The sequence below is a fragment of the Uloborus diversus genome, unplaced genomic scaffold (assembly GCF_026930045.1).
Source record: "Uloborus diversus isolate 005 unplaced genomic scaffold, Udiv.v.3.1 scaffold_601, whole genome shotgun sequence".
Taxonomy (NCBI): Eukaryota; Metazoa; Arthropoda; class Arachnida; order Araneae; family Uloboridae; genus Uloborus; species Uloborus diversus.
The window spans coordinates 1-118,650 of NW_026558793.1; the positions used below are offsets into that span (position 1 = coordinate 1).

The 118,650-nt window shown below is 32.4% G+C and overlaps 2 protein-coding genes across 2 annotated transcripts; one reads left to right on the forward strand and one right to left on the reverse strand.

The window, feature by feature from the left end:
* Positions 1-369: 369 nt before the first annotated feature.
* On the reverse strand, positions 370-10,196 carry LOC129233665 (THO complex subunit 4-like; the record flags this gene model as incomplete). Its single annotated transcript, XM_054867641.1, is given in 4 exon segments — positions 370-460; positions 5,685-5,832; positions 6,176-6,316; positions 9,907-10,196. Coding segments are annotated over 4 exon segments (578 nt in total), but the record flags the coding sequence as incomplete, so codon positions are not given.
* Positions 10,197-10,451: 255 nt separating this feature from the next.
* On the forward strand, positions 10,452-77,108 carry LOC129233664 (SUMO-conjugating enzyme UBC9-B). Its single transcript, XM_054867640.1, has 7 exons — positions 10,452-10,573; positions 21,731-21,806; positions 33,007-33,090; positions 58,149-58,221; positions 58,421-58,530; positions 68,370-68,449; positions 76,499-77,108. The coding sequence occupies exons 2-7, from the start codon at positions 21,741-21,743 to the stop codon at positions 76,563-76,565; spliced, it is 480 nt and encodes a 159-aa protein (XP_054723615.1). The 5' UTR covers positions 10,452-10,573; positions 21,731-21,740; the 3' UTR covers positions 76,566-77,108.
* The last annotated feature ends 41,542 nt before the right edge of the window (positions 77,109-118,650 follow it).

The following is a 118,650-nucleotide window of genomic DNA, read 5'->3' on the forward strand; positions in this document are numbered from 1 at the left end:
GAAAGAGACATTCAAGAACATCTGTATTTTTTGGGATACCTTTTCATTCATTAACTCCCTTGTATTGCATCGAAAAAAGGGTTCCTTGTAACTCTGAAACAGGTGTGGGCATTTTTGCAAATTTGCATTTTAATGTTGCATTATCTTTTATGATTATTTTTCTAAAACTAAGGGGAAAAGAGGAGGGATGTAGGAAACAGATGGCTCCATGCATCTGAAGAGCCTTAAGTGTCAGATGTACAATGGATTGGGGAATGCTACAAAAAGGTAACCTGTAATCAATTAAATCCATAAATTAAGGAAATGAGTTATTTATTTATCAAATTACATTTTTCACTTATAGGACTAATATAAAGAAAAGCAACTTACCTTCCAGCACTCCCTCTTCTTCCAATATTTGATGAAAATGAATTGAATCTTGGTGTAAATGAGCTGGTAATTTGTATCTTCATAGCTCTACCTATCGAATTTAAACAGAAATGAGAAACTTCTTCCATTTAGTCCTGTTCCCCAATGGTTTAATCAAATGAATAAAAATTAACGGCATAAAGGAAGGAAAAATTCATTAAATGTTCAAATAGACAGGGTGGCGACAGGAACTGGAAAAAAAAGTTCCCCGACTTTTCCCTGATTAAGTTCATCAAATTTCCCTGATTTATGTTACCAATGATAATGGTTTCCTTTCTTTGCCCTACTTGAAAAGCATTACATATTAAATAAAATGCAATGTTTTAAACGGTTTAAGCTGTTAATTAAAAATATATTTTGAAAAGAAGCTCCTTTTTTGGTAAAAATTGTATATTAAATTATCCACAAAGAAATATTATAGGAAATCTAAAACAAATACTTTACATCCAGGAACCAGTTAACATAAGAATTCTAAGAAATTATTAAAACCACTCTTAAAGACATATCTAATCATGATAAAACTAAAAAATTTAAACGGGAATAATCTTGAACTGAATTTTCAAGCAGTATAATTGTTGCTGCAAGAATAACAAGTGATAGTTAAAGTATAGAAGTAATGTAGTATTACTTACGTAAAAAATACTGCTGTGTGCAGGTAAACGGCAATATCGGCAGAAATTAGTTTTTGAGATATTTGAAGAAATGTGTGGTGGATTCAGTAGTAACAAAAGGAAAATGTTGGAATTAGACTTTTTTTTGCGCCTTTTTTTCAGCGGAAACCAAATAAGCGAGTATGTACAATAAAGATAAAATACAATAGATGAGAAAAATGCAAAACAAATAAAAATAAAATAAAAATAAGTAAATAAAAATGTGCAGTTATTGCCCAAGACCTGCACACAGCAGAATAGACATATTTATGTAAAACAAATTGAAATCTTTCAACAACTGGTCATATTGAGCTATTTTCTAATCAAGGACTTCGGTTTTTTGAATGAATACAGCATTTTTACAATTAAAAAATAATAAAAATATTTACATATGTCCACAACTCAATTTCAAATGATTTCATTAGTTGTCGAAAAAAAATCTTAGATTACTTTAGTAAAAAACAACATTGAAATGCAAAAACAATTATTAATCTCAAAATTTATGTGTACATGGTTTTAAAATAAAAGAGTTTTAAAGTCTGAATTAAAAAAAACCCCTTCGTGTAATCTAAAGTGACAGTGAATAATACCAAGGTAAAAAAGCAAATTTGATTTTCAGTCAAATTCAATTTTAACAATTAAATTAAAAATGCCAAGTGATAACTTTTATGATTTTTTCAGCATTAATTTAAAAAACAAAGATTTTTTCTTGAAATCGTGATAACAGTATGCTAATTACTTCAAGACAATGAGTAAAGGCAAGGGAGCCAAGTCATTAATGACGGCTTCCTCTTTGCCTATAGGGTTGTTTATTTTATGTAGCATGGAATGCGTGAAAGGAAAATTCAAGCTAGGTAAAATAAACAACTTTACAGACACAGTCGCAATCTTAGGAAGCTCATCCTTAGATTGAATACTTTGACCTTGAGGAAAAAAGATGCACAAATAATCACACCTCATCAATTTTACTTTTTTAAAACAAATAATTGGCGGAAAATTCGTAGAGAATCAAAGTAATTCATTTTTCAAGGGGAAAAAAACTCATTTTATCAATTTTCCCTGATTTTTTATTTTTTCAAAATTTCCTGATATTTCCCTGAGTGATAAAGTTCCCTGACTTTTCCCTGATCTGTCACCACCCTGAATAGAGTGCAAAGCGAAAACAATAATTACATGAAAAAAAAATTACTAGAAAATAATTGCCAATCTTCGCAAATCAAATAAACCTATACAAAATATTTTTTTCCTGGCATATTAGAAAGATGGGTACTGGTTTTTATCTTATGAAAATAGTTCTAATACAGAACCCCTTTGTTATATAGTGCCTCGTTAAGCAGCTCATTTGCATATAAATATGAGTTTTCGTTTGTTCCCTGAAAAATTATATTAAAAAAATGGCTTTGCATTTGACTTCATTCGGATGTGCGGCCGCCGCAGCGGGCGTCGATGGTAGAGCATAATGGCTCTTTTGATCAGTCTCAATAGGATTAGGCTTAAGTGTTAAATATAGCCAGATAGGAAGTACGCCCAAAGGCTTTCCTATTGGGTGACTTCAAATTGCGGGTTAGGTCCATGTCATTTAAATAAAGAAGTTTTAATAATTTCATTATTAAGAGGCAAATTAAACCAAGATTTGAAAAACTAAAAGAATTGAGATGCAACTTCAGCTGTAGCAAAAAAAATTTTTCCAATTACGGTGTAGATGAGAGGCTAGAGGCTTGCTCATTGAATGGACATTCAATCCACCGCTGAGCCACGCCTACATAGCAAAAACAACCAGAAAAGAAAAGAAAAAAAAAGGTAGTAGAAGTTGAAAATGAAATGTGAACAGAAATCAGTTGAAAATAAATTTTAACTAATTTCTAAGTTCAATCAGCAGTTTCTGCAAGGTTTCAGTTAATGTATTAAGTAAATTATTATTCATTTTTGTTGTTATAGGTGGTTCCTGTAGTATAACAGAAATTTTCTTTATATTTCTCAGAAAAAAGTTTTTATTTTAAATCAATGAACTCAAATGGCATATTTTTAATACACTAGATTTGTAACAATTTTAGCTGAAGTTCAATTTGTATTCCCCCATTAGAAAAATAAAATACTTTAAAATCAATACATTGTAAAAGCACATGGCATTAATTTGTATGTGAATTGAAATGCTAATTTTTCTGATATCTGTTACATCGCGTTATTGGATACAAATGTGATATAATGAGGAGTTACTGTACCGAAAGATTTTAAATGATAAATCAAACATAAATCATACATGCTGCAATGAAAGATACTACAGTCAACTCGCGATAACTCAAACTTCGATAACTCGAAAAAAGTATTTCCCTGAACCTTTATTGCATTTTTAATGAAATTTTATCTCATTAACTCAAATTAATTTTGCCTTCTTTTCGATAACTCAAATTTTTTTCCATTCAATTAAAAAAAATTCAATCCCTCAAAACTCGAATTTTCAAATGGCTATGCTTTTTCTCCCTCGTTTACGCATTCTAGAGTAGAAAAACGTGTCCTCTGGCTCTCTCTTTTGTTAGTGATTTTCACAGTTGGTGTTCATCACAGGTGTGTGGAAGGGGAGACATGTTTTAGCTGCTGTTTTCTGTAGACAATGGTCGAGTTTCTAGAATAAGCGTTCTCTTAACCTGAATAACCAGTTCCGCGAACACAAACACAAAACATTTCTTGTTCTAGTCAACGTCTTCATACTTCACGTATTAGTGCTGCAAAGAAGCTCAGGTTTATTTTTCATCGAATTATGGCTACAAAACGAAAATGCACTACTTTTTATTGCAGAGAAAAAAAAAGGTGATTGATGGGGTCGAAAAAGGGAGAAAGAAAAAGATAGATATTGCAAAGGAATTTGGCATTCCGAACAGCACACTCTCAACCATTCTCGAAAATAAAGAGACTATTCTTTAAAAACTTAGATAATAATCAAGGGGATCTGAAAAAAATGAAGATTGCAGAATATGCGGAAGTGGAAAAGTGCTTGATAAAATGGATTACCCAGCGCTGGACCCAGAACATTCCACTTGGTGGAAATATATTGAGAGAAAAAGCGGAGGATTTTGGGAAGCAACTCGGTTTTACAGATTTCAAAGCAAGCAGTGGTTGATTTGAAAATTTCAAGAAAAGAAACATCACTTTTTACAAAATTTGTGGAGAAAATGGCAGTGTAAGTCTAGGAAGAATGGAAGGGATCACCGTCTTCAATTTTAAAAGAGTATGACAAAGATGTATTCAATGTCGATGAAACAGGTCTATTTTTTAAATGTCTTCCTGACAAAACAATGGCTGTGAAAGGGGAAGCTTGCCATGGCGGAAAGAGAAACAAGGAACGAGTAACTTTGTTACTGTGCACCAACATGGATGGATCAGGAAAAATGAAGCTAGAAATGATAGGAAAATCAAAAAAGCAAAGATGTTTTGCTGGAGTTAAATCATTTCCTGTCTATTATGAAGCTAACACAAAATAATGGATGACCGCCGAATTGTTTGAAAAATGGCTGAAAAATTTAGACCGTAAAGTGTCTAGTCAAAACCGCAAGATTGCCCTATTTGTTGACAACTGTACAGTCCATCCAAGCTCAATTACGACGAAATTAAAATCTGTAAAACTGGAGTTACTTCCGCCTAATACCACTTTAAAACTACAGCCGTCAGATAAGGGAATCATCCAAAATTTCAAATTAAAATATCGTCATCAAGTCTTTAAAAAAAAATGCATTGCTGAGATTGATGAAGGAAGCAACCGTTCTGTAAATGTGTTGCAGGCAATGAGAATGGCTGATAAAGTCTGGAATTGAGTTGAACAAAGAACAATAGCAAACTGCTTTAGAAAGGCAGGTTTCCATAAAGCATCTGCTGAGGAAATCCACCTAGAAGAGGAAGAAAAAGAAAAGGAAATCGAGGAAACAGTTGATGAGGAATGGAGTTTAGTGTCGAAAGCTCTGCAGCTAGATCCTGTAACAACATTTTGAGACTTTGTCAACATAGATGATGATGTTCAAGTGTGTGAAAATTTATCGGACAAAGACAGTTGATGAGCTTCGACCACTCTCAGAAGAGGAAGATGGACTGAGGAACTTATCCATCCAAAAAAAGTCATCTTTGATAAAGCAAAAAGTGCCATGCATGTGATGTGGGCCTTTATTGAACCGAGACCTGATATGGACTCTAAGACATTCAATGCCATTTCCCATCTAGAAAATATAATTGACGTGGAGAGAAAAAATAGTATCTGTCAAACTCTTCTTGACAGATATTTTAAATAAAGTATGGTATGCTCTTATTTTGTGTTCGCTTTTTTTAATGAGGTATATAGTATACTTAAATTAAATATACTTAATTACTTTTTCAATAACTTGAATTTTTTATGTCTTTCCTTCAATTTCGAGTTAGCGAGAGTCGACTGTATTTTAGAAAACAACTAATAACTAGTGTTATTAGCAGCATTTTCTTCACAAGACCTGTTGCCTTACCTTAATTTTGTAGATCATTAACATTCTCAGCATTCTTCAAATACTTATTTTTATGTTTAAATACTTTCCTCCATTTTCTGAGAAAATTTGTTTTTATATAAAAATTTCAAACATACAACCTTTGTTTCTGACAAAATCTCACCATCAAGAGGTACTCCATTATATTGTGCCATTGCACGAACTGCCTCATTACGTTTTTCAAAAACTACATCAGCAGTACCAAGAGAACGACCAGACTGATCATAATGTACGACTGCTTTGCGTAGATTACCAAAATCTCCAAATAACTCCTAAAAATTTAATGAACTAGTAAGAAAATAAGAAAGAAATAAGCAAAATTTATGTATTCTAGCAAAAATTATGTCACTATGCTGGAAAATAAGATCATTATTTAAGCCACATGATCCAACTACAGTTGGCTCTCTGGTTAACGACTTTCAAGGGACCACAAAAAATCGTCCTTAAGTAGAAATCGTCCTTAAATAGAATGCTTTTAACACTACAGTGTAATCTATGACCGTGAAAAGTCGTCGTTAAACAGAGAGCCAACTGTATTACAAGTTTTACATTATAATCAGAACATTTGCAGTTAAGACTAATAAAATAATATTTTAAATCAAGTCATATACGTACTTTAATGTCTGAATCAGAAACACCATAATCAAGATTTGAAATTAAGAGTTTTGCAGGTCCTCTTTCAACATTATTAATCGATCCACGTCTAATTGTATTAGTAGACAAAAATGCAGGTCTGGCTCGTGGTTTAAAAACGCCCTGAAATAAACAAAGCAAAAATTTGAACTTAGTGAGTTTAAAGATTTTAAATTAAAACAGTGGTGCCCAACCTAAGCCCCGCGGGCTATATGTGGCCCTTAAAGCTGATTGATATGGCTTGTCGTTATGATCAATGTTATGAAACGAAAAATATATTCTAAAACCTTGCAAAAGTTTGTATTAATAAAATTAGCATGTAGTAATGATGTCAACAATTTTTGGTAAGTAATTGTCTCTGCTTTTTTCTTGTTTTCCCATGCAATCTAAAAAAATTTTTAAGAAAAATAATTAAACTTTGTATTTGTTCTGGTTCTCGAAATTAATCAGGTATGGCTTCCGCCATATGTAGAAAAAGGTTGAGCACCATTGAGTTAAAAAGCAAATTTCAATTTTCGAACAGTAAGATAAATATTTTAGAATAAAAATTACCCCAAAGTTAAACATATGATTTATGAAAATCATTTGTGAGCAAATTCATCTTAAGTTTTTCATTGAATCTGGACCGTATTTGGATTGAACATTTCCAAACACAAAAAGAACATGGTGAACAAAAAGCTTCAAAACTAGAGGGAAAAAGAGATTTAAAATGGAACAAAAAATTTAAATGTTAACAAAATGTGTTTACAGTTAAATCCCGCTGCAACGCGATTCGACTTACGCGAAACGGCTAAAACGCGAATATTTTTTAAAGAGGAACGAATTTATAGCTGACGCAGTTGCAATATGTTGTGGTAACACAGGAATTGTGCTAAAAAGAGCAGGCCCGGATCTATACATTTTGGGTCCCCCTGCAACAAAATATGTAGGGCCCCTCCCTAGTGGCCAGCAATGTCTATTTGTAAAGTGAATAAGTCTTAATGCCAGTTTTTTTTCTATTTCTTCTTCAATTTCTAGGGCCGTTAGCCCCTTTAAGGACGCGGGCCCCTGGCACTGCGGGTACGCAGATCTGGACCTGCTAATGAGAAAAGTTACATGTTTCTGGTGCAAGGGATTAAGAGATAGGACATTTTAATTTTGCCTTTATGAACTGGGAGAGTTGGGCTTATTGCTCTTTGTGCTATAAGGTACAAAAAAGGCTTGAAAAAGAAAGTTAGTTGAACTTGAGATCAATAAAAAGTATGAAATATTACATTAACATTAATTGAAAATGGAGAAAGTCATAGAAAATTAGCCGGCACATATGGAACTTCTAAAACTACAATGTCTAATATAGTTAAAAACAAGGAAAAAATAACAAAATTATTTAAATAGTATTTTTAATTATTGTTTCAATTTCAATAATGCTAAACAATGAAAGTTAGTTGAACAGAAATTATAAGGGTGAATTATACTCAAAAATGAATACATGGTGCAAGAAATGACAAAAAAATTTTAAAAAAATCATTACCGCCCTTTATAAGTTGACCACCAAAGTACTGCACCGCGAGTGGTCAACTTACACAGGTTTCACTATATATATATATATATATATAATTCATTATCCTTTCTCCTTGTATTGGAACTAATAATTTGGTTTAAAAAAATTCATAATACTATTTCAGGATTAAAAAAAAAATACTGAAGTTGCTTCATTTAATCATAAATGCCAAAAAATTTTACAGGCTGTAAAGCTGAACCATTAGATATTCACCATAAAAATTTTAAAAGCATCCTTAAATACATAAAAACAGTAACCAAACAAGTTTAAATACAATGGAGACTGGGAGTTGGACTAAATTTTTTCGATAGTCTTTTGCATTTTTTCTAAAATAAATTTAAGAAATAAAAATATTATTGAAATAATGAAAAAAATGAACAGTTGGTAAAATATGGTAAAAAAAAACCTTCCAACATTTAAAAAGATTGAAATATTTGCAGGATGCGAAAAGATTGAAATCTCAAACAAGGCAAGCAACTTTCCGCAAAGCATGTTTTCGTTTTACATCATTGGCATGTCTCCAAAACATATGGCAGATACAAGAGGAGGATAAAGATTTGAAGGGGTAAAAAAAGAAAAAATAAGAAAAAAGGGACCAAACTTGATACTGTTTTTAAAAAATTAAGGATTTTTTAAGAGTTTGTTAGGGACTTAAATTTTGCTTGATGAAATTAAGGGTTTCTTAAGGTTTTTTTAAGGAAGTACGAGCCCTGTTTTTATTTACAATCTCCCCCTTTCAGTATGGACCTCTGAAGCTACTTGAAATTCTAATCCCCCTCTCCCATAAAATAAATATTTTATGCAACTTTTGGTTCGATGAGGGCGAAAAAAAGCGGTTATGCGGCTCTCCCCCAGTATAATTTTACGAAATTGCAACTTTAAATTACCTTTGGTGATATTTGGCATGAGTGTGGGAGGAAGTTCTGTTGTAGGGACAGTTGCTCCTTACTGTTGCCCTCTGGCTGAGCCCAAGCCTTAGATAATGTTGTGTGAAGGACTTTCCTGCGATAATTTTTTTGAAAATGAATAATTTTCTTAAGTATGTTTCAGATTCAGGATTTCTTAAGTTTGTTTCAAATTCAAGACTTTTTTAGTATGTTAGGGGGTTCTCTCAGGCACATCATTTTAAATTTTCCTTGGATGAAAGGGTACCGAATAGCCTCTTTCACAACACTCTTTTCGACTCTAAATGCTTGCTCTGCATCTGCAAAAAAAACCGATTGAAAGATTCCCAGTTTCCACGTAAAGAGGTTTCCCATTGTACGAGAGAAAACGGTTTTTACCCAGCATCCTTAGCGGCTAGTTGACGAATTTGTTAGAAGAAAGCAGGAGAAAAATTCCATATACCCTGCAAACAACCGGTATGCGGTGAAAAGCAGGTTTTCCTTGGGTCGAAAGTGCCATGGAAACAGCCCTAATGTGGATTTAAGAGCAGAAACCATGCCCATATTTCTGGAAATATTGATTTCTCAAAGCCAAGATGGTCAATTGCTTCTTTTCCCCAAAAGGCATGCCAGAGCTCTCCCCTGCATTTTTGTGAAATTTAAATCCTAAACACACAATTGTAAGCCAGCTTATATTACGTAAGAGGAAGGTGATGGAGTTAGGAATTTGTTATCTGTAGCTTTTCAAAATTGAAGTTCCAGAAACTAAAATTTTTAACCCAGGGGATTTGATGCATCCCCCAACCCCTCCGCAATTTTTTGAAATTGAAATCCTAAACAGCCTCTGATTATATTAAAGAAAGGAGGAAATCTGAAATTGAAGTTTGAAACATTCGTGTTCAGCATGTCCAAAACAAGGTAGTTATTAATAGGTGCAATAAAAACCAACCGCCTAGCTCTTGAAAAAGTTCTGGATTCACTCATGGTATATACAGAGAAACATTGGTATATGAGTAATGAGTGGAAAAAGTGAAAACAATTGATCAATAAGAGACTACATTGTTCCTTCACTGAAATAATTTTTTATACTGAAGACCGAATATGCAGTGAGCAAAACTTTGGAGACGTCGTTAATATCTGCCATATCGAAATAGTGTCAGAATGTGGTTTAGCTTGTCATTTAAACACGATTAAACGAAGCGCAATAATTTCGTAAGGCTCAAGTTTCACGGACGAAAAGGAGAATATTAAAATAAGATTTAATAAAAGCTATTACAAGATAAACATACTCTCAGTGACGTAAAGTTTCCTCTGTTGAAATACTGTTTCGTACGAGCACCTCTTCCAGGATTGTTTGCTCTATTACCACGAGTACCACGGCTACGCATAACTCGACCGCCTCTGTTTCTATAATTACTACTAAACTTTCCTCTATTTTTTTTGATAATTTCATCAAGGGACAGATCCACTTCCATTCTATCAGCCATTATGCAATTAATAAGCTAGAGTAATGACAAAAGAAATTTCAATTCCAGTTACTACAACTCAAAAATTTCATGCATGCGCTAAAATTTTTAGGATTGCCACCGCAACAACAATAACTAGAACTAAATGGGCTTTTAGAAATGATTAAGGAAAGAATTGAATAACTTCATTCAAAACTTAGTATTACCAAATCAGTATTTTAATTCATTTTACGTTAATTTAAAAACATTGTTTTAAATATTTTATAGTACTTTTGGAAAGAGGCATAGGTTTCACCGGTGCCTGTTTCCGAGTGTACCCTTCATAGCATATGGTTGTTGTTTGGTTCTTCTGCCAGAAATTGAGGGTTAAAATTTTTCACAAAAGTGGCAATACCATTGTTGTATCGCTAATTTTCCATTGCATTCCTTCTTTTTATGGTGTAGGTGTATTGTTGGCGGGAATAATACTTAAATATTAAATTGTATTAAGGTAAGAAAAGTTCTAGCATGAATTTTTTTTTTTTTTTTTTTTTTCAATTTTACGTTGGGTATTCAGTCCTAAGGAAAAATTTGGTTCTTGAAATTGTTCAAGGAACTCATGTTATTACTTATTGTGTTCAGGGCTAATAGTAGGTACGATAAAATGCTATTAAAACAAAAACCATAAATGTGTCTTTGTTTTCTGACGCAAACAATCGATTTCCGGGATTAAATTCTCCACTGGAATGAAGTTCACCTCTGTTTTCACTTCAAAATATCTTTCTAAAGCATCGACTTATTTTCTAGGTGTCGCTGGCGAGAAAAATATTTTAATATTAAATTGTGTAATGACAAAAATATTTCTCGAACAAAAGTTTTTTTTTCTTTTTTTCAATTTTGCTATGGTTATTCTCTTCTGAGGTAAATATTTGGTTTGTTTCGGGTTTTATGAGGAGAACAACTCATGTAATTGTTTACCTAATATGTTCACATTAGTTGCGACGCTCTGAAAACACAATGTGCTTGTTTTGTGTTGTAAATAAGAAATTCGCGGTGTAATCTTCTTTGCCGTTCCATAGTACCTATTGGCGGAACCGCGGGAGGGGCGAACGCCCCCCCTCCCCAAAAGGTTTGTAAATTCGAAAAAATTCCGGAAAAAAGTCACCTTTCTCTTTCCCCTCTATCCCCTCCCCCCAACACATCACATAAAATAGGCTACAACTTTTTTACAACCTTAAGTAAAAACATTTTTCAGGGGAAAGATCCTCAACCCCCTCTCTGTTATCGAAGATCATCAAAAATTTTGAGTATTTGGAGCTGCAATTTTAAAAAGATCGCTGGAGTTAAAAACTTTTTCAGAAATGTCATTTGAGGACCTTTAATTACATTTCTAAAGCTTCAAATCCGAAAAGATTCCGGTTGAGATCCTCCGAATTCCAAGCCCTTTCCTTTACATCAATAACAGAGTTCGTACGCTTCTTCAAAACTCTTCCAATACTCCTTCATTCAGGAAATTTTTTTAAAGGGCCCTTCAAACTCCTTCGTTTTGGTTTTAAGTCCTTCAAAACTCCTTCTTTTTTAGTTCGACTACATAATCTTCCTCTATGACAGTAACTTATAATACTTCAATCGACAACTAACTTCGTCATAAAATTTTGTGCATTTATTTTTTTTCATAAAGATGTGATTTACAAATTGATCATTGTTAAGTCATAAAAGTTGAAGGTGAAAATTTTATTAGAAGACTAAAACATTTCGTAAGTGAAGTAAAACATGCTTAAATGGTGTTGGCTATTTTTTCAAGTTTTATGATTATTGTTTTTTCCTCAACCACGCTCTCATCAGCAAAAGTGAGGTTGTCTAATTATTATTCAAATATTTAAAACTACATAAGTAGATGTACTACATTAAGTTATTGTGTTAAAAAAACAATTGTTTATTAAATCGCAGTTATAATATAGTATTAAGGGTCATCCACAAGTAGTGATGTGGATCGGGTAAATACCCAAAGAGTAGGTACATATTTTTTGGGTTTTTATCTAAAGCCTGGGTAAATACCCAAAATCTGGGTATTTTACAAAAAAAATGCAAAAAGTGAAAGGGATTTTTTTTAAATGTAAATATAAAATAATTGGTAAAGCTGACACATACATATGTATTACACATTTTATAATATTTTTTATTGAACGACTTGATGAGATTATGAAAGAAACATGTTGTGAAACAAAGAATCTTTCTTTTCAATGTCATAATTGGAGAAGTATAAGCAATTCAATGATGAACTTCAGAATTTCAAAATCAAACTAGGTTAGTCAATATCCAAAATGGGAAAAAAAAAAGCATGAGGGATGTTTGGATCTGTTGGGGGGGGGGGGGGGTCTTGATACTACAACCTTTCTTTTAAAAGGAAAAAAATACAATTGAGGACCTAAATGGCTACTGAAAATACTTTATGAGTCTTCAAACGAATCAAAAGTTGAGGAGTTCAGTTAAGATCCAGAATATTAGTAGAAATTCTTTTTTTTTTTTTCAATTTTTTATTCTTGTGATACTCAAAACACTTTTAAAGTTTCATTCTAACTCTTTGAACGATACACATTTTTGCAAAAAAAAAAAAAAAAAAAAAATACATTCTTTAGTTCTTAAAACTTATTAAAATTTTATTTTCATTTGTCATCCCCACCCCCCTTATAATGCATTACTCAATCACCCCTCACAACAGGATCTTCTAGATCCGCCACTGATAGTACCTCTGGTCTTTTTTAACTTACAAACTTGTTTAAAAAGCAGACTTCATACTAGACTTGAAAATTATTTAAAAAATACATTAATATTAGCGGCATTGTTTAGAAGGTGCATCTATATCAGGGATTCAGGGGTCTAACTTTTTTCGCTTGTGGGCCACATTGCAAATTTTTGGAGGTGAGGTGGGCCAGTCCAACAAAATTTTAGCTCAGATGGTTTATTTAGTGAAAGCCCCCCCCACCATGCATCACAAATATATACATATATATTTTTTAATTAAGCTCTCGGGTGGTTTTCCAAAATTTCTGGGCTTTCTAAGTTATATTTCCTTATTGCTGTTAGCTAAATTAAATTATATTTCCAGTTCTCATAAAGCTCTTATAATATAACGATAGGGAATCTTGTAAAATTTAGAATAGTTCAGAAAACTGAAATAAAAAGCATTTTTTGACACGAAATAAAATGAAGTGGTTTTTTTTTTAAGGCTAATGAATGATCGATACGAAACTATTGCAACATACTACAAATTTATTTCATTTAATTAAACATTACTTCCTTTTTTGTAAAAGGAAATAAAAAGCCTGAGCGAAAATCGTCCTCTCTTCTAGATAAAATTTTTAAGGGGTTGGGAATCCACTTTCTCATATTTCTTAGCTGAATAAAAAGTCACATGTGCATAAAGGTACGAAATTATGAAAATGAAAAACGAAGAGATTAATCTACAATGGTTTGATGTTCTGTTTAAAATACAACTTGTTGGAGACTTTCGATTTCTGTTATCAAGTTTTTTCGCAAAATTCAGAATCTAGCATTAAAGTTAGGTAACAAACATTTAAGTCTGGTGTCAGCCTCCCTCTCAGGCCGAGCTGACCACTAATGAAACATGTGAAGACAGGAGTGAGTGCATGTTTTCCCTGGGGCTAGGAAATGCCAGGTTACTAATGGGAGGATGTGGCATGGGAAAAGAGATTTGTTCTTGGAACGAGCAAAAGAGAGACAAGTTCTGCACTCGTAGCTAATGCAGGGTTCGTACGCTCCTTCAAAATTCCTCCAATACTCCTTTCATTTATGAAATTTTTTTGAAGGGCTCTTCAAACTCCCTCATTTTGATTTTAACTCCTTCAAAACTCCTTCTTTTTTCGTTCAAGACTGCATAATCTTCCTCTATTACAGAAACTTAATATACTTCGATTGACAACTAACTTCATCACAAAGACGATTTTAATGTAGTAATTTCTTACATTTATTTCTTTCGATTTACAAATTGATCGTAGTTAATTCATAAAAGTTGAAGGTGAGAATTTTATTAGAATACTAAGACATTTCATAAGTGAAGTAACACATGCTTAAATGGTGCTTGGCTATTTTTTAAAGTTTTATGGTTATTGTTTTTTCCTCCACCACACTCTCAGCAGCAAAAGTCAAGTTGTCTTATTATTATTTAAATATTTAAAACTACATAAGTAAATGTACTACATTAAGTGATTGCATTAAAAAAAAAGTTAATTGCAGTTATGATATTGTAAAAAGGGTCATCCACAAGTAGTGATGTGGATCGGGTAAATACCCAGTGGGTAGGTAAATATTTTTTGGGTATTTATCCAAGGCCTGGGTAAATACCCAAAAACTGGGTATTTTACAAAAAAATGCAAAATGTGAGTCTGAAATTTTTTTAAAAATCTAAATATGAAATAATTGGTAAAACTGATACATACATTATGTATTACAGAGTTTATAATATTTTTTATTGGAAGACTTGATGAAATTATGAAAGAAACATATTGTGAACCAAAGAATCTTTCTTTTCAATGTCATAATTGGACAAGTATAAGCAATTCAATGATGAACTTCAGGATTTCAAAATCACAATCTAGGTTAGTCGTATCAAAAATGAAAAAAAAAAGAAAGAAGCATGAGGGATGCTTGGAAGAATTTACTGAGAAGTTATTAAGACTATGATGTTATTTATTTATTAATTTTATTGCTGTTTAAATGATAACGTGGCAAATATAGAAGCAGTTTTCACATTAATAAGCAAAAAAAAAAAAGTTTTCTGTTGCCTTGCTCATTTGCATTTGCTCCCCGGTACTTCATGATGAAAATGTATTCAAACTATTTTTAATACATGCAATTAGTGATGTCGGGTGGGAAGGTAAATATTTTTTTGGGTATTTATCAGAAGGCAGAGTAAATCCCTTAGTAATTGCGAATTTTTCCAAAAAAAAAAAAAAAAAACTTCAGGTGGTATCAAAAGGTGATGATTTTCTTTTTAAAACATTAAATGTTTTAAATTTAATGAAAATTTAAAAATATAAAAATTTATGTATTATAATTTATTTAATTAAAGGCGTAATGAAATCTTATCAAAAAAACTGTCAGAATTTAGAATGAACTATTCTAAAACTTAAATAGGATGGCAGGATAATTTAATTTTTTATGGGGTAAAGCAAAGGAATGTAAGTTTAATTTTCTCACATAGATGGCGCTAGCACAACTTTTCATCTTTGATTTTTCATAATATCATGCTACTAGTTAGTTTTGGCTCTGATTTATAATCAGTTTGTCCAAAGTCTCTTAAATACTAAATGCCTATCACATTTGTTTAAAAGTGATCCTCCGCCAGTACACAAACAACGCTACTACCTGACGGCAACACATGGATGGTGTTGCTATGACGATGGATCCAAACAATTTAAATCGTTAATTGATCAATTTTAAAATTTAAATTTAGAAGTTAACCAATTGTTTTCTCCACTTTTAATTTCTAATGCTTTCGACCTTCGATAGTTGGCAGTAGCCAGAAATATGCTTACTGGAATCTTTTTGCTCTATGTTAAAAGGGAGAACGCGATAGGCATTTAGTATTTAGGAGGCGTTAGTTTGTCACTTACTTTGTATTTGTACTAGTAAAACTTTAAATTTTGCTTTGAAAAGTGAAAAACAAAAAAGAAAGATGGGGACATTGATTAGGCATATCCAACACATTTAATGTCAATATCATATTAGATTGCTAAGTTGTTTCACACAATAATTCTTTAAACATGTGATCAAAATACAATGTTGGGGCAAAAATTTATTGTTTTGTATATGATTGGTTATATATATACATAGTGGAATAGACAGAAAAGTATTTTAGTTGAATATAAATTTTTGAAATAAATACCCGGGTAAATACCCATTTTGGGTATTTACCCGGGTATATACCACCCCTAAAAATAAATACCCAGGTATTTTACATCACTATCCACAAGTGATGTCATGCTTTGAGGAGGAGACAGGCTGATGAAAGGGGAAGAGAGAGGATGACAAAAAGTGACATCACAGTTATTGTAACAATATGTTTTAAAAATATGACGTGACAAGAGGAGAAGTTTGGGGTGATGTCTGACACTTGGTGAATGGTGATAAAGGGTGCAGATGGTCAAATATATTGAAAAAAGTACAACATCATTTAATGACACTCCATTAGTACTCCTTCAAAATCTCATTTTACTCCTTCATTTTATTTCTGAAATTGAGTACGAATCATGTCATGGTTAAAAAGGTTTAAATAATGATTTAAATTATCGGTAAAAAGATTTTAAATAATTATTAGCAATTAAAAATATTATCTCAATTATATTTCCAAGGATCTCTGTTTCAAAAAAATAAAAGAGTTTGTACGCTTCCTGCCGGCCGTAGGTTGGAGAGTAGGGTGGAGTGAAAAAAACAAAATTGAGAAATAGTGAAATTCCGTTACAACGAATACCAATACAACGAAATTTCCGTTTCAACGAACTATATTTTCAGTCCCTATATAACTGCCATTACATTATTTGAATTCCATTACAACGGGATTTCACTGTACGTTAAGAAGCCTGTATGTGGAAAAGTCGCCTCTTAACAAGCCTATTTATCATACAAAATTTCAGCTTAATCAAACAATATCTTTAGCTGTCCATTTGAGGTATTTAGCCCAATTTTTCACCAAACTGGCAAAAATGAGCCGATAATATGTAATTATCTCCCATTTGAATCTATGAATGGTTGAAATTAAACTCTGGAAAATTAAATACTTAATGTATAGTTAGTTGAATGACCTAGGTAATTGCAAAATGGCCTTCAAATATGCATCAAGAACGTATATTGCATATGCTGTCTCAGCTCTGGTTTGTCTTTCTTTGCGTTCACTGCTATCAACTGGGTTCTTTGTTCTAGTTTGTTGTCTTTCTTATTTAAAATGTTCTATTTAGTTTGAATTATTTTAATCAATTAAGTTATAACTTCAAATGTTAATGAAAAGGCTGTTTTTACATATAAATAGTTTGGGGAAAAAACACAATTAGAAGTCAAAATTTTTCTTCACTAAAGTAAATGAGATAGGCGTCAAACAGCTGAATTCCATTGAAATATAATATTGAAATAATCTTGAATTCTTAAACATCGTTATCGAGTTCAGCCATTTTTCCCTTTTAAAGTTCTTGAGGGCTCAGCTCTCTCACGCGTTTTCTATTGTTGCTATGCAATTATATATGTAATTTTTTCCATTTATTATTTTTTAAATTACATTGACTTGAAGGGGAAAAAATGAAGAATAACTCTTCAGCAGAATATGATGTACTTTGACGGTTGAAGAGGCAATACTTTGATTCAAATTAAGGACTGAAAAAATAAAGCTAGGAAGACAACATAAGATCAAGTTATTTTATAATATGATGTACCGTACCCTCCTGTGTCTGATAGATCTCATCAGATTTAGATAAGCATAACAGCATTTTGAAAGAAAAATATTGATATTTCTAAGTTACGAGCTATGGGTTAAGTGCAAACAGTGATCAATACATGTTTTTGAAAATTTAGTTCTGAGGAAAATTGAGATTTACATTGGACGTTCATTGCAGTGGTTTATTTGTTAGTTACATACAAATGAATTACCATTACGCCAGATACTATAACCTTAGGGTGGAAAAACAGCTGGGCCAAAGGGATATTGTTTAGAAATTGGGGACAAACTAGAGTAATGTGAAAAGATGACTGTGGTAAACTTTGTACAGATCAATGGTATGTCTATGAAATATGGAATATAATTTCGAATGGAAATATTTCAATCAGTTTGTTATGAAAGAACACAGTCATTTCAGAAGACTAATGACAGCTAGTATATCTTTTCAGTTATATATTTCAAGAAAATGCCCATCAGAGAACATGAAAGTTTCATCAGAATATGTTATTCGAGTATACTCTATTATATTTAACCTAATTCCTCATGTATTATTGGAAGTGAATACTTTTACAGTTTAATAGAAGAACGTATAGTCATGTCAAGAAAACATTATATTGGTCAAAACCGGTCAACAATAGGAAGCACATGAGAGAGCTGAGCCCTCAAGAGTTTTAAAGGGGAAAAATGCTAAACTCAATAACTATGTTTAAGAATTTAAGATTACTTCAATAAATTTTAATGGAATTCAGCTGCACTTAAAAACATTGACACTTATCTCATTTACTTTGGTGAAGAAAAATCTTGACTTCTAATTGTTTTTTTTTTTTTTTTTCAAACTATTTATCCGTAAAACAGCCTTTTCATTAACATTTGAAGTTATAACTTAATAGATTGAAATAATTCAAACTAAATAGAGCATTTTAAATAAGAAAGACAATAAACTAGAATAAAGAACCCAGTAGATAGCGGTGAACACAAAGAAAGACAAACCAGATATGAGACGGCATATGCAATGTCTGTTTTTGATGCACATTTGAAGGCCATTTTGCAATTACTTAGGTCATTCAACTAACTATACATTAAGTATTTAATTCTTCAGAGTTTAATTTCAACCATTCATAGATTCAAATGGAAGATAATTATATTTTATCAGCTCATCTTTGCCAGTTTGGTGAAAAATGGGGCTAAATACCTAAAGTTGAACCTCAAATGGGCATCTAAAGATATTGTTTGATTTAGCTGAAATTTTGTATGATAAATCAGGGCCCAATACAGGCTGATTTTGCTACCATTTTTCGGTACCTTCACAAAAATCTTGTTTTGAAGTAGGCACTTTCACAAAAATCAAGTAATAAAATCAGTAGCTTCACAAAAACATCAAAAATTTCACAAAAATTTGCATTTTAAAATATAAAACATGTTTCTCTGTTTAAAACAAAATTTACTCATAAAATAAAATTCTAAGCAGGTTTATATGAACAATTGGTTTATTAGCAACCTTTTTGTGGTATTTTAACTAATTTTCAGCTGTTTCTCGCCAAAGTATTTATGCAATAATATCATCACAATCTTTTAACATATTTTGGGGCACCGTTTTTCTCATAATTTCCAATATTGTACACATTACATAGCCAATTAAGCTGAAATTACGATGGTATTTTTGGTACTTCTTAGGTTTTTAACTCCCCCCCCCCCCTCCCCACCCAAAAAACGAAACCTGTTAAAAATAATACTAGATGACATTTACACTTTTTGAACTAAAATTTCACTTGTTCTACTTCTCTTTTACAAAAATTAGGATGCCTCTAAAAGTTCACAAAAACAATGCTGATAAAAAAACATTCACAAAAATAGAAGGATGCAATATTTTCACAAAAATAGGTAGCAAGATAAAAATCCTGGATTGGCCCCTGTAAATATGCTTGGTTAGAGGCAACTTTTCTACATACAGGCATAACGTATTTCTCAATTTTGTTTTTTTCACTCCACCCTATTGGAGAGCTCTTTTCTATATCATTAGTTCGTTTATTTTTTAAATATCTATTTCACTCAGATTAGAGAGCCTTTCTAATGTACATATGAATAAATATTTTGAAAATTGCTTTTAAGCTTTTCTGCCATAGCACACAAAATTATTTAAGTGGATTCATAGTACAGTGAAACCTGTGTAAGTTGACCACTTGCAGTGCACTACTTTAGTGGTCAACTTAAACAGGTGATCAACTTACAGAGGTTGATTTACATGATAAGGACTAATTCTGTGCCTGAAAAAAGCGGTCAACTTAGACAGGTGGTCAACTTCACAGGTTTTACTGTATTTAATATTAGATTCATGAATGCTCTTGATACAAAAAGGAAATCATACTTGCATTAAGCAGTGAAGAAATTCAAATTATTATCCAGTGCATATTTAATTCCATAATTTCCTCTTATAATCTTGATGAACAAGTTTACTTGGTGTAATACATATAACCTTTTTATTTTCGATGTCGCTATATATTTGACTTTCGACTTGTGTTAGCGTTTGTCGAGCATTGTAAACTACTGATAAGCACTGAAAACTACTGAAAAATTTTTGAACTTCTATTGAAAGCTTGAATAAGAGAGTGGCATCTCTGGAAAGGTATATTTTGTTTCTAGAAATTAGCTTAAAATATTAAAACGATATGTTTGATAGAATTTGCAGTGTTAACTTATAATGAAGAGATTTTAGTGATCACATGATAAAAAGTCAAATTTGATATACAGGAAAGGCTTGTTCAGCTCTGGACGGAACTTCCCGTTAAATTATTTTATAACATCTCACGCATATTTCTGTGAGAGATATATAGTTACTCTAAATTAGAGATGTACCGAGTAGCACTTTGGCCGAGTACCGAGTTCTCGGCCTTTCACTACTCGGCCAAGTACCCAGTTACCGAGTACTCGGCCGAGTTACCAAGTACCAGTTATATTTTAAGAAAGACCACCGACACACATGTGATGAATTTTGAACTTATTGGAATAGTAGTATAGACCTCCTTATCCATATAATAGTTTTTAAAACTAAATTCTTGCTGAAATTTAAGTACGCATTATATAAACAATTTTTTTTGGTGTCAAAAATTTTACAAAAAAAAAAAAAATATTTTTAAAATTAAAAATAAATAAAAGGTATGATTAATCAAGTTGGAATTAAAACAAATTACAGTAAAATCCCTCTAATGCGGACACTAACAGGACATTTTTTCTTCCGCAATAGAGAGGTGTCCGCAGGACAGGGTTTTAATAATGTTATTTGCATTGGAACTGGGGAATTAAAAAAATTGTCTGCAAAAGAGGGGTGTCCCTTAGGAGGGGTTTCACTGTATACCAATCAATTATAGTTCTAGTCCGCCAAACATAAATAATTTTTAAAAGCAGATAAAACAAATGTGCAGGAACACTGCAGACACCTGTTTTCTGCTCCCCCCCCCCCCTCTCCCGTTACAAGGAACATATTTTTCAGTGCATAACATGTAAGCTAAAGAATGTAAAGACATTCGACAAAAAAATCCGACTTTTGTCGGATGCCTTTAAATCCACAAGCTCCCATTTTGTGCATTGAAAAAGGAATTCCTTGTAACGCCAAAACACGTGCCTGCAGTGTTCCTGCACTGTGCTTTTAATGTTTTATTTCCTTTTATTTTTAAGCAAAGGTATTTTTATATTTTTTATAACTAATTTTTGTTTGTAGCAAAAATCCATTTTTAATATAAAAATTCCATATTTTCTATACTTACCTTTTTGCTTAATTTTTAATAAATAAGTTTTATTAACTTTGGGGACATTGAAATAAAGATTTATTCCATTGAAGCATTACAAACTTCATTATTTTCAAAATTTAAATTTGACTTATAAATTTTAATTGTAAATGATTGCAGAATATAATGTTTGCTCTTATTTTATAAATTTTAGTATCTGTCTTGCATAATTTAATTTTTTGCAACTACTCGGTATTGGCCGAGTATCTGATCAGAATTTGGCCGAGTACCGAGTAGTTACCGAGTACTCGGTACGTCTCTACTCTAAATTGATGCAAAACTGTTAACAGAGAAGAGAAGCATAAGGGTACAGGGTTTTTTTTTTTTTTTTGGTTTATACAATCTAACCTTTCATTTTGTTTTCTCAGATTGAATTCCTTAATATTTTGACATGCTGAGTCTGAGAACTAAATCATGATTATTTGAATTTTTTAAACAGAAATTTGAATATGTCTGGGATTGCAATTGCAAGGCTTGCGGAAGAAAGAAAAGCTTGGAGAAAAGATCACCCATTTGTAAGATTTTTCATAAAAATTAATTGAATTATTTAAGAATGTTTAATTTTTCGTATACTCTGTAATAGATGGTACATCACAGTTAATTTTTTAACCTTGACAATAATTTCTCATTTTATTTATTCTTGTTTGGTTAAAGTTACATTAAATATTTATTTTGCCATTCATTATTTTGTCTTTTTAAAAGGCTTATTAACAGTGCAAGACTAAATGTTTTATAAAAATAGAAAACATTGTGCTGAATACTTAATTATGCCATGAAGTTAAAAAATCTACTAAATGAAAAAGAAAATCAAAAACCATGAAAAATCTCATTAAAATACTTCTCTAAATCAACTTTTAACTGTTCCATTAACAACAAAAGAATTTTCCATCAAACATGCATATCAAGTCATAAATAAACTATCAAAATGTAAAAGGAAGAGCAAATATGGCCTTGATGTAAGCATAATAATTCAACATTCACTGAGGTAGAAGGTAAATAAGTTGCCAAGCCGCTAGATATGAGTTCGGGCTCAGTTTTGACTACCCGGTCCCACCCGAGCCCGAAAATTTGTAACAGAGTTCGGCTGATATTGTCTCGGACCAAAAACTGAGCGCGCCCGAGCCCGAGAGAAACTTTCCCGTATAAAAAACCGAGCCTTCTACAGTCTGACATGATCTCTTTGTTCTTTATTAACTGAAGTTTCTAAATTTTCTCAAAATGCTCCACTTCAAATGCATTACTGTATGACATATTGTAATAGTAATTGCAAAAAAAAACATTATAAATAAGCGTTAATTTATTTTTTTTTTTTGGTTAAATTTTCTCATTGATTGAACTGATTTAAATGTTCCTTTCATTTTCTCACAGTAGGAAAATGTTTTTTTGCTTCGAATTTGTTTGGAGATTGACGATTGAATGTCTTAGCTTGAGTCGGAGCCTGAAACCTATTTTTGGTTCTAGACCCCGAACTCTAGTCAGGGTATCCGCGAGCATTGAAAGTTATGGATTTTAAGATTTTGATCATAATCAAGAATAGTGGGAGAAAGTCATGAAGCAAAATTCACTCAAAAGTCATGTAAATTCACAATTGGTCATTAATTTTGTAGTTTAGAACATTCATACTTACTGAACTTTATTTGGTGTAAAATTTACCCACTTTAGTTGTTTCTTGCATTTTATCCAAAGGTCTCAATTTTCTATGCATTTCAAAACCCTCTCTTGTGAAACCCACTCATCTAAAATTAATAAATGTTGTTGTTTGTGACTATCTATATATGTCACCCAGGGTTGGCAAGAACCCAGGTTTTTTTAAAAAAGCCCATGGACCCAGGGTTTTTTGGGTTTTAAATAAAACCCAAATAAAACTGAGTTTTTTAAAAGATTTTTTTTTTTTTTTGTCTTTTTTTCAGGGAAAATATGGGTAACTGTCGCATATTGTATCGTAAGAATATGGACAAAGCAAAAAAATTGTCTTGGGGTAAAAAAAAACTGGAAAATTCAGCGTTTTCTGAAGAAAAGCATAAAAGACGACGAAACACAAGAATTTTGAAGTTTCAGACTTTTTAGTTTCCGTGATTAACAACAGTTAAGGCGAAAAAGTTACTTCTCTAGTGATAAAATCTATTGTTCGTTTTTAATTATTATTATTATTATTATTTTTTTTTTTTTGAATTTTACTTTATTGTATTTCATTTTGTTACACAAAACTACTGTAGAACCTCAAGTAGTTTAAATCCTTTTTTACTGAATTCCAGCTTAATCAAGACATTTCTTTGAATTTTATGTTGCCTGTTTTTCTATTTCTTTTTACAGAGTAAGAAATATTAAACTTTTTCGTAAGATAATGAAAATACTGTACATCCTATTCTGTTTTCTGTCCGACCCCGACCGTTTGTGACACCTGTTAATTTCTACAAAATACATCTTGTTTATTTGAGATTTGTGACGTGTTGGTTCACAGAAAATAATTCAAATGAAAGCCTTTTAGCTAGAGTAGTTTCCTCTGTACAATCTACAAATATTGAGAAAATCAGACGGGACAGGACTTAGTCAAGATAATTTGATTTATTTATTGACCAGTTAAAGAAAAAAGTTAAATATACAGGGTGTTTCAAAATGAATAGAGGGGTTTTAACATGTTATAATATTTATTACACCAAACTTACAGCCACAAGTGATATATCAAATGAAAGAGAAACTCAAACAGTTTTACATCATAGCCTACAAGTGTTCAATGTGAGCATCGCTCGGCACACATCAAGAGGATATGCAAGTTCTTCCCAAACTTTGATGAGTGTCTCATTAGTAATTGCTGCAACAGCTGTTTCAGTCCTGTTCCTTAATTCGGGAAGGTCGGCTGGCAGTGGAGGCACATACACGCAGTCCTTAATAAACCCCCAAAGATAGAAATCACACGGCGTTAGGTCAGGTGACCGTGGAGCCCATGGGAAACAAGCCATATCATTAGGCCCCTTACAGCCAATCCAGCGGTCGGGTACAGTTGGGTTAAGCCAATCGCGTACCTCATTATGCCAATGAGGCAGCGCACCATCTTGCTGAAAAACACAAAACGCTTTCTGTTCTTTAGTCGCCATCTTTACTACAAGCGCTTTCTAGCGGATTGCAGCAGAAACATTCCACGCACATGCGCACTGATGCCAACAAACAAAACTGTTTGAGTTTCTCTTTCATTTGATATATCACTTGTGGCTGTAAGTTTGGTGTAATAAATATTATAACCCCCCTATTCAATTTGAAACGCCCTGTATTTATTTAAAATCTTTGATGTATTTTTTTAATCCCATTAAGAGTTAAGAAATACTATTAAAGTTCCAAATTCATTTTTTATGTCCATTGTCTATGGTGAAGAACAAATAAGAAAGTTTAAATTGTAAAAAAAAAATTGAATTATTTAATTTTTTATAAAACTTCTCAGAAAAAGAAAAAAAACCCATTGGGTCCAATCCCGCCAACCCTGATGTGCTACTCCTGGCGAACAACAGAAAACTGAATCGAACCAGGTATTGATAGATTCGTAATTTTCCCGGCTAAATCTTTATCTAGGTGTTAAATTATGTGACATTAATTTGCAGAGAAACTAATTAAAAACGTAATTTTTCAACTCTGGAACTTCTTTCAGAATCCCTGTTAGCCGACTTTCCCAGCCAGGGTTCGAGAATATTATGATATTTTCGAAAATATCCGATATTTTGATATATCCTTTTCAACCAGCTTAAATTAAAGTCTTCAAAATAATTAATAAATCTTCAAATCACTCTTTATTTTCTTATATTTATATTTAATATTTCATTTAACATTTTTATCAATTTTAATGGTGTTAATTTAGCATTAGCTGTTATATTCATTTTTCTTCTGTCGGCTACTTTTACAGTTATATGATTCAGAAATAAAAAATATGCATTAATTGGTGCACAGTCAAGACATTTTTTTTTCTGACCAATTTTTAATATTTAATTAGGCACTTTTAATGTGAATTAAAACTGTTACATTACTTATAGTTTTATGAATGAAAAAGAAAAGAATATTATATTAGTTTGTTATATTAATGATGTATTAATACATCATAAAAATATACTACGTAACTTTTTGGTTGTTTTTAATAAAAAAATGAACATTGATGCTATGATTAATTTTATTTTTGCATTGAAAATACCGTAGTTGAAAAAATAAATATCAAAATATCATGATATTTTCAAAATAAATATCTGGTATATATCAGCGAACCCTGCGTCTAGCCATTCGCATTTTCCCCATAGGGGAGGCGGAAGTAACTCGCAGAAAGAGACGAATGAAGTGCGTTTTTTGATGCTCAAAGAAAAATATTTCAATGGATGCTTAAGTCAAGCGCATTTTAAAATGGGGTGCTGCACAAACCTGCTGCAGGGAGATCAATGCTGCGCAGCAAGCTGCGGCTAAGAGGTGGGGAAGCCCCCAAAGTAGACATCTCCAAAAGTGGGGTACAACAGCCCGCCAAAGGCTGCTTATGTAGCCGCCTTGGCGCCTAGTTTTTCTTTATTATCTGATTCTAATTTTTGGCCATTAATATTTTTGTGTTGGACATTATTTTGAACCCCTTCTTTAATGTCTTATTATGTAGCTGTACTTCTAATTTTGTCACGCTTATTCGAAGATTTTAATTTATAGCCTGTTCTAAAATTTTCGCGGAACATACACTGTATCACCAAAAGTATTGGGATATTCACAAAAAATTCATTTTTATTCATATCTCTAGAAATAAGGAACCAATTGTTCTGTAACATTTCAGTTCAATTCATTTTATTTCAGTCAGGGAAATATTATATTTTTTTACGAATATGCATTTTACATGTAAAATAAAAGAAAAAAGAAATTACAAACAAAAATATAGTTCACCCTGTCTAATTGAAAATCCCTGATTGAGTAGATGGGAGTAAAAGCTATAACAGTAGCCTGACTAGCTCCCACCATTCAGAAAAGAACTTAATTTTGGGCCAGTTTATAACATAAGATAGAATTAACAAAAAATAAATGCATAATCATACAAAGGACACATAAACACAACACAAGTAATGCAATAAAGTACGTCTAATTTTATAATGGAACCAAGGTATACTATTACAAATATGCTACTTTATCCAAAAGTAGAAAAGTTTTTAGCCTTTTCTTAAACAAATTTCGATTATTAGTGGTTTTTTAACAATTGGGTAAGGTGTTCCACAATCTTGGTCCATAAGAGTTAATACCATTAAACAATAGATTTGTTTTTGCGTTAATAGGTATAATGTTTTCACGGTTTCTAGTGGGGTAATTATGAACCAATTCACGGATTGTTACTATTTCTAAATTCAAACCATTTATTACTAAATCATGCATAAAAATACCAACATATTTATAAATTTGTTCCACGGTCTTTAAAAAGCTTCTATTACTGCTACCCACAATATTATCTCTATTAATTATTCTGTGAAATCTTTTTAATAAAATATTTATTCTCTTTGGATTATTTTTAGTTGTTTGACCCCAAGTAAGAACACCATAATTGAGAACTGAATATATCAAAGAAAAATATAAAATAAACAGAGAACATCAGAAGGAAGGAAATTAGGCACAAAATTAATTAAACCTAAATTAAAATAAATCTTTTTTGAGACAAACTCAATGTGATTGTCCCACCGTAAGTTATTTTGAAGATTTATCACCAAAAAATTTATATTCTCAACATGTTGATAACTTTTTCCAATCAATTTTAGTTCAAAATTACCAATTTTTTTATTTTTCCAATAAAAAACAGTGAAATTAGTTTTCGTGATTAACAAATAATTTATTAGTTAAAAACCATGTCATGACTTACTCTAAAATCACCTGTCATTTATTATACAGTAGAAGATTGTTATAATGCACACCTTGGGACCAGAGCTTTTGCGTTATACAGGTTTTTGCGTTATATAGATCATTTCACAAAATTTGAAACTAATATTCAGAATATATCTATATATTAGCACTTTAGAATGAGTTTTATCTGCAATGAGTATTTAAGCACCAATATTTCCATTATTAGTTGTTCACAAATAAATATGTTTCACAATCAAAAGTAAGTGCATTATCCTGCACTTCTGCTAGCTTCATGGTTTGCATAACAACTGCATTTCCAAGAGCCATCTGGTATTTTCTATTTACTGTAAGTACTAATTTTCCCTTAAAAGCTTTGAATTAAGATGGAAAGATGAGAAACTATTTCAAAATTTGATTTTCCTTACAACTTTAGTGCTTCCAAAGCAAAACAGAAAAATTTTTTAAACTTCAAAACATATTGTTTACTTCTGAAAAGTTGTGCGTTTTATAGGGAATTGCGTTATATAGGTCGGCGTTATAACGGTCTTCTACTTATAAGGAAACTACATCTTTTTCTCCAGTAAAAACAGATGTATCTTCAGCATAAGACAGTATTAATGAGTTATTTGCAATAGCGAAAATATCGTTTAGAAAAATGATAAATAACAGTGGGCCCAAAATTGATCCTTGAGGAACACCATGAGTAACAGTAAGTAATTTCAATTTTGTATTTTTTAATTAAAGATTGTTTTCTATTCCTTAAATAACTCTGGAACAATTACACAAAAAGTGCTCCAGTTGACATTTTTCCGTAAAAATTAAATTATTCATGCATAAGGTTTAACTAAATCACCCATCCTTCATCATAAATAGCTTGGACTAAGCTATAAATTTCAAAAATAAGTTTACTTACTATGTGGAGTTTATTTTTGTATTTTTGTGGGAGTATTACTTATATTCTCAAAGATACAAGCATTTGTTTCAAAAATACAAATTTTACTTGAAGGTTTTTGGCTCATGATACGCAAGCTTCTCCGTCACCGCTTATCAAAATTTGGGGAATATTTGACGTCTTTCAAAAGAAACATAGTACTTAAATTTGAAGTTAAAATAATGGAAAATTAAAGTATGAAGTTCAAAGCAATTAAATTTTCACTGCATATGAGCAAAAGATGCACATGGGCAATTTGTGACTTTCATAAAGTGAAACTCAAATAGATCCCTCCAACTCATAACAAAATACCAGTTCAATGTCTCAAAAATTTAGAAAGATGTCAGCTATCTAATGAGCCGAATTTCAATAGTTCTTGGTCTAAAAATTTGCTATTGCAAATTTGCAACACTTCTCTGCAATTGTTCTGTGTGATTCATGATAAAAACAGATTATTTCAGGGATGAAATTCTTCTGTGGATCCGCAAGTTTTCGCTTTTTGAATTTTTTTCCTTTTCCGGCTGCCGAGCATTTTCAAGTGATCAATTGCGATCGCATTCTTCCCGTCAGGATTTTTTCTGTTTCAAATGTTCTTTCTAAGGTAGAAAGAAGAAAAGAACTTCGTTTCGTAGGTGGGGAGTTAAAAAGGCTCGAGAATGACATAGAAAGCGTCAGCGTTTATGCATTTCGAAATCCGCTTCCATAACTCGCTCATTTTTGTCTACTATGCCATCCTATCACTTAAGCCTTTATAACTTTTTGTAGACTATTATTTTTAACCCTTCTTGTATGTATTTTATTTTTTTGCAGAAGACTTGTACACTTATTGTTTTGAAACGCAAATACCCCCTCACCTCCCTTCTGCCCCAACCTTCCGATCAGGATTCTTGCTGAGGCACACGTTCTTTCTTGAGTGAAAAAAAGTAATGAACTTTTTGCTGTTGGTGAAGAGAGTGAAATAGGAGTGGAAATGCTGGAAAGTGCCGGTGGGTGCAATCATTAGATGTAGCTTTTAAAATCTGATTGCATCCACCTCTGTAACACTCCCTCATTTTTATCTGCTATGCCATTCTACTGCTTAGACATTTACACCTTTTTATAGACTAATATTTTCAACCCTTCTCATACTTTATTATTTTTTTTTATGAAGACTGCCTCGCCCGTTCAAAAATACTTATCCTATTCCATCCAAGTTAATTTAAGCCAACATCATTTTTAAAATCTAGTTTTAATGCTTATCAGGCTTATCAAAGACATAACTCTTGAAGATCTTAAAAAATTCAAATTTATTTTAATTATACTGTGCTATTTTATTATGTCAGGCATGCAAATTTAGGAAATTGAAGATGTTAATATTCTCAAATCATGACATAGTGTTTAAAAGTTTATCAATTTAAAAATAATCATTTTTATGCTAGTGCTTAAAATGACCATCAAAGCTCAAAAAATTTGAGATTGGGTTTAGTTTTTTAATGATTTTTAACGAATGTACCCAGTTGTTCCATAACATTTCAAAATGCTCCTCAAATTGTTTCTTCAAGGTTAGCCACACTGATAATGTCAATTTGTAATTATGGTGTCCAATGATTCAGCTTGTATTAAGTGTTTAATTATATGGAAGTTTTATAGCACTAGATGTCACACTAATAAAGTTTTAATTTCACCTAATTTGTGGATTATGGGAAATTGGAAGTAGTAAATGGAATTGATGTATGTTAAAATCTGAAATAAATACAAGCTTTTTTTATTTATTCATCTGTTAGCATTTCTACTGCTAAAAAAAAAAAAAATATCCATTAATATTTAAAAGACAGTATAGTATCAATATAATTTAACTTAATGTAAAAAATATATATATACAAATTTTAAGTCTCGCAATTTTTCCTCTTTTTTGACTTCGAGCTGTTTTTATCCCTGTTATTTACAAACGATCCCTCACAATTGGTCGCCTCTCCCAAGAATTATTAAAATTTGGCTCATTATATCCATGGTAACTTTCTCTAAATTTTTAAGATATTAAACTGGAATTTTACTATGAGATAGGGAACCTAGTTGGGTTTTAAGCAGGGTTGGCAAGGGTTTGGACACTACGGTAAAAACCCTGGTTTTTACCGTCCTGTCCGAAAGTGTCCAAAACTATATTTTTAGAAAAATTTAATTCTGTGATAAAACATTAAAAAAAAAAAAAAAACAGAATAAAATGTATCAAAGTAATGTTTTATATTGAACATTTATTCAATGAGAACATTCAACTTATTTATGCAGCTGATTTTAATCTAGTTACATAGAAGTTGAATTCTTGATTAAAATTTCAATTAGTATGCATGAGTTAATTTTTTTTTCTTCAACATTAGTAACCAAATTTCTTTATGTTTATGCATGCGTGCAAATGAAAGCAGGGTAAACAAGTTCTGTTCAAAACCCTTGTGTCCAAAAGTGTCCAAAACTACTTTTGAGAAACTATATTCTGTAAGAAAATATCAGAAACAGAACAAAATGTCTCTTTTTTTTTCTTTCTATTTGACTATTTAATATATTTATTCATTGTGAACATTCAAGTATGAATATATATGTACTTATTTATGTGGCTGATTTTAATCTAGTTACATAGAAATTAAATAATTCCTTAAAAATTTCAATATGTATGCAGGAGTTTTTTTTTTCTTCTATAAACCAAATTTTTTGACATTTATGCATGTGTGCAAAAGAAAGTGTTCAAAATATAGTGCAATAATTGTCTTAAATGCAATAAATTACAATTTTTTATAGTTACAGAATGTATTATATTAAAAATGTGCTATTCTTTTTTTAATTCATAAGTTTTATAACAGAAGTGTTTAATCATCAATTTCTTGTTCTTTAATCTATGATTTAAAAAAAATAATTTTTGTTAAAGCATCATGTAAAACTTATTTGCAAAAACCATTAAAAAAAATTAAGTTTTTTTTTTGCACCTAAATACTGCACATTCCTTTGAGTTATAAATAGAACTGAAATTAGTTGTCTTGGTAGTGTTGTGAATTCCCTTTCATAACGCTACCAACTGTTACACAAGGAAGTTTTTATGTAATTGTTACTGGTAATTTTTTTCAGTAAAATCATTTTGGAGGAAAATATTATCAAATACTCATTAATTAAACCTCATTAATATCTATATTTATGCATTACGAATAGTGCAGTGAATAATAATTGATTAGTTTACACTGCTTTAGCTTTAGCATAGTTTTGGACAGTTAAAGTTAGTTTCGGACACTTTTGGACAGTTGTAGACAGTTTTGGACGGTAAAAACCACCTGTCCTGTCCTAAACCAGTTTTGGACAGTCCAAAACCCAACCCTGGTTTTAAGTTATGAAAGTTATAAATTGCTGTCTTTCTCGCATACACAGTGAAAATTTAATGTTTATATTTTATCAAATTTTCAACATTTTAATTTCAAATTTTGGCATTATATTTCTCTTATAAACAGTCAAGTTTTCTGGAAGTTTGGAAAGATTTGATGGAAAACTCTGCATTTTATAAGCTAAAAACTTGCGTGCGTAATTTTTATCTAAATAAAAATGCTTTTATCTTCTTGGGGGGGGGGGGGGATATATGACTTATTATAAAAGTAAGTGGAAATATAAAAATGTTGACATAGTCCATAAAGTTATTTCTAAAATTTATAACTTATTCCCAGTTATTTAAAATGGAGATTAATCAAACTTCAGTTTTCTTAATTTGTTGCTGGTCCCCTCAATCCATGGATGATTTACTTTTTATTGGAAACTATATGCTGAGCATAACTTTTATGTGACACAAGATACTGAACAGTTAGTCTCTTATTTCATGAAAAATCTGTAAAAATATCAATTTTTGAAAATGCCCCTATACTTATGGTGATATAGTGAGTGATATACTTTTTATTCTTATTTAATTTACTTATTGGAAACTTAATTTTAGAACTTAATAAATCTTAGTTGAGATTTTTTAGAAAACTTTCCTTTAAAAAAATCAATTGTTAGATTCTTTATTTGTCTTTAAAGTAAAATATTTATTAAAGAAATTTCAAAAGTTAAAAAAAAGAAAATTCAAACCAGCTTAACGGCAGTGGTGTTTGTAATCCGAAAGTTTTGGGTCGCTGGTTTTGAAAATTTTGGACTGACAACGATAAACTAACGCTAAAAAATTATTTCCAAAAAAAAAACCTTAAAAATGGTTTTTTTAATGATTTTGTATACATATTTGTAGAGTTTTTGGGAAAAGAGGGGGTGGGGGGGGTGGGAGGGAATCAAAGTAGAGTTTACTCATAGTTCCTGAAAATTTCAGTCTTCGGAAAGTTTTAATTGACTTCTATCACCCCTGTTAACGGGTAGCTAGTCACCACTTAGTTTTACAATATTATTGTCGCAAGTTATGAAAAATTTTTATTTTGGGAAATCATTTTATAGTTAAAGCTGCTTCTCAAAAGTTCTAGTTAATTGAAAGATTGATTATAATATCCCCTTTTGGTAGGAAAAAAATAATTTGTTTATATGTAAATTGTTAAATACTAAAAAATTTTATGATGTGTCGGAAGCAGAAAAAAATTACTAAAAATTTTACATTTGTAAATGTGTCCTTGGTAGCAAAAAGTTAAATTTAACTTGAATTACAACAGGCATATTGCTTGTCATTGTTGTAATAATAATAGCTCAACTCATTATATTTCACTGCAATTTGATTTTTGGTAAGATTTCTGTTTTTCAAAACATAAAACAGTAATTACATTTTCACAAAACACTAATTTAGATATTCTTTTTAAAAAATGTATGTATTTCTCGAGAAATTGCATCCTGTGAGTCACGGAAAGTTACAAGCAAAAGTCGTGGAAAGTCATGGATTTTAAAACTTTAAATACAACAAATACCCTGTATGTCAGAAAAGTTCCCATTTTTCTGTAAATACCATACATATTTTTCACATCTTATTGTAGGGATTTGTTGCAAGGCCAACAAAAAATACTGATGGAACTTTGAATTTGATGAATTGGGAATGTGCAATTCCTGGGAAAAAATCGGTGAGTATTTGAATGTAATGTTAATCATCTTACATTTCCACTATTAAAAAAAAAAAAAATATTCACTTTTTAAAAAAATTACAGTAATACCTGATTTAACGATTTCCTCAATTTAATGATGCATTTCACTGATCTGGATTTGACTGAATGTCTGCTCACCAATTTAACAATATCCTTGTTTTAAGGATAAATTTTTCCCGTCCCTTGACAATGGTTAAATCAGGGTTACACTCTACAGGGGTCTGTCCAGGATTTTTCACAGGGTCCGTTTTTTGTCAAAAATCAAAAAATTTGAAAAACCAAAACATTTTGTGAAAAATTTTTAAAAAATTTGCAAAAAATCAAAACATTTTTTAAAAAATCAGAAAAAAATGCAAAATATCAAACAATTTTGCGAATAATCAAACAATTTTGCAAAAAATCAAAAACTTTGGAAAATCAAAAACTTTTGTGAAAAAATCAAAACATTTTTTGAAAAAATCAAAAAATTTTGTGGAAAATCTGAAAACATCAAAAATTTTTGTGAAAAATCAAAAAAAATTGAGAAAAAATCAGAAATTTTTTTGCGAAAAATAAAAAATGTTTTTTTTCCTAAATGTAAAAACGAAATTTTAGAATTTGGAGATGGTGCAAACTGCATCATTGACACTTAAAGTTCAGTGTTTTCCCTCTTTTCTGTTGAGAATATCATTCTTCGGTGTTTTTCTAGTATGTGGTAGGGGGAGGTATCGTTCTCTCTCCCCCCCCCCCTCTACAGTGAAGGTGTCAAGAGTATAAACACTGCTTGTAAAAAAAAATATTTTCGATAAAATTATTTTAGAATTGCATTTTAGAGTCCTATGATAAACATGTTGTTAATATCCGGACACAGTTGAAGCAAAAATAATAATAATAATAAAATAAACAACATTTTAATTTTTGGCTCATAAAAGAAAATGGATTTTCGCTTTAAAAACTTGAAAGAAACGTTGTTAGAATCCTAATATAGTGAAGTTAGCTCGAAAAAAGTTAATTATCCTTTTTAGCATTGAAAAATTGAACCCATGTAACTTTTTCCCAAAAGAACAGCTAAACATCGCACCCGTCAGATGCTAAGTGGCATTAAGTTTAAAATTGGTAACCCTATCTGAAGCGATCACGCTCCCTCCCTCCCCCCACCCCTACTATCCTTGCAGTTCTAAGCTCATTTCTCTGTATATTATTGTTTATTAAATCATGAGTGGGGAGAAAAGTGCCTACGATGGCTTTTCAGAGAAGGTTGATGCTTTTTCAGAGAAGTTTACAGCATCACCGCTGCATAAAACAAACAAGCAAAATTATAAACCAAACTGACTTTCAGCCGCCGTTAACCCATTAAACGCTGGTATTGCATTGACGCAACGGTTATAATAAATATCCATAGAAACTATACTAGAAATCTAATTTTTTTATCGATTGCTAATTTGAATTTAAGAATATTACAGGGGTGATTGTGTTCCGGTATTTTACCGGATTTCCGGTATTTTCATCTTGATTTCCGGTATCTTTATCTTCTAAAATACCGGAACTTCTATATTTTCAGAAAAACCCACTTTTGTAAAACTTAGGCCAAATGTTTAATGAAACACCAAAAGTCCAAATTGAAGAAGTTTTGTTTGGTATAAAGCGTAAGCTACGGTCACATATTTTGTTGTAAACTCTATGGTAATTATCAAAGAACAGCTGGGTTGGGGGATGGAATAGAGGCTAGATAAGAAGAATCTTTGAAAAATTTCAAGAAATGAGAAAATTTAAAAGAATTTAACTCCCACCATACACATGGACGTATTAAGTCCAATTAAAGTTTCGAGTTTTAGCCCCAACAAATAATTATGTATATAAATTATTTATATACATAATGTGTACATACACGTAATATGTATATATATATATATATATGCCCATCAAAACACTTTTTCTTCTTGGAAAAAAAAAAGTTCAGGTATTTTTTCATGGAGTCACAATCACCCCTGATATTAGTAGAAATATGTTAAATAAAAAAATTGCTTTAAGTTTCTTTTTTTATGTATGATAAAAATTGTTTCTCTCACATGTTTTTTTTTTTTTTTGACGAAATTTGTGATCCAGTTTTCTGTCAGAAAAAAATAAAAATAAAAAAAAGTTTTGGTTTAGATATGAAGTACTTTTAGTCAAGGTCACTTTTTATCAGAATATTCCTCAAAGAAACTGCTTCTGCTGGGGAGGAGGGGGAAGTAAAAACTGGCGTTGCGTGGAGTTGACACAACGTCAGCGAAAAAGGGGTAGACTGACTGTCTGTCTCAATTGCTTTAGGGAAGAACTATATTTCGTTTTTATTATGCGCGTTTTGACTGTGGAAGCTTTTTTTTTCATCTCTGCCTTTTGAAATGCCTAGAACAAGATATCTAACTTTGGAAGAAGTATTGGAACAGATTTTCGAACAAAACTCAGATGATGATGATAATAAAATGAAGAAACAGATATTGTTGTTGTACTACCAGAAATAACAGAAGCTAGTGATGAAGAAGAAGGCAATGACAACATTTTAAATAATGATAATGAAGTTTTACCGGGCGATACTGCAGACGAAGTTGAAGTCCACGTAAAAAAAAGTTCAATTCTTCCAAATCCCGTAGTAAAAAAACGAAAAACAGAAGATTGGCGATGGACAAAACAGGAACCAATTGATAGGTATTACCCAAAAAATGAAGAACAGGTCCCCATTCAAGCTGTAAGACACACTCTAGAAGGTAAAGCTAGTGTTGATATTTTTTAATCTTTTTTTTTTTTATTCTGATGTTTTATCGCATCTTGTAGAACAAACAAATTTGTTTGCCCAGCAAAAACGATGGAATGACAACGCTGTTGTGACTATGGGTTCAACCTATGGTAAAATTGAGCCTGTCAAAAACGTTTCTCGCTATTCCAGAAGCCAGAAGATTTCTGTTCCTCAACCTTGTATAATTGAGCAATACAACATGAAAATGGGCGGTGTCAGTGGTTGGAAGTAGCGCGCTACAAGTAGCGACGCTACTGTAGTGGCTACATTTTTTAGTAGTTTGTAGTGTAGTGCACTACTTTTTTAAAAAAGTAGTGTAGCGAGTAGATCGATACAAAAAATTAGTAGTTTGTAGCGATTTCAGGAAACTACTTTTAAATAAACTTCCGAAGAAAAAAAAAGAATTAAGGTTCAAACGAATTTGACTGGTGCAAGTTTTAAACAAGTGCATCAGCGGATACGAGAAATAAAGCTCTTAAAAATACGAGATAACTTCAGATATATCGTTTTGACGCCATTAGTTTGTTTGTCATCGTATTTTTCATATTTCGTCAATATTTATATTGAATAGAGCTTGACTTGAAAAGAAAGTATATGAATTAGAGATAACAGCCAATTTTGTAACTCCTTTGTTTTTTCTGGCTGCCGAGAATGTCCCATGGATGAACATTTTAGATTTCAAAGAGTTGTTCCAAGACTGTAAAAGCACTTATTTTCGCGAAAACCAAGGCATCGGTAATTTTGCGAGTTGAAAATTTCGGGAATTTTATATGAACAGACCGAAAGTTGAAAAACAAAAGTACTTCACGAGGCTTAAATTTTCGTGATTACGACGGGAAAATTAAAGTTTCTTAAAAATAATGCTTCTACTTTGTTCACCAAATAAAGAAGCTGTAAATGTTATAGAAGATGTTACTAAACTGACCTGACCGGCTTACAATAAATACGAGCATTAGAGTGCTATATGGATGACCCAGTTGCCAAATCGATTAACTCCACTTTTTGAAAAAATCCTCATTTCTGCTTTAATAGTGCTTAATCAATGCTTAGAATGTGAATTTATATTAAACTTTTGGCTCAGTACATTTCTGATCCTGCGATGGCAGAAAATGTAACACGGGGGCCCATTCACTCCTATGGATAACACTATCTTCTTCATCACTTTTCTCGACTTTCTGTTTTATGGAGTTAATCGATTTGGCAAGTGAAACATCCACATAAAAGTACAATAACGGACATTTTTGGGAAAAAAAAAGAAAAAAGAAATAATATATATTTCTTAGTAATATTCCATGTTCAGATGGGCTAATTTATCAATCTAAACCTTTTCCCGTTCACTCTTCGTACGGTGTGTGCGTTTATTAGGGTGCCCCCGAAAAATCAAAAGTTGATTTTTCAAGTCGCACACCCTCGGTATTTTCACTTGAAAGTCAAAACAATTGTAAAAAATGTTTCATATAATTTGAACAACGGCAACCAGTACTGGCTTTCTTCTGAGAGTTAAAACCAGACCTGCGTACTAGACCAAATATATATATTTTTTCGAAGTTCGAAACTTCACGTTGATAAAACGTTGGCTCTATAGCCCCACATGTACCAGAAACATATTTATCCAAATTTAAAAAAAACTTTTAGGTATAATACACACTTGGCCTAAAATTTATAATTTTATTTACATTTTTTATACATATTTTAAAAAAGCAAGGTAAATTTAACGAAATTATCAAGATAAAAAATATGAGCAGTAAAGTAGATAGCGTTAAATAGAAATTTTTGCCCTCCTGCAATATTTAAATCTCCTACATTACTCAAAGATATGCATTTTTTCAAGGTAAAGTTAAATTTTCATTTTATTATTTTTTTAAATATTATTATTTATTTACAAATGTTGATCTGAAAATGTGTTCGCCAATAATTTTTGAACTTGATATTTTGTTTCAATTAATATGTAGATAAATAGAAATAAAAAATCAGTTTTATGAAGAAAATTATAAATTTTATGCCAAGTGTGGGATATCTAAATGTTTTTTTAATTTGAATAATTGATTTTATGGTGCATGTGGAGTGTGGGATATAGGGGCAACGTTTTATCAACAAAAATTTCGAGCTACTAAAAAAAGATTTTTTTTTTCAATTTGTCCTGGCATACTCGTACCTACAAGTGCTAGCTTAACCTCTCAGACACAGTTCGGCACGGGCTGCCTTTGTTCAAATTGCATGAAACTTTTTTTTTTTTTTTACAATTGTTTTAACATAAGAAGAAAAATATAAGAGGGTATGCCTCTAGAAAAATCGACTTATATTTTTTGTGGGGCACCCTAGTCTGTATGCTTTTTATTTACTTATTTTCTTAAAAAGTAGCGAAGTAGCGGCTACATTTCAAAAGTAGTTTGTAGTTGCTACATTAAAAAAAAAGTTGTTGTAGTTGTAGTTAACTACATTTGTTACGAAGTAGTTGTAGTTGTAGTTCGCTACAAAATAAATGTAGTTTTTCCAACCACTGGGCGGTGTTGATTTGTGTCACAATTTAGTTTCAAATTACAGAATTAGAGTCCAAGGGAAAAAATGGTGGTGGCCAATATTCTCCAATTATATTGATGTTGCATTAACCAATGCTTGGAAACTTTCAAGACTATCGAAAGAAGAAAATAGAAAGCCACTATTGGATTTTAGGCCAGAGGTTGCACTTCATTTTTTACAGACCCCTTATGATAGTGACATGAAAAAGAAAAGTCCAGCTACAGGACGGCCAAGCAAATTCAGCTTACCAATGCCTGTATCTGGGGGACATTTTATCGTAAGGTCGACAGTCAATAAAAGACTACGCTGCAAAAATTGCTACAGCCAAACTATTTATCGCTGCAATGTTTGTAAGGTTGCACTTCATCACGATTGCAGCGAAACTTTTCATGTGTAACTATAAAAAATCGATGTTTCCTCAAAATTTATAATTTCTAAAATGCATTTATGTGCTTATTTTATATAAATTTCAGTTTCTTCTAAAGTGCTTGGCATGGTTAAAAACCATAACTAAAATTATAAAAATTTCCTGTGTATAAAAAGCATTGAAACTGCTGAAGAATTTCTGATAAAACTACTTAGCATTAATACTCCTTTTCCGCTGACGTTGCGTCAACGCAACACCCTGTATTTGTAAAAGTAAGTGCATTTTTGTTTTGTTTTTTTAAAGCATATTACTATTATATAGGTTCAGAATGATAAGTTTTATGATTTTTATCCAAAAAAAATAACGATTTCGAGTTTCGGCGGTTGATGGATTAATTTTTTTTTCTCAAAGGAACAAACAGCAAGCATTATATTTATTTGACCGTAGTAATAATTTATCACTTGCGGGATTGGAACATGACAAGCCCAAGTAGCATTAACTCATTGGATTTTGCTCGGCTGATCATAGACTCCTCCTAAACTCATCGCGTAACGCACGCTGATATTGTTGTCATAATTAAAGTTAAGTTTAAAAATCCAAAGTTTAAGAGATTTAAACTAAGCCAACATTAACTGGCCGTGTAATGTCAAGTTGGAGACAAGCAAAAAACATGTTTCAGAAAAATACATTTATTAAATATGACTAGAACTATAATACAATATCCCCATAAAGAACACCCCCAAAATATCACAACAAAAGTGGTTCCAATAAGTAAAAGAGAAATGTCACCAATCAGTCGATGAAGTCAGTGGCCAGTCCGAAGGATTTACAGCCAGGAGCACAGAAAGTCTTCGGGAACACACTTCAGGAACGCCCTTAGTAGGAAGGCAACGTTAGACAGTTCGGAGATTCGGCGAACATCTCAGGTAAAATTTTAGGAACTCACTTCCCCGGCAATATCAATTGGCCGGACACAACACAAGTGTTTCTTCTCCTGGACTCATTCTAATTCCAGGACTTGGAAAATTTCAATACTTGAAAAGCAAGGTGAATATTCATCACCATTCACACACCACTAAAAAACCCCCGCTAGCATCGCGGGGAACCCCCCCCCCCCCTCCCACACGTGAGCCCAGCTAGGCTTCACGATCAAAACAAAACTGGGGACCATTGAGAGAAGAGAGAGAGAGTGCTGCCACTCGCCTCAATATATATGTTTTATCAGCCAATGAGATTCCAAGCCTCGATGACGTCACCACACTAACTTCTACTTCCACCATCACTCATTTGTTTATTCCACTGCCGAGAATATTCGTACTCCTCTCCATAGCACGTGCGGTCAACAAGTGGAATTAATTCGAATCAATCGGGTGACAACTCAACTTTTTCTGAATCGACACATCGAGACATGCAATCTTCAATGGTTTTAGTAAACAGTCGCCATTAATTATGGCGTGGGGGATTTGTCGATTGGAAGTGTTAGCACCAACTAGTTGAATTCTACTTTTACGAGACTGGGCTTAAAGTAGGTAACAATTAACTTTAAAATATTTTCTTTAAATTATCGGCTGTGGACCGAGAATAAAAAAATAAAATAATATTTTATGCCAACAAATTCCCCCCTTCTGGGTCACACAGCACGATACACTTCAAAACGACATGAAAACTGACATATTTCAAACAACAATTTTTAAAAATTTTAAACACTTTTGAGAAACATCGAAAAATTTACACATTTGAATATTAAACTTTTACATTTTCATAATTACCAAAAATGAGTTTGCACATTTTTTTCAATGTACCCCGAGTCAGAGGCTTGGTAAACGTATCCGCAGGATTTTCTGCGCTTTTCACATATTTTAATTCAAATGTATTCTCCTCTACTAAATTTCTCAAAAAATGATACCTGACATCAATATGCTTTGTTCTGGAATTTTCTATAGGGGAATTTGAAAATTCTATTGCAGCTATATTGTCATAATTAATCACAGACCCGTTAAATTTATATCCAGCAATTTCAAAATGTGATGTTTCTTCTAAAATTCTTTTTAACCACACCACCTCTTTTGCTGCTTCTGTTAAAGAGATATACTCAGCTTCCATGGTGGACAATGAAACACACTTTTGTTTAAATGTTCGCCAGATAATAGGTACTCTGTCAATGTAAATAATAATTCCCCCCATCGAAATCCTATCATCCCTATTAGCAGCATAGTCTGAGTCAGAAAAGCCATTGATTTTAATTTCATTTATTGCAGATAGACTTAATTTATAATAATTTGTATATTTTAAATAACCTAAAAGTCTTAATAAACACTGCCAATGTTTTTTACCCGGATTTGCTTGAAATTGAGATAATAGATTAACCAGGGGTCTGTCCAGGATTTTTCACAGGGTCCGTTTTTTGTGAAAAATCAAATAATTTTGTGAAAAATGAATTAATTTTGTGAAAAATAAAAAAATTTCGCAAAAAAAAAAAAAAAAAAAAAAAATTCTTTGTTAAAACGAAATTTTAGAATTTAGAGATGGCACAAACTGCATCAATTAAACTTAAAGTTGAGTGTTTTCCTCTTCTACGTCGAGAAAATCATTCTGGATTTTCTTTCCTAATATTTGGCCGGGGGGGGGGGCATCGTTCTTTCAAGTATCAATATTTATCTACCATTCTACATTATGTTAAATTATACTAGATATATTTCTGTACAGTACTTAAAATACTTGTTACAAAAATATAAATAAATAAAATAAAATTCAGAATAGGGTTCAGCATTCAACGTTTTGACCCAAGACTCTTAAAAAGCACAGAATTTCATTTAAAACTTTTAAATTCCGTGATTTTAACGAAAATAAAAAGATATTTCAATTGTTTACCTCTTAACAAAGCGTAATAATCATTAAAAATTCGAAAAATCGGATCCCCATAGCGGATGCAAAGAGATCGCAATTCTCAAAGTGAAGGCATCAAAAGTATAAAAACGGCTTGTAAAAGAAATATTTTTGATAAAATTATTTTAAAATTGCATTTTAGAGTCCTATGATAAACATATCATTAATATCTGTGGACACAGTTGACCCAAAAAATAAAATAAAATAAACCATCTATTTAGCATTTTAATTTTTGACTCATAACAGAAAATGGAATTTTGCTTTAAAAACTTGAAATGAGAGTTCTAACAGAAATAAAGAAACTAATCCTAATAAAGCGAAGTTAGCTTGAAAAAAGAACAAAATATGATTCTCATATCGGATGTTAAAAGATTGCATTTTTCAAAATGTAGACATCTAAAGAAAAAAAAAACGGTAATTAAAAGAGTTTATTTAAAGTTAATCATCCTTGTTAGCATCGAAAAATCAAAACCCATATAATTTTCTCCCAAAATAACAATTAAACTTTGCACCGCACCGTAAAAACGCAAATATTGACAAGCTGGAAAAATGATGAGAATATTTTCTAATCAAGTCATTATAAAGGTTCAACGCCAGACGCTAAGTGGTGATAATTTTGAAGTTGGTAACACTATCTGAAGCGATCATATTTTTTCCTCACTCTTACTATCCCTTTGCAGTTCTAAGTTCATTTCGCAGATATGTATTATTATTGTTTATTAAATCATGAGCAGAGAAAAATGCTTACCAATGCCTTTTCAGAAAAGTTTACAAAAACACCGCTGCTAATTAGCTGTGATAAAACAAACAACCATTATATTAATTTGGCAGGAGCAATTATTTATCACTTGCAGGAGCATCCCAAGAGTGCCGTTTTTTTTTTTTTTTTTTTCAAAATTAGCCGATTTTGTATAAGCTGATCCCTCTAATTTGACTTAAAAAAAGGTTCCAAAAATTATCGGTTTATACACAGAAATATGCGTTATTTTGCTTTTAGATTTGCTCTTTCGATAAACAATTTGACAGATCCGATCTTGTTTATCAGAATTTTGTGAAGGGTCCGTTTTGTTTGATCAGGATTTTGTGAAAGATCCGTTTTGTTTGATCGGGATTTTGTGAAAGGTCCGTTTTGGTTGATCGGATTTTTGTAAAGGATCCGTTAACGGACCCAAATATCCTCAGGCCAGACCCCTGTTAACTGTATAGGCAATATCCGGTCTAGTTTTCCCTGCTATATAGGATAAACATCCCAATAAATTGCGATAAGGTACTTTCTCCATTTCTTTTATTTCTTGGTCCGTTTTTGGACAATCACCTAAAGACAAAATTGCACCTTTCGCTATTGGGAGGGTCGAGTATGGGTATTGATACTTTTTAAAATTTTCACAAACTGTCTTAATATAAGAATTTTGGTGTATAAAAATTCCCCCGTTTATTTCTTCAAATTCTACCCCCAATAATTTTTTAGTTCTCCCTAATTCTTTAATATCATAATGTTTAGATAAATCCTGAATTGTTTCCTGAATTATAATTTCATTTTTTCCAAAAATTATGTCGTCCACATACATCAATAAAAATACATTTCTATTTCTTGTATAAACACAGTTACTACATTTAAATTTCACAAAATTTAGACCTTGGAGAACCCTATCAATTTCCAGGTACCAATTTCTCCCCGTTTGATGGAGACCATATAGCGATTTCTTTAGACGACATACCCAGTCTTCTTTTCCTGGGATTACAAAACCCTGTGGTTGTCGCATATAGATTTCTTCATGCAAATCAGCATAAAGATATACGTTTTTTGCGTCTAATTGAAAATGGCTCCAGCCTAGAAATATCACCAGAATTGAAAAAAACATTCTGATCAGGGAAAAATTGATAACTGGGGAGAAAACCTGAGAATACGATTCTCCTGCCACCTGTATTTCCCATCGCAACCAATCTGCTTTTAAACCTGGCAATTTCCCCTTTAGCATTCCTCTTCAAGTCATAGACCTACTTATTACCAAGAACTGGTTTACCAACTGGCTGGGGAACCAACTGCCACACCCCCCTTTCTTGAATCACTTTCATTTCTTCCGACATGGCTTCTTGCCAATGTTTTACTTCTGGGGTTTTTAAGCTTTGATTATAGTTTTGGGAAATTAGCACTTCTGACAAATTTGCCTCTGGCTCGGGTTCCATTTGTTCATTAGAGGAATTAAAAATATCAAACAAAGGGTTATAAGGTACATTTTTACTCTTGAAATCAAATAGTTCAGGATTGTAAACAATGTTATTCTCCTTACAATATTTTTCTACATCATTGGGTGACCTCAACCTTGTTTTATTTCTCTTTTCATAATAGTAGATATCAGTACGGTCCCCTTTCTTTCTTTTCACTGCATCCCTTACCCATTCAATTTCCTCACAAGGGGTGGGAGCCTTTATTTCATCTGTCTCTTTATCTAAGAGAACTTCACTCATAGGTTTAATAAAAGAATAATCATCATCATTGTCTACATTCCCATTCAAGTTTGATTTCCCCCAAATTAAATTTTCCCTGAAGTCTACATTGATAGTTTCAAAAATTTTCTTTAGCTCTGGGTCCCAAATTCTGTACCCTTTTGCTTGGGTTGCGTAGCCCACCATTATGCCCTTCCTACTTCTTGAGTCAAATTTCTTTAAATTTGTTTTGGCATGCCTCTGTAGGCAATACATCCAAACCTCCGGAAATGCCTTACTGATGACTTATTTCCCCAGAGCAGCTCAAATGGGGTTTTCCCCCTTTCCTTTAGAACTGTTCTATTCCTGACATAGTTAAAGCATAAGGCGGCTTCCGCCCAAAATTCTTCCTTTAGTCCAGAGTCTTTCAGCATCGCCCTAACCCCATTCATCAAGGTCAAATTGTACCTTTCTACTACTCCGTTTTATTCAGGAGTATAAGGGTTGGTTCTCTCTATGCTGATGCCCTCTTTAATTAAATGGGTCTTAAAATTAGAATTTGTAAATTCCCCCCCATTATCAGACCTTATGGCCACAATTTTCTTGTTGAGGGCTCTGTCTACATGCCTCTGGTATCTAAGAAAATATTTAAAAGCTTCATCTTTTGACTTTAGAAAGTAAATAGTGGACTTCCTTGAAAAATCATCAATTATCGTAAAAATATATCTTTTCCCCCCTAGTGACTCCACCGGAAATGGCCCTGCTAGATCCATGAAAAGAAGCTCAAGTTGTCTCCTAGACCTTATCCCTGGGGTGGACTTAAATGAACACCTTCTTTTTTCGCCATAATACACGGCTCACAGTCTGGCCGGTTTTTACCTTTTATATTAAGCCCTTTGACACAGTTCTTTTTTTCAGTTTCCAAAATACTATCATAATATGGCAAAACTGTTCATGCCACAACTCTAGGTCTAATCCTTTGACTTCGGTTACATTTACATTTGGTGGTGAGTCACTACTTTGATTACTTAAAAATGAGGTGGGTTTTAGAAAATACAATTTATCAATTAAAAATGCAGGAAAAAGTTTGATACCATCATTGTTAAAAATACATATTTTACCAGGATACCACCTTAAAGAAAAACCAAGACTGTCTATCCTGGATCCAGAAAGCAAATTTCGTCTAAGTGTTGGAGCATAATAGACCTCATTCAATGTGATGGTTACTAGCTTACCATCTGTCTTAATTTCGAAAACAATTTTCCCTACCCCCTCGACTTGACTATTTACATTGCCCACAGCTACCTCCATTTTTGTATTTTTAACAGGCCTCAATTCACTAAACAGGTCCCTATCTTTACAGAAATGTGCCGTGGCACCTGTATCCAGTAAAAATACTGGTATTTCTTCCTTCAAATTTGTGTTATTGGCCTGTACTCCTGATACTTTACTGATGGTGCAAAACATTCCAGCCTTAGGGGTATTACCTTGTTTGGAAAAATTACGATTACCTTTATTTTGAGTGTTTGGTTTTCTGCTCCAACACTGAGCCGAAATATGCCCCCTTTTGCCACATGTGAAGCATACTCTTGTTTCAAATTTATTAACATTTTCAACTTTCCGCCCAGTCTGGGGTTTATTTTGAACAGAAAAAGCATTAACACCTGAACTACTATTTCCGAATTTTTCATTTCCTAAAAATTTTAATCTTCCCTCTTCTGCCAAAAGTTCATCCAAAACATTTGAAAAATTAAATTTCTTTTCATCCCATCTATAAATATTTTGTACTATCCCCTGAAATTTTGATCTAAACTACGTATTAGTTAAAATCCTTTTAATTTCTCATCCATTTTATAGCCGTTCTCCTCAAACTGTCGGAGCAAACACTTCAATCGAGCCACGAACATTCCAATAGTTTCTTTTTCATTAATTCTACTAGAAAAAAACTGCTCCCACAATCCGGCAGCACGGACTAAAGACGGAGGTTCAAAATTCAACTTCAATGACGTCCATACAGCATATGGATCGTCTAAATCATCAATCAGTTGTTTTAACTCATCCTCTATGTTGAGGTAAATAATCGCCACTGCTTGACCCCTCCGTTTCTTTATTTCTACCAAAATACCTTCTTCTAATTTTGTTTGGGTTAACTCCCATAAATCTCTTTCTATCAGTACCATTTTCATATTTTTCGACCATGTTGCCCAATTGCAGGAGTTACGTTTCTTAATGTTTCGATAGTCCCGTTCCATATTTCTGAAAATTTTTGCAAATTTGTCTCCAACTAAAAAGACATTCGACCGAGCTCTGCTACCACTCTGTTGGCATAATTAAAGTTAAGTTAAAAAATCCAAAGTTTAAGAGATTTAAACTAAGCCAACAGTAACTGGCCGTGTAATGTCAAGTTGGAGACAAGCAAAAAACATGTTTCAGAAAAATACATTTATTAAATATGACTAGAACTATAATACAATATCCCCATAAAGAACACCCCCAAAATATCATAACAAAAGTGGTTCCAATAAGTAAAAGAAAAATGTCACCAATCATTCGATGAAGTCAGTGGCCAGTCCGAATTATTTACAGCCAGGAGCACAGAAAGTCTTCGGGAACACACTTCAAGAACGCTCTTAGTAGGAAGGCAACGTTAGACAGTTCGGAGATTCGGCGAACATCTCGGGTAGAATTTTAGGAACTCACTTCCCCGGCAATATCAATTGGCCGGACACAACACAAGTGTTTCTTCACCTGGACTCATTCTAATTCCAGGACTTGGAAAATTTCAATACTTGAAAAGCAAGGTGAATATTCATCACCATTCACACACCACTAAAAAACCCCCGCTAGCATCGCGGGGAACCCCCTTCCCCCCCCACACGTGAGCCGAACTAGGCTTCATGATCAAAACAAAACTGGGGATCGTTGAGAGAAGAGAGAGTGCTGCCACTCGCCTCAATATATATGTTTCATCAGCCAATGAGATTCCATGCCTCGATGATGTCACCACACTAACTTCTACTTCCACCATCACTCATTTTTTTATTCCACTGCCGAGAATATTCGTACTCCTCTCCATAGCACGTGCGGTCAACAAGTGGAATTAATTCGAATCAATCAGGTGACAACTCAACTTTTTCTGAATCGACTCATCGAGACATGCAATCTTCAATGGTTTTAGTAAACAGTCGCCATTAATTATGGCGTGAGGGATTTGTCGATTGAAGTGTTAGCACCAACTAGTTGAATTCTACTTTTACCAGACTGGGCTTAAAGTAGGTAACAATTAACTTTAAAATATTTTCTTTAAATGATCGGCTGTGGACCAAGAATAAAAAAATAAAATAATATTTTATGCCAACAGATATCGTTGCGATCAGAATCCGAGAACCGGTTTTCGATGAGCTGTTTTTTATCGGAAAACTAGATCCGTACAATCAAATTTGCCGAGCTACGTTTCGCCAGAAAAAGAGATCGTAACGATCAAATTTTCTGTTGAAAATTTGCCAAGTTACATTCCGTTGGAAAAAAAGTATGTCGTTTAAATTTTCCCAATCTTTAAAATTTTTTGGAAATCTCCCAACTGTTAAAATAGGATAAGTTTTATTATTCGAATATCTGACAATTAATCAAACGTAAAGCTATACGGATCAACATTCGGACTTTGACTCTGAATCCGACTCCTGGATTTTGGAAAGGTTTACTCCGACTGACTGCAAAATCAATTCAACTTTGTTGGGCTAAATGCCTTTATTTTGGTTTCTTGAAGGATTTCACCACTATTGTTTTAAAAAAATTGTAACTTACCTTTTGCCATTCCGGGAAAAACCTTGCACGGGAAATCCCATCCACCTGCCACCGACACTCAAATGTCCGAGTTTGAATCGGAAGTGTTCGGAAAAATATGTGGCACGCTATGATTGGTTGCCGTTATTCGGCAGAAGTCGGTAAACTTCCGACAAAGCACATGTCGATCACATGAGATAACCATGTTGAGGTGTTGGGTGCTGAATGTCGAATTAAATAAGAATTGTGCAACCTGCAAGCTGTGTTTTCCGGGGTTGAGCTGTTCTTGCAATATGCAAATAAGGTAACGTCACATTGTTACGAGCACGGTCGGATCTGGCAATAAATACTCGGACCGGCCGTAGCTCGATCTCACTTCTCTCTCACTTGTCTTCTCGTTTTGTGTTGTTTGTGAATGTGTTCGTCCATGTCCTCATAAGTTTTTGCTACTGGCCGCTTAGGTGAGGTCTGATTTTTTCTGAATGATTCGTCATTGATGTCCTCAGTTTTGGGAGCGCGTGCTGTCATGACGTCCATAAAAGTGAAAAGTTATAGTCCAATTTAAGTGGGTCGTTTGGTCTCCAAAGCAAAGAAAAGGACAGTGTCCATCTTCGATATTTTCCTGGATATGGTGAATTTGACTCCTAAGGTGTGAGCTGACCTGCGTGCAATTCTGGGGAAATTGCGATGCCGTCCTTCTACCTGTGGGGAATTCACTGTGGAACGTCGACAGGACTTTTGACATCTGCATGGACTTATTGTAAGATGTTTTTGACCTAGCATAATTTAATATTCTTTGGAGGACTAAACTATTGTAATGTAACCATTTTATAATACATGTTAAATAAATGTTTTTCAGTGTAAAGAATGATTCATGTTTTATTTTCTTCGGGCAGACCACCCCCTCAAAATTCAGTTGGAAATGAGTTGCCTAATTTTCAGCTTAGCTGTAGGCTATTAACTCTATAACATCTAAATTATATCCAACAAACTTGAACTCCACGATTCCGACCCCAATTACCTCACTGGGATTGCGAACAAAATGAGACTCTGACTCTTAAATGATTTCTCTCTATCTCCAAAACAATTCCTCTCCGGTCAATTTGACTCCCTAAATTGCCGACTTTGACTCTGTTTGCAGGCAAAATGATCGATTCCGACTCTTCACTAGTTGGAGCCACAGCATATTCACTGAATAAAATTCTCACTTTCCGTTCATAAATCTGTCCTGACCTTGTCCCCTGATAGATGGCGCCACAAATGATTTTCTATTTAACACATTAGTTTCCTCCTAAAGGTCAAGATTTACGGTCGCCACTCGCCACGTGGCGACTCAGTTTTCAAAATTGGCGACCCCCAAAAAATCTCTACAGTCGCCAACTTTTTAACTTTTTTGGGGGATTATTTTTATTTTAGATCCCAAGAAAAGAAATCCACACCACAGATGCCTCAGTACAATAAGGAATTCACCGATAGAGACCTTACTCCGACTGAATGTTGTTTATTTTACAAAGCTTGCATGTCCTTTCTCACTGCCTGCCTGAATGTTGGTTATTTTACGTTGCTTGAATGTTCCTCTTACGCGATTCAGGCAATGTAAAATAAGCAAAAATACAGTGAATTAGGAAGCCATTTGCACAAGATCAGAGCGTTTGCTCCTTTGTCTTGACTCTGTTTTTCAAGTAATTAGCGTACTATAATCATGATTTCAAGAAGAAATCATTATATTTTAGATAAATTTTGATTATGCCTTCAAAGTAATTACCTTTTCACGTTTTTAGTTTAGTTGCTCAAATGGTATATTAAATTCAAACTTTATTTTTTTTACATCGTATTATACACCTGGGATTATAGGAAGCTTTTTTTTTCTTCAGGCCCATTTTAGAACCTGCAGATTATAGGCCGCCCGCCGATAATACACAGGAAAATATGGTTATTAAATTACAGGGTTCGTACGCTCCAGGAAAACCTGGAATTGTCTGGGAAAAGTCAGGAAAATTTCAAATTTTGCCCCCAAAAAATTTTTTTCCAGGGAATTTTGAATCTTGAGTTCTAATCTTCGTTTTTATCGATGTTTCCTGAAAAAAAAAATGTAAAAAGTTTTGAGGCAAAATGACGCTGGCAATAAAATAAAAAAGGCGAACCAAAAAAAAAAAAACTTCCGCGGACTCCATTTTTGCCCCTCAATAGTTCCAAAGAAAAAAATTCCTAGGGTGAACAGGAATTATGCACAAATTTAACGGGAGAAGAACATTTTCCTTCTTCTAAAGCACAAGCCTGCGGACGGTAGGGTCAATTGAGAAAATCGTTTTTTAATCGAAAAGTCTTTTCAGCTACGAATGAATCGTAGTCGCCATGTTCGGTCATTCATAAGAAGGAAGTAGACACGATGCTTAAATGCCTAAGATTCCAAAAACAAAGCAGAATTGGATGTTTTCTTTAACTGTAAACTAATGAAAACAATGCAAAATGTGCTGCAAGTTGTTTTTTTTTTATTTTTATTTTTTATTTTAAATATGTAATTTTCTTGAGAAATGAAAATTTTTGTTCTTAAAACTTAATCTTATCCTCATTGCCTTGGACGCAAATGTGCTAAAAACTTTTCAACTGAAGTGTAGTTTCATGAAGATTTATTATTTTTAAATTGTTTTCATGCTACAAATTCAAAAAATTATTTCTTAATTTTTGTCGTAGCTGCCATATTTGGTCATTCCAAAGATGGCAGTACACAAAACCTTTTAAGTGCCTAAGTTTCCGAAAATAGCATTGGATATTTATTGCAATGCAAACTATTGATAACAACGCAAAATGTGCCCTTTTTTCCGGGTAATTCGTAATTATTTTCTGGAAAAATGCAAAATTTTATCTCCAGAATTTTTTTTTATTCTAATTGATTTAGACGCTTATGTGCTAAAAACTGACTATTTTGTCTTATAATTGTAGTTTTTTAAGGATAAATTATTATTTGTAACTACTTTTATGCTACAAATTCAAAAATCTACTCATTATCTTAAATTTTTTACTTAGTCGCCATATTTGGTCATTTGCGAGATGGAAATAGACAAAAATTTACAAAAACATAATTAGATGTTTATCTCAATGTCTATTGAAAGCAGGCGCGGATCCACGGGAGGGGAACTGGGGGAACGTTCCCCCTCCAAAATCCCAAATGTACCTAAAATTTTTCAGAACAGAATACAGCACAATTCTTCCGTTTTTTAAAACTTGAACTTCAAGAAAGGTGCCAGGAAAAGCGAGGAGAGAATTGCAAAAGCAGATTCAAATAGGAGAACTGTGGCAATGCCCCCCCCCCCCCCCCCGTCTCAAAAACAATCGTAAGTGTACCTAAAACAGTACAGAAAACAGGAGTACGGAATTTTTTTTTCCGTTTTTCAGAACATGAACTAAGGCATCAGGAGAAGCAATTCGGTAACAGCAGAAGCAGATCCACGGAAGGGAACTGAGGGAATGCCCCCCCATCTCATAATTACCTAAAAAATTTTACAACAGAGTGCAGGAAAATTCTTCTACTTTATACTTTAACTTGACTCTTACTTTAACTTGAAGAAAAGCTCCAGGAAAAGAGATTAGAAAATAGCAGAAGCGGATCCACGGAGGGGAACTGGAGGAATGTTCCCCTCCCCTTAACATATCATGTGTCCCTAAAAGGTTTTAGAACAGAGAGCAGGAAGATATTGTTTTATATTACTTGAACTTGAAAATAGGCTTCAGGAAAAACGATCAGACAATAGCAGAGGCGGATAGCGGATCCGTGGGGGAATGTTCCCCTCCCCTCAAAACCTCGTGTGTACCTAAACATTTTCACAACAGAGTACAGCAAAATTCTTCTGTTTTATAAAACTTAAACTTGAAGAAAAGCGAAGAGAGAACTGCAAAAGCGGATCCAAGGAGGGGAACTGGGGAATGTTCTCCTCTCTCTCTCTCTCAAAAAAAAAAAAAAAAGAGTAATCCTAAAACTGTTCAGAAAACAAGGTACAGGATTTTTTTTTTTTTGGGTTTTTTGAGCTTGACGAAAGGCTCCAGGAAAAAAGATTAGACAATGGCGGAAGCTGATTCACGGTGGAGAACTGGAGGAATGTTTCCCTCCCCCAAAATCTCATGTGTACCTTTTTAAAAAGTTTTAGAAGAGAGAGCAGGAAAATTCTGTTTTATAGAGCTTGAACTAGAAGAAAGGCGCAAGAAAAAGCGAAGAGAGAATTGCAAAAGCGGATCCAATTAGGAGATCTGGGGCATGTTCTCCTTTCCCCTCAAAAAGAAAAAAAAAGAAAGAGAAAAAATCCAAAGTGATCCTAAAACTGTTCAGAAAACAACGTACAGGAATTTTTTCACTGTTTTTTAGAACTTGACGAAAGGCTTCAGGAAAACCGATTTGATAATTGCAGAAGCGGATCCACCGAGGGGAACTGGAGGAAAGTCCCCCCCCCCAAAAAAAGAAATCTCATGTGTACCTAAAAACCTTTAGAACAGATTGCAGGAAAATTCTCTGTTTTATAGAAATTGAACTTTGAGAAAGGTATGGTGAAAAGCGAGGAGAGAATTGCAAAAGCGGATCCAAAGAGGGGAACTGGGAAATGTCCTTTTCCAAAACACGAATTCCCAAGTAAATTAAAAACTGTTTAGAAAACAGGGTAAGGTAAAACCACCAGTAGTTGACACTTTAAAGATTAATTTTTTCTGTTTGATAACATAGCTTTGGAGGGAATTCATCGTAGGAGAAACTTTTTATAAGTGATAAAGTACCAACTATTCCTCTATTATAATGCAACAAAATTTGATTAATAAAAAAAATGCACATTTTTTTAATAAAAAAAAGACATTGGGTAGGAGTTGACACTAAACTAAAAGGAGAACATCTAATTGTTGACACACTTTGTTTTCAGTAGTTGATACATGCTTTGATACAGAAAAACGGGAGTTGCTTAATAAATGAATTCGTGCCTACTTATGTGAATACAGGAATCGCACTGTCGGATCTAGGCAGCAGCAAGGCAATACCTTTGGCCTACCTTTGTACATAGTTGATACCCTTTGCCCTCCCCCCCGCCAGTTGCCGGGTAACAACTTCTAGGAGGATGCAAGTTTAGACTATTTCTGTTGTTTTTTCGTTAAACCTATATAAAATTTCAACGAAGGTGGGTAAAAGGTGGCGGGATTTAGGTTTTCCTCCGGTTCAGAAAAATCGAAGATCCGACCATGCAGGAATGTAAAGACAGCTATAGAAAAATATAAAAATTAAATGCTTCCGTCATAGGTTATAAGACTATGAGAAGTTTACATAAAAATTCGAGTTCGGGGACTGAGTAAATGTTTTTCATTGTACTAAAAGGCTCATCGATATGGCACAGTACAGGTTCCCAGTAGTAGTTCAATTTATCCTCTTGAGGGCCATTTCCAGTCTCCAAAGTTTTCGTACTTGCTTTTTACATCTGTTTTCAGTAATCTTTCAAAATAAGTCTTTTTGAACACAAACCAGTTTAAACTGTCTTTTGTATTCATTTGGTGTAGAGCTGATCAAAAAATTTAAAGCTTCTACAATTCAGTGGCGCAACCAGAGGGGGTGGGGGATCACCCCAGAATGCTGATTAGAATGTTTCTTAAAAACATTTAACAATTAAAGAGAATAACAGAACGGACCTTGGAAAAACAAAGTTGTTTCAATAAGTTGAAAAAAAAGAATGTCGCGAAAAAATCTAAATTTCATTTGAGAAAGAACTTTGAAATAAAAATTTTCAATCGTGGCGGTTTATTGTTCAGTTAATTACATCCCCTCCATTTTTTTTTCTTTTTCCTAGTCGGCCTAAAAATAAGAAAGAATAAATAAGAAAAAATAATAAGCCCCCTTTTCCCCGGCGAAACCTTTAAAGAATGTCTCAAATCTCGTTTAGGTCTTGAATTTCGAAAAAATTCCAGGGGAGAACTACCTAACACCTCGCATTCTAAAAACATCGAGAATCGTTTAATATTGCTTTTTTGGAGCTTCAAATTTGAAAAATTGCCAAAACCCTAACGTTACCAAATATAACCTACAGTCACGGTTTTAAGACGTCCATTACGAAAAATTTCCGGACAAGGGCCCAAATGCTCTCGTAGGAAGTCTAAAAATGAAAAAATTACAATTTCGAAAAATTTCAAGGGGTGAGCATTCAAATCCTTCGTCACTGAATATCACTTAAAAACTTAGTTTCCTCTGACTTCAATTTCGAAACATTTTTTTGGCAACAGCCCCAGAACCCCACTGCTCGTAACATCATCAAAGTTAGTCTGTACCTGCGTTTTAGGAAATTCAATTTGGAAAGATTGGGTGGAACGGTGATCGATTTAGATCTATTCTATAGAAAAAAAAAAGATCTGGGGCAGCCCCCAAAAGTCCCGTTTCTTACCTCGGGATGGGAAGATTTGACTCCGTCAATTGGACGCCGGGAACATTGGGCGCCGGGCATATTGGGACCAATGGTGCTCGGCGTTTAAAGTGCTCGGCGCCCAATGTTCCCCGTGCCAAAATGCTCGGCACCCAATGTTCCCGGCGCCCAAAGTTCCCTGCGCCTAAAGTGCTCGGCGCCCAATGTTCCCAGTGCACAAAATTCTCGGCGCCCAATGTTCCCAGCTCCCAATCTTCCTAGACCGCTCTTACCTGACCGTCAACAAATATCGCCTATAATCGCGTTTTTAAAACTTCAATTTCTAAAAATTTCCATAGAAAGTCCCTCGAAACTTTCTTCCCCATGACATCATCAGAGGCCGTCTAAAACTGAGTTCTTAGCGCTATACTTTCAAAATTTTTTCGGGGGGGGGGGGGGGGAGCCTCCGGACCCCCTTATCAGATGGCGAAAAGTTTAGGATTAAAATATAAATATAACAATGAAAATAACGATTTTTTAAATTATTTTCTGAAAATTATACTTGCAAAATTTGTAAAGCAAAAATTTTTTTAATAAGAAGCGTGAAGAAGCAGAGGATAAATTGTAAAACTCAATTTTTACGGTTATTTTTTATTGAATAATTTCATATACCCCCCTCCCCTCTCCCATAAACTGCTAAAAAAGTTCCCCTCCCAAATCCATAGTCTGGATCCGCCCCTGATTGAAAGCAATGTTTATTGAAAGTATATGTGCAAAAAAGAAAATTTTTAATTTTAATGCAAGCATCCTTTATATGCAAAAGGAAAAAAAACTGATTATTGGCATTGGCTTATGATTGACGGATGTTGACTTTTGATAGAATGCATTGTATGGTATGCCCATCGATGCAACAAGTTAATCATATTTATACTGAAAAATAGCTTTGTACTTTGCTCAATATGTTTTGTGTTACATACTAATAGGAAAATAAAAAGAATCGTAAACCAAAAGCGGAGAAAGATTGCTGCTGATTACAGCAAAACGCTAATATGCATGACATGTGGCATCAGAGAAACGTTAAAATAAGTTGAAAGTACATTGTTTTTAACAAATAGTTAACAAATGAAAACAATTTTTAACGAAATGTTTTTTTTTTTTAACAAGTGGAAAAGTTTCAGTTCTTACACATTGCTACTTTGAACAATTTTGACTATTTTGAAAATATTGTTACTTAATTTTGAGTGAAGCGAGTAACCTGGAATTTTCTAAAAAAATAACCTGGAAAAGTAAGGGAATTTTTTTTAACCACAAGTGTATGAACCCTGTACTTTTTTCAAATTCTTTTTCAAAAACAGTTTTATGTTTTGCTTTAAATCTTGTTCTGAAAGTATGAAAATATTATGCAAATTTTGGCTCTTTAAAAAAACACACCATTATGTATGTTTTTTTACATAAATCCTCGAAGGTCGTTCCGATCCTATTTGATTCCCAATTAACTCAAAGTCTTTATTCTGAAAATCGCCAAAATAGGAAAAAAAATTAATTAATTTAAAACTTAAAAAGGCAACTTGTTTTTGACTGCACAAAGCCCCCCCGCACCCCGTTTTATCATTCCTTTGCCATAGTCAAAGTTCCATGTTTTCCCATAAATCCTGTATTTCATTATAAATCCAACATCATTAAAAAAAGAAATAAAAAATATATTTCTATAAACTATATCTTATATTTCTGCTGTGATGTGGACAGTAATACTCGCGATCAATTAGGAATACGTTCCATTGAAAATCGTTTAAACAACGGGGGCTAGTTTCTATTTATTCGAATAACATTTGTAATTTTTTAATCTTCAATTGCATCAGATTAAAATATAAGCCAAATAGCCAGTCCTTTGATTGTTTTCCCTTCATAGTCATCCTAACATGGCGACGCTGCATATTGAACGTAGTCGCCATGTTTGGTCATACTCTTAGTTCAAATAATGCAAAAAGAATGATTTTTTTTTTGGAAATATATTCTTGGTAAATGCCAAATTGTATATTACTGGAGGTCTGTAGTTAAATATTTTTATGCCAAAATTTTTTTTTTCACTGTGGAACCATGGTACTGTGTACACTACTTTATTTTTGGCTTAATGATTTTTTTTTCTTATGAAACTTTAAAATGGGTGGAATGAACCATTTGCTTCAGGAGCTCCCAACCTTCATCCTATGCCTCTTATGTTTCCATGATTAATATAATTTATATTTCTTGTTAGCATTCCTTTAGCATCACTTTCATAATATTTGTTTCAAAAAATACTAGTCGAAATCCCCCCTTCCCCCACCCCCATTCTTGTACTACAGCGCTGTTTTCGAAACCCGGTAAAACTGGTGGCCACCAAGCTTTTTGAGCCTAGTGGCCATTGGCCACTTGAAAATTTTCTGAACCTTGAGGTCTATTTCCTCCTTCGGTAAGAACATTACTTGTCTAGTGGTTAGCATACGAAGCTCGTACTCCAGAGGCCGATGGTTCAATTCCCGGTCAAAGCATCTCAAGTTAAACTCATGAATCACGTTCCTCAAAAGTAATAAATTAGAAATTAAGTAATCAAGATATTTAAAAAAAAATTAAGTTATCAAATAATTGTCTCAAATGACGGATTTCAAAATGACGTCGTCCAAAAATACCCCTCCTGAAGTTTTACAAGATGGCGAACAGGTCACATGATCATCCAAGATGGCGGACCCCCTTCCCACTGTTGAGTTGTTTTCCTCCTGCTTGTCCCTATATCGCAGCTATTACTACCTCTCATCACACTTTAATTCTTAATTCATTGCCTTGGAACAGCACTGCTCGTATATTGCTCCAAATCTCATCGTATTTTCATCCAAAATTCATTCCCTCGGAACAGCACTGCTCGTATATTGCTAAAAATCTCATCGGTATAGGGAGCAAAATTCGTCGGATTCTATTATTGGCGATGAGACATATTGGAGCAATTTCCGATGACAATTCATTGGAATCCGATCATCGGCTGATCAAAGTTTGATCGGATTTCGATGAATGGCCGATGAGTTGATGCTACTCGGGAGAGTGCCTTTTATTTTTTTTTTTTTTTCAAAATTAGATTTTGTATAACCTAATCCCTCTAATTTAACTTAAAGAGGTTCCAAAAAATATTGTTTTTATACATGAAAATATGCATTATTTTGATTTCAGATTTGCTCTTCAAATAAACAATCCGTGAAAGATCCGTTTTTGTTTATCAGAATTTTGTGAAGGGTTCATTTAAGTTGATCTGGATTTTATAAAAAGTTCGTTTTGGTTGATCGGATTTTTGTGAAGGGTCCAATAACGGACCTAAATTTCCTCTGGCCAGACCCCTGCTCTATATAAATAGTCCTGCCACTTAACAGATTTTTTCAAACAATAAATTTTATTTGATTTCAACAAACAAGCAATAAATCTTCAGAATTTTTTGCATTCCAAAACCTGCTTCTTTCATATCCAGATCGTTTATCACTAAAGTATCAGTTGTAAATTAACATTATGACTTGACCAGTAAAAGTCTATCTAGTTCTTAAGCAACAAAACTGATAAAATGTTTGTGTTTATCAATTAATCGATTTCAAACTAATCTAAGAAGGTTCTGTTACTTTTTTGCACAAAGGTATTCATTTCTTTAAAAAATTTATTTTGAAGCCTTTTTTTTTTGCTGTAACTTAATCTGGAAATTTTGACTTGCAGTCAAACTTTTTACGACTGTTGATGCGGTTGTTGGCTAATGAATTTCGAGTGACTGACATAAGATACAAAATCAATAAATCTTTATTTTAAACTGGCATAAGATAAACATACCAATGTTAATTTAAAATTTTAACTGAACATTTACTACTCCGCAAAATGTGGTATTTAGCCCGTCCCTAATTTGAATATTCAATATATGTTATGTTTATTGTAGACTCCCTGGGAAGGTGGCTTATATAAACTGAGGATGATTTTTAAAGATGACTATCCCTCAACTCCACCAAAATGTAAGTATCTCAGAAATGTTTTAGCTTTTTACTTTTTATGCGTATAAATAGAATTCATAGAATATGATTTTGCAAAAAAAATAAATTTTTCATAGTAAGTCATCAATTATTATTTGCAAAAGCTTGTTAATGTTCTCTTGTTACTCTCATTTTATTTCAAATAATGTTTATAAAAGCCTTAAAGTGAGCTTTTTTGCAGGTAAATTTGAGCCGCCCCTTTTCCATCCAAATGTCTACCCATCGGGTACTGTTTGTCTGTCCCTTCTGGATGAAGAGAAAGATTGGCGTCCTGCCATTACCATTAAGCAGGTAAAATGATTTATACACAGTGAAATTTTGGTAAGTCAAGCTTCGATTAGCCGAAATGAATCTTAATTCCCACCTAACGGAATGGAAAATTAATGATATAAATTTTCGATGAGAAGAATTTTGTTGAGTCTAAATATTCGATAAGTTGAATTTTATTTCATGACTGTTGTCACAGTTTCTTTGCTAACGTAAGTATCAGTAGGTGCAATGTGGGTTTGATTGAATTTCTTGGATGTGTATGCTTATTTCTTAAGTTGATTTTTATTTGATTACCATAAGAATTTGTTTTTTCTTTGTATTCAATGCGATTTTGTTGTAATATATGTTGATTAGAATTTTTTAGTATTCAAAAGTTAGATATTTTTGCAATTTTGATATGTTAGTATGTCAAAAAAAAAAAAAAGTTGCAGGATTTCCTCATACAAATTGCAGGATTTTTTATTTTTCTAGGTTGCCATGTCTGTATGGCATAAAACTTAGAAAGCCTTTAAAATATCTTATTTCAATAAACATATAATGAGTGAAAATCTTTTGATTTCGCAGAAACTTGCCAACTGTGGTGCATAGTAGTTGGAGCAAATGTAACCTTGCAATGTCATAATCTGTCATTAAGATCTGTGAAGCTCTCACAGTGCTGCAGGTTAGGTTTGACCCAACTATTAATGTTCTATGCAGGGGCACAGAAAATGTTTTAACTCTTAACATTTTCTCCATCCCATATATGAAAATTCCCCAAATTTTTATAATATATATAGACTTGGACAAAAGTTAATTCCATACTATAATAGGTGTAGAAAATTCTGCAGTATGCAAGTCATTAATTTTTACTGAGTTATCGGCAAAAATTTGGTACTCGGACGATACCGAGTAGTGAGAAGAGATTTTATTAAACTGTATAAAGAAAACATTTGAGTATAAATTTATTCCTTTACTACTGCTCAACACATTAAATACCACTATTACTATAGTGTATAAGAGTTAAGAAAAACTGAACATAAGGTTTTACATACATAAAGTGAAACTTTGCTATGCATTTGTTGTTTTTCTTCCATTGCCGTATCAGAGATTTTTAAAGACTATTTTTTGGAAAGACAAAAAAAGGTGATAAAATTATTAAACATGGCACTTTTACATGATTCAAAATATTCTCACTAAAATCATTCTTGACTAATTTTATTAATTTTGTAAAAAACAATAAGAATTTACACCACTAGTTTAAACTTAATCTCTATTTATTACCCCTTTTCACGCATAAACTTTATGCATAATATTAATGTTTATTATTTTCACACTGCCCCGAGATTGTTTCAGAAGTGAAACTTCGATTATGTGATGGAGCAGACTCACAATAATATTTTATCAACTTTTCTTCCGTTTCGTTAATTGTTTTTCCACGCAAAAAGTAATGCTTTATTAACACGCAAAATTCTTTTTTCTCCACAACGAAAACAAAATTGCCTGCCGTTTCTTCCAATGCCAATGAAACACAACATAATTTAAATATTGTCTGCAAATTTTAATGGGTACTGCCAAATATAACTATAAAATATAATTAAATTTAAATAATTAGGCAATATATTTTAATCTTTCCGTGAAAGCTTTGTTTCTCAGCATTCTGGCATTTGAACTCATGATGAACAAGTGTAAAAATATTTCCTTACAGTTACCAATATTTTTATGCTTGAACAAAGCAAAGAAACAGAAATATTTTTTTCTTGTTATCAAAGACCCACCTTCTTACACAAGCATCCTTTACAAAAAAAAATTATAATCCTCAAATTTTATAATTTAGGAATATTATTTTTTTTAATTATCTGTTTACTACACTTTTTTATTTATTTATATACTACTAGTGGTACCGGCATGTCTTTGTCCGTAGTTCAAAATTAAAGGTCATTCGGTTCGCCTGTATATTTATAAGTAATGGATGACAAGTTTCTCGCCAATTGGCTATGTTCAATCGCTCTCCCATTCTACGTCATGATAATTTCGGAATTTACTCATCCATCTTATGATAATTTTGCTGAGGAAAATGTTCTTAAAATTGAAATAAAAAAAGAATAAAATCGAATTTTCAAAAAATCGCTTCAAGGTGCACACCCCCATTCTACAAACTAACTTAGGGCCAAATTTCATGAAAATCGGCCAAACGGTCTAGGCGCTATGCGCGTCGCAGACATCCAGAGAGACTTTCCTTTTCATTATTAGAAAAGATTTTTTTTTTTAAATTTTTAAATGATGATATTTTCAAACTTAAATTATAACTTTTTATATTTGCAGCACCCTTTGATAGATTTTTAGTGATACGATTTTGAATATTTTTAATTTCACAAACAAAAATTATGACGACTGCTTTGACTATATGTAAATGTTGACCATGCAAAACATAAAATATATACAACAGTACAAATGAAATGATAATATCTTGAATTTTTTTGTTGTACACTTTACTCATACGAAACGAAGTATTCCTTTTTTCCCTTTCTTTTCAGATTTTATTTATTGTCTTAAAATAGCTCCAATGTTAAAGTTGCACCTTCTTTTATGAGATTTTAAAAATATAAATAAAATATTTGGTTTCTTTTCTATAATCAAATTGCCTTAATTAGTAAATAATCCTATGAAACTAAAATTTATCCAAGTACGTTTAAAAAAAAGAAAAAAAAATTTGACTCTATTTCAAGCAAGATTTCCTTTTTTCCTTCTGATGACATGTTCTGAAATATAGCAGCAGTAATGCTTGCTTTGAAATTCTTTTCTGATTTGAACTGTTTTGTTGTAAGAAAATGATGTGGAAGGGTTGACTTCAAGACACTATGACTTTCTGACCACTCTTTGAATGGAACTACGTAGGTCAGTCAGAAAGTTAGTTGCACTATTTCGTAAAAATGTTCGGTATTAAAATAAAATTGAAAAATCGAAAACTTCCCTATTGTTTGAAGAATGTTTTGTTGAGGCCTTTTGTAAGCATGGTTGCCACACTTCCGTCCAACGGACGGAATTCCGTCTTTTCAAAAATTTCGGCCATCGGATTTTTTTTTCCATGTTCAAAATGATTTTTATAGATGAAACAAATCCTTACTTTTGAATCTCTCACTCTCAAAAAAGGTCTTATTCTGAGGACAAAACACTGGCCCATCTGCTAAAGTTAAAAAGATAAGCTGTTTTTTTCCCCCAAAAAATAATTAAATAAGTCACTCAATCTGTTGATTTCAACCATTCTTATCTTAATCTGAAAAATTTTTCTTAAAGTTTTTATCACAATACATCTTATAGCCAAGAATCTCATACCTGATTTTTTTTTTTTTAATTTTTTTTTTTTTTTTTGTATGAAATGTGAACTATTTATGTAACATGAACTATAAAATCTGAAGCTTTTTTTCTGCAGTAGCAAATAGTAAGTTTTTTTTATTGTATTTTATTATTTTCTTTTTCTACTTTTATCTCCTAAAACTCTTCGACAATGATATGTTATGTTTTTATTTAGGTTTTAATTTTTAATTTATCTTACACAATTTGGTTTTACTGTATAGTTACAACATCAAAAATTAGCATTATATATATATATATATATATATATATATATATATATATATATATATATATATATATATATATATATATATATATATATATATATATATATATGTCTAAAACATCAAACAAACTAAGCGCTAACATTTTGGTGTCGCGAAATGGAGCCACGCGCTTTTCAGTCCTGGCAAATTTTTAGAGTGGCACCCATGTTTGTAAGATAGACCACCTTACATTTAAGTTTTGATTTCTTATGTTTACAAAAAGAAAAAAAAATGTACTGAGATACAAGCAAAAAGAAAAATAAATCAATAAAATAATTACTGTTATAAAAATAATTGCTTTACGTCCTCTCCTCTATTGTTTATTAATTTCCCTTTTTGTACTGTGTAAATTCAATGAATATTTCAGCACATATTAGCAACCTTGTATTTTATTGCGCTCTTTAATTCAGTGCCTAAAAGCTGATGAAGCAAAGCGATTTTCGAATGCAAGCTGAACAGCGAAAACATCAATAAAATCCCAATAGCAAAATGGGGAGAAAAGTACTTTTACAACGTAGCAAAAATCAACTCCGTTTGTTATCTGCATTAGTCAGAAAAAAAGGAATCCTAATGCATATTTTTTATTTCTGTATCATATAATTGAGTAAAAGTAACTAACAGAAGAAAAATGAGTAAAACGGCTAGTTCTAAATTAACGCCAATAAAATTGATAAAAATGCAAAATGAAATATTATATAAATGAACAGGGTTCCCGCGGCCTTGAAAAATCCTTGAAAAGCCCTTGAATTTATTTCGACTTTCAAGGGCCCCCAAAAGTACTTGAAAATCATATGAAGTCCTTGAAAATTTTGAAAAGTCCTTGAAAATTTTGAAAAGTCCTTGAAAACTATGATTTCTACAAAAGAATTCCCCTCTTGTGCGGTAAAGCACAATCTTCACATTCCAGCAGAGTAAACCAGTAGAGGTCAGACCTAGTTTGTAAAGGGGTGACCTAAAAAAACGTCTGTTGCCATTTCCTCCCCTGTTGTTCCTAAGAAAAAATATCTTGGGATGAACAGGAATTTCGCACTAACTCAAGAGGGTTGAAGAAAATATATCGCTTAGGAAGCATACGCTTGAGGATAAGCACATCAAGGAAGATCGTTTTCTTGATCACAACGGCAGTACTTATCAGTTACGCGTGAAACATAGATGCCATATTTGATCACTTACAAGATGGAAGTAGGCAAGATACTTAAATGCTTAAGTTTCCAAAAACAGAATAGAATTTGATGTGTATTAAAACGCAAACTAATGAAAATAAGAGTAAAATGTGCTGTAAAGCATTTTATGTATTTATATATGAATTTATTTTTTTGATTACTTAAAATAGTTTTCTTGAGAAATGAAAAATTTTATGTTTAAAAGTTCATCTTATTTTTATTGCATTGGACGCTAATGTGCTAAAAGCTATTACAGTTCAATTAAATTGGTGTTTAAATGTTTTTTATTTTATAAATATTTTTGTGCTACAAATTCAAAAATCAAAATTTTAGTTTTTAATCGTAGTTGCCATATTTGGTCGCTTCCAAGATGAGAGTAAACAAGATTCTTTAACTGCCTAAGTTTCCAAAAACAGAATTGGATGTCTATTGCAATACAATGCAAACTATGGAACATTCCGCAAAATATGCCCCTGAATAATAAATTATTTTCTTGAAAAATGCAAAAAGTTTTCCTTCAAATTATCAAGTTTTATCTTCGGAATGTTTTATCCTTATTGCTTTGGTTGCTAATGTGCTAAAAACTGACACTTTCATCTAAATTATAGTTTTTTTTTTTTTTTTTTTTTTTTTTGCGGGTTTTTAATTAATTATAATTACTTTTATGCAAAAAAAAATCTATCTTAAATTTTTTGCGTAGTCACCATGTTTGGTCATACACAAGCTAGAAGCAGACAAGACTATAAATTGTCTAAGTTTCCAAAAACAGAATTTTTTCACTTATCTCAGTGAAAACTACTGAGAATTTCATAAAAACAGCTGGAAAATATATATATTTTTTAATTAGTTATTTTCTGTAAAAGTGAAATTTTATCAGCAAAATTGTATTTGATCCTCACTACTTCAGAGGTTTTGCGATAAACTAAAACTATTTCATCTAAAATGCAATTTGCTGCTGACTTCTTATCTATTTGCTCATCGTATTATCTACTATATATTAAAATCTGTTCGCGTCCGTCTGTCTGTCTGTCTGAAGATCAATCTTCTCAAGAACCGCTGTGAATCGAGAGTCAAACGAGGTACCGATCAATTCGAAATTTTCCAAAGAAAACAATAGGACCAATTTTTTAATCGTGCGACTTTAATTAGCGGAGATATTAATTAAAACGTTAATTAACATAACGTTATTCAGGAATTTTTATTTCTTTCCTGTTGCCATTTTGCATATGCGTGAGCAAGTAAAATCCTAATAATTGTTTTAAAAGAGATTTTTTTGGCTGCTGTCCAAATCTTAAAACGTTTCCATCTAGAATGTCATTTTAAATTAGTTTAAAATTGGTTGCCCTATTCGGAGATAGCCTTTATTTTATCGTCTGTCCTTTTTTTATTTTTTACATTCAACGTTCTTAACTCTTTTCAGCATATGAAAGTTGTTTCTTTAGCTATGTTTATTGATTGTAGTGTAAGTTTATCATTCACCGGCCTCATATTTTGGTACACTTAGGATGTGCGACTAATTCTGTTTATTTTGTTGGACTTTTTTCCGTCACATGGATGAGTTTTCGAATTGTAACAAGTCTCTTTTTCTTTCCTGTTTCTATTTTTAAAATACAGTTTATATCGTTAAAAGAACATTTTAAATTAAGATTGTTTGGATTTCTATCTGAAACAGAGTTGAACAAAAAAGATTGTTTTTAAGGATTTTAACTAAAGCTAAATTGGAATCTGATGACTTGGTATTAAATTAATGCTCATTGGTAGTTATTTAGTCTTGGTGCTTTAGTTTCACGTAATCAACCAAAAAGTATGCGTCATTTTATGTAAAAAGCTGATTGTAATTGTACATAAATAGTTCAGATATAGTCTATCAGATGTAATCCATTTTAACCACAAATTATAGTTGATAATGCATATATTTTCATCTTTTGTGCTAATTGAAAATGCTCATAACTTGTATCATTGATAACTATGATTAACGTTAAAGAGATTTTTGCCAAAAATATGCTCCACTGGTGTTTTGCAAACCTTGCAATAAGCGTATTTATTTATTCCTCTGCGCTTTAGAAACTGATGTCAGAGTAATACAAAGACACCAATTGGACATCTCTTTCATTTTTTCAGTAGCCCGTGCAATGCCGGGCACGCAGCTAGTATTTTATCAATAAGAGGCGCTCGAATACACTACCTTGCGGTGATTTATAAAACTGCCGGGAAAACTAAAACATTGCCACGTTGCGTTCCATGTGTGTCTGTTGACGTAAACCAGTCAGTTTGTTCTGAGCATTTATTAACGCAATCGATGTGTCTTAGTTCGATTTCTGTAGCTTTCAGCTACAGAAATTGTTTCGTTCCTTAGTAGTATTCTCGAGCTTCTCAGAATAATGTTAGCTTTCCTTATCTACTATAATATTAAAATCTGTTCGCGTCCGTCTGTCTGTCTGTCTGAAGATCGATCTTCTCGAGAACCGCTGCGAATCGAGAGTCAAACGATATACCGATCAATTCGAAAATTTCCAAAGAAAACAATAGGACCAATCTCGTAATTGTGCAACTTTAATTAGCGGAGATATTAATTAAAACGTTAATTAACATAACGTTATTCAGGAATTTTTATTTCTTTCCTGTTGCCATTTTGCATATGGGTGAGCAAATAAAATTCTAATAATTGTGTCAAAGGAGATTTTTTTGGCTGCTGTCCAAATCTTAAAACAACGTTTCCATCTAGAATTTCATTTTTAATTAGTTTAAAATTGGTTGCTCTATTCGGACATTTATCGTCTGTCCTTTCTTATTTTTTCACATTCAACGTTCTTAACTCTTTTCAGCATATGAAAAATGTTTCTTTAGTAATGTTTATTGATTGAAGTGTAAGTTTATCATTCACCGGCCTCATATTTGGGTACATTTAAGATGTGTGACTAATTATGTTTATTTTGTTGGACTTTTTTCCGTCACACGGGTGAGTTTTCGAATTGTAATAAATTTCTTTTTCCTTCCTGTTTCGATTTTTGCAATACAGTTTGTATCGTTAAAAGAACACGTTAAATTAAGATTGTTTGGATTTCTTTAAGTGAAACAGAGTTGAACAAAAAAGATTGTTTTTAAGGATTTTAACTAAAGCTTAATTGGAATCTGATGGCTTGATATTAAATTAATGCTTGTTGGTATTTAATAAGTCTTGGTGCTTTAGTTTTACGTAATCAACAAAAAAGTGTGTGTCATTTTATGTAAAAAGCTGATTGTAATTGTACATAAATATTTCAGATATATTCTATCAGATTTAATTCAGTTTAAAGTGAGCACATATTATAGTTGAGAATGCATATATTTTCATCTTTTGTGCTAATTGAAAATACTCATAACTTGTATTATTGATAAATATGATTAACGTTAAAGAGGTTTTTGCCAAAAATATGCTCTACTGGTGTTTTGCAAACCTTGCATTACGCGTAATTATTTACTCCTTAGCGCTTTAGAAACTGATGTCAGAATAATACAAAAACATCAATTGAACAGCTCTTTCATTTTTTAAGTAGCCCGTGCAACGCCGGGCACGCAGGCTAGTTTCAAATAAATAAATAAATAAAAACCTAACTTTACTAAAGTTTTCAATAATGCATTTTTATAGCTTTTAAAATGCAATCTGTAAATTTCAATTTCTTTTTTTCTTTCTTTTTTTTTCATGAATGTAGTAAATATTAATGCTAAAAGCCCTACAATTATTTCATAAAATCTTGTTGTTCATAATTTACTCATAAAAAATGATTCTGTACTAATTACAACTTACAAAAAAAAAAGGGGGGGGGAGGGATACTTACTTTGAAAAATGATTAATGAATTGAAAATGCTACTGAATTGTTTACAATATACTGTTGTGAATGATTTATACACCCCTGATCGTGTATCAATGATGAGTACAAATTATTTAATTACTTCATTGATAAAACTTTGAAATTGGTAAGTGTCCCTTCCATAGACAGCAAGTTTTCTTTTTTAGCTATTTTGATTTGCTTTTGTTACAATGATACAATATTTTCTACTGAAAATCTAGTCCAACCATCCAGTTTCTTATACAGTACTATTTTGAATTCAAGTTTAAATAAGCCAAAATATTGAACATTTCACTGGAATGTACATTTTCTTCCAGAATTTTCTTTTTAATACTAATGCGAAACTTTGATCTTTATTTCAAAAAATTTCAATTTTTAAGCTTACCTTCATCAAATCTGAACGGTTCATTGATAATAACTTCATTCTTGAAGCAAATCTTGATTATTTTGCATTCCTTTCATTAGAGTTGAAGTACTTGAATTTTATTTGCAAGATGGAGGGGGAACCCTGAATGAAAGAATTCTTAATTTGAAGTCTACATATTGTGATAACAATTAAAAAAAAAAAAAAGTGATTTGAAGATGCAGTTACTATTTTGAAGACTTTAATTTGTGCTGTTTGAAAATATCGGATATATATCAAAATATCCGATACATATCAAAATATCGGATATTTTCAAAATTTTCGAACCCTGTTTCCAACAGAGCCAGTGATACTGCCATGGATAAAATACATTCGGAGCGCATGTAACCAAAGAAGTAATTGCTTTTCATGAGCACACTACTATGATGCATGTTTACTAAGTTATAAACTATAGAAAGGATAAATGAATTGCTGATTTTTGTAAAAGGAAAAGGTTGATAATGTAGAAAGAAGAAATTCATTTTTGCATTTTATTTTTTGGGGAATATTTTCAATTTCACACAATACATTGTATTGAATCGGCAAAAGTCCTCCAAAGGACTAAAATTTCCCCCAATCCTAGATCTTGGGCTTGGACATTTTGCACCCATAGTTCTATGAATAAAGTAATTTATTTTGTCCCTTTTTCATTAATGCAGGAGCCCAGACTTACAAGCCTGGGTGAACCAGTTAAATAAACTCTATCACATTCAATATACATTCTTGCTGATTATATAAGTTTATTTAAATGTGCATTTTCTATCTGATTTTTTTTTTTTTTTTTTTTTTTTTGTAGTTCATTGAATAAACGTGCATTAAACTGTATAAGTGGTGTACTGACCTATTTTGTAAATTTTATTTTCAGATTCTTCTAGGAATTCAAGACCTTTTGAATGAACCAAATATCAAAGATCCAGCTCAAGCGGAAGCTTATACTATTTATTGGTAAATATGATTTTCTGTATGAAGTTTGAGAATAATACAAGCAGTCCTGTATCACATTTCGATTCACTAAAATATCAGAATTAAGTTGTGCAATTTTATTAGAAACAAACCATCCATGTAATCTCAAAATGACACTGGGATTATTTATTTATTTATTTTTTATTTATTTATTTATTTTGGCAACTGTACAATTTTTAACTGCGCAATTTATTCAAAAAATCATTTATTTAATCATACAAATGCTACTTTGTTGCAACTGTTTCAGAACTTTTTTGAAAGTTTTAGGCTATTTTTGCTACTTTCTATTGCATTTTTCCTGTGGCAACCTTGTATCTTAATCTTTAGTTAATTAGCTATATGTAAAGGCAGGGGTTCCCAAACTTTTTTTGAGGAGGCCTGAGGATGATCAAAACCTTTTTTTGATCGGAAAATCTCTTCAGCAACATGTGAAACGTAGTGCCATTTTTGGTCATTCAAAAGATAGAAGTAGATGCAATGCTTAAGTGCCTAAGTTTCCCAAAACAAAGCAAAATTGGACGTTTTCTTTAACTACAAACTAATGAAAAGGTCGCAAAATGTGTTGCAATTTTTTTTTTTTTAATTTTTTTAGAATGAAAAATTTTGTTCTTAAAACTTAATCTTACCCTCATTGCCTAGGACGCAAACGTGCTAAAAACATTTCAACTGAACTGTAGTTTCATGAAGATTACTATTTTTAAATTGTTTTCATGCTAGAAATTCAAACAATTCCTTAGTTTTTGGCATAACTGCCGTATTTGGTCATTCCCAAGATGGAAGTCCACAAGACTTTTTAAGTGCCTAAGTTTCCGAAAATGGCATTGGACGTTTATTGCAATGCAAACTATTGAAAACAATGCAAAATGTTTCTCTTTTTTTGAATAATTTGTAATTATTTTATGGAATAATGCAAAATTTTATCTTCAGAACATTTTTTTACTCTAATTGATTTAGACACTTATGTGCTAAAAACTGACTATTTTGTCTTAATTGTAGTTTTTAAGGATTTAATTATTCATAATTACATTTATGTTACACATTCATAAATATACTTATTATCTTATTCTTCACTTAGTTGCCATATTTAGTCGTTTTCAAAGTGGAAACAGACGTAAAATTTCAAAAAACAGAATTGGATGTTTGTCTCAGTGAAAGGAACATAAAATGAGGCCTATTGAAAAGATTATGAAATGTGCAATAAATTATGAATTTTTAAAAATTATCTTCTTCCCCCTCCCCGCCTTTTAACCCGCCTCCTTCTGCAGCACCACCGTCGACCGGCCTCACGATGCTGCTCCTCTAGCGAAAACAGTCTCCAGGTTGCGTCACTTGGCCTACAAACACACGCTTACATACACACACCTACGCACGCACGTACATACATGCACACACACATACACGCACACTAACAAACACATACACGCACACCGACACATACACACTACTACCCACACACACAAACACGCACGCCTACATACAGGGGTACAAGTAGTCCTATATATCCTATATTTCCTATATTTTCAAAAAGCATCAAAAGTGTCCTATATTTTTGAAATTGTTCTATATTTCCTATATTCTTATAGTTCGTTATAAAACTTTTTAGAAAATTACCATTGAAAAGCCTTTTGGTCACTTGATTCGCACTTTCTTTCACAACTTGACAATTCAAGACTGCTTAAAAACAAGATGCTTGTTTATAAAAAAATTTTTTTTTTTTTTGGGAATCTCTGCCAGGACCCGGCAGACCCTCTTTAAATTTTGCAGAGTATTTTGACAAAATTTTTAATTTAAGAGAAAGCTTCAATGATCTATATTTTATGACAAGCTCTCCAAACTATTCAGAAGAACTTTGCCAATGAATTTTCACTAACTACAAAATGTGGGAAGATTCAGCCGATATTAATGTTAAAAAAAAGCTCTATTTGAAATAGTTTAATGTAGGTAATTATGCATAAGAAAATGAAAAAGATGAATTAACCCTGTCTGGATTCAAAATTTGAACTTCTTAGTAAAATCAGAACTTTACATTATTTGAACACTATATTTTTAGCAGAATTTGTTATTGAAAAAAAGGCTTTTCAGAAATTTTAAAAAAGAAATAAAATTTTGACAGGATCTTTCCATTGATAAGTTAAAATCTTGTTAAAAATTTTGAGGAATTGGGATTGGATGTTACTTGGATGTAAATTAATTCATTATGGAAAAATACTTCGTAATGATAAAAATTGATCAGCTTTCTAGATGTAAATACTTAGGTTTTTTTAGTAGTGGAAAGTCTTTAGCACCTTTCATAAGATGTAGCATCAGTTGAAAGAGGTTTTTCTCGCAAACAAAAACATACTGACATAAGAAAGATCATCTTAAAGCATTGACTGTATAATAAGAGTCTTAAGGTTATTTAAGGTACTGCAATTGGGAAAGCAATAAATTATGCATGCATTACCAAGAAAAGAGTTCTGTTTTATCATGGTTTATTATAGTACTAAATGCAAAATTCATAAAGAAATGGGAAATTCTTGTTGAGATGCATAACAATCAAAGGCAAAAGAAAAGGTTCATGTACCTTCCAAAAAAATTTAGTGAAACTTAGAGAAAAAATTGATTTTGCACAGTCTGATTAATGTAGGCAGTCAAGGCATAGAAAATGGCCTTAAACGTAATTACATTGTATATATGTATAAACTTTTTTTCTGAAGCTATTCATTCAAGAACTGCAGACTCATTCTAAGTAAAAGTTATAACTTTTATTTGAGTTTTTGAATTGTATGCAGTATAACAAATAAATACCTTTGTGCTGAAACTTCAAATAATCAGATTCCGTATATCCGATTCTTAGATATTAGACTCCGACTCCTTTATCCCAAAATGAGATTGACTCCGCAGCTATGGTTTTGACTGTGAAATAATTATTGTTGATTTGACTTGTTTTTATTTTTACGCTAAAGTTTTAATTTAGGTATTCAGTTTTCGGCGAATAAACTCGAAGTCATTTGTGTTTCTACATAAAGATATGCGCAGACGATTTTTTTTTTTTTTTTGACAATGAAAATTATTTCTTTAAGTTTACATTTTATTGTTTTTATTTATTTTGGTAAGTGCATTAACTCATTTAAAAAATTGTTTTTGGCAACAGGGGAAACAGAAACAATATTTTTATTATTTTGATATGATGTATTTATTTTAATGAGCTTATGAATTTTAATTATAATTTTTTCGATTTGAAAGCTGTTAAAGATTTTTTTATCGGAAAAAAGTGTATTAGCTGCTTTGTTTAAAAATTGCTTTTTTTTTTTAACGCATCGATTTTTTTTAGATGAGTGAGGAATATTTTATTCCTAGAAATCAGCTTAAAGTATTTTAAAAATATGTTTGAAAAAATTCGCGATTTTAGCTATTTTTGAGTATATTGATCAGGTACTAGAAAGTAGTATGGGTATACGGGAAAGTAGGCTCGTCTAGTTCTAGACAGAACTTCTTGTTTTCGGATAATTCTTATTTGTTTTCTGAAAAAATGCCAAATGTTATGTCCAGAACATTTTTTTATTCTAATTGATCTCGACGCTTATGTGCTAAAAACTGACTATTTAGTCTTAAGTGTAGTTTTTTTATGGATTATTAATTATTTATTACTACTTTTATGCTATAAATTCAAAAATCTACTTATCTTAAATTCTTTACATAATCGCCATATTTGGTCGTTTTCAAAATGAAAGTAGACATACATTTACAAAAACATAATTGGATGTTTATCTCAACGTAAACTATCGACAGTAAATGCAGTTAATTATGAATTTTTAAAAATTAATTATTTTCTAGAAAAGAAAATTTTTAATTTTAATGTAAACATCCTTTATATGCAAAAGGAAAAAAAAACTGATGATTATTGGCATTGGCCTATGATTGACGGATGTTCATTTTTGTTGTGCATTATATGGTATGCCCATCGATGCAACAAGTTTATCATATTTATACTGAAAAATACTTTGATTGTACAATATGTTTTGTGTTACATACTAATGGGAAAAAAAGAAGAATTGTAGACCAAAAGCGGAGAAACATTGCTGCACGATTACAACAAAATGCTAATATGCATGACATGTGGCATCAAAGAAACGCTAAAATAAGTTGAAAGTAGTAAACAAATGAAAAATATTTTGGACAAAATGTTAAAAAAAAAAAATGTGAGAAAAAAAATTAGTCCAAGATTTTTTTTACTCTTCAAGTGGAAAAGTTTCATTTCTTACGCTTTGCTACTTTAAACAATTTTGGTTATTTTCAAAATATTGTTACTTAAACTTAATTTTGAATGAAGCGAGTAACCTGGAATTTTCTTTAAAAAAAACCAGGAAAAGTCGGCGAATATTTTTTTTTACTCGCAAGTGTATGAACCCTGGTATAACATATATATGCATAGGTACATAAATATCTTTTCAATCAGGTAAATAACTTACACATACCAAGAAAAAATAATAGCTCTTTAAAATTTCATAGCTGCCGACTTTTACGATTTAACCGTACATTGAAATATTTTCAAACTTCTGTACCATTGTACGGTCTTATGGCAGATTTGTACGCTTTTTAGGTTTTTGATTTTAATTTTACGAACGGTTAAATTGCGAACGGTTGAAGTTTCCTTTTACTTCCAGCACTTTTGAAAGCAACCTCTAATGGCGTGATATAAATGACGTTGAAAAGCGCAAAGATTCTCCTCATTTATTCTCTGTGCTACTCGTTTCCTAAAGACTTTCGTTTGCAGCCAACATTTGGCACGCTATCTCTGTTGGCAAAGCAGTTCAGCGCAGAATGATAAGTTTTGCCGCCAAACATCAAGGAAGAACCAACGTGATTGGTGGGGTTTTCCAGCGACATTCAACTGAAAAGCATGGCCTAAGCATAAATCTCTTGACGCGTTGCGCATCATGCATGAGGCATTCTGTCTGATATTATCACGTGCAGCGATGTGTTTGTTATTAGAATTACACGTTGTGTTCAAAAGTTTGCTATTCTTTAAAGTTAAAATTTCTAAAGCTAAGAAATATGACCAGATATTTCTGGAATATTATTCGGAAGATTACCCTAGAATCATCAAATTACGAAAAGGACCACATTTTGCTCAGTTTGCATACGATATCAAGGTTGCACCTGGAGGAGCTAACTACATCAAACATCATATTTTCACAAAAAAGCACCAAGACTTGTCAAAAACTACTGTTAAAAGCACCATTTTGGAGACATTTTTTGTTAGACAATATTAAAAGCTGTGAAGTCAGCAACTTTTCAAAGTTTAAGTTCAAAGAAATAAAAGTTTATTTATTTACTTATTTTTAAATTTTTTTTATTTATTTATTTATTTATTTTTTTGCTTATAAAAGCAAAAATCAAGTAAAGGTAAAGATTTGAAAATATTATATACTTTAAATTTTGACACTTTGCTTTCTAATGGTCAAAAAATAGTAGAAACATAGCCACCACATACATTGTAAGTTTTGTTTTAAGTTGGCAGGTTAGCAGCAATGTGTAATTTGTTGAGCTTAAGTTTAATTTTACTATTTTTTTAGCCTTTTTGAGTATTTTTGAGTTTTATATCTTTGTATTATCTTATGTGGTTTATTTGTATATATTAATTACATAAGAGCAAACAAATTTTTGAAATTGGTGAAAAATCACTATAACTAAATTGTACACTAAAGCAGCGATTTATTATGCAAAGTAAAGGTGTGAACTAAATTTAAATCAGAAGAAGCGTTAAGAAAAAAAGTAGAGCAAGACAGGACTTGTCAGTTATGAAAAATATTAGACAATAATGTAATGAAAAATGTGATTAAGAAAGCTTCAATTAGTACTTGGAGTTACGATGTTTTTGCATCCCCAGCTTCCTTTTTTATTATTTTATCATGTCACACATGTTCCTGTGTGTGAGATATACATAGTTGCTCCAAATTGATGCAAAATGTAAAATTTTGCTGCTGCAAGATGCTCTCAATTTGTAATTTTACTGCTCCAGGCTGCTCCAAATTCACCATTTTATTGCTCCAAACTCGCCATCTTCCTGCTCCCAAGATTGCTCCAAAAGCGAGTTTTGGTCGGCACATCCCTGTATGTACAAGGAAGGTAGTTCTTCTGAGCCTCAATAGATGGTGCTTCCATAGACTGGTCAGACGTAGACATACCCTTACAAGACCCATCGGCACTTCTAACCTATTGTATATGCGGAAAATACTTACACAAATTCAGAGGTTGAATCCATGTCGATTCAACAAGAAGCGGAATTTGATGGTCGGATTTTTTTGAATTTAACCTATGTTAAAATTTATAAAAAATTTAAATAAGATTTTTTTTTTGAGCAATCACGATTGCTTATTGCTTTCATTTCACTGTTTTGATGTGCTATAATTTTATTTTCCCACCAGTACCACCGTCGACTGGGTGTTGCACCTCACGATGATGATCCTCTAAGCGAAAACTGCCTCCAGGTTGCGTCAATATCCTACACTTACACGCATACATACATGCACGTACAAATACGCACAAACACACACTCAAACACATACACACACACATACATAGACACCTACACATACACACACGCCTACACACAACTACCCACACACTCATGCCTGCACACAGACACAAACACATATGCCTACACACACACATACACATTCCCCCCCCCCTCCCCACACAAACACTCATACACACAACTACCCACACACTCATACCTACACTCAGACACAAACCCACATGCCTACACACATACCCCCCACACACACACATAAACACACACCTACATACACACACTCATGATTGCGAAAAACATAATTTGAATTCAAGATGCCAAAATTCAAATAATTTTTTTTTCTTTTGTTTTGCCCAAAAAAAATTCTTGGACCGCGATACAGACCTCCAAAGATGGCGGTCATGTCATGATTTCTCACTTGGGATTTACGTTAAAATCGTTAAAGGCATTATCTCAGAAACAGTGAAACATATTTTGTTGCAGTTTGTTTTATTTAAAAGGATATTTTTTCTTGTTTAAAAACATATGCAACATGCTTTAAGGGTTTTTTTTTCCAGTCTTTTGAAAAAAAAAAAGTAAAACAATTCCTTTTATTTTTCTCAAAAATGTCAATTTCAAAAATTTGCATTTTTTTACAGTTTATTCGTACCACTGAGCACTACGTTTTCTAAAAAGGATAGCTTCCACTTTTTTGATTTTAGATGCTGTTGAAAAAATGATGGTTTTTAATAAACTTTTACGTAAAGGCAGACCTGAAAATTCAATTTTTTTTTCACGTAGGAAGTGGCCAAAAAAACACTTTTAATTCAGTCATAGCAAAACTTTCATTTTGAGTCGCCATTTTATTCAGGATATTGAAATTAGAGCACAAAATAGCATTGCGCTTAACGATTCTTTCGGCGCTACGCTGAAAGTTTGCGTGAGGAGAGGCAGCAAATTGGCTGGCCACCGCGTTCTTGTTTTCATAAAAGAAAAACTTTTTAAAATTTAACTTTAAGCTTAAAGTACACTATGAAAACAGTGGGGTTTTTTTTACGAATTAAGTTGTTTAAAATCTTACTTTTTTCTCCTTTGAATATTTGACTCAATCTCCAGTTTTTCTTTTGCTAATGTTGGCAGGTCTGATATGGGTTGCCCCAACATCCTGTAACTTGGTAAGCTTTCACCAAATAGCAAGTGATCAAAGAAGTTCTCCCATTGAAGTGATTAAAGATGTTCTTTGGCCGTTCTGATAGAACGCCAGAAAGTCACATGATATGTTTGGTGCTTTGTTCTAAATTTTTTATGTGTCGCAGTTCTTTAGTACCTTGTTTCTTTAAAATGTTTGAGGAAGGCCAGGAGTTGAAGTACCTGAAAGGAATACAGGCTAAAGGATGGGACCCTTGTATTACCTAATAATATTAGGCTTTTTTTTATGAAGATTTTTCATGTGTTTTAACTGGATTTGAAAATACTATTTTGAACTCTAATGAAATTTTGTTGATAGATAATACTATTTTTGTTTCCTTCCCCAGTCAAAACAGATTGGAATATGAAAAGCGAGTTCGAGTGCAAGCCAAATCCATGGCTCCTCAGGAATAAAAATCTGTAAAACATTTGGGACAATAAACATGATGTACATCACTCATACTTAGATGTTTCCTTAGTGCTTGAAAAACCATTTTCCAAAATTTCCTCTTGAAATCATATTAGTGGTGGTGCAAGTTCTGGTGTGAAGAAATAATTTTTATATATCTCATCATTCATTTTTGACAAATATTTGCTATTTCATGGAGATGTCTCAATAAACATGTTATTGTAATCAGTTTAGAGTTCTTTGAACTGTAAACAATTCTTTATGATACCCATTCAAAACAGTTAAACATATGGGTTGCTCTTATAAAATTGTATATAGCTTTCATTCCAAAATTTGTTTGGTGTTTTCACTATTGTGTAAATGCGTTTTTTTTTTTTTTTTAATCATGGTGCATTTAATTTTATGATTAAAAAATTGTCAAAGTGTAGTAATTATCATTTAATACTTTTTTTAAAAAAGTTTTGACTATTTGCATTGTAATGTTAAAGTTTTTCTCCCCAATAACTTGTCATTATAAAATTGGTTTTATATATATGGGGGGGGGGGTATAAAAATACATATATATAACTTGTGTGTCTGCATTCACTTGTAATATTTTGAATAGTGATTGAATTTTAATAAAAAGAAATGTAAAAAAATGTGACTTTTCTGTATATTTACTTGAGAAAATTGGAGTATTGTAGCAAAATATTTATAAAAAATCTGATGTGGAAAATCAAGTGAACATAGTGCACATGACTTCCTTGTACTAAATGCTTGAATCTACTTGTTATAAGGGGGAGTTTTTTATTGTTTTTAGTCGTTGTGAATTTTTTAGGATACCTTCCAACACCTAAACAGCATTGGGAATGTATAAAATGCATGTTAGCCACTTGACCTGGAAATCTGGAGTAGTGCAAGAATTCTCTTTGAGCGTGGAAAAAGTCATAGAGTTTTATTTTTAAAAAAAATTCTTTCATTTTTATTTATTTATTTATTTATTATTATTTTTTAGGTGTAGAGATCAGAATAGGCGATATCAACCCACACGGAAGTGGATTATTCTAAAAATTTATTCTTGTTATTTTACCATCTGCTATTGTTTTACCATATGTCATCAAAAATAAGACCCCTGTAAAAAATATGCCAGATTTTTCTTTCTAGTAGAGTGGGATTCATATATTATCGCTGTCCCATTAATTTTTATCACTTTGTTGTTCATTTGGTACATGCTAGTGAAAATGGTGTATACAGAATCTTGAGAAAGGGTACCAAGGTACAGTCGAGTCTCCATATAACAAAGTCGCAAGCCACCTTTGAGTAGGTTTGTTATATAGAAACTTCGCAAAAGAGAAAATAGTAAATTTCTATGCTTAATTTTTAACAAAGGTAATATCCGATCACGCATGGAATAAATCCATTTTAAAACAGCTTGGCTTCATCTTTTTTTTCCTTTATAGTCAAACACTTTCTCTTCGACATTTTGAGAATAATGCACCACATTGCAGGTTAAGGTGAAAATGTGCACATGGTTACTTCAAAAGATTCTAGTGCAGCATCAACACATTGCCAGGAAACTCACCCCCTACTCCTCCTTTCAAATCCACCCCCCTTCCATCATGAAGAGACAGAGAGAAAGGAATGTTGAACGACAAGGAAGTTGTAGAATGACTAAGCCTCCACAAAAGCAACAAAAGAACAGGATGGCGACAGATCAGGGAAAAGTCAGGGAACTTTATCACTCGGGGAATTTTGAAAAAATAACAAAAATTCAGGGAAAATTGATCAAATGAAGAAAAAAATAATTTCTTCCTTGTGAAATGAAGTACTTTGATTCCCTATGAATTTTCCGCCAATTATTTGTTTTAAAAAGTAAAATTATTGAGATGTGATTATACAGTGCCGCATATTTGTGTATCTTTTTTCCTCAAGGTCAAAGAGTTCAATCTTAAGATGAGCTTCCTAAGATTGCTTCTGTGTCTGTAAAGTTGTTTATATTTTACCTAGCTTGAATTTTCCTACCACGCATTCCATGCTACGTAAAATAAACAACCCTACAGGCAAAGAGGAAGCAATCATTAATGACTTTGCTCCCTTGCCTTTACTCATTGTGTTTAAATAATTAGCCTACTGTTGTCACGATTTCAAGAAAAAAATCTTTGTTTTTTAAATTATTGAACTTAACAAGTGAGGTAGTGAGAAGCAAAGAGATGCAAGTGGCAAAATTAAAAATTTGGAGATAACCAGTATAAATGTTAGGTGAACTTCTCTTCTGTCTTGGGGCAATTGATTGTACTAGTAGCCCTGGTAGGTGCTGCTGTATAGCAAGATATAGAAAAAAATTTCAATGAAAGCCTACTTAGGATCTGACCCTTAAACGCGTTTTACTCAAAACTTAAAATAGTCCACTTGCATCCCTTTATTTCTCACTGCCTCAATTGATTTTGCATTTCAATGTTGTTTATTACTAAAGTAATCTAAGATTTTTTTTTTGACAACTAATGAAATCATTTGAAATTGAACTGTTTACATATGCAAATATTTTTATTATTTTTTAATAGTTAAAATGCAGTATTCATTCATTAAAACCTAGGTTCTTGATTGCTCAATATGACTGGTTGTTGAAAGATTTCAATTTGTTTTACTTAAATATGTCTATTCTGCCATGTATAGGTAAAGGGCAGAAACTGAACATTTTTCATTTTCTTTTACATTTTTGTCATCTATGGTACGTTTACCTTTATTGTACATACTCGCTTATTTGGTTTCCGCTGGAAAAGAGGGGCGAAAAAACGAATTCCAACATTTTCCTAATGTTAGTACTGAATTTATCACACATTTCTTCAAATATCTCAAACTAACTTCTGCAGATACTGCCGTTTACCTGCACACTGCAGTATTTGCGTAGGTAAAACTACATTACTTCTATACTTTAACTATCACTTAGTGATGGGCATAATCGAGATCTCGGGAATCGAGTACTTCGAATAATCGAGTGATTGATAATCAAGATCTTTTTAATTCGATAACTCGAGCGATTGATAATCGAGATCTTTTGAAATCGAGAACTCGAGCGATTGACTTCTCGAGATCTTCCAAATCAAGTACTCGAGCGATTGACTTCTCGAGATCTTTTGAAATCGAGAACTCGAGTGATTGACTTCTCGAGATCTTTTGAATCGAATACTCGAGCGATTGACTTCTCGATCTTTTAAATCAAGATCTCGAGATGTTTTAATTCGAGATCTCGAGATGTTTGAATCGAATTTTTGACCAGTATCTAGACTTCCTGAGTTCCAGAATCAAGTTTACTTTTACAGGGATGCCCGCTAAAAGTGTCCATGGCACACACAACGCCAATAAAATTTTGACAGGGAGGGGGGAGGAGCTTTTGTCCTAGGAGTTGCTCCGTAATATTTGAGAGGGTGCGCCACATCGCTCTTGAGGGGTCGGGGGAGTAGGCAACTCTGACTTCTAATCGACTTCTCGAATTGTTTCTGTAGGGTTGCGCACGAGGGGATGGGATACCATCAAGCTCGTAATTTACGGGTCAGGAAGGGGAAGTTTCTTCCCCCCCCCCCAGGTTTTCAAAATAATTGTATTGACATATGTGGGGGTAGGGTTTATTATTAATTTGTATAATAGGCACTGAGTACATATATTCTTTTATCCAACTCACCCCCCCCCCCCCCTCTTCTGGAAAATTTAAAGTAACGGGACTGAGTATCATGACGTGTACTTTTGTCACTGCAACTTTGGGGCAGGCCTGTTGGGGATACGACTGACCAGAGGGGTCAATTGCCTTCCCAGTTTTGAAAATTGATGCTTTTTACTTTCTTCTATATCTAATACATAGAAGAAAGTATTGGATTCGTGCAAATTTTCGAATTTCGAATTTTGACGGATTCGAACGTTTTGAGGTGTGCTGAGTCCATTTCGACTATTTTTGGAAAATGTCTGTCTGTCTGTGTGTGTGTATGTATGTGTGTGTGTATGTATGTATGTGTGTATGTGTGTGTGTCACGTCTGTGTGTGACCAGTTTTTTGTGGCCGCTCTACAGCAAAAACTACCGCATGAAATCGAACGAAATTTGGTACACATATGTGCCCCTATGTGAACTTGTGCCCATTGGTTTTTGGCGCGAATTCCTCCAAGGGGGGTGGAGCAATGGGACGTTTTTTTGAGTTACGCGTGCTTGCTATTCCTCAGGAAGTAACTGGAGGAATCAGACAAAATTTGGTCCATATGTTGCCATTAACAGGAACAGGTGCTGATTCAATTTTGGTGTCAATAACTCAAACGGGGGTTGAGCTATAGAACGTTTTTTGTCGTCAGTTGTGACTGCTGTATCTCAAGAAATAATGAACGGAATGAAAGAAAAATTTATCGGCAAGTAGCCCTTAGTGGGTATAAGAGCTGATTTTATTTTGGTGTCAACAGCTAAAAAGGGGGTAGCGCAATCGCCCGTTCTTTTTTTCCATTGTGAGTGCCCTATCTCAAGAAGTAATGCTACGTTCTGGTTGAAATTTGGAATATATGTGAATCCATATGTAAACAGGCTTTGGTTCAATTTTTACGCCAATCGCTCCAAGAGGTGTTGATTTTTTTTTTTGAATAAAAATAGCTTTATTAATGCAACAATAAGAAAGATAAATCGTAATAGATTGTCGTCTGCGTTTTTCTCGTGATTTTAATTGAATGAAATGATCGGAAATATTATCTCAATGATTTAAAATTTTTAACTGTTGCCATCTTATGTTTGTTAACAAATAAAATATTTGTAATTAATTCAAGCAAGGCTTTTAAAATAACTTTCAATTTTCGCTCTTTGCTTTGCTTTTGCAATAATTCAGACATTGGGATGGTAGTCAAGTTTTTGCATGTGTAATTTTGTTTTTGTTGGGAATATTGCATATTGTCAAGCATGGAGAGGGATCAGAAAAAAAAAAGAAAAATATAGAAGAAAGTTTCGTGATGGCCACAACATACTTGTTAATGTACGGGAACGTGCTTTTTGTAGTTTTTCGTTTAATTTTGCACTGGGTACATACCTTTTGCCACCCTTCCCCAAGCTTCACCCTGGATGGACCTATTTATGGGGGTCAATTTGGTAGTTTTTTTTAATCTCATTTTAAGGAGAAGGGTTTCAACCCTTAGAAGGGAGGGATATAGGGCTGAACTTTTGCGCTGCCTGCGGCACTGAAATTTTTAGAGGTAGTTTATCTCTGAGTTTTCGGAGGGGGGAGGGGGTTCGCCCGTTCTTTTCCTACACAGATGCTCCGTAACATTTGAGAAGGTTCGCCATCGCCCTGGAGGCGGGGGGGGGGGGGGACGCCCTCGACTTTTATAACATCGATTTTTTTTACAGGGGTACCATCTGGAATGGGTGATCCATCCTGGCTTTTAGAAATGATTATCTACATTTATATGAAGTTTTTGCTGTTAGTAGGAATACTATGCATTGATTATATGCCCTTTAACCCCCCCCCCCCCCCACCAAGTGTAAAATTTAAACTATGAGCCTGAGGGTCATGACGCATATGTAGCCACTGAAACTGCAATTTACGGGGTTCAATTGCCCTCGCCCCCATCCTTGAAAAATTCTATATTTTACATTTAAGTGGAACTACACTGTAAAAAATATCGGTGAAACATCGAACCAAAATCGGGAGAACATTTGCTGGCTCTTCTGTTTGGGGAAAGAATGAACCATAAAGCGGAGTCGTTTTCTTCCCGCACGAATGGTGAAAGCTGAAACCTAGAATGAGTCTCGCTCGCGCAAAAGACTAGTGCGAGGTTGAACCAAAATATTGATCGGTTGAGCGCGGGTGGATAGCATATGGTAAAACAATGAAATGGTTTTATTTAATGCGAAGGTTTGGAGCGTGATCGAACTGTACTTAGGCCCAATTTTAATAGTAGAAGCAGTGCGTAGTTTAACATACTATTATTTTGTTTTTAAGTATTTCTAAGAAATCGAAAATAAAATAAAAATCAATGTTATTTAAATCTAAATGACTAAAAAAAAAAATTCTGGTTCTATTGCATTCTTTCATGTAATCACTTACGCCGATTTTCGATTTCATTATTAATTTTATTACTATTGAATCCAGTAATAATTATAATGTAAAACAAGAACTTTTTTTTTTCTTTTTAGGCATAAAGATATTTTTTCAATAATTATTGAATTATTAAAATGAAATATTAAAATTATACAATTCTTATTATTTTAATATTTCATTTAACTAATACAGAATTTCAGAGATTTTTTATTTATTTATTTTTGTTGTTATTATTATTCTTTTTTCTTCTTTTGAGGAAAAATATGAGCAGATTTAAAAGTAAAAGCTAAATTTGTGCTTTTGCCTTTGTGATGAAAAGTAAAACAAAACATAAATAATACAACGTTAATGTCAAATTTGCAGGACACTGCACACGTGTTTCAGGGGTTAAAAAGAACCTCTTTTAAATGGGGAAGAATTCAGGGGCGTAGCTAAGGGGGGGGTTTTGGGGACAAAACCCCCCCCCCGAAACGTCAGTCTCAAAAAAAAAAAAAGAGAAAAAGAAGAGAGAAGAGAAAGAAAAAAAAAAGAAGAAAAGGAAAAAATTCCAAGCGATTATATATATATATATATATATATATATATACATATATATATATATATATATATATATATATATGTGTGTGTGTGTGTGTAAAAGAAGAAACCCCCCCCCGAAAGTCGGGTCTAGCTACGCCACTGGAAGAATTAATCTCATAATATAAATATTATACATTGTTTCAAATGTGCTTGAACTTTTATTTCGTTTCTGTGTGATGAAAAATGTATTCCAAGTAATTCAAGTTTTTTTTTTTTTTCGTTTATGCATCGAATCTTTCTTCAACTGTTTTTGCACACAAGTAAACATTTCATTTTTTAAATAATGTATGATTGATTCAAAAATTAATGTAGGAGGGGGAGGGGGTGAAAAAGGACATCACCCCCCCCCCCCTCTAGGAGAGGCAAGGCAAACTTTTTCGTTGAATTAAAACTCCGAATAGCATAAACTAATTGATAATCAAAATTAATAAAATTGACAGGTAAGAGTATTTGTGCAAAAGGAAAAGCAAATTACAATTTTATAAAACTTGAGTAAAAAAAATAATTCAAAGATTGTTAGGAAGTAATCAAGCTGACTTTGTAATCAATAGTTCTTTTAGAAAGAAAAATAAATATATGCAGGTAGTGTTTTAATATAAAGTATGTTTAAAAAACACAACAGATAGTAAGTTTTTGTTTGAATTTGTTTAGCATTTAAATTGTGTATTGTTACTATACATAAAAAAAAAAATTGGATTTTGAGACCTTTAATAAAAATCATGTTTTTTGCAATCACAAACTGTGATAGGACTCGACACGTTGGGTTTCCTGCTTCTACTAATGGCTTTTATTGCAACCATTTTTTGAATTCAAGACGTCAAATTTCAAATGAATGCCATGGGCTGGATGTTAGATGTTATGTGTGTATACCGATTTTGCGTAAAAAAGATTGTGTCAACTCAAGGTGGTGGTTTGTAAATTCAGTAGACACCACCTAATGTGATAACATTTGGGCGAAAGTGATTTGATATCAATAATTGGCTGATTATAATAAAAGAGAAAAGTTTAATGTACATATGCACAACCAAACAAGGCTCAGCTGATAAACAACTGTGTTACACTAATATTAAATGTAATCACATGAAGCGGCGTCCACTGTAATTTGAGTCTAAGGCACAGAACGCCACATTATAAGTATAGAAAAATAAAATTAAGACAAATCAACTGCTGTCAAGTGAAAACAGTAAGCAATCGTGATTGCTCAACAGAACCCTCCATTTTATAATCTATACATAGCACAGGAATGATTATACCCCACAAAAGCAGGGGAGCACCTCTCTAAATGCCACACACTCTCCCCCTCCAAAAAAGAGAAAAATATCCCTCAAAGCAACCCCTTCCATTATTTTTATGGTTTATCCAGTGGCCACCTCTTACATGAACCCCCTTTGTTCTACACAGTTTTGATTCTGTAAAGTGGCATTGAAGATTTGATTCAATAACGCATTTGATTGAATTTACTTCGGATTCAATTAACAAGCGTCCACTGTATTTTTAAACATCAAAATTTTTTCTAAGCAACACATTCATTTATTTTGACATAGCGACACATTAATAATAGTCAATTAAAGTAAGAAAAAGTGTTGTGTGCGTATTACGGATATGTCATATAAGCAGCGGCAGCAGTCGGGAGTACGGGGCATGCCGTCTCCAAAAAATGTTTTTTGTTGCAAAAATATTGCAAATACTATGTAACTGGTTTCACACCATCTTTTCTTTTTTGAGTTCCCCAAAATATTTTTTCCATTTACAGCATTGCTTTTTAAAATTAACCGAACATACTTGAAAATTATGGTAAAATCAGTAAATGAACACAAAATATAAATTAAATAATATCTTTATTCACAAATGTACATAACAAGTTTTAAAATATTCAATTTTAAACATGTTTATGTTATTTCTCATAACCAAAAGGAGATACAATATAAAAATTCTATAAATGAAAAAAATACATGGGTGATTTTACGAGTATATTAACTTTTGCCTATGGTAAGTTGAAACATTCATCTCATACATTAACCCTTTGGGTTTTAACTCTTATATGAAAACCATGCAATGGTCGAAAAAATATCTAAATGTAGTAACTAATATGTGATCCAAGTCGTCTGAATTAATGAAAGTTTAACCTACAAATTCAGCCAAGGTGCATAAACAAACTACTGTACACAGTAAAATTTTGAACTCAAGACAATGAAATATAAAACTGCATAAGAGAAAAATATAAAAATACGAAATACAGCCAACAAAAATACATTATTGCTTTAAATGGCCTTTCATTTATACAGCATGTACACATAAATGATTGTTCAGATTAAGCAAAGACAGGTTTAATTGGGTTTGGATTAATGAGGGTTTACTGTCCTAAATTGAATGCTTCACAAACTCAGGAAAAGATTAATTTTCTTTTTCAAGTAATTAAAATTGAAAAGTTAGACAAAAGACTATGTTAAGTAATGTTGATTCAAATTTTAATAGTATGTTTTAAAAAAATGGCAACAATTGTGAAGAAATATTTTGAATTTTGATTATTCTCAAGAATTTTTGGTGTTGTATGTTAGCAAAACTTTTTTGTACGTTTTAATAGTAACTAGGTGAACACATATAAGGGGATCAAATTTTGTAAATAAACACATAATATTTTTAATTTTAAATGAAAAAGTTGCTGATTTAAATTGCGACTTCTGTTTCAAGGAGCAGCAAGGACGGGTTAGAAATTATAATAACTTTATAACGAATAAATACCTTTGTGCTGAAGATTCAAAAAATCAGTAATCCAATGTCATTAAGCACAAAAATTGCAAAAAATTGCAGACACGTGTTTTGGTGTTACAAGGAACACCTTTTTCAATGCAAAGAGGTGTGAGCTTCTGGATGAAAAGTCATCCGAGAAAAGCAACACGGTGGAACAGGAGATAGTATACATATCAAAAAATCGAAATTAAACAAAACAAAAAAGATAAAATGACACTCGGAGGCAAAATTTATTATATAATTCCATCAGGAAAAAACCGTTAAGTAATAAATTTTCCAAAAAAACCCATAAACAATGCGAAAATTCCAAAAATGAAACCACTCTGAATAAATTAGCAATAAATTTACCAACGGGAAAAACTATATATATAGAAGCAATGTGTGAAATGGAGAAATGCAGGAAAAAACAAAGTGAAGGATAAACTTATTGGAATTAGTTAATCACAAAAACAAAATAAGAAAGCAAAAAATGAAAACAATAAAAGTAAGAAATGTACGACGTTTACATAAAAATAACAGAAAAACTAAACCAATTTTAACTTCAAGACTTTTTTAATGTAATAGTTTTTATACATAAGATCATTCCCTAACATTTCAGAACATATTTTGCTTATTTTATTTGTCTGTTGTACAGAAGAAGAAATAAATTGGGCACGATGGCACATTTATTATGTTGCTATACATAATCTCGCTTTCAGGAATGTTTCCTTAATTTTATGCTTTTGGCCTCACAAATACTACATTTTATTACACTGGTATTTTCCCCCATTGACTTTCTTTCATTTATGTAGCATATCTTGAGTCAAGAAACTGAAATAAGTAGTAAACTGAAACTTTGGTTCAGACTACATAAAAAATGTTTTTTTTTGCAGTTGGTATCCAAATTTCTATTTATTAGAAGTTAAAACAAAAAATATGTAAGTGTATACCGAAAATATTTGAAAATAAAAACTAATTAGAAAATTAGAAAACAGTTCAGTGTATTAATGTAATATGAAAGCACTACTCAGTTAAAAAACAATTATGCAAATGCTTGATAGTATTCAAATTTTACGAAGGACAAAATGAGAATAGCAAACTTCAATTAAATTGCTAAGAGGGACCAAAAAAAAAAAGTTTACTCTTAAAAAACATTTTTTTAACATCCGTTTTGTTCTACATATTCTAAAAATTAAAACTATTTTTATAAGACAAAATATTCTGAACTAAGTAAACAACATTTAAACAGGACATTTAAAATTTAATTAACAATAGGAATTACCAGGGATCTCAATAGAACAAATCAACTGCTAAATGTTTATTTTTTATCAAAATTTAACTATAGTTCACATTCAAAATTTACATTTTGATTTACATTTAAAACAAAATTATGAATGGCTGACTTAAGATTAAAAAAATAGGGAGTTCAAGTGGCTAACTAACACCTTAAGATGTATATTAAGATCTATTTTTCTTTTGTACTAATAGCAGTATCTATGGACACATTTACAAAATGTGGAATGATTTTAGGAATATCGATTTGACACATTTAATTAGATTTATGCTATTTTACGTATAAATACTTGTTCGTATACATTTCTAACACAGCATCATTATACAGTAAACTTGCTGGAAAATCGATAGAATGCATGTTGTGGACAAGGTACAGAAATGAAATTTTACCTGAATTTTATTTTTTAAAACAAATTTTAAAAACAAAATGAGAGTGATAAATATTTTTATTACTCGTTGTCATTCCTTAGATTAGTGATGTTTAATGTCAAAAAAAAAAAAGAAAAGAAAAGAATTTCAGTCTTTTTACATTATCTGCTTTGAGTGGACCCTTTGTGTAAATATTGGAAGTCCGAACAGAATAGAAATGGTGGTACCACACTCAATCATTCATGGTTTAATAGATATTTTATCTTCATTAAGCCATGAAAATAGTAACAATGATTTAGTAAATAAAGATAAATTAAAAAAAAACAAAGATTAATGTACAATAAATAAACAAAAGAATAAAACAATATAAAATAAATAAACATTAAATAAGGGCAATTCCATGGTGTCGGACGTAAAAAATGAAGAAAATTTTCTCAGTTTTAATTCCACTTACCAAATATAAACTGTTCCAAAATGATCAAATTTATTTACAAGATACTTACTACATCCCACAGAATAAAAATAATGTTAGTTTTTCACAATAGATCCCTAAAGTATAAATTTAAAAAATGTAAAGAGTTGGTGTCGGACATAAACACACAAATAGTAAAATTGATGGTTCACTTAAAAATTTATTAAAAGTCTGTGAATTGGCTTACATTTTAATTTTAAAAACAGCATAATTATAAAATATACTCATTATTGAAGCATATTTCAGTTTTCAAATGATATCATAAGGAATAAAATTATTTAAAAAATATTTTTAGCTTGGTGTCGGACGTAAGTTGTTCATATTGGACGTAAACTATTGCTCTTAAATGTAAATACATAACAATGATTACCGTTATAAATATATAATATAGGTTACATATACTGAAACAAAATTCATGAAATAAATTCAAAAATAGGGTTGATTGGGGAAGTGGGACACTGGGGTAAGTGGTTCCCCCCCTAAAACTGAAATATGTATATAGTTTTTATACTTTTTTACATTGATCATGTCATGTTTCATCACAGTGATTAGTTTTGAATATAATTGGGTTACGTGGAATTTTTTTTCTAGGTCAGTTGACTTAGTCAAAAAAAAAAAAAATCTGAAAATTTTTTTTGGCGAGTTTAAGCAGAATTTTTCAAAGTGTTTCCCGGTTAGCATATATTTTTTATGATCATTAAACATTCATGTACAGTTTAACTTACAGGGATGAGAGTGGTCAGAGAGCAAAAAGGAGGAAATCCAAAAAAAATTCGTAAAAATGATGATATCCAAAACTGCATCAAAATAGAACCTGGAAGCCATGACATTCGAAAATCCAATAAAAAATGGCAAATTTACCAGTTTTAAAGGTAATACATATTTAATTAAGTATAAGTAATAATTTTGTACAGTTTGCTGCATTGTACAATTTCTTGAAAGTGTGTTTATAAATCTAAATTTCGAAAAAGAGGCAACAAATTCTAACCCCTGAGTTACTGAACAAAGGGTTGGGGGAGTCAGAGGTCAATCTTGGCTGCATCACACTATAGTGTCAACTTTTCATATTTTTTTAGAGAAAAATACATTTTTTTCATTAAAAACATTTGAGTTAATAGTGTTAAACGAGTGAGAACATAAATTTTAAAATTAGGTCTGTTTGCAAAGTAAAAATTTACAACGGAGAGAAAAATTTAAAATTTCTTTATGTGGTAGAACATACTTTTCATAGTGAGAATTGAAAATTAATAAATATATATGTATATAAACGATTGGTTATCTTTTTCCTTGCAATGGAATCCAAAATTCGTCTTTAAAAACTTCCTAATACGATTTCTGAATCAAAAGAACAACTTGCAGCCGCCTCATTTAATCATGAAATCTCAAAACTTTTCACAGGCTGTAAAGCCTAAACGGTTTGAGATTCACCATAAATATTTTTTACACTTTCTTAAATACACAAAAAAAGTAACCATGTCAAGTTTCAATAAAATTCGAGACTATGGGGAGCTATGCCACATTTTTTGAATGACTTTTGAATTTTTTCCAAAATAAATTAAAGAAATAAAAATATTATTGAAATCATGAATAAAATAAGCAGATATAAGGTAGCATATAGTGAAAAACCACCCAACATTTAAAATAATTGAAATACTTGCAGGATGCAAAATGATTGAAATCTCAAACGAGGCACGCAAATTTCGGCGCAGCACGAGTTTGACATCGTTGGCATGATTCGAAAACATACGTTTTTAGCAGATATCGCGGAGGATGAAGATTCGAAGGAGAAAAATAGAAAAAATAAGAAATCGGGGACCGAAAATTTGAAAATAATCATATTTTTTTCCGATTTTTGAGAAAAATGAGGCTTGAAAGAGACAAAAAAAGGAGGAAAAGGAGGAAAGGTTCTGAAAAGTCAACAGAAAAAGCCAGAATTCCGGCAAAAGCCGGAAAAATCTCATTTCTGAACTTAGAGTGCATACAGCAATTAAAATTTTTGAATAAAATATTGTTCAAAACTGTTTTAGAGGAGGAGCCCCACTTATCCCGTAAAATTTCACTAGAAGAGGTCCCAACACTATGGGGTAAGTAGTTCCCCCATAACAGTGAGTATATGAAAATCAAAAGCAACTCTCTGATGTAACATTTGTATTAATGAAATACAAGACAACTATGATGACTTAGTAGGAATTGATAGTTCAGCTACAAAAGCTGGAATTAGTTATTTGTGAAACTTAACTGATAGAAAACCATCAAGATTTATATGGATTGAATGTTGATAATGGTTTTTCCTTAGCCAACTACACATAGACGTAGTCATTTAGTGTTTCCAATTGCAATTTCCAATCATAGTTTTGGCAAATTTGCCAAAATTGAACTTAATCAACTGTATTACATTCATCCAACACACTTTTTCTCAAAAGGGGTCCTACTTACCCCTAGCAACCCTAAATGTTATACAGTAAATTCACTAAGTTGTTTCTTATGCATGTTTCACTTTAACTTTGAAATCAAAGGCAAAAAAAGGAGAAACACAGTTGAAAACATATGACGTTTAAAGGAATGTAACAGTGTCGGACGTAAAAAATTTTTTATGTCCGACGCTTAGATTTTAGTAAAAAATATTCACTTGTTACAAAATAAAAATATGTTATATCAATGAGATTGAAAATCTTACTTTGTACCCAAAAATACATGTATGTAGTTTTAAAATTATTGGCTCATCATAATTAACTGCACATTTTGGTGTCGAATCTAAAACACTTAATGTACCCCACAGGAATTCTTTTACAAATCAAAATGAATTATATTTTTGCCACATCACCAGCAACACATTGTATCTTTAAATGGTGATTTATCTCAATTCATAATATTAGTAAGTATTTTTTGGGAAAAACAGAATTTCTTTGAGAGTCACCAAATACGGTTTAAAAATATTTTAACCTCCTGAAACTTATTTATAACTGAAGTGAACAAGTTTTAGACAGGCATTTCAAAATATACAACTTTTTACCTTTAAAGTGACACCTCATTTGTTTAGAAATCTTAATTTTAAAATTTGACCATCTGGTTGACCTTATCAACTGGTTGACCTTGTCCATAAGCACATCTTCTGCACAGGATGCTATCTTTTTGAGACAGCAGACCACAAAGTCGGGATCCTGTCGAGGGCCACTTTGAGTAAGGTTCTGTGAAAAGCATAAAAGTGTACAACATATTTAGCGCAGTATTTCGACATAAAATGTATCTTAAAATGGAGAATTAAATCACTTAACTCAGATAAAGATAATGAAAAAAAAAAAAAAAAAAAAAGAAATATTAAATGCAAAAAAGGGCTAGGTTGGAAAACAACAGGTATGACTAAGGTGACCATATGTTCCGCTTAAACATGACTCCCATGGTCCCTGGACATGTTCAAATGCATCGTTCTCCGAGGTGACAATACGGAAATCTGAATGCTTCAACTGAAGGTCATTTGTACAACAATTTAAGCCTTTTCAAGGCGATAATTTAATCATGAATAATAATTGAATTTATTTTAAGGTTCTTCGGCCCTCGTACACCTGTGCACGCAGGTTGAAATTTTGCTTTGGTGGAAAAGAGTATCTATATGATTTTTACTGTATTTAAATTAATGCTCTGTTATTGAATTAAAAAAAGGTTAGAATGCACAAAATCAATGGGAGAGACTGGCATAAAATTAGACGGTACATATAGTATGTAGCAAGAATAAAATGCAGTACTACAATAGTACTGTACAGTAGACACAGTAATTATATTCGACGCACTTTTTAGTTGTTCAAGCATATCGACATTTTTTAAATTTCTTTAGTTGTCGGAAACTTCTTATTTTTACTTCCATTTTAAAAATTTAGATAAACAGCCGCTTATGTGGAATTATGTTTCATCAACTTCATATTTAAAATGAAAAAGATGCGGAGTGACGATTTGTAAATTAACAAAGCGATGTTTCGACTAGTACAGTGCGGGGTACTTTTGCTTTCAGTGATGGTCAAGGGACAGTCCATTTACGAAACTGATATTTAGTACCCAATAAAGAAGGTGATACCTAAGCCTTGTGATTCCCTTCCGAAAACTTTCGTGTTGCGGGATGAGGAATTCGCGTGAGCTCCGAAATTCGTTACTCTAGAAAAGTTCATTATTTATCCATTTCACGTAAGTCGAATCACATTGGAGCGAGAGTCCACTGCAGTTTAAAATTGCACATTGAAGTAAAATAAGCATTCTTAGTTATGTTTCATATTTCGTATATTTATTAATATTTAATTATAAACACTGGTACCATTCGGGATATTTTTCCTATTTCTTTATTTTCTTTTTTACTGATGGAGTATTGATATATCAGCTAAATAAAAGTGAATTAAATAGTGTCAGTTTTTGAGGTCATTCAGTAAAATTGAAAACTGCTCTTACTTCATTTCATCAGCAGCGTAAGAAAGGAGATGGTGTCCAGGTCCGGATCCCTAGCTTGAAGTTCAAAATCAATTAACTAGTTCCTGCAAAATATAAGCTCCTATAAAATTAACTCCTATAATGAAAATTAATGTTTTTCTCTTTTAAAAGATGTTTTTTATCATCTAAATCAATTTTATGTAAGTATAGTATGTATGCCTACATAACATTTTTTTAATCAAATTATGACTGCATTTATTTACATTTTCTTTGCACTTCTTGAATGAAATATTCACTGTCAGGAAAGGATTAAAAACTTGAAGGTTGAATTCCTTCAACTTTTTCAATCCTATCTTGCAGCGAATTTTTGTAAAAATCGTAGAAAACGTTTGGAATGACAAAGTGGCTCAGTATTGGCTCAATAAAGGAATGAAATAATAAATAATTCTTTGTTATATTCCATGTTCAAATGAGCCACTTTATTAATCTAAACCACTTTTTGAATATTTTTGTTCAATCCTCAAACGGTGTATATGTGTATGCTTTTATTTATTTATTTTTTTAAAAGTAGCGAAGTAGCGACTACTTTTCAAAAGTAGTTTGTAGCTGCTACATTTTGAAAAAAGTAGTTGTAGTTGAAGTTAACTACATTTGTAATAAAGTAGTTGTAGTTCTCTCTACGAAAAAAAAGTAGTCTTTCCAACCAATGTTCAAACCATGAGTCTACAAACAGGCACACACTTACTATAAGCAAAGCTCTAAATATAATACAGCTAAGCCTAAGCGAACCTTTAAATGCATTACTAAAGTCAAAATAATGAAGGTTATACAAATATTTTACAGTCTAAATTATCTACGTTTGTGATATTTAAAATATGGAAACATAAAGTAATCATAGTAACATCAGGTACATCAAAATATTACAAACCTTTGGATTGCAGCTTTAAATTCTGCGCTGCGCCGCGGAAAGTAAATAAAAATGAAGGCCGGTGAGTAACTTCATTTCACTTCGTTAGTTGAACTGAAATACGGTGAGATCCGTAATTTCGAGCGGTTGCACCAAGATTTCGAGCCATCATCGCTTCTGAAAAATTTTAGTTGAACCTCTTTTTCGCGATATTTGTACAAGTGCACTATAAATTGGTTCAAAATAGTACGGATATTTTTTACAGTGTAGTTTTGGTTGTTTTCGATAAATTTTGCATTGTTTTTTTATTGAGTCTATTTTAGGGGCCAAATTTAATAGTCTTCATTGTGGATCTCAATTCTCGGAGGATACGGATTCAACGAGAACTTGATTTCGGCGGCCTTCTAGGGATGTATGATCTCAGCTACCACGTGATTATTTCGAATGATTTCGGACGCTTATTAAGCAAGAAGTTGCTAGGGTAAACAAGTCTAGAAATCGCAGCTTTGCGCAAAAGGACTCATTTGTTCTAGTTTTATAGCTTTGCTTTTTTTTTTTTTTGCAGTTGCTGTTAAGAGTAGGGTTAGTACTTGACAAAAAAAAAAAAAAAAAGAGAAGGGAGGGAGGGTAAAATATTTCTCGACATTACGGATGATTGGGATTCCTGGCGCATTGATAGTGCAACTTCAAGTGGAATCGATTACTTTGCTTCTTTCATGATTCGCTCTTTTTTATTTTAATTTTTCAGTTATTGACTTGGGAAAATCTAATAACAGGGAGTGAATTTGAGATGTTTCTCAGTACATAAAGAAGTTTTGATGCTTGTCGTGTGGAATTAATTTTAGCTAACATTCTTTGGCCCAATTTTTTTAATTAAAATTACATTACATGCAGATTATTATTGTTCAGTTTTTTTTTCATTCCATACGTATATTTGTAACTATTCGTGTTTGTCACGTGCGCATCTTCTAATAATGTTATATTCACTATACTTTTAAAATGTTGATTAGTAGTACATTATTTACTCAACTTAAAAATTTGGAGTGAATTTATTAAGATGCTTATTTTATAATTTTTTAAAAACTGCTGAAACTGCTTGGGCTGGCAACGGTCCATTTCGAAACTTTGGATCCCGTGGCTACGCATCGTTTTCCTTGCGTTGGTCCTCAAAAGGGGTTAACTGATTACCAAGTTGCTCTAAAAAAGCAGATTATTCGATTTTCAAATCATCCGAGAGCGTCGCTCGATAACGAACTGTCAACAACAAGCAATATATTACATAGGGGTGCCCACGAGAGGGAAGGGGGCAGTCCATGGTGCAGACCGCGCCACAATGAAGTTTCAACGGAGAGGGGGTTACTTGAGACGACTTAGGTCTTACTTTAGAAGGCTCTCGTTCTGGACGCTCTCCGTCGCATTTGAGGAGTGGGTTTCCTCACCCTTAGGAAGATAGGCACCCTGGTATTATAAACAGACATCGTTTAAACGTTTCATACACATTTTAACATGATTGTTACAGAGTAACAACCGTTTTAAAAAGTTTACTCAATGAAGTGTGCTATCTGGTTAACCCCATTCGAAAAAAGCACCCGAGAAGCTCTTATTCATTTCAAAATTAGGATGTCCGTTCGTTCTTGTGAGCAATGGGACCCCTCTTGTGACAATCACCTTCCCCCTCCAAGTACAATGATCCCAAAACAAGCAAAGACCCCTCAAAAATTTCAATTACCCGGTTTGGGCCATAACGTCTTCCTCCTCGCGATAAACTCTGTGAATGAATCACTCGAGAGGTTCGTTCAATTTCACAGGGTCACATTCGAGGGGGGTGGGGACGTTGAAGCAAGGTGTCCCCTCCAATTTTTAGCTAAACTGTTCCCACTTTTTAATTTCAATGTATTAATTTAAACAACTCTCAAGTTCAAACCTGTTTATGTTGCACAAACCCATGTCCATATTATCATTATCCCCCACTTTTTTTATTTATTTATTTATTTATTTGATCTAAATAACTGTCAAGTGCAAAACAATATGGAAAGCATTTCTGTACCTGTTATTTCAAGATTTCACCAACGGAATACACAACCCTTGTCCCCTATTAACCCGCTGATATGATAATTCCTTAATAATTTTCGTTTGAAAATATATCGTTCGATCATAAAGAGATCTCCCGATAATCGAAAATTCGACACCAAACATTCAATTATAACCCCATCAGAATATAGCACGCAAGAAGCAATCATTCGATTTTAAAACCATTCCAAATCCAACAATTCCAAGAGCGATGACGCCACACATATGCAGGGGCGTGCACAGAAATTTTGGGGCTCGGCACAAATGACTTTGGCAGGGCCCCTCCATATTGTTTACTCCTACGTCCCTAATATATTTCACCTCTCATTTTAAAAATCTCGGGCCCCCTTCAAGCTCGGACCTGGGCCTACAGGTGTCCCTTTTCTGCCCCTTCACGTATGGAGTTCTCCCCCAAGAGCGCTACCCCGAAAAGAGACAAAATCTCCTAAAAATTACAATCCCGCAGTTTGCGCCTTAACTCCCGTTCCCCTCTCCTGGTTGTCACCCCCCTGCAAATGAATTACACGAGAACTAGACTACTTGCTTCATTAAGAAATAAATAAATACCTTTGTGTCAAGAAGTAACAGGAAATAGCCAACTGTTGTAACACAAATATACAGATTATTGCAGACACGTGTCTCGGGTTTCAGTACCCAATGGTGTAGTCGAAGGGGGAAGAGGTCTCCTCAGATTTTAACTAAAGTATTCCCCTTTTTTGCATGAAATTTAATTTTAGTTTAATGCCTCTCAAGTTAGAGCCTTATTAGCGTCCCCCGACCTTTGCTTCCACCACCGGGACCAGGGGCGGACTGGCCCTAAACTTTTAATGTGGAAAAAAATATTCATGCCGGCCCCATCCAAAAAAGTTTGGCTGTAGTTTTCCAAACCTAAGAAGTTTCCAGTGTGGTTTTTCAGAAAAAAAAAAAAAAAAAAGGGGTTCCTCCAGCAGCCCTCATCTCTTTACCCCCGCTGAAATACCAAGGATTTTTTTTTTTTTTTTTTTTTTTCAGAAATCCTTATTTGACTTTTCATTTCAAGCAAACTAGTGGGCAGATTGATTTAAACTAAGCATACAGCAAACGCCCATAATATACAGATGATATTTCAAGGATCTAACTTTCTCAAAAATATTTGCAAGCTTAAATTGCTCTACGCAATAAAAAACCACTGTGAAAACTGTGTGGCTTCTTTGAAAATCCGCATTTAAGAGTATTTCGTTTATGTAAAAGTGAATAAAAATCTTATTTAAAACAAAACGTAATACATTTGAGGCAGTGAGAAGTAAAGGGGTGTAAGTAGACATTTTCAAGTTTTGAGTAAAATTCGTATAAAGATTTCCTAGGCAAAGTAATCCTAGGTAGGCTTTCATTGAATTTTTTCTAAGTTATACTGTACAGCGGCACCTACCATTGCTGCTGGTACTATCTCTTGGCCCAAGACAGAGGAGGGGTCCACCTACCATTTGTACGGGTTATCTCCAAATTTTCAATTTTTCCTCTTGCATCCCTTGCTTTTCACTACCTCATATGGCCATGAGCGGTACTATTTACCCTTTAGAAAAAACTTTTTTTTTTAAGTCTTTTCTTAAAATTGTATTGTACGTATTCAAACCAATGAAAAATTTCATGTAAACCAAACGTAATATATCCGTTCAGAATGAATACATCACAGATCATGAGACAGTGAGAACTGATCGGAAATATCGGATAAGCCCGAATTAATCTACAAAAAAAAAAAAAAAAAAAAGAGTTTCGCTTGAAAAAATCGCCATTTGTCTCTGAGAAAACTGATTTTCAAAGGTATCTCTCAAAATGTTATCTAGTGAATGAAATTTATTTGTCAGGTTCTAAGAACTAGAGTGAAAATCATGGGATATACACTTGGGGTGGGGGGATGGCGGTCTCCTCCCCGGGCCCTTGGTTTTAACGTAGATTTAGATTGCCAATAATTTTAATACGGTAATTTATATGCATGTAAAGATGGTTATGACCAAATTCCCCTCCCCTCTACACAGAAGGCAAGTTCTGGCAGCGCTTGTGCTTTATGGTATATGTGTGGCCTATGCTACGTATTAACTTGCCTTTAATAATAATATTCCACTGACTCACAACGTTTTCAAGTAAGAACAATTTGTTTATCAGCTTCCAAGATTTAAAGTGAAAACGAAGAAATGTATTGGGAAAAGCAATAAGATGTGTGTATTCTTTTTCGTAAGTAAATATGTTCAACTAGAGTTTAACCTACGAAGATGTTCAACAAAGTGAAACTCAACTGCTTAAACCAAAAATATAACTATTTATACTTCTATTGTACGAGTTTACATGCTTGCTGAAAATAAATAATAATCGAGTAACGAAAGAAAGCACAACACAGAAATGGTCCGACTTAAACCTTTTTAATGACATAAATTAAAGGAAATTAATGAAAACGAAATAATATTTGAAAAAAAGTTACTCAAGAGTAATAAACTAAAACTGACAAAAATGTTACTCTTCAAGAACCAGTAAAAATGTTTTCATACAAGGCCCTAATTTCGTCAAACTGAAAAATCTAATGATAACTTTGTAAATTTCAAATTAGTGCTAAATGTTATCATTTTATACGGAAAAATTTTATCCGAAATTTGAAAGTATGCTATTTAACGAATTTAAACATTGCATTTATCAATTTGACACTGAATAATAACATTAAAATTGAAAAGTATATGATGATAAGATTTTTAAAAATGTACTTTTCGTATTTGCAATATGGTAATGCTACTTATGAATTAAAAAATAATAGTTTCTGGGAATACTGCATTTCAGATTCGGAAATTTTAAATTTGCTTTTAAGATTGTAACATTAAAAATATAAGTAAAAATAGATACGTTATTTATGATTAAAATGGGCAAAAACACTTAAAGCAATCACACTTATCAATCTAGCTAAGAAAGAAAAATCTATAAACAAGCATTACAAATCAGTTAACAGGAAAAAACTTCAAAAATAAAGATTATTTGATGAAATATTATTAAATACTTAAAATATGGTTAAAGAACCTAATTTTTTTTTCTTCTATAACTTAGTGTACCCCTTTAAAAGATAGGGAAACAAAATTTTACAGTATTTAAGACATAATAATTATTTAAACTTTTCAACATTCCTTTTTAATTTTATCAAAACATTTCCTTCAAAGCATGTAACTTATATTTTTTCCTTTAAAGTAATAGATTATGAATATCCATTACAGACTACTTTGTACTAAAGATAAAAATAAAATAAATCGGGAGAAAAAAACACATTTCTACAGCATTAATCTTTCTTACAAAAAGTCTACTTTGTTGAGCAACAACTTCAATGAATCTATTTGATTTAAAATGTCCTTCTCTACAGACATCAACATGAGAGCTTCTAAATTTTCTTGAGAAAGGGTTACACAAAAAATCATGAGTTTAAAAAGAAATGAATTAAGTTCAGGAAGGCCATGGGCCATGCACATCCTCATATATTGGACAAGCATACGAATTGTACTCAGGGCAGGTTTTGGATACCGGAACAAACCCTTCTCTCTCTCTCTCTCTCTCTTTTTTCCCTTCAAGTTTAAACTGCCAAAATTTTTTATTCTTCCAAATCCTAAATTTTATACCATAAAAAGGGGGGGGGGGGAAGAAAAATGTTCTGCTGTCTTTGAGAAGTATATTAATAATCTTAGTTTATTAACTCCCTTCAAAAATTAAATACTCTTGGAAAAAAAACATAAAAAATGTGTGTAACAATAAGTGCATAAAATTGGTACAGTATTTCGGCTTTAAATTAAAATTAAGTAGAGTAAAACCTGTAGAGTTGACCACCCTTGTAACTTGATCACCTGTCTATATTGACCTCTTTTGTCAGGAACGGAATTAGTCCTATCTTATAATGAAGGAAAACTTCTGTAGCTTGACCACCTGTCTATCTTGACCAGTAATGTACGCCAAATTTGGTTTGGAGTATTGTAAAAAAAAAAACCTTTGTAAGTTTATCACTTGGTTTATTTTTTAAAACTTTCTTCAGTAAATTATTTTATTTTATTATTTATTAATTTATTATTATTGTATTATTATTATTATTTGATAGCTTTCCAAGAATGTTTTTAATGCTTTGATGACGGACTAGCTTTTTAATAACTAAACAGCAGCATAAAGCTTATGCTGCTATTTATTCTCCAAACTTGTTTTTCATTTGTTGTTCTATTTGAGATAGTTTTTTGTACTTCGTTCAATAAAAATAGGTGTCAGTAGAAAAGTACAAAGTGTTTTCTTTCAATGGCAATAGGTTGTGGCAATACTGGAATAGCGCTAAGGCCCGTATATGTACATTTTGGGCCCTCTGCAACAAAATAAGTAAGGCATCTCCCTAGTGGCCCAGTGTCTATTTGTAAAGTTAATAAGTCTTACTGCTAGTTTTTTTTTTTTTTTTCTTCAATTTCTAGGGTCGTCAGCCCCCTTGAGGAAGTGATCCCCCCGCACTGCGGATACGCAGATATGGGCTTGCTAAAGAGCCCTTCTGGCTTATTTCAGGTGCAAGGGATTAAGATATAGGACATTTTAATTTTGCCTTTATGAACTGAGAGAGTCCAGCTTGTTGCTCTTTGGGCTGTAAGTGTTACATAAAAAGGCTTCAAAAAGAAAGTTTTGAACTTGAAATTAATAAAAAGTATAAAATATTAAAATGAATTGAAAAAGTATAAAGCCAGAGAAAATTAGCTGGCACATATGGAATTTCTAAAACTACGGAGTCTAATCTAGTTTAAAACAAGGAAAAAAAAAGCAAAATTATTTGAATAGTATTTTTAATTAATGTTAAACAATGTCAATTTTTCAATAATGTTAAACAATGAAAGTTAGTTGAACAGAAAGAGTAATAAGGGTGAATTCCTCGAAAAATGAATACACGGTGCGAGAAATGACAAAAAATATTTCAAAAAATCATTACTGCCCTTTATAAGTTGACCACCAAAGTACTGCACCGCGAGTGGTCAACTTACACAGGTTTCACTGTATGCAAAAAATACCTAATATCGATTTTACGTTGCTCTAAAATTTGCTTTTTTCAAGGAAAAAGGTAAGGGGGGCGACGGATAAAAATATGTTGAAAATCACTGTTTTAAACATTTATAGTGTTTACACTTTTATAAATTTTATCTTTGCTAAACGAAAATAGATGAATTGGACGGTGCTATACAAAAATGAGTTATCCAACAAAAATTTTCCAAAAAATAATGAGTTATTCACATAGGTTGGCAGATAAACTGATACACTACGGGGATACAAAGACGATTTAAGCCAAATTCTATTAATATGCCATCTATGAAGTTCAGTTTAGAACTCAATTTACTCAAAAGTACTGCTTGGTGGGTTGACCCATTTTTGTGTAACACCGTCAATTTGTTATAATTATAACCGATAGTTCAAGTTCTTATTATTTAAAGTGCTGATGACAAAAAAAAAAAAAAAATTAAAAACACATGATGATTAAAAATATTAAACTTACCTAAAAAAGATTCTTGTCACCGTTGGATTTAAAACACATGCAATCCCATTGAGCAGTCAACACGGTGTATAACAAATGACTCGTTTTTTTCCTCGGAGACGAAATTGAGGAGTTCTCAAAATTATCTAATTGGTTGAGAAAGTCGAAAAAAAAAAAGCTTTTTAGCAGACGTTTTGCTCCTATTCATTATATTCTTAGGATGACACCTTTCTCTTATTTCATTTGAAAAAGGTTCAATGTTATCTTTTCCCAGACAGTCTCAGATCGTTTCAGATGACCATAAAAAAAGATCCCCACCCCCAATAAAACTCCTTACCAGAATTCCAGGAAACATCAATCCCGAACAGATACGAGAGACACCCATGGACCCTGGAGGCTTCGCTTCGGACGAAGACCACCCAACAAAGACATTGTTTCGTTTTCCCTACGTAACAAGATACGGTAATAGGCAAGAACAGAGTAACGTCCTGAGAGTGACCGTTGGAAAAGGAGCGGCTGTCCTCCTCTCCCTCCCCCCCACCCAAAAAAAGAGTAGTTCTGGATGCAGCCCTCGACACAAGAACGGCCGGCCTAGCTAAGAACTTTTTTTTTAAATCAAATTGAGGAAAATGGCACGTACACATTGAATGCACGGAAAACGGCCCGAGTTAAGGACGGCCCATGTGGAATTTTCCACATCTCACACGTGGCCAGTCCGCCCCTGACCGGGACACACAACCTATGTCACCCATAGACTCGTCAATGTGTTCATTCGTTAACACCATTCTCCCAAAAACATATCATTGGGCTACCAAATCATCCCAAAGAATCATTTGATAATCAGGCATTCGGCAGCATGCATGCAATTAATTACAACACTATTCGAATGCAAGAACAACACACAAAATTCTACGACAAATATTCCAGAGGCAAATCTTTCATCATAAAATCATTTAGACCACTGGCTTATCCATTCCTCAAGTGTCCTGGCGCCACATCTTAAAAACGACGCCCCCCCCCATCCTTAAGAGCGCCATGACCCCCTTTCTCTCCCTGGATAATTTTTTTCGGAGAACAATAAAAATCGCCCATTTATATGTTAAAACATTAATTTTTCAAAGCCAGCCCTCTGACAGGGGTGTTCACCCCCTTCCTAAATTTCGCAAAGTCCCCCCCCCCCAAAAAAAAAAACAAGAGCTCTCCCAAAAAAGTAAGAAATACCCCACAAAACAAGCCCCCTAAAAATCTCAATGGCACAGCCTGCGCCATGACCCCTTTCCCCCACCTAGGTGGGCACCCCTCTGACTCACTAAATGACGACAGATCTGCCCCGGTAACTGAATCCCTTCAGAAGTCAACTATTGAGAGGTTCATTCGATTATCAAATCGATCGAGAAGTACACTGCTCGAGTTGATTGACATTTCGAGAAATCGACATCTCGAGAAGTTCACAAAGCGAGAACTCGAGCAGTTCATCGCTCGAGAACTAGGAAAGTGATAATCGAGCACTCGAGCAGTCATCGCTCGAGAACTTGGGAACGGATAATGAGAATTCGAGCAGTTCATCGCTCGAGAACTCGGGAAGGGATAACGAGAACTCGAGATGTTATAATCGAGAACTCGAGTTGTGATAATCGAGAACTCGGGATAATCGAGTTCTCGAGTGATCTTTGATAATCGAGTGATTCGATTATGAGAACTCGATTATGCCCATCATTACAATCACTTGTTATTCTTCCAGCAGCAATTACACTGTTTGAAAAATTCAGTTCAAGATTATTTCTATTGAAATTTTTCAGTTTTATCACGATTAGATATAAGAGAGGATACAAGAGAGCCAAACAAACTGGTAGCTACCAGTTTGTTTGGTTCTCTTGGCTCCTTTAAGAGATTTTTCGCCTCCAGCTCATGTGATTCCTATTCCGGGCTGATGAGTGCTAAAAAGCACGAAATTGCAGTCCTTGGATGGAATAACTGAGCTGGCGGTGTATTTTAAGTATTTCTGCCTTAGCCCTGGCTTTAGGGCGGTAACTTACTACAAAATACAGTAAACATCAAATAATAATTTTTTTGCTTGTATTGTAATATTGGAGACTCAATTGCTTAAAACGACTAATGTTCTGCGACGTATACGTCACAAATTTAGTAGTATTCTGCTTTGGGGCGCTACATCAAGGGATTCTTGATCCTTCATGAGGGATAGTTGATCCCTCTGAGAAAAACATACATTTTCAATAGATCAGCAATTTACCTATGAATTTTAGTTTTCTATATATCGCTCATTTGGAAGAAGAGTGCCTCAGTACGAAGAAATGAAATTTTACAGGAGATGCGTTTCAAGTTAAATTCTTTAGGTCATTTGCACTTTGCAGTAAGAAAAATTAATCCGCTGTGCTCGCCATTGGTTAATATTACAACAAAAAATCTCTTTATTTTCCAAAGAAGATAATGTCATTTCAAGCACTTTAAGCAAAAAGAAAATTAAAAATTTCATATTGTAGCACTCTTGTTCCAAACAATGTGTATAATATTTAAAAAAAATAACAATATTTCTGATTTTCTTTCTTAATGTGAACACAAAAATAACATTTTTTTGAATTCAACTAGGAAATTTGTAGAAAAATGTACACAACTTTAATGAACTTAGTTGCTTTTGATCCGTTGCTTTTCTCCAATACAGTTGTGGACACACTGCCGGATCTAGGAAGTTTCTGAGGTGGAGCAAAACTTCAAAATGCCCCCCCCCCCCCCCATATGCACTCATCCATCCATCTTTAAATTTTTCTATCAAGTTGTATTTTAGTATTTTTAATAAACTGTAAAGTACGAAAGGATTTGATTAAAAATTTACTTTATACTAAGTATGTCAGTGTATATATATATATATATATATATATATATATATATATATATATATATATATATATATATATATATATATATATATATATATATATCCCCTCCTCCCCTTTTTTTCTGAAAATGAGTTCAATATTCATATACGGGTGCTTTATTTTTAATCTTCTAATTTTCGCCTCTTAGTCCAGGATGTGACATTCTGACAGCACGCGTGTAGGAAAATTTGAGTAGTGAAATTTTTTTCAAAAATGTTTAATTGGTGTCCAAGAAAGTATTTTGGACTTGGTTGGACTTCTCTCACTTGGTACACTTTTCCTGCTGATGCCATCAAAGATGGCGGCCGGTAGCTCTCATAAATACTCAACACTTCTGTAGAAAGTTTAAGCAGAGAGAATGTTTCAACACAAAATTTTAATAGGTGTCCTGGAAAGTATTTTGAGCTTTGAGTGAACATCTGCCATCTGGTACATTTTCTAGACTGGCGTCATCAAAGATGGTGGCAGTCCACTCTCATAAATGCTCGTATATAAATACTTAACCGATTTGATCGAAAATTTGGTCAGTATGCTGCAATTAGTGTTTTTAAGATGAATTGCGATGCGTTTTAACAACTGCTATAATAATAAATATTCAATTATCTTTTGTATAACACTTATTACTTTACAAATAGTAAAAAAAATGCAGATTATATAAAAATCTTCTGTGCGGACGTTTGTCACCATAAAGCTTTTAAACGACTGGACCGATTTTGACCAAATTTTTTGTGTGTTATTAAGTTGTGGAAGCATGGTTTCGAAGCGCGATGGATCGAATCGGGGTATAACTTTGATATACACCCCCAAAAATTACGCGCCAAATCTGGCATTCCCTACGGACTTTTTAGGGTTGCTGTTCCTTATTTTGGTGTTGCCAATTTAGGTTTTTTCAGCTTTTAGGTTTTTACTGTTGCCAAATTTAGTATTTTCATGTATTGTACCATTTTTTGAGTTTTTTTTTAAAGTTTTGTGTGAACAAAAACAAAAAAAGTCGCCAAATTTCCGATTTGGCGGGGGGGGGGGGGGGGGGGGGGGGTATATCAAAGTAGTTCCCGAAGCGGAAACGTTTTTGTTAATTAATTTAAACACCGGATGGTTATGTCTCACAAATGATTAATATTTATTTTAAACTAGCATTCCCGTACCCGGCATTGCTCGGGTAATGGAATTAGCAGGGGTTAACAGTGCTTGGTGTCCCTAGTTTCAAAAATCCCCTGTACTAATTATTTATTACCTATATTTTTTTATCATTTTGGGAGGATCCCGGGGCCCCTGGACTCCTTATATATATGCCCTTGTCCTTAACCGATCTTTAACTGTTATTAACGATCCTTTTAAAGTATTGATTATCTTTGCAAACACAGGCCATCCACATTTTATTGTTATACCTATGTTTAAGCAAGAACTTTGTATACAACATTCTCAGTTTTTTTTTTTTTTTTTGGTGCTAAAATTATTAAGCTGCTTGATGAACTGACTTTGGAGTAAACTGCATAAAATTGGCTGTGTGAAAAAAGTCTTCTCTTAAATTGATCCCTGCTACTTTCATTGTCTGTCCTTGTGACTTATTAACGGTTATTGAAAACCAGGGGCGGCATTTCACCATTTCATTTGGGGGGTCGAGTTTCTTAAATATGTATAACCCCAAAGCGAAACCAAACACACATTCGCTAACAAGAAGTTGTCATAAAATCGGTTTAATATGAATAAAATTAGTGTTTAGAAACAATTAAAATTTTGATTCATTGACTAAAAAGTTATCATACAAAACATCTTGCTACTAAAGTTTTTATACCTTTTGGAAAAGTTATAATGCTTGATTTTTGGAATTCGGAAGAGCAGGGAATCATGTTACTAATTTATCAGTGCTCAATGTCGTGCTGTTTTGCCAGTTTAGCTAAATGGAAAAGGTTTTTTTTTTTCCCTTTGCGCTTCGAAAATATTTCTCTAACTTCCTGAGACATAAAAAAAAATCTTTCTCTACTAGCTGAGCTGTTTGTAATAGTTAAAAAATAGTTGAAGTATTACAAAGTTATGTATGAAAACACTTTTTATATCTTGCTCTTCAAAATCACCCAGGCTAATTCAAAAACTGTGAGGGGCTTAAACTTTTCATGATTGAATAATCTAGTCATGTCGGCGCTCTCAGCTTCAATGAGATATCATCTGCCTCCAGCTCTGTTATTCAGTACTAGCAAAAATACCCGGCGTTGCCTGGGTCAGTAATAATTATTATAAAAAATCGTTACTTGCTTTTGTTTTCTGTTTTAAGTAAAAGAATTTAAAACACATCTTTTTGACGTGATTAAAAATAGAGTTTCTTCCTTACCCATAAAACTAAAATAGCAATAAGTATAAAAACAAAGTAGTATTGATTTAGAAACGAAAGCACTATATTTAAGCATATACAAATTTAAAAAACATGAAATTAATCTTCTCATGTTTAAAAAGATTAATCTGTTGATACTTTTTTTTTTTTAACATGGAGTCTAAAACCTTCTCTGTATGGCTAATGAAGTACGAAGTGATTAAAAAAAAAGTAGCTGCGCTCGTAATCCCCTTATACTTGCTTTAGTTATTTCGGGAAATTTTAATCATTGTGGCTCTTGGTGCGATTTTACCGAATTTGCGAAAGTCGTTTCGAGGTACCTTCGATGATGCTCCCCCCATTCTTTCCTTACTTTGTAAAACGATATGATATTAATTTTCGTTACAGAGATATCGTCGCCAGATGCTGAGACATTTTTGGTCACCATAAAATGGCGCTAAAACAGTTTCATCCGAAATGTTACCAAAATAAGTAATAAAATTTGGTGATTGTTTGAAATTGTGCAAAAAGGAAAATTAATGGAAGTTTTTGTGCTGTTTATGGATTTGCCTAATTTAGTTGCTGGATTATTTAACACAGTAAAAAAAGTCTTTTGAAAATTCTTTGATTGGCGATATTTTGTTTACATGGTGAAAGCTGAGAAACATTATGACGTAGTCTTCGGCTTCAAAAACAGCAACGTTGAAAAAACTGCCAAATGCATCAGCTACGGAAATCTTTCTGCAAAAATTTTGGCGATCTGCTGGTTGTTTGGATAATGAGTAAGTGTTCAATTAGCATAAATAATAATAAAAACCATTAATTACTTTAAAGTTCCGTTTAAATGGAAAATCATCAGCCAAATCATGTATTATTTGCCAATCTTGTGCAAAAATCTTACTTCAAGATTTGACTTGAGAAAAGCCTTGAACAATCACGAAAAGCAAAGAAAGTCAACAATACAACAATTGTCGCTATCGACAGGGAGTTGAGATGATACACTAAATACTGTATTGAGTTGAGGAAAGCCTTCGAACATGGATCTAAAAAGCTCATAACTCGTTTTTTATTCTACTTAGAAATTTCGAACAGGTGCCATCTTCAGCAGAAAAATCAGAGCTTTCGATGGACATATAATGTAAATATGTGCAAGTATTTATTCATCCCAATATTAGAGAATTTATACAAAAATTGTGTTTTATTGCCCCCCTAAGGGGGTTTTGCCCCCCATAACGGGACGAAAACTACCCTATGTGTTATTCTGATACATAAGCTATATTATTGTAAAGTTTCATCAAAATCCGTTCAGTAGTTTTTGCGTGAAAGAGTAACAAACATCCATACATCCATCCATACATCCATACATCCATCCATACAGACAAACTTTCGCATATATAATATTAGTAAGATTCCAGACTGATGAGTCCATAACAAGGGCGAAACTGCAGTCTCCGAATGTGAAAACCATTCTGTCGGTATATTGCTTATAATTTTTCTTGCCTCATGCTAAAAATTTTACTCACAGTTGAAACATTTTATTTTTCGTTTTCAAAATCCAATCCAAATAACCATAATCCCAGCCAATCATACAGAAAAATAATTATCATCACATCTTGTGTTAATTTCATTCGAAACTGAATCTGTTACTTCATACAAAATATTCAAAACCAATGTTTGACTTCACATCATCATGTGAATTTTTGTCGCTTTTTTTTTTTTTTTTCCATACATCCTAAAGGGCATGAGCTTTTTCACCATTGAAAGAATCGTTTTGCAATAATTCTTCCAGTCGTCAAATCACTGCCTTGAAGTTATAGAGAAATGTTTTGATCGTTTTAATGCTTGAAGATTATCTTGTGTCACTCCGCGATTGCATAATTATAGAGCCCCATAAAATCTATTTCGTTGATATGTTTTTTTTTTATTCAATAATCACATGCATTTTTAAGAAGTTTCTATGACAGCATTATAATGTATTGAGCAGCTGAAACGTGTTTCGAGCAGAAGAAAGCGATGAACACTCATTAAATAAATATATACTTAAAAATGAGCGCAAAAGTGAATGTAAAATATCAAGGAATTTTTTTGTGAAAACCATGCAGCCACACCACTTTTCACGAGCCTTGGAGATACCATCGTTACACTGGGCACACAAGTGTGAAATATTTAGCCTATATGAGGCAATGTCTTCTTTAGTTAAAATTAACCATTGTTCTCTATCAGTTGTCTATGTTGTGAAAAAGCCGAAAATACTTCATGAATTTCTAAGTCATCATCCAAATAACGAAAAACACTTTTTCTAGTCTGAGAATGTGTCGAGTTTCATCAAATAGTTGCCGAGAACCAGCGAGATTTCCTTTCATAAACATTGATTTCCGACGAATATAAATTGAATTCACCCACTTTCTATAATTCTGCTCAAAAAATTTGGGGGTGCGACCGCCCCCTCTTGACCCCCCTATTTGCCGCCCCTGTTGAAAACCAAACTTTTACAGGAAACTGCACTCTTCTAAATTCAAAAGGATAGTCCGCCTGTGATGATGTTCTTAAAAACTTCGTTTCTAGCTCTGAAAAAATGAAAACAAGACAGAAGCATTATTATTTGACTTGAGAAAAGCCTCGAAGAATCACGTGAGAAACAAAAACAATATAAAATTTAAAATTCGCTATCGACCAAAAGTTGAGATGAAGTATTGAATAATGATTTGAATGGAGGAAAGCCTCTGAAAATAAAGGATTTAAATTTCAATGACAGGTTTTAATTTCACAGAAATTAAGAGGTTTTAATTAATTTCTCCCGAACTAATTGATATTTCGAAAAATCCTTTCTTAGTGGATTCGCAACTCCAACGAACTGTAGGGGGCACTGAAGTCACTGTATAATGGCGGAATTGAAAACTAAAACAAACGCACATGGTAACGAAGAAAATGCTAAAAGTGTTGTGATTTTTGTTCGTACGTATGATTTTTTCGCTTTATTCTTTTTAAATTAATTTTCAAAGTCTTGTGGATATTCTGGCCCACGTGGAAAGAAATGAGAATACAAGAAGCATTACTAAACGTCAAACATTAATGCAAACTACGTAGTTCGTAGTTCTAAGCAGCTATTTCCATGATGTTGAATTCGATATTTATCAATTCTTGATAAAACTAAATAATAATTGTGGCCTGACAAGAACAACAATTAATGCTAGAAAATTCAATATGACATTACAAATTATTATCGAAAGAAGATGATACTTCTTTGCCTTGCTTGGCTAGCGCTTATTTTTTTTTCCATTTGTAGCTGAGTTATTTCTCTCGAATTCCCGAATCGGTTCATTTAAAAATTTTCTGTTTCGATTTTTCTAATTTCTGAGTTACGATTTAATTGTGTCATGTTATGCAAATCATCAACAAAATTCTCACGGATATATGGTGGTAGTTTTCTTTTCAGTTGATTGACCATTATTTCTTTTCACTTATCGAATTCTGTAATCTTACTACCATTTTATTCCACTCATGATAAAAATTAAAAATGGCTAAACTAAAAACGCGAAATCTCGCCAAGGCTACTTAGCTCGCACAATACCAAAATTATAACCCTAAACAAATTTGGCGAAACCTTTCAGCTGAGAATAAAAGGAATAAAGTAAATTCTTTCTAGGTTAAACATTTTTCATTTTGTTCTACGATAATAAATCCAAGAAAATATTTTGCATACTGTCCATTCCAACTAAATGCTGCTGTAAAATATGATTAGTTAAATTAATTTAAGATTAAAAAAAACTCATATTCTTACAAATTCATACAAAACAATAAAAAATTTTACCTGGTATAACGTTATCCAATTTTGTTAATCCAGAGTTTTCTTGTTTACGCGTCCACCATTTAATACTTTTTTGAAAGAAATAAGGAAAACTAACATTATTTTGAGAAGCTCGAAAATACTCTTAGGGGACGAATTAATTTCTGTAGCTGAAAGCAAACTAAGACACATCGATTGCGTTAATAAATACTCAGAACAAACTGCCTGTGTTTACGTCAACAGACACACATGGAACTAAAACGTGGCAATGTTTTAGTTCCATCGGCAGTTTTGTAAATCACCGCAAGGTAGCGTATTCGAGCGCTGGAGTTCCGAATACTTTCGTAATCATGTGGACATACCTGCCAAATTTCAAGTCTGAGGCTACAGCGGTATTACCTGTGCGTCGATATATATATATATGTTATCTCAGGACATTGATTTTTATATTGTTGAGCGAGAACTGAAATAAATATTTAACCCGTTGCCAAAGGACAATAAGAAAGCCAGCTCTGCTTTTTGTAATGAAATTTCCTACTGTGATACGCCAATTGAGAATTGATAAAACGTAGAGAGGGAGAGAGTGAAGCCTTCATTTCTTAAAAACAACGATGGCACTGCGTGCATAAACTCTGCTATTTATCGGAATACGGACTCTACTAATCAACAATGCTCCAGATGAGAGGGAAAATTTTCAACTAAAAAAATAAATAAATGAATAAAATTGAACTTTTCATTATATCTATAAAAGTAGCGGTAAAATTATACTACTCATTAAAACAAGCAATCCTCCATGCTGCATCTATAAGGAAAAATTATAACCTTGTTGTGTCTGAATATGCTATTCAAAAGCGCTATCTTTTACACTGAAAAAAGATGATGGTAATTAACTAGCATTTTCCTTCATATGTGGAGCCATGAATGTTATTTCGGTATGTTTATAATTTCACAAGGTTGAGCGCACGAAGCAGCGCAAAAAAATTGCTATTCCCCATTTTGGTTCTTGCGGTGAATATGTTATATACATATAACATATGTTACAAAAGACATATTACATTCGTGCAATATGTCTTTTTATTATTTTTAACTATTGTTCGCGGTAATTTCACTGCATCATGTTATCATACTATAAAAAATACGGTAACCACATTTGCATATTATTTATTTGTGCGTAACATGCATATATTGTAGACACTAGTTTAGATTAACCTTTTAGTTATGAAAAGTAACGACTCTTGGCCGTAATTACTCAATTCCTCCACCCCCCTTTTTCTTCAACTATTTATGTATTAAATTTAAGAAAGGGCTTTGGACAATGTGTTTGTTTTAGATATTAAATTCAATGCCTTTTTAACGATTCGTACGTTAGAATTATTCGTTTTCCCGACAAGTTTCAGTTTCAGATTTTAAGGTAGAAGATATCCTCTGCAATATTATCTTTCAATTTCGAAATTTAATCAGTACCCTCCTGTTCCGTGGCGCAACCAGAAGGGGGTAGGGGTCCACAGGCACCCCTCTGGTTGCATCGCCCCGTGCCCCTCCTCTCCAGAATGCTTAGTTGAATGTTTTTCAAAAATTTCTTAATAGTTTCAGCTAACTGATCAGCTACTCCCCCTCCGTCCTATTTCTTTTATTTTTTCCTAGTTATTTTTCTTTTTTTTTAGTTCGCCTGAAAATAAGTTGGTTTTTAAAATGCTACTCCGCCGAATCCCCCCCCCCCCTTCCGCCAAAAGCATTGCGGAGCATCTCAAATTTCGTTTCCCAGATCTCCAATTTCGCAAAATTTCGCGAAAGCTCCCGAATATGAAACAACATCGCATGAAACTTTGTTCGAAAATCGTTGTGCTGTAGAATTGCTCTAAACTTAGAAAAAACGATAAAAAGGCTCTAAAAAACGCTAATTGCGTTTTCAGAGCTTCAATTTCGAAAGATAGCCGGCTCTAATGTTGCCAAATATGGTCTTATAATCACGTTTTAGGACTTTAATTTCAGATAATATTCGGCCAAGGGCCTCCGAATCTCCTTTCTTAAATATCATCAAAAGTTAGGTTTTTCAAACATGATTTACGAAAAATTTAAGTAAGAATAGCCTCGAAACCACTTCTCCTAATATCATAGAATACTGCTTAGGTTTTTATTTTGAAAAATTTTCCATGGGGGAACTCCAGAATTCCCTTCTTGTAAAAATCTTCAAAGTTGTCTACTAATGCGTTTTTGGAAGTTCAAATTGGAAGAATTGAAGGGAAGAAAAGGAATTGATTTCTATCTATAATATTTTTCAAGAAAACGAGCTGATGTGTGCATCACATGACTTCCTTTAACTCCAATTTAATGTCATTTCCCCATTACTGGCAATTTTAATGTGATTCAATTGTTTACTCTTTAAATATCACCAACAGTGGCCAAATTGTAACCAAATAAAAAAAAAAAACCGCCAAGTTGGCGAAAAAACTTGGCGACCAAAAGACTGGCGATATATCGCCAAGTGTCCGACAAATTATAACACAACTTGAGTTTACATCGAAATTAACAATGATTTCCCCCCAAAAAGGGGCAAAAGACCCCCTTAGGAACATCCGACTGCAACCAAATGGGCATCCATTGCAGACACTTCCTTTGTCAAAGGAAATACACTTTAAAAGCAGGTACAATGTGTCCGCCATTTCTGGTCACGCAAAATTTGTAAATAGACGCTCGCCAAAAGAAGAAGGATAACAGGCCAAATTGTTGCAATCCTTCCAAAAGAGGGACCAGTGTTCTCTCTTCGCAGTTCTTCGAAAATTCTTGGAAACCGTGAAACTGCTCTTTGCAATGCAACGGGTGGTAGAAAAGAAATAAGATATGCGTCACAGCATTCTGTATATAGTCGTTCTCACTCATTTTATTTTTTAATTTAAGACTATTTCTTAACATACCTTCTCTGTCATAATGCACGCTTTTTCGAAAAACATTACAAAATAATAGTAATTTTAAAATTAGAGTTTAGCTAATAAATTTAACGAATTAACATCGAGGATTAAACTTTTCAAATGATGCAGGTTTTTGAGCTTTCTGTGATTCGAAGCAAGTAATCAGTTCAAAAGCGCTTTTAACAGTCTTTTTTTTCAGTATAATTGTTCAAAATGGTTTTTGAATTTGAGCTGAAAAAGTTGCAATGTTTAGAGCAGATAATGGGAAACATAAGCTATTCTCTCTTTAAGCGCAATATATTTCTTTTTAATAAAAGTCTATACTTAAAAAAAATAACAGGTAAATTTACCTTTAATTTAAAGTTTCACCAGAAATAAATTTCAAAACGATAAAAACTTCAAGATAAAATGCACAAAATGGTTTTTAATTCTGAAGACTATTTATATGAGTTTGGTTCGTTCTAAAAAAGTATCAAATGTAATAAATGAGTATATGATTTCTAGATGACAAAGCTCAAAAATTTGCATTTTATCTTTTCCCGTTATAACTAGTTTAATTCTAGAGCAGCCAATACATTTTAAACTGCTTATCTGCTATTAAGTTTAGCTAACCTTTAACGAATTTTGTATAATGAACATCCCAGCGGCGGGTGAGTCGTAAAGGTGGTGACTGCCTCCTCACTCCTAAAAGTAAAGGGTTCCTTGCTCCCTCCCTTTTCGGAGGTAAAAATTAGTGATCGATCGAAAAAATAATTTTCTGCTCAGTGGATTGATTTATTTCGCGAAAAAAAAAAAAAAAAGCTGAAAACTCAAAAAATAGACCTTTTTTATGTTATTTCATTCGAATGGAACTTTGATTTGGAAAGAAAGGGGAGGGGGGTCCTACAGACATCCAGACATACAGACTTTCAGCTTTATTATTAGTAAAAGAAAAATAGTGCATAATAGGAGGGGTTGTTTGGTTTAAACACGTTGGTTTAAACCGTGGTTTAAACTAAGTGTTTTTTTTAAAACCATTTTACTGTTTTCCCCCAAATGTTTTCATCAATTTAATCTGTTATTGCAAGGAATAAAATATAATTAATGCAAAGTAACTAGCAAAGCTTTATAGATAAATTACCGATTTAATAAATTTAGAAATTATATTTTTTAAGGTAATGAAAGTTTGCTGAATAGTTTTCATTTTTCTTCTTTTTTTTCTCATCTTTTCCTATGCAGCTTTTCTATTAGGTACATAAATATACAGGGCAGACCATGTAAGTTTTTCTAAAATTACATGGAAAAAAATCCAAATAGTTCTGTTATAATTTTTATTTATCATTATTTTTCAGCCTTTTGCATTTCAAAATACTCCAAAAAGCATATTTCAACCAAATCTTCATATACTACCTAATTTGCTCGATTACTTAAGATTTATTGAGTATAAAACTTAAGTAATCAAGAAAATCTTAAGTAATCACTATGTACCATTGAAGTGATGCATAGTGTAAAAATATCTTCACACTAGAATACTTGACAAGAGAGAAAGAATAACTTAAGTCCAAGAATACTTAGAGTAGACAAAAAAATTGCGCTTATACCTGCACACTTTTCGCATCCCGGAAAGACGATGTAGTCAAAACAAGAAAAGAAAATGTATAAAATTACGAAAACATTCATGCAAGTCTGTGTTCGTAAAAAAAATAAATAATGCTACATTTTCACCTTTCAAAAAACTTTTTTTTTTTTATCCCCCTCCCCCTTTTTTATAAAAGAAGTCTCATGTACTCAGAATGGTGGAAGAATCAATAAACATTATTTTTTATGACAGTCTTCATTATTAAAATATGTTTAAAAAGTATTTTCATTTAAGTTTGAGGCTTTAATTAAAAATGATTTTTTTTCTTTGGTTATATGCATTAAACCAAGAGAAATAATGTCTACAATGAAAAACATAATGATTTTCTTAAAACATACTTGTCCTGTTTCTATAATTGTTGCTACTCATACATTAGGTAAAATCTTTAAACAAATTATGCGTTGAACTTTTGATTTTTAAAGTTGTATAATGTACATCAAACTTATGATTCATTTGTAGATACTACAAAATACTTTCCATGTTTTAAAATGCGTGATTTTAATTTTACTTTTATTTTTTCATTTATAGTAGATAGCTATAATTATGAGGAAATTCATTTGCAAGAATTTATTCTTTGTTATTTGCACTTAATAACGTATGAACAATTACAGTAAATTATTTATTTGATTATTTATACCAAAACCCATTTACGTATTGTATTTTTTATAACAGTTAAAGATTTTCAAACAATATTCTCCTATAGAAATCTCCAAGTATGAGAAAATGATATTACAAGATTTTACTCTTAACTATTTAATTAATTACGAAGAAATTAGGTACAAATATGAATGTAAAACATTCCTTAACAATTAATAATAAAATAATTTTTTCTTCATGATTTTCCTAAAATAAAATTGTTTTTCTTACAAATAGTAATAAAAACCAAATAAACCCGGTTTACACCAAAAAAACCTAGTTTAAAACCCCAAGTTTCCAAAACTCTGATTATAAATTAGTTTCAACAAGTAACACTTAAAAAAGTAAGACTAATTTACTAGAAGGTAGAAATTTTGCTAAATATTTTACAACCTTCTAATATTTGAAAATGGCTTATTACTGTTAAGTATGGGGTTGCATGGTTAGCAGATACCTTCAGAATCAATAAATAAATTAATGTTTTTGTGTAATAGTGCTTTATAAAAGAGTTTTCCCCTACATTACTGAAAAAAAAAAACTAAAAAAAAAAAAAAAAAGACCATTTTTTTAAATCTCAAAGAAAAGCTGAAATCCTCAATTTTTTCGATATTTTAGGCCTGTTCCTAAATTAGAAGGTATCATTGTATTTCAACATTTCTTTTTACTTTCTAAAGGCTTCATCATTTGCAAATATTCCGTCTTAGAGCATTAAAAACATCATAGACTCAAAAGCTTTAGAAAATTCGTGAAAAAACATAAAATTTTCCATTTTTTGGAATTTTCAGGCTCGTTGCACAATTGGAAGACATTATCCAATCTCATTTTTTTATTTATATATTTTTAAATCTTTATTTTTTTTTAAGTCTTCACCAATCGCAACTTTTGCGTGCTATTGCAACTCGCAAAATAAATAAATAAATAAATAAATAAAAATTAATTTGAATTTTGACATCTGGAATTCAAATTATGTTTTTCGCAATCACGAGTGTGTGTGTGTGTATATATGCTTGTGTGTTTGTGTCTGTGTGCAGGTATGAGTGTGTGAGTGTGTGGGTAGTTGTGTGTATGAGTGTAGGTGTCTGTATGTATGCGTGTGTGTGTATGTGTATGTGTGTATGTGTTTGTTTGTACGTTCGTGTATGTGTAGGATATTGACGCAATCTGAAGACCGTTTTCGCTAGAGCAGCATCGTGAGGAGCCGGTCGACGGTTTTGCTGCAGAGGGTGCTGGCGAGAAAATAAAATGATAGCTCATCAAAACAGTCAAATGAAAGCAATAAGCAATTGTGATTGCTCAAAAAAAAACAAAAATCCCTTTTTTTGCTCCACCCTATTAAACATTGATAGATTGTGATATTCTAACTGAACTAGCTCTGAAACTGTCAAGTGCGTCATTTTCCACGCAAAAGAAAAAGCTGCAAAAGATTTTATTCTCGATGCAAATGATTATAAAGTTATCAATCATTTATTAAGTTCATAAATTTTTTGGTTAATATATTCTTGATTTGTTTAATAATGATTGAGAATTAAAACATTTTCTTACTCGAGAGTTGAACTTTTTATTTTTTTCAATTAATAGTTATTTTATAAAATTACATTTCTTACAATGTATAATTTTGCATTTCATAATTTCAAGATACATATTTCAATGAAATTTTGTAACCTAGATTTGCACTTTATTTTTCTTTTTGCCCATGTTTGTATACTAACATACTGAAAATATTTGACTGACAGAAAATGTTTAAGAATTTAAACACAGTTTTTGAAATTATGAAACTGCACAACTAAAATATTTTCAGAGAATCTTCTCGACTTCATGTTTATAGCAGTTAATGTTTTATTTTCCTCTAAAATGATTACTTGAATTTCAGAGAATTATTTTTTATCGCGAAAAACTTTGACTTAAGCTGGAACCTGAGTCAAACGAGAGAGAGAGAGAGCTAATATTAGTATAAACGTTAGTACACAAGAGAGTAGCCTTATGTACTTCAAGAATAATTTCTGATTTATTAAATACAATTCTTAAAAATAATATAAAATTTTTTTAAACCCGTTACTGAATGCTTTTCAAACTGCATATACAGTGGCTCCTAAAAGTGTTCGTACACTTACGATTTTTAATGAAATATGCCATTATCCATTCGTTAAAATTAATATTTTGGATGAGTATTTAATTATAAGATCTATGATTTATTTTCAACAAAACTACATGAAATTTTTTAATAACATAATAGAACTTGATTTTTAAGAGATCATAATCAAAAAGTGTCAGAAACTTAATCTCACAAAAGTCTTCGTACACTTTGAAAAAAATGTCAAAAAACTAGTCAATAATCTATTTTTTTACTAATTTATTAATTAGTAGAATATCATGCAGTATCAAGAACAGCTTTTTAACGTCTAGGAATAGATTTCATTGTTTTTTTCTTTCTTTTTTTGTTCAATTTCTGAGTAAGTTTTCAGCCGCATTTCGAGTCTTACAGTTTCTAGCTCGCTTTTCGTTTCAATGGTGTATTTTCGTAATCTAGCCACCAGATATCTCCAAATATGTTCCATTAAGAGGCCGCATCAGACAGATTCCCGGTTTTTCGAATCCCTATGTTAACCTACGGGGCAGAATGTCTTCTCATTCTTGCGATAGCTCATCGGGAAATTGAGATTTTCAAACTTTTCTTTTTTTGACTTAATCTGTGACGACTATAGAGTGCTTCTATTTTTGCGGTTTTTCATTAAAATAATTCAAAATTTTTTTATACAAACTTGAAGTTGAACTTTGAGAAAAGGTGAATTTTTGACGAACCAGGAGGAGTATTCGGATTTTTAAAAAAATAGAAGCATAGCGTATAATCTCAGCTTTCTAAAGATGTTAAAATATTTTCGATAGCTTTAATAGAACAACAGTAATCAAATAAATGGTGAGCCTATTCCAATTCACAAACTAAAAATTTCCATCCCCCTTTACGAAGGTACGAGATTCGCCTCTACGCAAGTGATTTATGGTCTTTTCGGGGAAACGGTCAGCACCCCACTAGTGGGCGTGTTTCTTCTCCACCTGCTTCTCCACAGATCGACTGTCCTAAAGAGCTGTCTGGAAAGATTTTTTCCTTCGCTTGAAAATTGCGAGGAAAAAACCTGGCAAAAATGACGCTCTTACATAAATTTAATTTTGCTTATTTTTTAATAAATAATTGCGGGTTTTTTTTTTTTTTTTTTTGTAAAATTATGTATATAAACACAAAATTTAAGCTTTAAAAGTATTTACATCACGATTTAAATGCAGTTGCAAATCTTCGGGGGGGGGGGGGGGAGGAGATTGAGAGTTTACGTGCTTCTCTCGAAGGGATAAAATTAATTGAACTCACTCATTAAATAATTTTCAATTAATTTTGTCACAATGTAACTATATATTTTTTAAAATTATTACATTATATAAAAAGGAAAGAATATTTGAATATACCTAGAAGAAAATTTGAACTTACCCTTATCACTTTTGTTTGCTTTTCGAGTATTATTGGAATTTAAGGATAGTAAGAAAAAAGATATGTAACTCAATGGTTTTAAACCCAAGGGTTT

What these genes read in the sequence shown, in the direction of transcription:
- LOC129233664 (XM_054867640.1), top strand. Translation starts at nt 21,741, where the DNA reads ATGTCTGGGATTGCAATTGCAAGGCTTGCGGAAGAAAGAAAAGCTTGG. An exon ending in CAATTCCTGGGAAAAAATCG is followed by an intron (nt 33,091 to 58,148) that starts GTGAGTATTTGA and finishes TGTTTATTGTAG; the next exon opens with ACTCCCTGGGAAGGTGGCTT. An exon ending in TCCCTCAACTCCACCAAAAT is followed by an intron (nt 58,222 to 58,420) that starts GTAAGTATCTCA and finishes GCTTTTTTGCAG; the next exon opens with GTAAATTTGAGCCGCCCCTT.